Source organism: Mustelus asterias, chromosome 24, assembly GCF_964213995.1.
Source record: "Mustelus asterias chromosome 24, sMusAst1.hap1.1, whole genome shotgun sequence".
NCBI classification, from domain to species: Eukaryota; Metazoa; Chordata; class Chondrichthyes; order Carcharhiniformes; family Triakidae; genus Mustelus; species Mustelus asterias.
Window position 1 is genome coordinate 17,980,466 of NC_135824.1, and position 144,179 is coordinate 18,124,644.

Below are 144,179 nucleotides of genomic sequence, written 5' to 3' on the forward strand. Positions count from 1 at the left end.
TGCATCTGCATGCTTACCTTCAGCGACTGGTGCACAAGGACACCCGGGTCCCGCTTCACACTCCCCTCTCCCAATTTACAACCATTCAGGTAGTAATCTGCCTTCTTGTTTTTGCTTCCAAAGTGAATAATGTTCTGGATCCCCAGAACATTAGCTGAGTTTCTGGATTATTAGTCTAGCGATAATACCACTAGGCCATTGCCTCCCCATAAAGCACTGTGGAGGCGGTAAGATCATGAACAAACACAGGTTCTTAATTCTAAACTTTTTGGGCAAGGTGCATGATGTACTGACGACTGAACGAACATACAAAATGGGGAGATGAAACGCATGTTTGAGCTGATGTATTATGTTCCAAGGAACCTCATGAAATAGATTGTTAATTTGCATGAGATATACTTCCTGTAGATTTTCACTCAAATGAATGTAATTGCAAGACCACATGGAACTATTCAATTGAACAATTAAAACTCTCCTAAATGACTGGCTCCTTATTTGTCTGTCCTAATCAATGGTGCTCAGTTGTTGATTACTTTAATCTGAATAAAACATCAGCAAAGTAGTGGTGTTGGTATTTACTTTTGCTGCACAACGTCCCTCCTTTTCACTGATTTGCATGCCTGGATGCAACTGAGTTAATCGGTAGTAAAGTCATCCTGATAAGGAAATGATTCCATCACCCACAGGATCTGACATTTTTCAATGTTTTTGAAGATACAAATGGTCCAGAGGAGGTTCACACGAATGATCCCTGGAATGAAGAGCTTGTCGTCTGAGGAACGGTTGAGGACTCTGGGTCTGTACTCATTGGAGTTTACAAGGATGAGGCGGGATCTTATTGAAACTTACAGGATACTGCGAGGCCTGGATAGAGTGGACGTGGAGAGGATTTTTCCACTAGTAGGAAAAACTAGAACCAGAGGGCACAGCCTCAGACTAAAGGGACGATCCTTTGAAACAGAGATGAGGAGGAATTTCTTCAGCCAGAGAGCGGTGAATCTGTGGAACTCTTTGCCGCAGAAGGCTGTGGAGGCCAGGTCATTGAGTGTCTTTAAGACAGAGATAGATAGGTTCTTGATTAATAAGGGGATCAGGGGTTATGGGGAAAAGGCAGGAGAATGGGGATGAGCAAAATATCAGCTATGATTGAATGGCGGAGCAGACTCAATGGGCCGAGTGGCCTAATTCTGCTCCTATATCTTACGGTCTTATGGCAAAGAACTAGAACCGATCCAGTGCAACAGCTGTGACGTGCAGTCCCAAGAGCCATTAAGTGATTTCCCTCAAAGTGTGTGGTACAGACAACAGGAACATACTCTGATACTTGGCCCTTAATGCCCACCATGCCTCATGGACTGGCCATTTTAAACTGGAACCTAGTTGCGAAACCACCATTGATGGTGGGGTTGGAGGGGTGGGAGCTGCCTGTGATCCGTATTTACTTCATCCCCATTGTGGAGGTCCCAGATTTGAACACTACAGATTGGAGACGGTGGTACACTCACTATTGTGTGGCTACCACACAATGCCGGTATTTTACAGAATGTTCCTGCAGAAGATGAAGCAACCGAGATGGAGTCCAGGGAAGAGTGGATGGTATGGCCTGCAGGTGGAATTGGATTAAGATGGAGCGTCTGAGTCCCCTTTTCTGTTCACTCTGCTGGAAGGTAAAATCGCCCTAGTCCCAGATGACCATCGGCTGCTTTCCCCTTTGAGATCAGAAGTACGGATCACAGGCAGTTCCTATCCCACCCACCCCATTCATCGATGGTTCCGGTTTAAAATGGTCAGCCCATGAGGCATGGGGGGGGCATTTAGGGCCAAGTATCATAGTGTGTTCCTGTTGTCTATGGCGGCACCATGCCTCAGGGGAGGAGCAAGGGGAGATTCATGAATAATCTCAGCCGGTACGGGAATTGAACCCACGCTGTTGGCGTCGCTCTGCATCAGGAGCCAACTGGGCTAAACCGACTCCCCACTCTGCTGTAGGAACCTCGACAAGATCAGTCCTCCAGAACAACACTGTTTTATTAAAACAAAGGAAAAGCCTCATCCACAGCTTCCAACAAATGGAGGCCTGTGCTCTGGGCCCAGATAACCCACAGTCCAGGCCGTGAGTGCGGGTTTTAAACTCCCCCCACTCATCTCTTCTTGGGTGAGTTCCCGCTCACTCAATATGGAACCTTATATTCCACGGAGCCCATGTGGGGGGTTAAATTAATGAAACCCTGTGTCCTTTGGGGCCACTGCCTTAACTTCTTATATCGATATGATTTTGCTCCTGAACCAGTTGGAAACATCCTACAGATTATGAATTTGTTTACCAGCTCATTCGGCAGAGGCAGTGATGGCAAAACTGCTTTGAATCAGGGAGTAATCCAACCCCCCACCCCCCCTCCTTTCCACACTGCGTTGATGGAAGTTCTGACAATCCCATGAGAAGACGGCACGGTAGCACAGTGGTTAGCACTGCTGCTTCACAGCGCCAGGGTCCCGGGTTCGATTCCCGGCTCGGGTCACTGTCTGTGTGGAGTTTGCACATTCTCCTAGTGTCTGCGTGGGTTTACTCCGGGTGCTCCAGTTTCCTCCCACAGTACAAAGATGTGCGGGTTAGGTTGATTGGCCAGGTTAAAAATTGCCCCTTAGAGTCCTGCGATGCGTAGGTTAGAGGGATTAGCGGGTAAATATGTGGGGGTAGGGCCTGGGTGGGATTGTGGTCGGTGCAGACTCGATGGGCCGAATGGCCTCCTTCTGCACTGTAGGGATTCTATAAGACATTGGTTCACATTCCGTTAATTAATTGTTACTGGAAGAAATCCCAGAGCTTCATAGAATCCTACAGTGCAGAAGGAGGCCATTCGGCCCAATGAGTCTGCACAAACCACAATCCCACCCAGGCCCTATCCCCATATCCCCATGCATTTACCCTAGCTAGTCCCCCTGACACTAAGAGGCAATTTAGCATGGCCAATCCACCTAACCCGCACATCTTTGGAACGTGGAGGGAAACTGGAGCACCCGGAGGAAACCCACACAGACACGGGGAGAACGTGCAAACTCCACACAGACACTGACCCAAGCCGGGAATCGAACCCGGGTCCCTGGCGCTGTGAGGCAGCAGTGCTAACCACTGTGCCACCGTGCTGCCCCTGCTAACCAGTGTGCCCCCGTGCCGTTCATGTCCTCAACTACCGCAGATGTTGAACATCTTCCCTTCCATTTTCTATGTAGCCGGCACTTTAGATAGGGATGAATACATAAATAAACAAGCATAATAATCAGAAGGGCAGAAAAAGCTGGGTATAATCACAGTTTCAGTCTGAAAATACTAGCGTTTCCATAATAAAATGTAAATTTACGTATAAAATTACCATAAAATAGTTGCCATGATAATGTTATGCATAACTTAACATTAAAGTGACACAGCGTGAGCAACACAACAGGAGAGCCATTGGTGTCTACGTAGGATTCCAAGCTAGCATGTGTCCAACACCCTTTGAATTCTGAAGTGTGATATCTAAAGTGTCAAAAGTAAAACATTATTTTCACCCAATTTTCTTCTTCCTCCGTCCTTGACAGCCTAGCCTTTCCCTTGGATAACTAAGGATTTCCAATCAACAGGTTTTTCCCTCAAGAATTAAGCTCTACTTAACTTCGGATCTTACTTGGACCATGACCACATCCAAAGATGTGCTGGTTAGGTGCATTGGCCACGCTAAATTCTCCCTCAGTGTACCCGAACAGGCGCCGGAGTGTGGCCACTCGTGGATTTTCACAGTAAATTCATTGCAGTGTTGATGTAAGACGACTTGTGACACTAATAAATACATTTTTTTAAAATGATGAGTATTTGAGCTGTGGCTTTTGAGGGAAAGGTTCGGTTAAACAGAACTCTATCTTAAACATAGTCATAGAGTCATAGAGGTTTACAGCATGGAAACAGGCCCTTCGGCCCAACTTGTCCATGCTGCCCTTTTTTTTTAAACCTCTAAGCTAATCCCAATTGCCCGCAATTGTCCCATATCCCTCTATACCTATCTTATCGATGTAACTGTCTAAATGCTTTTTAAAAGACAAAATTGTACCCGCCTCTCCTACTACTTCTGGCGGCTTGTTCCAGACACTCAACATCCTCTGTGTGAAAAAATTGCCCCTCTGACCCCTTTTGTATCTCTCCCCTCTCACCTTAAACCCTCTGGTATTAGGCTCCCCTATCTTTGGGAAAAGATATTGACTATCTAACTGATCTAAAAACTAAAAATACTCCAGGCCGAGACTACTGTTGAGCATTGCCACAGATAATAAGTTAATACGCACACACACATATATATATATACACCTTGACATATGAGGCAGAATAATACATGATATCGCACATGTGCTGATGTGTTATCATGCATGATGACTTTGGGTCTTGTTCCCGATGTCATCATGCTCAAACATGATAATACAGTACGTGGATGAGCCTAGAAATCAGGGTAATAAAAGCGAAACGGATGCTGGAACAAAAACAGGAATTGCTGGAAAATCTCAGCGGGTGTGATGGCAAAGTGTTTTTTAAAGTTTATTGATGCAAAGGAGGCCTTAATAATGCAGAGGTTCCAGGAAGTCAGGAACTCTCGGCCTCAGAAATGTGGGTGCTGCCTGTGTCTCAAATTAATTCCATCCAGAATGTCAGCTCGCTGAGAGCTTGCTGTCAGCGCACTCACCAGCTCGAACCCCGAGACTTGGTGACATCTTGACAAATGTTTACTATTGAGAGGTCAGGAATATTTTCCCAAGAAAACTCCTCAGGTGCTGACAGAGAAATTAAACCTCTGATTGAGGGACGGTGAATTGAAGGTTTATTACATATTGGTTACAGAACATCGGATGATCAAATCTACAAAATGTACCCAGGTGATCCGCTTTGTGGCTCGTGTGGAATTTTTAAAATCCGTTCATCCTCTGTGTGACTGAGACCTTGTGGGCCCCACTGCATTCGAAGATAGGAGTAGCTTCTGTCACCATGGCAATCGAACGTGACTGACCCATTTGGTCCTTCCCGTGAGCTCTCAGGAGCTGGATCGGTGTCCAGCCCACCTCCCCCACCCCCCCCCCCCCCAGTCCCTGTTGCCCTGGCAATGGGCCCCTGAGCTCAGAGACAAGGCGATGGTGTGCAGCTCAGAGTGTGACTTGCAGGAGCCTCAGCAATACTGGGGATGGGGAGGGGGGGTGGGGGGTGGGGAGGTGGTGGCGTCACTCCTCCAAGACATTGACCAATCGGGCCGTGGAGGAAGCTCGGTGCTCTGAAGAGTGGGTGGTCACAGTGCATGTGGCCTGGATGGTCACCTCCACAGTCTGGGTTGCATCAAGCAATCCCTCTGGTACGTCCGCCAAATTTCCATGCACCTCGCGCTGGACATCCAGCATCTGTCGCGTCATGGACAACTCCAGAGGCTCATTACCCGACTCAGTTTTTGACCAGCTCGGACACTCCTCCAACTGCCCGAGGCCTGGTCCACTGCCCAAGGCCTGGTCCACTGCCCAAGGCCTGGTCCATCACACTCTCCGACAGCAGCTGGTGAATCACCAGATTGAGCTTGCCCTCCTCCTGATGCGCCAATCCCTACCGAGGTGCCAGTATCCGCGCTGGTGCTTTCTGCAGGCAGAGGATGTGATGCCGCTCCCTCCGAGGCTTCCTCTTCCTCCTTGGAGGCTAGTGTGGGTCCCTAAGGCAGGGTCAGCAGAAGAAGGTTCAACTGTACAGGATGCAGGGAAAATGGATGTTAATTGGCATTTCAGAGCTTTCATCGGGTGTGCAAGGTGACAATGTTCAACACCATTCGCAGCGTGGATTGAGATATGACACCTTGCACCCAATGGGTGGTACAGTGGTTAGCACTGCTGCCTCACAGCGCCAGGGACCCGGGTTCGATTCCCGGCTTGGGTCACTGTCTGTGTGGAGTTTGCACATTCTCCCCATGTCTGCGTGGGTTTCCTCTGGGTGCTCCAGTTTCCTCCCACAGTCCAAAGATGTGCACATTAGGTTGATTGGCCATGCTAAATTGCCCCTTAGTGTCAGGGAGACTAGCTTGGGTAAATACATGGGGTTATGGAGGTAGGGCCTGGGTGGGATTCTGGTCGGTGCAGACTCAATGGGCCGACTGGCCTTCTTCTGCACTGTAGGATTCTATAAACCACATGTAGCAAACTCATAAGTCTCCTGGCCTTTGGACGTATAAAGCGCATGTGTACTATTAACATAAGAGGCAGGCCTCAGTCACCCTCCCCCTCTCCCACTCTGTGTCCCAGACCCGTTTCAGCCCCTTGCAATCACACCAGCCCCCAACCTTCCTCCCATTTCACCTCTGCCAATGGAGCATCTCCGTTCCATGGGGAACATCAGCAGAACCTCCTCCCCTGTCAGTGTGAGGATCGCCACCTCAGTCACTCCACCTCCAGTCCTGTTCCTCTCCTGGGCATTGTGGATCCTCTCTTCCTGAAATGAGGTGTCACATTGCAATGGTGATTATTCTCAGGAAACCTCATTTCAGCTCAGAGGAGAATGCATATTCTGCACAACACACAGCCATTACGCTGTGCCTCTTCCTCAAGTCCAAGTCCTTCCCCCTCCCCCTCACTGTAACCATAACAACACCTCCACAGAGACATTGGGGCCACCAATAGTACCATTTGTAATAAAACTGCCTTGGCCCTCAGAGATACTCACAATAATCCAGCATTTTCCAGCCCTCCCTGTAGAATCCTTGCACAATAATAAACACAGCGAGGCCTTACTCACCCTTGCCGATCTCAAGGGGACATTTAGCCTCTTCCTGTGTTGCTTCCAGTTTCGGGACACTAGCCCCCAGGCCGTAGACTTCCGTGGCCATCTCCGCCCAGGCAGGTCGGGTTATCGAGGGAGGTTTTCTCTCCCCGTCAGCTGGCATAAGGGCCTCATGCCTGGTGGACACAACCTGGAGGAAGGCGCGGAGGGTGTCAACATCGAAACGCGGGGCAGTTCTGGCCCTTCCTCCCTGCCTCTCCCCTCGCTCCTTTCTCTCGGCCTGTCAATAGGGGAAAACATGCTAAAACTAAGCAGCTGCTCGATTTTCAGATCTTAACATCATGTGCATGAACAGATTTCACACCATCTGTGTTCACCAACAACAACACTTAACCCAAAGCCGCTGCAGAATTTAACGCACTTCCCAGAATAATAGTGCTTATCTCAAACAATGCCTGATAATCTTTCAGAAAACAAACACTTCCTTGTGGCTTTGCACATTATAAGATCGCAGGGTCACCTGACACTGCCCCATGCCAGGTGGCCATTTAAATGAGTGGCCGTGACCTCCCTCGGGGTCACGTTCAAAAGGTTACGGCTATCGGACATTCCGCCTCCCAGCTCGGATTGGTGGGCAAGCCACACTGCACCTATTGATTGGCTCACTGACGTTTTATATGGCTTCCCAAGATGGCGGGAGCAGGAGTCGGCAATCCACCCAATTCTGGGTGTGAGTTCCACTCACCGGAGCAGGCCTTATCACTCAACCCAAAGTCCAAAGTGTACCTCATGAACGATGGGCGGGGTTTTCTGGCTCTTCCAGACGGCTTTAAAAATCTTCCTGTCCCACCAAAGGTGAGCCCCCCCCCCCCACCACACCCCGCGGTGGGACAGACCAGCCGCACAAAACACTGTAGACTTTGGCGGGACCAGAAGATCCCAAGATCCCGCTGGCGGCTAATAGTGAGCCACCTCCACCACCGGAAAACACCGGAGAGACTGGAAAGTCCCTCCCAATATATGTACTTGATGGTCCACTGCATCTGAACTTAACATGGAGTTAACAAATATAAAATAAAAGAGATCTAAAACAAAAGAGGAAGTGGTGGTGCAGTGGTCATATCACTGGACGAGTGATTGTAGAATCTTTAATCATAGAATCCTTGCAGTACAGAAGGAGACCATTCGGCCATCGAGTCTGCACCGACCACAATTTCACCCAGGCCCTATCCCTGTAACCCCATGCATTTACCCTACTAATCCACCTGAAACTAAGGGGCAATTTTATCATGGCCAATCCACCTAACCTGCACATAGAATCATAGAAATCCTACAGTGCAGAAAGAGGCTATTTGGCCCACCGAGTCTGCACCGACCACAATCCCACCCAGGCCCTACCCCCATATCCTCACATATTTACCCGCTAATCCCTCTAACCTAACATCTTTGGACTGTGGGAGGAAACCGGAGCACCTGGAAGAAACCCACACAGATACGGCGAGAATGTACAAACTCCACATCGACAGTCACGCAAGTGCACCTTTTATTATTTTTCCCCGGGTCTAGTAGTTAATAAATTTGCTCTTTCTTTGACCCAAGAAAACCTGGTTTGATTGGCTCCTTGTGTAAAAGTAAATACATTTGGATTGAAGGAGGCGGGGAAAGAAATTTAAAAACCTTTATCGTGAGCAACTGAGGCGGCTGAATAAGGGGGAGCCACCTCACTCAGCTGAAACAAAATATTAGGGAAAATAAAGTGATGCAAGTAGCATGAAACATTGAGTAAAAGTGTTCTGCATTTCAGTGACAAGGTGCTTATGCTCACTGCCGACCTTGAAGAAAGCTGCCCATAAAGGTCTAGTGTCTCTGTATGGATCCCCACTTTCCTGATATTCATTTGTATCTGGTGCTAAGGCAAGGCAACTCTAGCCAATCAAGAACAGTAATGCCATGAAGCAAAATAAACAACCAATCAGATTGATGTATTCCCACAGACAACAAGGCATTATTTTTCTCTTTTAATTAAACTTATGGAAAACGAAATAAGTGGGACAAAGATGGGATTAAACTGGAAATCCAAAAATCATAAACTTTTTAAATGTTCTCAAATATGTGGACTATTCTAACAGGGCGGAAAAATGTGGCATTCCATGAATATAAAATTAATTTTTCAGGGACAGTGAAGCTGTTCAGCAGTAATTATAAACTTAGTACTCCTTTAAAAAACTCAGTTACATGTCATCCAATAAAGTGTAACTTTTTCAAGGGTTTTTACAGCGAGACGTGAAATCCAAGCTTACAGGTTGTATGAAAGTTAAAAAACCATATATGTCTATTCTCCAGGGAAAGCTCAACTTCAACAAAATGAACTATTTACATTGAATATTCATGGCTAAGGCTGCAGATCTCTGTCCTGGGCTTGAACTTGATTCCTCGATGCAGTGACTCACCAGTCTTGACCTCCTGCTGCAGCTATTCATTGCTGTCCTGCTCTTCTCTCTCTCAGGGGTGCTGCCAGTCAGTCTGACTCAGTCCCCAGTTTCCCTTCCTGGCTCTTAGTCAACCTCAGGGACTTTAAGTTGCCCTATTCATGGCCTTGGCTCCTGCCACTCACAAGTCCAGGCTTGCTCATGGAGCGGCACAGTGGTTAGCAGGGGACCTGAGTTCAATTCCAGTGTCTTTGCGGAGTTTCCATGTTCTCCCCGTGTCTGCATGAGTTTCCTCCGGGTGCTCCGGTTTCCTCCCACAGTCCAAAGATGTGCAGGTTAGGTTTTAGGTAAGTTTTATGAAAAGATCATTGAATCCCTATAGCGCAGAAGAAGACCATTCGGCCCATCAAGCCTGCAGCGACAACAATCTCACCCAAGTCTCACCCCCCCGGAACCCCACATATTTATCCTGCTAATTCCCCTAACACTAAGGGGCAATTTATCATGGCCAATCCACCTAATCTGGACATCTTTGGACTGTGGGAGGAAACCGGAGCACCCGGAGGAAACCCACGCAGACACAGGGAGAATGTGCAAACTCCACACAGACAGTCACCCAAGGCAGTAATTGAACCCGGGTCCCTGGTGCTATGAGGCAGCAGTGCTAACCACTGTGCCACGGTGCTGCCCCGCAAAAACATGCATTTCTAAAGCAGCTTTAACATTGGAAAATGCCCCACTGTGCCACTTTAATGCAGAGGATTGGGCTATCCTAAACAGCTATTTTTAAATCTCTGTGTTTTACTGCACACCTGCGGGACTCCCAAAGTTCCTGTCAAGTTTGACAGGAATACTCCGACAGTTTTGCTGTCGCTCCCACTGCAATTGCGAAGCCCCCAAAGAAGGTTTCACAAGAAATGCACGGTGCTTGTGAATCCAATATGCCCACAGTAGGTAGCACGAGGTGGAGATTTATTCATATTTTACACACTGCAGCAACATGAAGAAACAGCTAAGAATAAACTAGTGAGAGAGAGAGGGCGAGGAAATGTGATGCCAGGTAACAGATTCACACTGAGGGTGGGTGCTGTCAAGGTTTTGGCTAATGAATAGATACGGACCAAAGCACAATGGTAAACTTTGGAACAATGGAAAAAGCCCCGAGGAGACAGAGTTGCTTCAGTGTTTTCACAAGATGAGGATTAGCAAGTTATTTTTAAACATGCACTACTAAAATTGGTTTAAACCGGAATCGGGGCTGGAGAGCCGCCTTGTGCATTTTTATTTCTCCATTTTGGAGATGCATTATAGTAAAAATACCAATTGCACTTGGTGAAATGTGAGTCCACCTAAGTGAGACAATAAATTCAGATTCCGTCTGCACGCAGTTCTGTATGACCAAGGGGGCTTGGAGCTGGGTTTAATTTCACCATAAGGCAGCGCCTTTGCAAAATGAAGTCAGACTGCTAATGAACTCAGAAGGACTTGAAAAAAACCAGACTTCAGTGGAAGCTGTATCTCTAGTTCCAAGGCAGGGGCTAGAGAGGCTTCTGTTCAGTCGCTGCTCCCACATTTACATTCCACAATTCTGCTCGAGCAGGAACAGATTTGAAGAATCTTCTAGTTTTTGTCCTTTCAGGTCACATATCAACTTTACAGTACCCAGTAATTACTAAGAGCGATGACATATAATGTAAGTTCAGGTAGGTCACAGCTCGAGTAGTGTGTGCAATTTAGAAAGGGCATTGAAGTCATTCACAGCGTCCACCATAGATCCAGCAAGGTGGCGTCAGGGATTGGAGACTTCGCATAAGGAGAGACTTCTTATGGCTCAGTAATAGGACACAAAGGGCGGCGGTAGAAGGTCGTTTCAGTGGCTGGAGGCCGGTGTCTAATGGCGTACCACAAGGTTCAGTGCTGGGTCCCTTATTGTTTGCTATATACATAAATAGAGTAGCACAGTGGTTAGCACTGCTGCCTCATAGTCCAGGGACCCGGATTCAATTCCCAGCTTGGGTCACTGTCTGTGTGGAGGTTGCACGTTCTCCCCGTGTCTGCGTGGGTTTCCTCTGGGTGCTCTGGTTTCCTCCCACAGTCCGAAAGACATGCTGGTTAGGTGCATTGGCCATGCTAAATTCTCCATCAGTGTGCCCGAACAGGCGCCGGAGTGTGGCAACTAGGGGATTTTCACAATAGCTTCATTGCAGTGTTAATGCAAGCCTACTTGTGACACTAATAAATAAACTTTAAACTGAGGGAGAATTTAACATGGCTAATGCACCTAACTAGCAAGTCTTTTGGACTGCAAGAGGAAACTGGGGCACCCGGAGGAAACCCACAGAGACAACGTGCAGACTCCACATAGACAGTGCCCCGAGCCAGGAATCAAACCCAGGTCCCTGGCGCTGTGAGGCAGCAGTGCTAACCACTGTGCCACCGTGCTGCGTTGCAAACTTGCGTGGTTCCAGCATTCTAATGTTTCCTTTAATGGTACCACGGAATTATATTAAATAAACAGGATTTTGGTGCAGTGTCTCACTGGAATGATGGTAAATAAACTGAACCTTAATTCACCCTTGCAGATTGCAGTGCTGTCTGCTGCACCAACATTAAAACTGTTGGAAGATCACAAGTTGTTTATTCTAATCATGTCAAAAAGCAGAATAGAACGTTCGACAGTAAACGATCTCCGACAGACAATTTAACTGAAATGTTTTTGATAGAACTGTTGACTGCTGGAAACTCTATTTATAGTTCCCCAAGTATATAAACCTTATACAAACTGCCTTTGGCTTTCTGAGGTTCAGAGCTTCTTTGCAGCCAATTGAATTTGTCACGCTTGGGGCTGAATACATTGTGGTATCCAAATTGTCTTAAACTTCCCATTATAGATTTTTCAGCTGACTTGTAATTACTCCGTTATTACCCCATATAAAATCTTGAAATTGAAGCACATTTTCCTCTATGTACACACCAGTTCATTTTAATGTGTAGTAATTCATGTATGCTTTAACAAAATTATATCTTGGATTCTATTGATGTAGCCAAATTGAACTCACCTCTACTCTGTGATTCTTACCTGCTCACCACTCAGCCTATCCCACAATCTGCATATTGAGCTTAAACCCTTCGGCAGTTACCTATTTTGTTAGAGATTGGGTCTACCCATTTTTTTCATCATTTTCTTTTTATCACCGCTGTCACAGTCCTCCCAGACCCTGACAAACAAAACAGCAGCTGTACAGCAGACAAATGGTGCAACAATTAAAATATCGATTGGCGGCCAACAGTTACAGCTGCAAACCCACTCTTGGAAATTCGAGAAACACCAGTGATTCAGCGGAAGCGAGTTCAAACCCAATACTCAATGTGGTCTCCTTCGAACAACAACATGCATTTCTCAAGCAGCTTTAACTTCAGAAAATGCTCCAAGACACCTCACAGGAGAACTCGTAAAATCCATAGATTCACTACAATGCAGGAGGAGGCCATTCGGCCCATCAAGTCTGCATCGACTCTCCGAAAAAGCATCTTACCCAGGCCCTCCCCTCTGCCCTATCCCCATAACCCCACACATTTAGCATGTTTAATCCATCTAACCTACACACCTATGGACACTAAGGGGCAATTTAGCATGGCCAATTTAGCATAACCTACACATCTATGGACACTAAGGGGCAATTTAGCATGGCCAATTCACCTAACCTGCACATCTATGGACATTAAGAGGCAATTTAACATGGCCAATCTACCTAACCTACACATCTATGGACACTAAGGGGCAATTTAGCATGGCTAATCCAGGTAACCTACACATCTGTGGACATTAAAGTGCAATTTAGCTTGGCCAATCCACCTAACCTGCACATCTCTGGACTGTGGGAGGAAACCGTAGACATGGGGAGAATGTGCAAACTCCACACAGACAGTCACCCAAGGCTGGAATCAAACTAGTATCCCTGGCATTGTGAGGCAGTAGTGCTAACCACTGTGCCGTGTCAAAGATGGGATTTGGGACTGAGGCATGGGCAGCTCAGTGGCATTTGAGATGGCACGGTGATACAGTGGTTAGCACTGCTGCCTCGCAGCACCAGGGACTCAGTTCAATTCTCGGCTCGGGTCACTGTCTGTGCGGAGTTTGCACGTTCTCCCCGTGTTTGCGTGGGTTTCCTCCGGGTGCTCCGGTTTCCTCCCACATTCTGAAAGATGTGCTGGTTAGGTGCATTGGCCATGCTAAATTCTCCCTCGGTGTACCTGAACAGGCGCCGGAGTGTGGCGACTCGGGGATTTTCACAGTAATTTCATTGCAGTGTTAATGTAAGCCTACTTGTGACATTAATAAATAAACTTTAAACTTTTTACACTTTTAACTTGAGGCGGGGGGTTGGGGAGATGGGGGTGACACTGAGATGCTGCCAATGATAGAGCAAAAGGAGGGGATGGGTGAGGGAGACAGAATGTAACAAAAAGCCCAGTGTTGGAAGTACAGGACATTTGGGTCGGAAGGGCAGGAGGAGGTTATAGGGAATTTGGAGCACGGACAATGGACATGATACCACAATTGACAAAAGACACATTAGAATCGGGATCTGCTAGCCGAGTTTCAGTTCTGGTTTAATGTGAAATATTTTGTCATCTTTAACCGGACTCCAATTCCCTCGACTCCTTGGCCAGATTTCTCCGGCCACTCACGCCCCACCACCGCTGCCAGGGAGAATGGAAAAACGCTGGAACTCAGCCAAACCTCCATTCACTGCAGCGGGACGGGAGAATTCCACCGGTGTGAAAATCCCAATTTTCACCCATGTGTCTAAATCCCGTAATGCCCCTGGATTGCAGGAGTGTTGTGAAGAAAACACTTTACACACAAAGGATGGTAGAAATTTGAAACTCTCCCCTGAAAGCAGCAGTCGGTGCTGGGTCAACTGGTATTTTTAAATCCGAGATTGATAGACTCCTGTTAACCTAAGGTATCAAGGCTTATGGGGCAACGATGACCTCATTGAGTGAGCGAACGGCACTAAATGGCCTCCTCCTGTTCCTACGTTCCTTCTATTGGGCGTCTGTACTATGGAACATCCGATTCCATAGCAGCTGCATATCCTCAACATAAAAATTTGCAGCCAATGTTTGATGCCCTTTTTTTCATTACACTGGTTCCTGTCCGCCAGGGCTGAGTTACTGAACTAGTGCCAATTTTACTGGCTGCGCACATCTGCACCTGCGAGTTTGTAAGACAGCACTGTATCATGCACAATAGAGACTTATATACTGTGCAAGTATAAAAACAGTTAGTGATCTTGGGCTAGGGGCCAAAGAGGGTTTGAGTTGCACTCCTTGATGTACTTACTAATCCCAAAACAAACCCTTCTAGGTGGTCTCGATTGGAAGTGCTCCCATGGATGCTATTAGGGAGCCTGTACTAAGCACACTAACTAATAGTGAAAAATAACCCCTCAGAGTACAATATAATAAAGGAATATAAGCTCTACAAGACAGCTCAATGCCCAGGTAACATGACTTCCTCCCAGCCGAGCTATTAACTATTAGCTATTAACTATTAACTAGCTCATTAACTAGCTAATCGCTACCTAACTCACCCTTTCCTGATGTGCCCATACTGTACTGTATATAAACGTTTTCACTGCTACAGTTCACTCAGTGGTCTAGTGGGTAAGTGTTTGAAGCTACTGCTGTACTGGGCTATGCAGAACGACTGGTCCACAACCTTGGTCTGTCCTGATTTGCCTGATCTGGACTGGAATGACAGCATAGACACTGCCAATTAGTGTCCATGCCCCTCAGGGATGGAGTGGGGATATCTGCCAGAGTGCCAATTCCTAGCGATTACCTTCCTGGAAAGTCACAGATTTGTTAAGATGCAGAAGGAGGCCATTTGGCCCATCGCCAAAAGAGCATCATGACTTAGTACCATTCCCTTGCTTTTTCCCCGTACCCCGGCACATTGTTTCCATTCAAATAATTTTCTTGAATACCTCGATTGAACCTGCCTCCAACACACTTCCAAGCAGATTCCAGACCCGAACCATTCGGTGCAGCTTGAAGGGCTGAAGGGCTGTTCCTGTGCTGTAATTATCTTTGTTCTTTGTTCACTCGCTGTGTGATAAAGGTTTTCTCACATCACATTTATTTTTTTGCAAATGTCTTTAAATCCGTGCCCTCTCGCTCTTGATCCTTTTACAAGGAGGAACAGTTTCCCCCTATCTACTCTGTCCAACCCCCTCATGATTTTGAATATCTCTATCAGATCTCTTCTTAACCTCCTTCTCTCCACAGAGAATAGTCCCAACCTCTCCAATTTATCCTCATAACTGAAGTTTCTCATCCCTGTAACCATTCTTGTAAACCTCTTTTGCACTCTCTCCAATACATTCACATTCTCCTATAATATAGTGCCCTCGAACAGTACACAATATTCCAGCTGAGGTCTAATTAGTGTCTTGTTCAGCATAACCTCCTGGTTCTTGTACTATCTGGGTGGGACCTTCCGGCCACACTTGTCCCGAAACCGGAAAATCCTGCCCGAGGTCAATGGACGTTTCCATGGTCTGCCCCCTGCCTGCTACAGTTCCTATGGCGGGCGAATTCCCCCACCACCCCCTCCCCGCCTCCCTGTGTCTATTCATAAATCCCAGAATACTATATGTTACAATAACTGCTCTCTCCACCTGTCCTGCCACCTTCAATGGCCGAAGCACATATACACCCAGGTCCTTCTGTACGGTGACTAGGGTTGCCAACTCTTCAGGGTTGGTTAGGGGTCTGCAGAGGTTGAAGATCAAACTCCAAGGCACTGCTGTGTGCAACCCTGGGGGAAAAGTGATAGTGACATTAAAAAAGATAACCTTTTAATAAAGATTTTTGAACATTTCTCTTTTCCAGGTATAAACATATGGGGAAAATTAGGGGGGGGGGGGGGCGGGAGGAGGAGATTATTTGACTGACAGTCAAGCAAAAGTTAAAGTTAATTTATTAGTCACAAGTAAGCTTACATTCACACTGCAATGAAATTACTGTGAACATCCCCTAGTCGCCACACTCCGGCGCCTGTCTGGGTACACTGAGGGAGAATTTAGCATGGCCAATGCACCTAACCAGCACGTCTTTCAGACTGTGGGAGGAAACCAGAGCACCCGGAGGAAACCCACGCAGACGCGGGGAGAAGGTGCAGACTCCACACAGACAGTGACCCAAGGCCGGGAATTGAACCCGGATCCCTGGCGCTGTGACCACTGCTAACCACTGTGCCACCATGCCACCCCACGCATCATCTATTTAGGTTATGAGTCTTTTTACTTTGCAATTTGAGTAGGATGCAGACCAAAGTAAGACGCAGACCAGAACTTTCCAGACGTTCATGCCAGCGGGATCCCACCAATGGAGCACTGTTATATATTTAAAACAGGTGCAGACAGCTTTAAGAGCTGATCACATGATTTGATGGTGATGTCATTGGGGTGTGTGATTAGGCTGCTGTTTTACTTTTAGTTTTGTACTTTGCAGTGCAGTGGGAGCAGCTCCTCCGCCCATTGGGCACCGCAGGGGCTGGGGTGCATTATAGACCCCGATAATCACATTATGATTTAATGTTTTAAGTTTCCTTTGTACTTTGGTTCTGTTCGGGCTGTTCTCCTTCCTTTTGAGGTGCTGCCCCATTTACTTTGTCCCTGAGTTCATTTGAGTTAGTTGATTTGTTTTGCCCTAAAAGAGGGAGCAGCTCCTCAATAAAACCTGTTGTGTGTTATTTTGAATCAATGTGTGCAAACCACCTAATTTTCTTTCTGTTAAAACCCACAACCCCTAACATAGTCAGGACATTACATGCACCCAGGCCATGTGTTTCCCAGTGGTGAGGGATGCATTCAACAGGAAACCCCATTGACAATGGTGGGACCAGAAGATTCTGCCGCTGGCCAATGGTGGACTGCCTTCTGCCACCATGAAACATGCAGCGGATTTTGCGGCAAATCCTGCCCACTGTGTCACAAGGATGGATGGGTTGGCCAAATAATGGCTGGAGCATTATTGCCCCTTAGTGTCCCAAGGTGTGTAGGTTAGGGGGATTGGCCATGGTAAATGTGTGGGGTTTACGGGGATAGGGTGGGGGAGAGGGCCTGGGTCTGTCAGAGAGTCAGTGCAGACTCAATGGACCAAAGGGTCTCTTCTGCGCTGTGGGGATTCTATGATTATTTGCTGCTTAGGCTAATGCTTAATGGATGCCTGCATGGTATTCTACCGGGGGGGGGGGGGGGGGGGGGGGGGGAGAAACTGTAGTAAGCAGCATCAGAAAGGAGCAAAGTGTGACATCTCCCTTGCTTTCCAATAATACAGTAAGAGTTTTAACAACACCAGGTTAAAGTCCAACAGGTTTATTTGGTAGCAAATACCATTAGCTTTTGGAGCGCTGCTCCTTCGTCAGATGGAGTGGAAATGTGCTCTCAAACAGTGCACAGCGACACAACATCAAGTTACAGAATACTGATTAGAATGCGAATCCCTAAAGTCAGCCAGGTCTTAAAGGTACAGACAATGTGGGTGGAGGGAGCATTAAACACAGGTTAAAGAGATGTGTATTGTCTCCAGACAGGACAGCCCGCAAGTCCAGGAGGCAAGCTGTGGGGGTTACTGATAATGTGACATGAATCCAACATCCAATTTCCAATAATACCAGAGAAGAAATTATATGTTAAACTCAGAGGGGATTGCAGGAAAGGGACGCTTCAAGAACACAACTATTTCCTTCAGAGTTAACACTTAAAAATATAAATGCATCAAATCCCATGATTTTTTTTGCATTAGAATTGTCCCAGAGCCCATCAGCAGATGAAGGTAGTACTTGGTCCAACATGAATACAGCGCAGACTGTACCATCTCTACCGCCCCCACCCCCCCCCCGAACCCACCAGGAAACCATGTCCAGAAGTGAACAGACTTTCTCATGAATAATGGCACAGGCGAGGGAAGTGACTCACACGTACCAGTTTTTTCTCTCTCTCTTCAAGAGGAGTTCAGTGGAACAGAGTTGCCTGCCAATTTTTCTTTTCTTTTCGAAAGTTTAGTCAAATGGAATAGGGAAAGCAGAGATCAATAGCTGTATCTGCAGTTGACCTGACAGATGCCATTCAATCTAAACAAAGCCAGAATCTAGGGGAATTTCACAGTAACTCCATTGCAGTGTTGATGTAAGTCATACTTGTGACTAATAAACAAACTTCTTAACTTTAAAATCTCACCCTTGTCCACTGTAGGAACCTTATTGCACTCTCTGCTGCTTCAAAAAGTGAACACAGTAAGAAGTTTAACAACACCAGGTTCTTACTGTGTTTACCCCAGTCCAACGCCGGCATCTCCACATCAAAAAGTGAAGACATTGTGCAACAAAGAAGGATGGAATGTCACATAATAATTCCAATCTAATTTCAGAGGGTTGTAAAGAACCTTTAGCTGTTAGCAGTGAGCCCCGAACTAATCCAAGAAACAGCTGGGTTCCAAAGACTATCACTTTATTAATCATTTAGTCAGCTTGAAGCCTCTATATTGCTTTGAGCAGATCCTGTTCAATCGTTTGAATGTTGATGGCGTTATTTTGTGTGTGTGTATATTTATATATATATATATACATATGCAAAGGGAACGTAAGCAGTTCTGCTCATAGGATTTAGTTTCCTCCACATCAGGCAGTTCCCTTCAGAGAATGGGTTTGAGTTGGACGTCACAACCAATCATCCAGCAGCTCTGGTCTCTGGTGTGTGTTAATAAAAAAAAGCGAGAGAGAGAGAGAGATGATGAGGCAAAGAGCCCAAAGCTGACTCACTTTAGGTTCAGTCTGTTTGTAAGTTACAGCAGTGTTTGTGTGCATGCAGCAGAGACCGGGCTGAACAAGCAGTCTCCAAGAAGAAGCTTTAAAGCAGAAAAAAACCCATAATGGATTTAGAATCTGGGGAACTGAGTGAGGGAGATCTCTCAGGTAGGAATGTTATTTAAACTTGGAAAAAAAAGACTTCATCTTTTCATGAAACTGTCCAAAGCTGATTAGGCGTCTGTGACCTTTTGATGCCCCTTACAGGACCTGTTGCATTCTTATTAATGAGGCCATAAGACTTATATAAAGCTTTCCGTTCTCTAGTAAAAAAAAATCCATATCACTGCTGTTTCTAACGTAACAGAAAAATACACCAAGCTATGCAGCAGAGGAAACCTTCAGCATGCAACTCCACTTCCTGTGTAGTCTATTATTTGTGTGGGGTTTTCTTTCCCCATTTCTCGACTTGTAGTTAACATTTTTATACTGTTCCCAGCAAGTGTCAAGTCAGACACTGAGTCTGCACAAATTCATCGTAGCTGGAATCAGTCGGTGTGTGTTTGGGAGGGGAGGGTGGAACTTGTAACAAAAAAAAAGTTAGATTCACTCTTCCAATGAATGTCTCAGATTGGGAGAATTCCAATTTCTCCTGCAGCTGAAAAGAAAAATCTTATTTCTTGTTTTTTTTTTGCGCTGTTATTGAATTCCCTGCACCCAAGGATAAAAGGACTAAAGATATTTAATATCTGCATTTTTAGCTGTTTTTTTTGTATCATTGACCAACCGTGGCCTCATAATTTTCTTCAAAGGGGTTTTCAACTGGGGGCGTAGCTTTAGAATGAAACTGTCCAGCAGGTCTAACAGCTCAATGTTGAATATCCAGATAGGAAGTGATGGCCTCACTTTCTGCAGGGTTTGGTTTGGGGGGGAAATAACCAAAAACTACACACGACTAATGATCAATTAGTGTTGTTTTAGAAACCAGCAAATGTTGGGATCCGCTCCACTCCGCCTAGATGATGCCCATTCTGAAAATGTGCTGATTCTTGCTGGCAGGATTTCCTGCCTTGCTAATGAGTAATTGTGTGTTCAGCGATTTAACACCTGCCTTGCCAGGCCGCTGTGAGCTAACAAATCGCATCCGCTTGCCTTGCAACCTCCTGCCCGCTCCATGGTCAAAAATTGCTCATGTAAAATGCTGTTACTTGTGCAACCTTAGCCCGCAGTAAACGGAGCAAACGCGCTTGGTGCCAGATATATACCAGCTGGGAGTCAGTGACCGAGCACTAACTGGTGTGAACAGGCCGAGGGTGGATCAAATGCAACTTCCCCCTCATCACAAAATTGTGACGGTGGTCCAACTCCAACTAGCTGGCAAGGGCATAACAATCTCGGCACACGTACTTGCCTCCTTTCCTTTCTGATTGCTGAGTTTCTTGATCAATTTTGACACTTGCTGCTTAATGCGGAGACCTAACTTGGTAAATTGAATGTAAATGCGGGGTAGGGGGTCACTTCCCTTCATTTATTTTAACTAAAGCAGTTCGTTTAACTTAATGTAAGAATCTGACATTATCCTGGACCGATGATGCTGTCCATTCCCTGAACTTGGGAGTTTCTGTACTGAGGACACCCTCTTGCAGTCTGCGTTTCTGCAATATTAAGTTCCCTACTGATATACGGATCATTTCTAAAGTTTATTTATTAGAAGTATCACAAGTAGGCTCACACTGCATGGAGTTACTGTGAAAATTCCCTAGTCGCTCCGACGCCTGTACGGGTACACCTGAGGGAGAATTTAGCACGGTCAATGCACCTAACCAGCATGTCTTTCGGACTGTGGGAGGAAACCGGAGCACCCGGAGGAAACCCACTCAGACATAGGGGAGAACATGCAGACTCCGCACAGACAGTGACCCAAGGCCAGGAATCGAACCTGGATCCCTGGAGCTGTGAGGCAGCAGTGCTAATCACTGTGCCACCATACAGCCCCAATCTGGGATAAGTAGCCTTCAGCAGCCTGGCTCTTACATTGTCCTTTATCCTTTAAGTCACTCTTTGACCAAGCTTTTGGCCACGTGTTCTAATATCTCTTTATGTAGCTCAGTGTCAAATTTTTGTCTGGCAACATTCCTGGAGTATGTCTTGGGAGATTTGTTTTAAACCACATCAAAGGTGCTGTAGAAATGCAAGTTGTTGTTGCAAGGAGTTGGTGTACATGCCACAGGGGAAATTTCAAAGTAATTCACAGCAGCTTGGTGTGAAAGGACTGCACCATTCAGAGTATAGTACTTGGAGGAAGTGCTGCAATACAAACTGACCCACAAAATATGAAACAGCAGCTTGTAAAAGGCTCTGACAAAGGGTCATCCTGACTCGAAATGTTGGCTCTATTCTCTCTTTCTACAGATACTGTCAGATCTGCTGTGATTTTCCAGCATTTTTTGTTTTTGTTTCCAATTCCAGCATCCGCAGGATTTTGCTTTGAACTTGTAAAAGTAGTTTCTTTCCCTGTCTGATTGATGCCGTCCGTGCCCGTTGGGCACCGCAGGGTTTGGGGTGCGTTATCGACCCTAACAATCACATTTTAATTTGATGTTTTCAAGTTTCCTTTGTACTTTGATTTTTTGTTCGGGCTGTTCCCCCTCCTTTTGGGGAGCTGCCCCTTTTACTTTGTCCTGACTTAATTTGAGTTTGTTTATTCAGTTTGACGTTAAAAGAGGCGAGTAGGCATGGTTGTACTTGTAGGAAAGGTTCACCACATCATAATTCAGGCGAAAACCTCCAGCCTCGTTCGCGGCTGGGATTCTGCGGTGCTGCTGAAAGTGAATGGAGTTTTGGCCGGAATGCCAAACTTGATGGGCCAAATGGCCTCTTTCTGCACTGTAGATTCTATGATTCTACATTAACACTGCAATGAAGTTACTGTGAAAATCCCCTAGTTGCCACATTCTGGCGCCTGTTCTCACTGGCAGCGGAGCGGGCAGGAATGAGATTGGAGAATCCCGCCCGATCACATTTTATGTCAGTTGCAACAGTTCCTTCCCCTCCTCAGTAAGAGAACGTGACTACAACATAGGGACTTCATTTATATGGTGCCTTTTAAGACCTTAGACTGTTCCAATGTAAAGTTTATTTATTAGTGTCACAAGTAGACTTGCATCAATGGGCGGCATGGTGGCACAGTGGTTAGCACTGCTGCCTCTCAGCACCAGTGACCTGGGTTCAATTCCGGCCTCGGGTGACTGTCTGGGTGGAGTTTGCACATTCTCCCTGTGTCTGCGTGGGTTTCCTCCCACAGTCCAAAAATGTGTGGGTTGATTGGTCATGATAAATTGCCCCTTAATGTCAGGAGGGTAAATATGTGGGGTTAGAGGGAAAGAACAGTAGCTGGTTGGGATTATTGCTGCTGCAAACTTGATGGGCCAAATGGCCTCTTTCTGCACTGTAGATTCTATGATTCTACATTAACACTGCAATGAAGTTACTGTGAAAATCCCCTAGTTGCCACATTCTGGCGCCTGTTCAGGTACACTGAAGGAGAATTTAGCATGGCCAATGCATCTAACCAGCACATCTTTCGGACTGTGGGAGGAAACCGGAGCACCCGGAGGAAACCCACGCAGACACTGGGAGAACGTGCAAACTCCGCACAGAAAGTGACCCAAGCCGGAATCGAACCCGGGTCCCTGGCGCTGTGAGGCAGCAGTGCTAACCACTGTGCCACCGTGCCACCCTGTGTATTGCTTTTGATGTGTATTCACTGCTGTAATGTTGGCAATGTGGCAGCCAACTGGTGCACAGAAAGCTTCCACAAACGATGTGATGATAACCTGTGTTAGCGATGTTGGTCGAGGAATACTGGGGAGATCTTACTTGAGCAGAAAGGCAGGGCCTTTCACCGAAAATATGGTATCTTCACTCTCCCAGCACCACAATGGATTGCCAGCATCAGTTTTGTGTGATTTGATTTATTATTGCACATGTATTGGGATACAGTGAAAATTATTGTTTCTTGGGTGCCATTCAACCAAAACCCACTGTTCATAGAGTACATAGCAGAGAAGGAAAGGAGAGGGTGCAGAATAGAGCGTTACAGTTACAGATAGGGTGTAGAGACAGGTCCCTGGAGTATTATATGAACCCACAACTTCGAGGCAAGGGTACTATCTACTGAATCGTGGCAAATGCGCAGCACAACTTCTTCTGAACAGATACCACACCAACACCAACGGGATATCCAATAATGCCATGGGTGTTCCAAATCCACATTTCAGTGGAAATGGGATTAATAAAGAAATGCCAGTCCCCACTACCATCGCAAGTTCCATAATATGAACAGACCAGTGAGATCCCTGGGCTAGTGTGACGATATAAAACGGAGAAAAGCAATGAATGAAAGATAGCAAAATACAGATGATTTCTGCAGGCTTCAATGTGTTTTGCTGCATCGCACGCAAGTAATTTTATTATCCCGATCTCCAGCTTCATTCGACGCTATTTAAGATTTGTGGAAATATTAACCAAAAAATAAATTCCAGCTGTGAAGTATGATGCCCATAAACCACAAGCTTTTATCCCTTTCAGTTTCCTGGAGATTCGCTTGTTCATAAATAAACTGTCCTTGTTACAGCGGAAACATCTGGAACCATTGTTTGCAGCTCAATTGTGTTTAATTAACCTTAGTGCAGTGTAAATATTTTGTACATCATTAATTCATTTTTAAAGGGGCTCTGCCTGCATGAAAAATGTGTCACTGGACATCTTCTTTTGTTGGGGCAGTGGCGACCCTTGCATCTTTTTCATTATGGCAACAATGCAAGTAAGTCAAGTAGTGATCAAGATCACACCCTACCAGAAAGGTTTGATGTTGCTTTTGCGTTCAAGTGAGCTTGAACTCAAAATCAACGATCGTTTGACATCAGATGTTCTCATTTGGAATGGGTTTTGCATGCAGTGTTTTACCATCTTCAGCATCAAGTGTGTTCAAAGGCATCAAGTGTGATCAGAAACTTGCACAACGCAAGGAAATTATTTAAGTGTTATCTTTATTAATTTGTTTCATTTCATCCACAATCTCTTTCCACTGTACATGCTTGAGAACACCACCAGATCCCCATCTGTTCTTAATTCATTTTATGAATTCATTAGTTGCCGTCCTGGGAAAAAAAACATGCAGGATGTGAATTGATTGGCATAAGTCTTGGCACCCTGGTGCCTCCCTCTTCCCCTTACCCTCCCAATCCCATGACGTCCATTCAGCGTTCCATGGTGGTTCCATTCATCACTACTCTACTCGCCCAATCTCCCTCCTGTGGCCCAACACCATCTCCCCCCACCTCCCCCCCCCCGCTCCCTCCCCCCCACCCCCACCCCTGATGACTCCTCCTCCAAAGTCGTGGTCCCAAATCCCCCTCCCAGGGCCTCTCCACTCCCCTCCTCTCCAATCTCAGGACTTTGTCAATCCCCCCCATCCTGCACTCCAAATCTCAGCGCCTACCAACCCCCATTTCCAGTCTTCAGGTCTCTCCGTCCACCACCAATCTTTGACCATGGACCACCAAACCCCAAGCCAAGGGCCACCAAACCCAGGTGCTGGCCAACCCCTCCCCCAAATATGAATGAGGAAGGTCATATAACCCAATCATCTAGATCGAGATGAATCCCATGCCCTTCCCATTACAGTACCTAAATTGTTCTTAACTAACAGTAAGGTTTTCAGTGTGATTTCTGTCATTATAAGAACTAGGAGCAGGAGTAGGCCATCTGGCCCCTGGAGCCTGCTCCGCCATTTAATAAGATCATAGCTGACCTTTTCGTGGACTCAGCTCCACCTACCTGCCCGCTCACCATAACCTTTAATTCCGTTACTGTTCAAAAGTTTATCTATCCTTGCCTTAAAAACATTCAATGAGGTAGCCTCAACTGCTTCACTGGGCAGGGAATTCCACAGATTCACAACCCTTTGTGTGAAGAAGTTCCTCCTCAACTCAGTCCTAAATCTGCTCCCCCTTATTTTGAGGCCATGCCCCCTAATTCTAGTTTCACCTGCCAGTGGAAACAACTTCCCTGCTTCTATCTTATCTATTCCCTTCATAATCTTATATGTTTCTATAAGTTCTTCTCTCCTTCTTCTGAATCCCAATGAGTATAGCCCCAGTCTACTCAGTATCTCCTCATAAGCCAACCCTCTCAACTCCGGAATCAATCTAGTGAATCTCCTTTGCACCCCCTCCAGTGCCAGTTTATCCTTTCTCAAGTAAGGAGACCAAAACTGTGCACAGTCATAATGTGTGATCCTGCTTGGCTCTCTTAGCAGCTGCCTTTTCTCTAGGTTAAGGTGTTGATTCTCACAGCAGGACTTGAGTTCAGAATCCAGGACAAATGGGCGTAGCAGTGCTGTGTTTGAGTGTACGTTGAACTCAAGTCTCCTTCGAATGGTGCATAAAAGCTGCCTTTATATTTCATCCTAGCAGCGTGAGGACAAAGTTGCCAATGAAAGTGGTCTTTCTTTCTCCAAATCTGGCATGCTTACATTGCTGCTGCTGTCAATTTTGTCTGGCTCATCTGCCCCCGATGTTAGAAGGCCCCTAGGTGGAATATCAAAGCAGCTGAACGTCCCCATTTGAACAAGCTCTCCCACACATTTCAATTACCAGACGGCAGCAACCTTATTCATTTACTGAGCTTTTCCATGTCTATCCAGCCCAACAACAAGGAGGGAGTGTAATTCTGCCTCCAGGGGTGGCATAGTGGTTAGCACTGCTGCCTCACAGCACCAGGGACTCGGGTCCAATTCCAGTCTGGGGTCGCTGTCTGTGTGGAGTTTGCACGTTCTCCCCATGTCTGCGTGGGTTTTCTCCGGGTGCTCCAGTTTCCCCCCACAGTCCAAAGGTTGATTGGCCATGCTATATTGACCCTAGTATCAGGGGATTAGCAGAGTAAATATGCGGGGTTATGGGAATAGGGCCTGGGTGGGATTGTGGTCAATGCAGACTCAATGGGCCGAATGGCCTTCTTCTGCACTGTAGGAATTCTGTGATTCTATGATCTAAAAGCCAAATGTTAATATAACACACAGACACCAACGCATTTTGCAACTTTACAACAGAAAGTCAATATGGGAATATAAAAGCTGGCTCTGAATGCACATCAAAAAGTGATTAAATTAGACATGGATAACAATATGTTGGGCAGCAACATAGTGCTAATGTGTGATCAATGATCCAAGATAAAACAAAACTTCTCTGTAATGAACCATGATTATTTTCCTTTCGATTGGATGATTTACTTTGGCAAGATCAGTGTGTTTGATAAATGTGTATACTTTGCTGTTAATTTTAGCTGGAGTTCCTCCTGTGTGTGTTTAACATAGTCTAAATGTGTCCCTAAGTTTCCAACTTATAATAATCTCTGCACAAAGTGGACGAGTAATGTCCAAATATTTCATACCTGAAAGAAATGTTACTTCTTTTTGACCATCTTTGTTACCAATGTGAAACTCTTGGTAAGAATCACTCAAAATTAGAACCGAATATGCTGTCAAACATGGATTTTTTTTTCTTTTAATTTCTTCCAGACTCCCTCTGCTGGTACATGTGTGCATGGTAGCCTTAAGCAAACAAAATGCACAATGCCATTTTCAGTACACTACAATTGCCCTCTTCAGTTACAGGCAGGAAATCACATTTACCATTGCTACTAAATAGAAGTGTTTCCTCCTGAATCATAGAATCCCGGCAGTGCAAAAGGAGGCCATTCGGCCCATTGAGTCTACACCAGCTCTTCAACAGAGCATCTTACCCTGCCCCTATCCCCGTAAGCCCCTGTATTTATCCCGCTAATACCCTTGACCTACACACCTCTGGATACTCCGGGGCAATTTAGTATAGACAATCCATCTAACCTGCACATCTTTGGACTGTGGGAGGAAATCCACACAGGCACAGGGAGAACATGAAAACTCCACACACACACACACACACACACACACACACACACACAGTCACCCAAGGCTGAAATTGAACCCGGGTCCCTGGCGCTGTGAGGCAGTAGTGCCACCATGTCGCTGTTACCTGAAAGCAGAACACCAACTGGGTATCGCTGTTTACTTCAAAGGACAGTGCCATTGTGCATGCACAAGTACATACAGCAATCACTTGTACCTACACTGTGCCTTTAATGTGATAAAATGACCCAAAACACTTCAGAAAGCAAAATTTGACATTGTGTCACATAAGGAGATATTAGGGTTAGTTATCAAAAATCTGATCAAAGGTATAGGTTTTAAGATATAACTTGAAGGAAGAAAGGCCTGAACGCTCTGCAATTCTTTCCCTAAACCACTGTGCCTCTTAACCACTTCCTCCTTTAAGAAACTCCTTTAAAAGTTTGTTTATTTATTAGTCACAAGTAAGGCTTACATTAACACTGCAATGAAGTTGCTGTGAAATTCCCCTAGTTGCCACATTCCGGCACCTGTTCGGGTCAAAGCACCTAACCAGCACGTCTTTCAGATTGGGAGGAAACTGGAGCACCCGGAGGAAACCCACAGACACAGGGAGAATGTGCAGGCTCCACCCAGACAGTGACCCAAGCCGGGAATCAAACCCGGGTCCCTGGAGTTGTGAGGCAGCAGTGATAACCATTGTGCTACTGTGCCACCCTGCCACAACTTACTACTTTGATCAATTTTTGATCATCTGCCCAATAATGTCAAATTTTTCCATTGTGAAAAACAAATTCCACATTTTTAAACTAAACAAACTTCAGATAAATTAATTATGATAGAATTCATAGAATCCCTACAGTGCAGAAGGAGGCCATTCAGCCCATAGAGTCTGCACCAACCACAATCCCACGCAGGTCCTATCCCCGTAACCCCATTTACCCTGGTAGTCCCCCTGACGCTAGGGGGCAATTTAGCATGGCCAATCCACCTAACCCGCACATCTTTGGACTATGGGAGGAAACCGGAGCACCCGGAGGAAACCCACGCAGACACGGGGAGAATGTGGAAACTCCACCCAGACAGTGACCCAAGCCAGGAATCGAACCTGGGTCCCTGGCGCTGTGAGGCAGCAGTGCTAACCACCGTGCTGCCCTGATATTTAAGCCTCTGCCATAATTCAATTGCAATAATTTATTTTGTTATCTGAAAATTTCAATTAGGTGTTAGATGAAATGCTGTTAATTTCCTGGTTTTCTTTTTGTGAGAATGATTCAATTTGATTGGATGCTTACCCTACATCACTGCTGCTGGATGCCTGAAGGTCCCCTTGACTTAGCGCCAGGTTTAAGTTACCATTGGAAAGGGAACATCAATGCCATGGAGATCTCGAGATCTTTGTGGGCAGCTTTCTTCGAGGTCGGCAGTGAGTATCGCAGCTTTGTCATTGATTACAAAATCCAGGCCATTAGAGTTAGGCACCAAGTTCCCTCTAAGCTGCGTGTAAGCATTGGCCGCCCGCTAGCTCATCAAGTGCCATGCATATTGGGAGAGGGGGTGAGCTGGAAGTGGCGAGCATGAGTAAGTTATTAAAACTTGGCAAGTTATTAAGATTTAAGAGACTTTTTGGGCCAGATTTGCAGCCGATAAGAGCGTATTAGGGGGTTTAAAGGATGGATAGCTATACGTCACCGGGTGCAAAGCAGAGTAGAAGGTCCTGGGGTGATGAAAAGTGCTATATAAATTGTTTTCTTTTACATAGTCTGTGTGTCTGGAAGTGCTCCGATCTTAATACGCTGCAATTGTCCACTGGTGATCTCATTAGTAAATTTGAATTCAATTAAGTTTGAATGTGTTCCAGCTAGCTACAGTGGAAATTCTGTTAGTTTAAGAAGGCCTGTGAAGGTTACACCCTCTTAACCCTTCTGTCAGAACAAAGGCAAATAGGTTTTTTGGATATGGTTTCTACCATATCCGCACGTTACAGATAGAATACCCCAACTCCGGCAGCGAATCTGTGCCAGATTTCAGAACTTGTTGATTTTCAGGAAAAATCCGAACACCTTGAGGAAAGCTAACTGATATGATTGCAAGGCACTTTAGGTTAATGTCGCTCCTCACGTTATTTGCATTCTTTTTTTAACCTGCACACAGAGTTATCCATCTTATTAGCCATTGGGGGTTGGCTTGAGTGCTCTTGTTGATCGGACTCCAAGCTGGGTCGAGTGGGGTTAAGGTTCACCAGTGTACGAAGCCAATCAGTACTTGGCAATCCACTCCGAACTTTTCCGAGATGGATCAGGTGGGGGTCAAGGTTCACTTGAGTGCAGGAAACCAGCTTACAGTCACTACTGGTGTCCGGTTAGCCAGATGTGAGGTCGTTCACCTGATATTGGTGCGCATAAAGGATAAAGGGAATTGTAGAGCTAATGACCAAGGCTGCTGAAGGCATGGCTACACATCCAGATTGGGGTGACACGGTGGCACAGTGGTTAGCACTGCTGCTTCACAGCGCCAGGGACCCAGGTTCGATTCCCGGCTTGGCGCTGTGTCTGTGTGGAGTTTGCACATTCTCCCCATGTCTGTGTGGGTTTCCTCCGGATGCTCCGGTTTCCTCGCACAGTCCAAAGATGTGTGGATTAGGTTGATTGGCCATGCTAAATTGCCCATTAGTGTTAGAGGGATTAGTAAAGTATATATGTAGGGTCAAGGGGATAGGGCCTGGGTGGGATTGTGGTCGGTGTAGACTTGATGGGCCGAATGGCCTCCTTGGGCACTGTAGGGATTCTATGATATAATTTGTTCCACGCATGAATGGACAAAATTAGAGGGATGATTGGTTAGGCAACTTATTCTTCTCCTAGTTTGTGCCGCCAATGTAAATCACCAGAATTTCTCTCCTCGTGCACTAATGAGTTCATTCCATTTCCAATAATAATTATCTTTATGAAGTCTAAGCAAGATTGCCAAATTTAGACTGAATTTTGAAGTGCTCTTGTGGACCGTTGCCGATGAGAAACTTGGTTGATCTTTTCCAATCTGCTTTAATAAACTTTACAGCTGTCAAAGAGAAAAGATTTTCATCTTCGCAATTTGCTTAAAAATAGAGCATTAAATATGAAAGGACAGTGTGCAAGCTCACTGTGTCACCTTGTTACCCCAGAATATTATTTAAGTATCCCATAATAGGGTACGTATATTCTAGAATAGAATCCCTAAAGTGCAGAAGGAGGCCATTCGGCCCATCAAACCTGCACCGACTATCCCATCCAGGCCCTATCCCCATAACCCCACATATTTACCCTGTTAATCCCCCTAACACTAAGGGGCAATTTAGCATGGCCAATCCACCTGACCCACACATCTTTGGAGTGTGGGAGGAAACCGGAGCACCCGGAGAAAACCCACACAGACACAGAGAGAATGTGCAAACTCCACACAGACAGTCACCCGAGGCCGGATTTGAACCCGGGTCCCTGACGCTGAGAGGCAGCAGTGCTAACCGCTGTGCCACCGTGCTGCCCAATCTAGACATAGTAACATCAGCACAGTTTACAGGCGGGAGTGGATAATTGTAGCACCTGCCCTAATCATTCCTACTGCTCACAATATTATTTCAATGTATTTCTAAATCTAAATAGCTCTGAATTGTATTTTCTGACAGGAATTATTCGACTCTTTTTTTTATCATGTTTTGTTCCAACATGTTTGTTGATAGTGTCACTATCAGCCTCTAATTGGAAATGAATTACCCGAATATCACATTTTCCCTTGCTTTCCTTCATTTGAAACTACAATAATTTCTGAAAGGTCCAATGTCTCACTGTACTCCTTGCTTGCTTCTGACATATTTTGAAGTTGCTAATGTTTCACTTAATGGGTTGAAGGAATATTGTTCCTGTGTTTTTTTTTTAGTATCTCATCCACTATTTCACAGTCCATTCTTATAGGTCTTCCTGTCCTCATCCTTTACTGAAGATTTTAAAAACTGCGCTGCTTAATCTGTTCACCGGGGTATAGATGACGCCTCGGTTGAGCTAAAGGTTTTCCCATGTGTATCGACTTCCTTTGTCCCAAAAGTAACCCGAGGAAGGTGAAACGATTTATCATTCACCATTTCTCAAGCTCTGACCTGCCTTTCCTCAGTAAGAAGTTTAACAACACCAGGTTAAAGTCCAACAGGTTTATTTGGTAGCAAAAGCCACACAAGCTTTCGGAGCCCCAAGCCCCTTCTTCAGGTGAGTGGGAATTCTGTTCACAAACAGGGCATATAAAGACACAGACTCAATTTACATGAATAATGGTTGGAATGCGAATACTTACAGCTAATCAAGTCTTTAAGGTACAAACAATGTGGGTGGAGAGAGCATCAAGACAGGCTAAAGAGATGTGTGTTGTCTCCAGACAGGATAGCCAGTGAAACACTGCAGGTCCAGGCAGGCTGTGGGGATTACAAATAGTGTGACATGAACCCAATATTACAAATAGTGTGACATGAACCCAATGTGTTTACCCCAGTCCAACGCCAGCATCTCCACATCATGACTGCCTTTCCTCCCCAGAATATTCCAGAGCTCGGCATGTGGAGTAATGTTGAAATGTGTGTCTTGGGAGGACCTTTCATTCATCTTTCACCTGAAAATGTCCTTGAAGCACTTTCACCTCGCTCCTCCCTATGTTGCTGTTTCACACAGGCGTCTCCGAGCTGCCTGCAAGCCTTCCTTTTGCAAAACATTTTTCACTTGAGTCCCAAACTCTGATTTCTGGGTGTAATGATGCACTTTCATTAAAGATTTATTGACAATAATCTACAAGAGCAGCAGTGTGTCTGAAGCTAGTCCTGGAATGCCCCGTGTCTAAATGACCTCCTCCACCTGTGGTGATTTCCCAACCCAAGTGGTCACCCAGGCCAGGTGACCCTTACTCTGCTGTGTTGCCCTTCAAGGGACAATCGCACTGGGAGAAAAATACATGCACTTCAGGACTTGTGTTCAATGATATAGGGAAATAATTTAGCCATTCAACTAAAGAACTGACTATAAATCTTTTTGATATTATCCCTCTGTTCCTCCTGAACAACTGCTCACTGTCCAAAGTCATGGTTTTATCCTTGTTTTCCCCCTCATGGAATGCAATTTTGTGCCCACCTCCTGCAATGAGAATCTATTGGACATGTCCAGATGTTGTATAAATGGTGCATTTCACCAGGTTCCACACTACTTGTACAATGGATCATTGATTTAAAGCATTATAAGTGGTAGAGGAAGGGTCAATCGTGATTTTCAAAAGGGAATGGAATAATATCTTTGCAGGGTTATATGGAGAGGGTGAGCATATGGGATTAGCGGAATTGCTCTTGCAGAGACCTGATGTGGAGATGCCGGCGTTGGACTGGGGTGGGCACAGTAAGAAGTCTCACAGCACCAGGTTCAAGTCCTACAGGTTTATTTAGTATCACAAGCTTTCGGAGTGTTGCTCCTTCATCAGCTGAGTGATGAAGGAGCAGCGCTCCAAAAGCTTATGATACCAAATAAATCTGTTGGACTTTAACTTTGGTGTTGTGAGACTTCTTGCAGAGATCTGGCAGGACATCATCTGGATAACCTCCTTCCGTGATGTAACCAGATTCAATTCTATAAGGGCACTACTTGTGATGGGCTCATATATGAAGTATTAGTCTTCAGAAAGATATTCAGAGTCCCATTCATTTCTCAAATCCTGAAGTACATTGATACCACCCAGCTTGCTCACATCTCCTACAATGCTGGGACAAATTGAACGCACAATGTTGAGACAATACAGGTTAAAAATACATCAGTCATCCACAGTCCTAGTAATTCCCAATTTCTAAAACAATTTAGTTTTAGTTCGCTTAGCGGTATACCTTTGCTATCACCTCTCAATTCCATTCCAATTTCACATAAGTAAGTGATTCACACACAGGCCAAAACCCTACCACCCGGGGCGGGTGAAGTTCCCAGATCAGAGATCTCCGTTGGCCTCAGGCAAATTTTGTGATCTCGTCCAAGCGAGGCCATAAAATCCCACCCGTATTCACTTTTAAAAGGAACTAACCTCGACTCGTTTGAGGTTTTGGATTTATAGAATAGATGTGCAGGTTAGGTGGATTGGCTATGCCAAATTACCTCTAAGTGTTGGGGGACTAGCTAGAGTAAATACATGGGGTTATGGGGATAGGGCCAGGGTGGGATTGTGGTCGGTGCAGACCCGATGGGCCGAATGGCCTCCTTCTGCACTGTAGGATTCTATAAATCTGTGGGATCCCTGGCCCTATCCCCATAACCCCATGCATTTACTCTCGCTCGTCCCCCGACACTAAGAGGTAATTTAGCATGGCCAATCCACCTAACCTGCACATTTTTGGACTGTGGGAGGAAACCGGAGCACCCAGTGGAAACCCACACAGACATGGGGAGAACACGCAAACTCCACACAGATAGTGACCCAAGTCGGAAATCAAACCCGGGTCCCTGGAGCTGGTGAGGCAGCAGTGCTAGCCACTGTGTCAGCGTGCTGCCCACTAAAGCTATCCAAATGATTGAAAGGGTTAGTCAAAACACAAGCTTTAGGCTTCGAGCTAGGCAATAATTAATCAAAGCAATTTGGCTAAAATACAGATGAAAGAATTAGTCAAACCTAAGCCTCTGGCCCAATGCCATCATCATGGACTCCTGCTGTATTGACTTTTGGTTGACTTGATACAAAATTTTGACTCAAAAAGGAAACAAAAAATTGTAGCCAAGAGACGATGTAAGGGATGGCTGGATGTTTCTGATTTTGTTTTATATTGAAGGATTTTGTTTAAACTATGTTGACTTCAGTGTGGGGGATTGGCGTCGAATAATTATTTGGATCTAACAGGGTAGAAAGCCAAATAAGGAGTCGTGGCGATAAGGGAATTAAATTAATCCATTAAAACAAGGGAATGTCTACTTTTCTCCACAACCACGGGAGGTTATATTTATATAACAAAAACAGAAGATGCTGGAAAAACTTAGCCATCCGCAGTATTTTGCCTTTATATTTATATAACATCTTTAAATGTGATAAATCTTCCCAAGACACTTCATAGTTAAGAATCCGATCTAAGGCTGTAGTAGAAATGGTGCAAGTTTCTGTTAAAATGATTGATGGGATTATAGAATGAACACAGTTAATCCATTGTCACGAGTCATATGTGGCACAGGAGTGGATCGAGAGCTAATAGAAGACCAGAGTTAAGAGAGCAGACAATGTAAACAAAATATAGGGTTGGAGGAGTTTACCAAGGTGGGAAGAAATGAGGTTTTATTGGGATTTTTAGGTGAGAATGGGGATTATATAGTCGATGGATAAGGAATCAATGAAGATCGACAAGGAGATTGGTGAGCAGGACTTGGTGTAAGCTAGATATTGGAATATATGGTTGATTTTTGAGGTTGGTTGGAAGATCATTGATAGAGGTGACAATATATTAAACTTAAAACTTAAATTGTATTTATTAGTCACAAGTAGTCTTACATTAACACTGCATTGAAGTTACTGTGAAAATCCCCTAGTCGCCACACTCCGGTGCCCGATCGGGTACACTGAGGGAGAATTTAGCATGGCCAATTCACATCTGCACATCTTTGGGAGGAAACCGGAGCACACGGAGGAAATCCACGCAGACACGGGGAGAATGTGCAAACTCCACACAGACAGTGACCCCGAGCAGGGAATTGAACCCGGGTCCCTGACGCTGTGAGGCAGCAGTGCTAACCACTGTGCCACCGTGCCGCCCCTGGATATGAATTTTAGCATCAACATTCGCACACTCACAATGCACAGTGGAGCAGAGTGTACCATCTACAAGATGCACTCTGGTAACCCATCAAGGTTCATTTGACCGCACCTTCCACACCCACGATCTCCATCACCTCGATGGGCAAAGGCAGCAGAAGCATTGGAATACCACCTGTGAGTTCCACTCCAAGGGGATAACACTGCTGCCTCTCAGAGCCAGGGACCCGGGTTCGATTCTGGCCGTGGGTGACTGTGTGGCATTTGCACATTCTCCCCGTGTCTGCATGGCTTTCCTCCGGGTGCTCCGGTTTCCTCCCACAGTCCAAAGATGTGCAGGTTAGGATGATTGACCATGCTAAATTGCCCCTTAGTGTCAGGGGGACTAGCAGGGTAATACATGAGGTTGCAGGGATGGGGCCAGGGTGGGATTGTTGTCAGTGCAGGCTCGATGGGCTGAATGGCCTCTTATTGCACTGTATGGATTCTGTGATTCAAGCCACACATCATCCTAACTTGGAACTATACCACTATTCCTTCACTGTCGATGAGTCAAAATCCTGGAACTCCCTCCCTTACAGCACTGTGGGTGTCCCTACACCATATGGGCTGCATCGGTTCAAGAAAGCACCTCACCACCACCTTCTCCAAGGCAATTAGGGAATGGCAAAATCTCGGAGGAGATGATGGTGTCGTGGTGATGGACTAATCTGGGCTGGTAATCCAGAGGCCCAGGCTAATGATCTATGTGCATGGGTTCAAATCCCGCCAGTTGCCAATTAATAAATTTGGAATATAAAGCTAGGCTCAGTAACGGTGACAACGATAACTATCATCGATTGTTGTAAAAGCCCCCTGGTTCATTAATGCCTTTTTAGGGAAGGAAATCTGCTGTCCTTACCTGGTCTGCCCTATGTGTGACTCCTGGAAAACAAATGTTGGACTTGCCAGTGACGTCCACATTCCATGAACGAATAAAGAAAAAAACAAGATGAGGTAGGAATTTTGGGGACATTTCAGAGGTAGAAATAGGCAGACAAAGAATCAAAGGACTCAAAGTGTTAACTCTGTTTCACTCCTAATAAATGCTGGCACACCTGCCTGAGCTTTTCCGGTGTCTTCTGTTCTTGTTGTAGAAATTGGGATGTCTTGTTGAAGTTGTACAAGACATTGGTAAGGCCACACTTAGAATACTGTGTACAGTTCTGGTCATCCTATTATAGAAAGCATATTATTAAACTAGAAAGAGTGCAGAAGAGATTTACTAGGATGCTATCGGGACTTGATGGTTTGAGTTATAAGGAGAGGCTGGATAGACTGGGACTTTTTTCTCTGGAGCTGCCAGAGGTAGTAGTAGAGGCGGGTATAATTTTGTCTTTTAAGAAGCATTTAGACAGTTACATGGGTAAGATGGGTATAGAGGGATATGGGCCAAATGCGGTCAATTGAGATTAGCTTAGGGGTTTAAAGAAAAAGGGTGGCATGGACAAGTTGGGCCGAAGGACCTGTTTCCATGCTGTAAACCTCTATGACTCTAAATAGGCAGACGAGGCAAAGTTTGGATGTGGGGCTTTAAGCTTAGTTTGGAGCTAGGCGGGATGGTTAACATCACTTGCCAACTTGTTGACCGAAGTACAATACAGCACAAGAACAGGCCCTTTGGCCCACCAGGCCTGCACTGATACGCAGTTTCTATCCCTCTGTCTCCCACACATGTGTCTATCAAGGTAGACTTTAAATGTTGTTAATATGCCTGCTTCCACCACCTCCACGGGCAGTGCGTTCCAGGCACCCACCACCCTCTGTGTGAAAAATTTTCCCCGCACATCTCTCCTAAACTTCCAACCTAAAACCTGTGCCCTCTTGTAGTCAATCTTCCACCCTGGGAAAAAGCCTCTGACTATCCACCCTATCTATGCCTCTCATCATTTTGTAGAAATCACATGTTTGAAAGCAGATTGTTCATTTCATTAACAGATCATAATTACAGGGAAAACAGACATTCCCTTATTTCTTATTAAAGGAGGGATTTAAGCTCAAAGTTACTAATTAAGATCATTTTATTATGCTTATTAATTCAACCTCCAGACAGTAACTGCTTGAGGGCATTACCTCCTCGCTCCATGAATCATGACTTACAGAAAATTATTTTTAAAAAGATTAGAAATAAGAAAATTGACATTAAAGTTGAGGCTAATTATTCCAAAGCACTGATAACACTAGTTGGTCCTTAAAAACATTATGGAATTTTAGATTCGGGGCAATGCAAAATAGCCCAAGCCAATACCAGTTGAGGACTTGGTGCTGGTTATGTGACCAATGGTGGGCAAATCTCATATGAGATGATCCCCCCCCCCGCCCCACCCGCACCAAGGGATAGATATGATATCAGTTGGGCTTCATATCAACTGTTTTTACATTTTGTTGCTAAATCAACTTTGTAAACTTTGAAATAGAAACTACTGATTTGATTTGATTTATTATTGTCACAGTGAAGGGTATTGTTTCTTGCGCGCTATACAGACAAAGCATACCATTCATAGAGAAGGAAAGGAGAGAATGTAGTGTTACACTCATAGCTAGGGTGTAGAGAAAGATCAACTTAGTGCCAGGTAGGTCCATTCAAAAGTCTGATGGCAGCAGGGAAGAAGCTGTTCTTGAGCTGGTTGGCACGTGTCCTCCGACTTTTGTATCCTTTTCCCGACGGAAGAAGGTGGAAGAGAGTATGTCCGGGGTGCGTGGGGTCCTTAATTATGCTGGCTGCTTTGCCGAGGCAGCGGGAAGTGTAGACAGAGTCACTGGATGGAACCAGCAGCAAAGCTTCTAATCGATAACCACCAACATTAAGAAAATATATAGCAAATTCGTACTTTCTGTATCATGAGACTAGACTTTGGGCTTTCAAATGCCTTTCTTCATTGGAGTATATTTAATTTTACCGTGGGAAACATGTCCTCACCCTGAGCTATTAATCTATTAGCTTTCAACTTAATTACAATTCCAAAATATCTGATTAGTGTCAAAATTACTTTGATATTTAAGATGAAAGATTGTTTTAATGATCTAACTCGGAAGATTGAGATTTCCAAGGTAGCTTCCCAGATTAATGTCGTTAGTGTGCAGGATGGCAATCATCAACTTGGCTTTACTGTCTCGTCACAGATTCTGGCAACAGCGTCCCTTAATTAATCATTTATTATTGTGCCAGATGCTAGCACTTTCGAGAGAAATATGTTTTATTGGTGCGTACAGTCCAACATGCTACTAAAGCACGCTGAGCAACTAATGAAGGGCTCTTCATTTTTTTTCATGAAGTTCTTCTGCAGCCGCACCAAATCCTAGCCTAATATCATCAGAGCATCTGACTGTGTTAATATGGTACTTTATGTTAGGGGCAGAAAATGAGTACCCTGATGAAGACGTTGCTAAGATTCAAGCAGTCTTCACCAGGTCCAAAACACCCCTTACAGGTGAAGCAGCACCTCACGTGCACCTCCTTCAATCCGGTCTATTGCATTCTCTGCTCCCAATGCGGTCTACTCTACATCGGAGAGACCAAACGCAGACTGGGTGACCGCTTTGCTGAACTCCTTCGGTCCGTCCGCAGGCAGGACCCAGACCTTCCTGTCGCTTGCCACTTCTCGCACACCACCCTGCTCTCCTGCCCACATGTCCGTCCTTGGCCTTTTGCAGTGTTCTAGCAAACCTGAATGCAAACTGGAGGAACAGTACCTCATCTTCCAATTGGGCACTTTACAGCCTTCTGATCACTTAATGGACACTTTTAGCACCTGCTCAGTTTTCTGTATCCTCATTTACATTCCCTTCGTTCCATTCCACCCCCGCCACCCCCCCCCCCCGCCAATAGTATAAATATCTGCTCTCAGCTCTGACAAAGGGTATCTAGACTCGAAACAATGGCTCTACTCCCTCTCGATGTGGAGATGCCGGCGTTGGACTGGGGTGAACACAGTAAGAGTTTTAACAACAGCAGGTTAAAGTCCAACAGGTTTATTTGGTAGCAAATACCATTAGCTTTCGGAGCTCTGCTCCTTCGTCAGATGGAGTGGAAATTTCCACTCCATCTGACGAAGGAGCAGCGCTCCGAAAGCTAATGGTATTTGCTACCAAATAAACCTGTTGGACTTTAACCTGCTGTTGTTAAAACTCTTACTGTGTCTACTCCCTCTCCACAGATGCTGTCAGACCTGCTGAGATTTTCCAGCATTTTCTGTTTTTGTTTCAGATTCCAGCATTCGCAGTATTTTGCTTTTAGTCTTCGCCAGGCCTTGACTGTTTCCACCAGCCCTGTGGGCAAACAGGGCATTCAGGTTGGCAAGGAAATCTAACAGGATTTGACTGCACAGTTCGTTAAGTAAATGGCATCTTTTTGCTTCCTACCTTCCAGGATCTCAAAGATCCTCATCCTCACCATTTGTCAAGATTGCCAATTTTCCTGTTAATTTGGAAGCTTACTGTAACTTTCCAATTCTGTAACTCGGCTGTTATGTTAAGCAGTAATGTTCACCATGACCGACCTCTCTTCTGTTTGATTTAGCGCTCTTGGAATTTAAGTTGAGATGTGATAGGCACAACAAAACTGAATTGTCCCCTTTTGCCAAATATTGACATCCTTACTGTATTTGTTACATTACTAAATACCTATTCACGGTGGCACAGTGGTTAGCACTGCTGCCTCACAGCGCCAAGGACCCGGGTTCAATTCCGGCCTCGGGTCACTGTCTGTGTGGAGTCTGCACATTCTCCCTGTGTCTGCGTGGGTTTCCTCTGGGTGCTCCGGTTTCCACCCACACTCCAAAAATGTGCGGGTTAGGTTGATTGGCCATGCTAAATTGACACTAGTGTCTGGGGGATTAGCAGGGTAGATATGTGGGGTTATGGGGATAGGGCCTGGGTGGGATTGTGGTCGGTGCATATTTGATGAGCTGAATGGCCTCTTTCTGCACTTTAGGGATTCTATGATTCTATTCTATGAGTGACTGGGGCCGACAGTCTTGAAAGGAGGGATCCTAATATATAGGAACTGGTGCACTAGCCAATGAAACTCATCATCGTCTGCAATGTGCCAACTGAGGAAGGGAGAATTTGAGGACCAGGATCTCGAACCCAAAGTTAAGGTCATGGTTTACTGGGCAGCAGTGATCCCCGTGTTCTGATCTGCTTCAAGGACTTGGACGACCTACAGCAGGCACCTCAAAGCGCTGGGGGATTATTACTAGAGGCGCCTTCAAGATCCTCCAAACCCAGTGGCAAAAAAGGCAGTCCAACAGCAGTGTCCTCTCCCAAGGCAACTTGCCCAGCATTGGGACACTAATCACTCTAGCCCAGCTCCCCTGGGTGGGACATGTCATTCATATTCCTAACACTAGACTCTCAAAGCAATTGATCTACTTGGAACTCCATCACTGCACCCCAGGAGGACAGAGCAAACACTGTTGGGGATCATAGAAAGAATCATAGAAACCCTACAGTGCAGAAAGAGGCCATTCGGCCCATCGAGTCTGTACCGACCATAATCCCACCTAGGCCCTACCCCCATATCCCAACATATTTAGCTGCTAATCCCTCTGACCTGCGCATCTCCGGACACTAAGGGGCAATTTTAGCACGGCCAATCAACCTAACCCGCACATCTTTGGACTGTGGAAGGAAACAGGAGGAAACTCACGCAGACACGAGGAGAATGTGCAAACTCCACACAGACAGTGACCCAAGCCGGGAATCGAACCCAGGTCCCTGGAGCTGAGAAGCAGCAGTGCTAACCACTGTGCTACCGTGCCGCCCATTAGTAATTACATTACTAAATATCTATTCAGGGTGGCACAGTGGTTAGCACTGCTGCCTCACAGCGCCAAGGACCCAGGTTCAATTCCGGCCTCGGGTCACTGTCTGTGTGGAGCTATTGTGTCAGGATTTCCTCAAAGCATCCCTGGAAAGATCAAACACATTCGCCAATTCACGGGAGATCGTGCTTTGTGAAAGATCGAAATGAGGAAGGCCCATTTGGGAAGACGGTGAAAACATCTGGAGACTTTGTCCGGGACAGGAGAGGCAAAGCTGAGGCAGCAGAGGGAGCGTCTGATGCTCCCGTCAAACCTCGAAACAACCCATCTGCCCAACCTTTCAAGCGCCACCTGTTCCACCTGTGGCAGAGTCTGCAGATCACACAATGGACTATTCAACCAGCTCAGAACCCATTAGACAGAGTGGGAGCAAGTCCTCCCCAATCCCAAACGCAAATGTGATTTGAGAAAAAAAACTTTTTAACAGAGTGAGTGGAATGCACTGTCTGGGTGTGTGGTGGAGACAGCTTCCATTGAGGTATTTGCGAGGGTATTAGATGCTTACTCGAATAGCAACAATGTGCAGGGTTACCAGGAGAAAGGTCTAAGTAATGATCTCATTCAGAGAGAGACAGTGGGCTGAATGGCCTCCTTCGGCCCTGTAGCAACTCTGTGATTCTTTTTAAAGTTTATTTATTCGTCACAAGTCGGCTTACATTAACACTGCAATGAAGTTACTGTGAAAATCCCCTAGTCGCCACACTCTGGTGCCTGTTCGAGTACACTGAGGGAGAATTTAGCATGGCCAAAACATCTAACCAGCGTGTCTTTCGGGACTGTGGGAGGAAACCCACACAGACACGGGGAGAATGTGCAAACTCCACACAGACAGTGACCCAAGCCGGGAATCAAACCTGGGTCTCTGGCGCTGTGAGGCAGCAGTGCCAGCCACTCTGTCGCTGTATTACGGCCCAAGAGAAGAAAAGAACAGTCTTGAGTTTAAATTGGAGGGGCGTCGTGGGGGGTAGTGTTGGGGGGTGGGAGGGAGATGTATAGGGGGAATGGGGGGTGGGGGGGAGATGTAGCGGGGGGGTGGAGAGTTCTGTAGAAGCAGCGTTGCTGTTGCTGTAGTCTTTGGTTTCTCACTCAACCCACAATGTTTATTGGGTTGCATGCCACGCTATTGTGTCAGGAAACGTTGACATTTTTAACAAAACTCTCGCCAATGTAGGTTCGATAGAGATCTTACAGCAGATGTACATTTTCACAGTGGGACCATTTTTAAAAAAACTTTTACGATTAGTTCATTCTGAAACTCCTTATCCAATAGAAACAATTGCGCACCATGGTTGTGTCCCTATTAAGAAACCTACCTTTTTTTTCTGTACAGCAAGTTTTTACACACATTACAGAAACCAGTAACGGTCCTTTGATCTATCAATCTCCTGATGCTGTTTGAGTACTCTGTCATGAGTGATGGTGCAGAGCCGTGGAGATAACGCAGATCTTAAGCTTGATCACTGGTCTGTGTTAACTGATCTCAGCAGTTCATGCAACTATAAATGTGTTCAGTAACCCTGCGCTCAGGAGGGTTGGAACTCTGCCGTGGCTTTGGCTCAGGAGGGATGCGTCTCCAGATCAAACAATCTTACCAATGCTCGATGGAGCTCTGTGCTTCTGGAATCGGCTGACTGCAGTTTACACCTATTCATCTTTAATGAGTGAAGTATCATAGACTGGCGAGGGCAGAATGAAAAAACCCAACCCCAATAGTTTAGGCTTCCTCGTGAAGAGTAGTCACTAAGACAGTGTACCAGTCAGCTTTTGCATTGTAGAATAATGCCACAGCAAAAGCTGGTGCCTTGGCGTAGAATAGAATCCTTGCAATGCAGAAGAGGCCATTCGACCCAACAAGTCTGCACCAACTCTCTGACAGAGTACCTTACCCAGGCTCTCTTCCCCCACCCTATTCCTGTAACCGCACATATTTACCATGGCTAAACCACCTAACCTGCGCATCTTTGGGCTGTGGGAGGAAACCTGAGCACCCAAAGGTAGCCCACGCAGACACAGGGAGAACGTGCAAACTCCACACGGTCAACCAAGGCCAGAACTGAACTCTGGTCCCTGGCACTGTGAGGCAGCAGCGCTAATCACTTTACCACCGTATTGCCTTCTAATTTTTAAATTTGCCAGTGCAGTAACAGAAGGGTGGCATGATGACACCGTGGTTAGCTCTGCTGCCTCACAGCGCCAGGGACCCACGTTCGATTGCAGTCTTGGGTGTCTGTGTGGGGTTCGCACGTCTCTCCAAGTCTGCATGGGTTTCCTCCGGGTGCTCCAGTTTCCTCCTACATGCCAAAGATGTGCGGGTTAGGTGGATTGGCCATGCTAAATTGACCCTTCGTATCAGGGGGATTACGTGGGGTTGCAGGAATAGGGCATGGATGGTATTGTTGTCGGTGCAGGCTTGATGGGTCAAATGGCCTCCTCCTGCACTGTAAGGATTCTAATTATGGATGTTAGACCCCCCGGTATAAGATGTGGACACATCCACAAAGGAATAAGATGATGAGACAAATTACCAGCAGCTAAACACATCCACAGCACAACCAGGCTTTTCAAAAGCGAAATCTAGTCTCTTAAGAACAAAAGTAACTTTTGGTTGCATTTTCCAGTGCTTGGACAGAAGATTTACACTGAGCTGCCAAACAGCTGGAGGCCACATAAGTTTCCCTTTATCAAAAGTTCCATTAACAACCTCGATTTGCGCACCAAGCTCCAAATATCATCATCATCATCCGCCCACATTGCAAAACACTGGATTTGATTTGATTTATTATTGTCACATGTATTGGTTTACAGTGAGAAGTATTGTTTCTAGTGCATTGACGAAGCATACCATTCATAGAGTACATAGGAAGGAGAAGGTGCAGAATGTAGTGTTACATTCATAGGGTGTAGAGAAAGATCAGCTTAATATATGGTGGGTCCATCCATAGAATTTCTACAGTTCAGAAGGAGGCCATTCGGCCCATCGAGTCTGCACCGACCACAATCCCACCCAGGCCCTATTCCGTAACCCTCATTTTACCCTGCGTGCAGGAATACTGAGAGCCGTGTACTTGGCTGATAACATTGTGCTTGTTAGCAAAGAGCCACAAAGAAGTAATGTGGGCAACGTTCATCACACTGTGAATCTTGTTCATCTCCGCTTCAGAAACAATTCTTCTTTTTGCACCTTGCTTTTCCTCGTCGAACTCCTTGTCGTCTTCAAGCTGCGACTCCAAAACAAAGGGCGTTAGTTTTTAAATTTTATTAGCCAGGAGGACTGCTTTTTGTGCAGAAGACTGCTAATTTTCCACACCTTCTATGCAAAATCAGAGGTACGCGTCAGTGCACAGTACGGACCTAACTCCTTGTGTCCGAGACGCTGTGCCTGTGAGTTCTAAAACTATTTAAAGTTTTTTTTTTATTCTTTATTTCTTCATGGGATGTGGGCATCACTTGCAAGGTCAGTATTTGTCGCCCATCCGTAATTGCCTTGAACTAGAGTGTCTTGCCAGACCATTTCAGAGGGCATTTAAGAGTCAACCACATTGCTGTGGCTCTGGAGTCACATGTAGGCCAGACCAGGTAAGGACAGCAGATTTCCTTCCCTAAAGGACATCAGTGAACCAGATGGGATGTTACAACAATCAACAATGGTTCAATTGTCATCCTTTGACTTTTTAAAATTCCATTATCTATCCTGGTGGGTCTCGAACCAGGACTCATCGAACATTACCCCGGGTCTCAAGATTACTAGTCCGGTGACAATGCCACTGCGTCACTGCCTCCCCCACTATGAGCCCGTCCTGGCAGAATTCCATCCCTCCCTAGCCCAGGTCTGTAGTTGTATAAACTGTCCAACCTGAGATCAGTTAACGCTGCACAGGCCAATAACGTAACACGTCTCTCACAAGGGAAGAAAAGAGCTGTATTATTTAATGGGAGTAATTCCACTTAGCTTGCAATGGGAAGTAAGCATCCAAATGTAACGCATCAGAAGATTGATAAAATATGGGAAAGTACAAAATCAATGAGTTACCGGACTATGTGGTTTTCTGAAACGGGACAACAAGTTGAGATTGGAGACAAGTCACAAGGAAATGGCTGCCCTGATGGAAATTTGACTAGATCACTGATGAGATTGATAAAAGAACAGGATACGTGCTGACACATTTTGGAATTCAATCTGACGTAGTGATTTACATCATGCCTTGGAGGTTTAGGAAGATTTTACATATTGACGGAGATTAAATTTAGCACACAACAATATTCGAACGGTGGTAATCCATATATCCTGAGCATAATGACCAAGGGCAATTAGATCCAGCTTTTGTGTGCTGTGGAGGCTGCAACCTGTTGTCTTAAACTCTTCCCCAACCTAGTACAAAGTGTTTTAAGTAGAATACCTGTGGGTGCTGGGCGGAATTCTTTAGTCTTTTCAGCATCCTACACAAAAGAAACAATCCAGAGTAGATGTAACAAACTTCCTGTCCACCGAAACTTAAGTTCTGTTGTCACACTTTTGTGCCAAGTTTTTCGATAGTGAATACTCCTGCCCTTAGCCGGGATTTTTCAGTCCCATCGTGCTGGGACTGTTGCTGTGGGAGATTCGGCTGACTGTATGGGCAGAACCATGTGTCCCCCATGGTGAGTTTGATAATGGCGACATCTAATCAGGTGGAAGGATGGCGGATGGGGATCCCACCACTTCCCTCACTAAGTCTGTGGAGGGAAGGTTCATAGACTGTCTTCCCACACTATTGCCAATTGAGGCCCTTGTGAGCAATGAATGCCAAGGGCCTGATCCCATCACTGCTGGTATCAACACAGCAGCATTAGCAAATCCACCAGGCAGGCAGCATCCCTGTGCAGGGTTGCTTGTGGGCTCCAGGGATTGGGGGTTGACCCTTGTTTAAAGAGACACGATGCCTAGTTGAGGGACATGGCATCAGGAAGAGGGAACCTCTTTAAAAGTTCCACCCTCTGCCCTTGCTGCCGAACTCCCTCTGAAGCAACCCCAACCCCTCCCCGTCCATGACCTCTAAGCCGCGAACACTCTTCTAGGATCACACACTCATCCCTGCCCCCGGATCCAGTGACGATCATGGGCCTCGGCTGTATGTTGTTGTGTGTGGAGGTGTCTCTGTGTGTGTGTTGTGTGGGGGGTGTGTAGAGGAGGGGGGTAAGAGTCTGATCTCTGGCACACTAACTTCAACTCTGATGTCCTTTTTGGATAAGGGGATGAATGGCATCCATTTTCTCCAGAGGCTGACGGATAATAAAGAGTTGGTCCCTTAACATTCGAATGGTAAAACATCTGCCAATTCATTTAGGGATGTCTGCGTTTGATCACAGATAGCAGGCAAGGGCCTGTTTCCTCCGGCTCCGTGAAGGTTCAGATGCACCAAAAACAGATTCAGAATTTTGCTTTCATGATTTTCCAGACTGAACAACCTCAAAGTTTAAGCCAACTAAAACCCTCGCTTAAAAAAACTATTTTAACCTGTTTATATTAAAGAACTAGACTCAACAAATGCCATGAGATAATTTTTGTTCAGTAGAATATAAATTAAACCACAAAGCCATATTTGGTGAGAATCGTTCACACATTCCCTCAGTTAAGTGATTGCTAAAGAAGCATCTAAAATTAGTCAGTATGTTTCGCTAAAGGTTGTAGACCTCAAAATGAAATAAACGTTCCAGGAGAATTAAACCAAATGTCAACAGATTCAGATAAATTTAAATTAATCCCTATGCGCAGCCATTCTGAAGTTACTCACTATAATTAACACTATTGGAAAAGCATCTGCCACTTTATCTTGCAATGTTTACGTTTGATCACAGTCTTGTGGCGCAGTGGGTAACGTCTGTGCCTCTGAACCAGGAACTCCGGGTTCGAGTCCCACCCCAGGACTTGATGGCCAGGGAAGGTGCGTTCGTAATGCAGTCAAGCAGGTTGAGCATCAATGTCTCAGTGCTTCCACCACACATCAATGGCAGATGGTAAGAGCAGGAAAGATTCTTCGTCCATCCTGTGATGGAAAGAAATTGGAGCCATCACTACCCAGAGATAGTTACAGGCATGTAATGGTGTAGGACACCTTGGGGAGTTGGTTGCCTCAGTTCATAGAATCCCTACAGAATGAGCCTGCACCGACTGCAATCCCACCCGGGCCCTATCCCTGTAGAATCCATACAATCCCTACAGTGCAGAAGGAGGCCATTCGGCCCATTGAACCTGCACCGACAACAATCTCACCCAGTCCCCATCCCTGTAACCCCACGTATTTACCCTGCTAATCCCCCCTGACACTATGGCCATGCTAAATGGCCCCTATCAGCCTAACCCCCACACCTTTCAGACAGAGAGGAAACCGGAGCACCCGGAGGAAACCGTTTGCAGACATGGGGAGAATGTGCAAACTCCAAAACACAGTCACCCAAGGCTGGAATTGAACCCGGGTCCCTGGCGCTGTGAGGCAGCAGTGCTAACCACTCCTGAGTTGGATCAGATTGGTGCGCTAATAGAGGTTTGATCCCATTCTGGCCGGGGTGGATTTTGGGGCATGCGTCTACCTGAGCTGGTGGTCACAGCACTGAGAGTTAGACCTGCCCTCAGACAGAACTTCGAGAAGAAATGTATCTCTGATTTCCATGGACTGGGAATCATAGAAATCATAGAAACCCTACAGTACAGAAAGAGGCCATTCGGCCCATCGAGTCTGCACCGACCACAATCCCACCCAGGCCCTACCCCCATATCCCTACATATCTTACCCACTAATCCCTCTAACCTGCGCATCTCAGGACACTAAGGGGCAATTTTTAGCATGGCCAATCAACCTAACCCGCACATCTTTGGACTGTGGGAGGAAACCGGAGCACCCGGAGGAAACCCACGCAGACATGAGGAGAATGTGCAAACTCCACACAGACAGTGACCCAAGCCGGGAATCGAACCCAGGTCCCTGGAGCTGTGAAGCAGCAGTGCTAACCACTGTGCTACCGTGCCGCCCTGTAGCATAGTGGAATAACAATCCAGAGATCTGGATTAAGGATCCAGAGACATAAGTTCCCATGGCACCTGGGAAATTTAAATTCAATTAAATAAATCTGGAATTTGAAAGAGCTAGTATAGTAATGGTGACCACAAAACTATTGGATTATCATAAAAACCCATGCCCAGTTTGACTCAGGAACTAAATTGTAAGAGCTACCAAAATGTGAATAAAGCAATCCCCTTTCCTTTCAGCCAATGTCCCAGACTCCTACATTACCGTCCCACCGGCAGGTCAGATCCACCAGTTAGTGGCAGCACCGCGCTATACAATCAGGAGGAACTAGTCCTGGGAGTTCTCAACATTTGACTCTGTGAATTCTCATTGCATCAGGTAAAGCATGGGCAAAGAAGCCTCCTGCTGATTGCCACCACAATATTCAGGCTTGGGCTAAGTAGCAAGTAACATTCATCCCACACACGTGCCAGGCATTGACCATCTCCAACAAGACAGGCGCCTCCACATGACATTCAATGGCATTATGTTGGTAGAGTCACCCACCATCAACTTCCCATGGATCACCAACTTAACTGGACTGGGAATTCTGCAGTGAGTGACTCACTCCTAATTCCCCAAAGCCTTTCCACAATCTACAAGGTACGAGTCAGGAATGTGATGGAATACATTTGAGCCACCAGCTCAAAGGTTCTATCTGAGTCGCACGCCATCCTGACTTGGAAGTATATCGCCATTCCTTCCTACATCTCAATCCTGGCATTCTCTATTTAACAGCTCAGTGGGAGTACCTTCAGTGCAGTGATTCATCACCACCTTCTCGAGGGCAATTAGGGATGGGCAATAAATGCTGGTTTTTGCCTTTGATGCCACATCCTGTGAATAAATAAAAATTCCTATGGTGAAATAGTTCCAAAGTGACTATAGAGAGGAAACAATAAGAGTAAATTCACCAATCCCACTTTCCCAGGAGCCAACCATGCTCAAAAAGTGTGCCAGTCAAAGTTTTGGTACGACAATATCGTGCCAATCCTTCAGCTCACATGTCTTTCAAAGGTGACTCCCAGTTCCCAGTAAATTAACTCTTTTAAATTGTGCCAAAATCCCAAATGGATCACAGGCTGCACATAATCTATGCTGAGATCGCATTACATTTTTGCGATGGCCTAGTGGTATTATCGCTAGACTATTAATCCAGAAACTCAGCTAATGTTCTGGGGACTCGGGTTCGAATCCCGCCACGGCAGGTGGTGGAATTTTGAATTCAATAAAAAAAATATCTAGAATTTAACTGGTGACCGTGAAACCATCGCCGATTGTCGGAAAAACCCATCTGGTTCACTAATGTCCTTTAGGGAAGGAAATCTGCCGTCCTTACCTGGTCTGGCCTACATGTGACTCCAGGGTCACAGCAATGTGGTTGACTCTTAACTGCCCTCAGGCAACTAGGGATGGGCAATAAATGCTGGCCGGCCAGCTTCACCCATGTCCAAAGTCAATGCTACCCCAGAGAGTCACAGTCACACTGCCTACTTATATTAGTAAGGAGCCTCAAATACCTCCTGACTCCAGTCACTGACTAAAGAGAGCTGTTGAAAGTGCCAGTCCCCTTTTAGCAATAGAAATTGTAAAGCTGCCTCCGGTAGAATATTTAAAAAACATACTACTACTTTCCACACAAAATAAAAATGAGAACTATTTCTTGGATGCCTCACTTTACCCAGTATCTTTTATATTAAGATTTTTATCAATAATCCCAGAAAGATGAGTGACTGAGAAAAGGTTTCTCATGATGTTTCCCCTCCCTATCGCAATTAGATCAGGAAAGGTCTGCCCGAAGATCTTTATTTACATCTGAAATGGTGATAAATCTGTATTCACGAATGAACTCTCAGAAACGTTAGTGCGCCAAGGGTTTATTTTCTTTTATGTAACTCTTTTCATTGGACCGGGTTGGCACACACTGCTGGACAAGGATTCACTTGAGTAAAGCATCAAAAAGGGTTTTAATTAAAAAGGGCACTGCCTTTATAATGACGAACACAAAATTAATGGACGCCGTGTTTACAACAAGCTTTAATTATGTGTATTTGTTTGGTTGATGTGGAATTTCTATAAATATCCCAGTGGATCAGCAAAATTTGGGGTTAGACAATGTTCAAAAGCTGAGTCACGATGGTCACTACTCCACTTCTGGAGCATTGGTTCACACTGACTTGAATCTCTCTCTGTAAGGTCTTCTCTTTCTGTTGGTCCTTCATTACAGATGAACAATGCTACTCTAGGAGCCCTGTGGCACAGTGGGTAGCACCCTGCCTTTGAGCCAGAAGCTCTGTGTTGAAGCCTCACTCCAGGACTTGACGGCCAAGGAAGTGTACTCCTCTTCCAAAATTAGCCTCAATTACAATGGGCATGGGCCCACCATTTAGAGTTATTTTCCTTCCCACCCTATGAGAAAGTAGTGGTGAGTGAGCTACCTTCTTGAACCGCTGATCCACATGCTGAAGGCATTCCCACAGTCCTGAGAGACGGGACGCTCCACAATTTTGACCCAGCAAAAGAATGAGGGAATGGCAATCTTTGATCTGATTTATTATTGTCATATGTATTGTTTCTTGCGTGCTGTACAGACAAAGCATTCCGTACGCAGAGAAGGAAAGGAGAGGGTGCAGAATGTAGTGCTACAGTTACAGATAGGGTGAAGAGAAAGATCAACTTAGTGCAAGGTAGGTCCATTCAAAAGTCTGATGGCAGCAGGGAAGAAGCTGTTCTTGAGTCAGTTGGTACCTGATCTCAGAGTTTTATATCTTTTACCTGACGGAAGAAGGTGGAAGAGAGTATGTCCTTGATTATGCTGGTTGCTTTGCTGAGGCAGCAGAAAGTGTAGACGGAGCCAATGGATGGGAGGCTGGTTTGTGTGATGGATTGGGCTTATTTCATAATTCTTTGTAGTTTCTTGCAGTCTTAGGCAGAGCAGGAGCTATACCAAGCTGTGATACACCAGAAAGGATGCTTACTATGATGCATCTGTAAAAGTTGGTAAGAGTTGTCGCGGACATGCCGAATTTCCTTAGCCTTCTGAGAAAGTAGAGGCATTGATGGGCTTTCTTAACTATCGCGTCGACGTAGAGGGATTGGGACAGATTGTTGGTGAATATATGTTCAAGTCAAGACAGAGGGGAACTTGAAAGTGACAGTTTTCCTGTGCACCTGCTGCCATCTACCTTTGCAGGTAACAGTGATTGTGGATTTGGGAGGTATTGTCCAATAGGCCTGGGTGAATCGTTGTGGTGCATCTTATCGATGGTCGACACCACTGTAGCTGATGGTGGAGAGTGAGTGATTAAGCCAATGGGTGAGCTCTTGTTTTCACAGAGAGATCCAAAATTGCTAGACCTGTATTGATATCCTAGCAGTGCTTGATATTCTGGATTGATTCTGCCAGTTGGGAACAGACAACTGGCTCATAACCGCAGAGCAAATAGGAACGGTAGCACAGTGGTTAGCACTGCTGCTTCACAGCTCCAGGGTCCCGGGTTCAATTCCCGGCTCGGGTCACTGTCTGTGTGGAGTTTGCACATTCTCCTCGTATCTGCGTGGGTTTCCTCCAGGTGCTCCGGTTTCCTCCCACAGTCCAAAGATGTGCGGGTTAGGTTGATTGGCCAGGTTAAAAAAAAAAATTGCCCCTGAGAGTCCTGGGTAGGTTAGAGGGATTAGCGGGTAAAATATGTGGGGGTAGGGCCTGGGTGGGATTGTGGTCGGTGCAGACTCGATGGGCCGAATGGCCTCCTTCTACACTGTAGGGTTTCTATGATTTCTATGAATGGCAAAGATTTTATTTTATCAGTAATGATAATGGACAAACGAACAATGTAAAGCAGGTGACAGAGAATTAAAGAAATTGGGACGGTACGGTAGCACAGTGGTTAGCAATGCTGCCTCGCAGCGCAGGGATCCTGAGTTCGATTCCTGGCTTGGGTCACTGTCTGTGCGGAGTCTGCACGTTCTCCCCGTGTCTGTGTGAGTTTTCTCCCGGGTGCTCCAGTTTCCACCCAATCCAAAGATGTGCGGTTTAGGTGGATTGGCCATGCTAAATTGACCCTAGGGGGATTTGCTGGGTAAATGCGTGGGGTTACGAGAATAGGGCCTGGGTGGGATTATGGTCGGTACAGACTCGATGGGCCAAATGGCCTCCTTCTGCACTGTGGGGATTCTATGACATTCATATCACTGAAAGCCTTTTAGACCATTCTATTGCCACCCGCTCTTTGCTGGAGCAACTCCGAATTAACCCTATGACCCTGGCGTCTATTCACAGCCCTTCTGCTTCAAGTAGATACCCTTAAAAGATTCAATAACCTCCAGAAGAAACAGAGGCCAAATAAGGAAAAACGTTTTTGCACAAAGGTTAGGGAACGCACTGCCTTGCTAGGGTGGTGCATACATTTTCAATTGTATAGCTTTGAAAAGGAATTGGATAAATACTTCAAGGAGAAAAAGACTAATAGGAGGTTTGATAGAGATGCTCAAAATCATTAGGGGGCTGGACAGAGTAGATAAGGAGAAATAGTTCCTGCTCATAAAATGATCACGAACGAGAGGGCACAGATTTAAGGTGAATTGCACAAGAAGCAAATGTGATGTGAGATAAAATATTTTCAAACAATGAGTGGTTCAGGTTTGGAATGCACTACCTCGAACTATGGTGGAGGCAGGTGCAATCGAGGTGTTCAAGAGGGCATTAAAAGAATATTTGAATAGAAACAATATGCAGGGGCACGGGGGAAAAGACAGGGGAATGGCACTAAGCCATGATGCTCATTTGGAGAGCCGATGCAGACGTGATGGGCCAAATGGCCTCCTTCTGCCCCATAATTCTGTCATTTGAAGCGAGTACGAATTGGGTCTTGATGAATGAGAGCAAAGTTTTGAGGATATGAAGAGAAACAGACAGGGTAGATCGGTTAAAGACAATTTCTACTGGTTGTGGACCCTAGGACTGGGGGAAACCGTCAAAAAATTAGAGCGAAACCATTCCAGACAGAAATCAGGAAACATTTCATTACAAAAATATTGAGGTTTGGAGCGATCATCCACAAAGGGTAACTGGTGCCTGACCAATTGTTAATTTTTAAACTCAAATTGATAGATTTTTGTTAACGAAAGGTATTGAGGCGGGGGGAATTTTCCCGTCCAGCCCACCACGGGAATCGTAGCGGGCGAGGAGCAGACCGTACAAAGTTCCGTTGACCTTGGATAGGATTTTCTGGTTTTGGGGCGAGTGCGGCTGGAAAATCCCGCCCGAGGCCATGGATGAGCCACGATTTCATTGAGTGGCAAAACTGACCTCCTTTATTCCAATGATACCAGCAGCTCTGTCATTTCCCCTTCAAGGTTAACGCAAAAGGAATAAAATAAAATGGACAATTAATGATGCTGTGTTAATGTGGCAAATTATGGTGTATTGCTGTTAGTACTGAAACAGCTTCATCAGAACCATCGATTGTAGTTATGTAGACTCCATTGGCAAGTCCTCACAGCAAAAGGAAGGCGGCATGCTTTTCTAAGAGTTTATAATTGAAGCCAGGAACATATTCTTTATTAAAAACAGGTGGCTAATAACTGGTGTGAAAGCCATCCTTACACAGCACAAATGGTGCCGTTTAACAAAGGGGGAGAGGCATGTTATACATTGAAATTGGAAAGATCAGTGTGCTTTTCTGGAACAATACTCCAATTATTTTGCAGTAATTGTTAACTATTTGGAAAATCAACCATAACATTGGAAAATAAATGCAGCTTAGGTGTGTGAAAAGATCTTTCGCCCACTGAAAATCTCTGAGTTGAATGTTGCAGTTGGTTATTTCCGGCAGGGCTTCATGCATCTTGTGGACTGCGGGTGGTATTTTCCGACCCCGCCCCGTGGTGGGATCTGTCACGGGAGATTCTGTAGCCCAGCCTAAAGTCCATTGACGTTCAGCAGGGCTGGAAAATTCCAGCGCTAGTGGGCGGGACTTTCCAGACATGCACACCCCAAGACTGGAAATTCCTGCCCGAGGTCAATGGGGAGGCAGTGGCGCAGTGGTATTGTCGCTGGACTAGTAATCCAGAGACCCAGGTTCGAATCCCACCACGGCAGATGGTGAAATTTGAATTCAAGAAAAATCTGTAACTTGAAGTCTACTGGTGACCATGAAACCATTGTCGATTGCCGGAAAAACCCATCTGCTTCACTAATGTCCTTTAGGGAAGGAAATCTGCCGCCCTTGCCTGGCCTACATGTGACTCCAGAGCCACAGCAATGTGGTTGACTCTTAACTGCCCTCTGAAAAGGCCCAGCAAGCCACTCAGTTCAAAGGAAATTAGGGATAGGCAATAAATGCTGGCCTAACCAGTGACACCCACATCCCAAGAAGGAATAAACGCCCACCACAATTCCCTCAGCGGGCAGGATGGGAAAATTCCTCCCAGTGTTTCTACTTTACAGACATGACATGTGGTGTCCACCTGTAATGTTGGACTAAACTATTCTCTTCAGGCTTCTTACTGAGAATTTTAAAAAAGATTTTCTTTAGTTGTTGATGAGGGCAGCACAGTGGTTGGCACTGCTGCCTCATAATGCCAGGGACCCGGGTTCAATTCCCAGCTTGGGTCACTGTCTGTGTGGAGTCTGCACGTTCTCCCCATGTCTGCATGGGTTTCCTCCGGGTGCTCCGGTTTCCTCCCACACTCCAAAAGGCATGCCGGTTAGGGTGCATTGGCCATGCTAAATTCTCCTGAACAGGCGTCGGAGTGTAGCGACTAGGGGATTTTTACAGTAACTTCATTGCAGGGTTGATGTAAGCCTATTTGTCTCACTAATAAGTAAACTAAACTAATTTTCCAAAAAGCATTGTCCATCACTCAGTGAAGTTTTAGAAGCATAGAACAAGAGTAAAAGACAGAATTAGAAGGTATGGTAGGCACAGCTTGCAAGATGTCACCTCGCTCCAGCGCCAACTTGAGAAAAAAGCGGTAGTGGTCTCTCCCGAATCAGAGGCTACTGGGTTCAAGTGCCACAACTGGGACTTGAGAACATAATAGAGGCATAATATAGTGCAGTACTGAAGAAGTGCTGCACTGTCAATAGTGCTGTCTTTCGAGTGAGACATTAAACCAAGGCTACTCTCCCCTCTCAAGTAAGCATAAAAAATCTCATCACCCCAGTAAAGGATAACCAAGGAAGTTCTTGCAAAGGCCTGTCCAATATTTAGCCAGTATCAAGAGCCCAATGACCTACTCCTTGTTCTAGTTTCTAAAAACCGATTGTCCAGTCATTTACCTCACTGCTGATTTGAGAGAAATTAGACATAGTAAAGGGATCAAGGGATATGGAGGGAAGGCGGGATCTGGGCATTGAATTTGATGATCAGCCATCATCGTAATGAATGGCGGAGCAGGCTCGAAGGGCCAAATGGCCTATTCTTGCTTCTGGTTTCTATGTAATAGCACAAGATGATGATTTCATTCAGAAATGTCATAATAATAGGTAGGAAATGGGAATAAAAACTTTGTATCTAGGCAGTTAGAGTAAGTTCGAGGGAGAGGCAGACTTGCACAGCTCCTGACCTGTGCTTTGCATGACAAATAAGCTATTTTCACGCTAGGTATGGAAAACGGTAGCAATTTACCAAAAGATAAACCGAAATCCTGTTGAGAATTGCGTGTGTCCATGCTGCAAAAAAACTGACTAGGGATTGTCCCCACGGCTGCTAAACATTAAGTCCGTGCCACAGACCCCACACTACCTATTAGCAATGCAACAGGATGGCCAAAGATGGACTTGCCAGCATAATGTGAGGGGGACAGGGTACACCTCTCAATTCACAACATTGTCCAAAATGGTGCAACTTTTAATTTACTTACTGATTTTTAAAAAGAAATGTGAATTGTCTAAAAGATTTTCAGCCCGAAATGCAAGGGCGAGTGTATCAAGCATCTATTTTCGTAACAAATTACTTTCAGATCAGTGTATTACTTCCTCCGCATGTGTGTAGGCATAAGTGGACCGAAACAAGCTGCCTCTACAGTTTGGTAAATTAAACCTCGTTCCACAAAATCACATCTGTCTGATTAAATTAGTTCTTCCCTGTTTAATGCCAAATAGAAGTTGGAGACAAAAAGAAACCAGGTCGTTGCCGAGACGCAAGGATGCGGAAGATGCACAAAGGATGATTTCTTTCTGAAGTTCAGCAATGGCTCTCTGGATTAGCCATAAGACCAAAAGACACAGGAGCAGAATTAGGCCATTCGGCCCATCGAGTCTGCTTCGCCATTCAATCATGGCTGATTTTCTTCTCAGCCCCATTCTCCTGCCTTTTCCCCATAACCCTTGATCCCCTTATTAATCAAGAACCTATCTATCTCTGTCTTAAAGACACTCAGTGACCTGGCCTCCACAGCCTTCTGCAGCAAAGAGTTCCACAGATTCACCACTCTCGCTGAAGAAATTCCTCCTCATCTCTGTTTTAACGGATTGTCCCTTTAGTCTGAGTTTGTGCCCTTTGGTTCTAGTTTTTCCTACTAGTGGAAACATCTTCTCCATGTCCACTCTATCCAGGCCTCACAGTATCCTGTAAGTTTCAATAAGATCCCCCCCTCATTCTTCTAAACTCTGAATACAGACCCAAAATCCTCAACCGTTCCTCATACGACAATCTCTTCATTCCAGGGATCATTCTTGTGAACCTCCTCTGGACCCTTTCCAAGGCCCGCACATCCTTCCTTGGATATGGGGCCCAAAACTGCTCACAATACTCCAAATGGGGTCTGACCAGAGCCTTATACAGCCTCAGAAGTACATCCCTGCTCTTGTATTCTAGCCCTCTCGACATGAATGCTAACATTGCATTTGCCTTCTATTGTGGAGAGGGACACTGAACTATGCAGCCAGGGCAGTGACCCAGGTTTGATTGCAATCTCTGCTGAGTTAGCTGATTTGAGGTGGATGATATTTGAATGAGTTGGTTTTATCTAATTAGGGAGTAGGGGGAGTGGCCTCATTCAAACTCAAGGAGGCAGAATATCTGACCCATACCAGTAAAGATCTTTAAAATTCTGAAAAGCTTTGATAGGGTGGATGCAGAGATATTATTGACCCTTGTGGGGTTGTTCCTAACTAGAAGCCATCACGGTGGCTAGCTCTGCTGCCTCACAGCGCCAGGGACCCGGGTTCAATTCCAGCCTTGATCTGTGTGGAGTCTGCATGTTCTCACCATGTCTGCGTGGGTTTCCTCCCACACTCCGAAGATGTGCAGGTTAGATGGATTGGCCATGCTAAATAAGCGAGGTTACAGGGATAGGGTGGAGGGGGTGGGCCTGGGTGGCATGCACATTCGGAGAGTTGGTGCAGATTCAATGGGCCGAATGGACTGCAGGGAATCTATGAAATGATTTTCACCTCCATTATCCTACCAAAAATCCATTCCCTGCTTTGTTTGAAAAAGAATTTGATAATATGTTGACTTTCTGTTATATTTTAAAGGGAAGCAGTGTTCAGAAGTTATCCTTTTTATAAATACCATTTATTATCGTATTAATATCTCTATAAAGTCGCCCACCCCAAGGCCAGGATTTTACCGCTTCTCCTGAATGGCAGAAAATTACTGTCATTCGAAATAAACGGCAATTTTATTGGCCCGACACGTCTGCAGCGCGGAGACGCATCGGGCAGGATTTTATGGCCTCTCTCATCCCCAAACCGTAAAATCCTGCCCGAGGTCAACGGAGCTTTCCGTGGTCCGCCCCTCGCCCGCTCCAATTCCCATGGCGGGCAGGACAGTAAAAGTCTGGCCACCGTGTCAGGGCTGTAACATCCTCGCCCCAAGTTTTTCCAGTCTTTCCTTATATTGCAGTTAGAGTAAGCTCGAGGCAGAGGCAGACTTACACAAATTAAACCATTTATAGGAAACAATCAGTGTTTTCACGTTACATTTTCATGTCCAATTTCTGTTCACCATTAAACAATTGCTGCAGATGTAGGAATAGAAATATTTACATTTTCATCTTTGGCGTCAAGAAGTTTTATCGGTTCCTGTACAGGAGAGAGTAAAAGTAAAGTTTATTTATTAGTCACAAGTAGGCTTATATTAACACTGCAATGAAGTCACTGTGAAAATTCCCTAGTCGCCACACTCCGGCGCCTGTTCGGGTACACTGAGGGAGAATTTAGCATGGTCGATGCACCCTAACCAGCACGTCTTTCGGACTGTGGGAGCATTACTCATTCTGAAAAGCCAGCTGCATTCGATTATCTAAAATCTCCGAAAACCAAGGAGATTTGTTCAACAACAACACTAAGAACAAGTGGAATGGCATGAACACATTACTGGCAGAAAAAACAGATCCGTAAAGATTGGAGCCTGTTAAGGATTTAGCTTCAGTTTTACCCAGTCAGGGCTTTTCTGTGACCCCCCCCCCCCCCCCCCACATCACCAGACACCGCTGAGGAAGTCAACACCCCACTCTCTGTTCAGGTGTAGAGGCAACCTCCAATTCTCACATCAACGCCAGTTAAGTCAGCCGCCCCTGACGTCGCCGTGACGATGAAAATGCCAGAGGTTCGCTGTCAACCATTCCAAGAGTGACAACCTCCAAACTGCCTGAATTAATAGCGGTTACTAACTTACTGACTATTGTTCCCGTTGAACTTGTTTGGGAGAAGTTCCAATTAAGGGAGGAGGAGATGTAATATATTTGTTCCTTTTGGCTCACCATAAGGCCCTGCTGTACTATTGTATGCTCGGAAGTGATACAATGCGATGTAGAATGGGAAATGGAGAAGCAGCAGATATGGGGGCTCAACGGCGATGGCAGTGGTTAGCACTGCTGCCTCGCAGCACCAGGGACCCAGGTTCGATTCTGGCCTTGGGTGACTGCCTGTGTGGAGTTTGCACCTTCTCCCTGTGCCTGCGTGGGTTTCCTCCAGATGCTCTGGTTTCATCCCACAGTCCAAAGATGTGCAGGTCAGGTGGATTGACCATGCTAAATTGCCCCTTAGTGTCCCAAGATGTCAACTCAATAGGCCGTTTGGCCTCTTGCTGCACTGTAGGGATTCTGTCATAGGCAATTACAGGATTAGGGGAGCGAAGCGAAATGTCCATAGAATATAACTAGGCCAGTGGAGGAATGTTGCCATTGGTTGTGTTGGCGTCCAGGTCAAGGACAGGGAGGTAAATTTCCTTTTACAGAATCAACTCAGCACATTGAACTTGGAAAGTTCTGGAAGGCTCAGCACCTTATGTCGTAATAATTTATGTTTAGATAGCGTCTCAACAAAATAAAACATTGCACAGCACCACTTCACATAGTGTTACAATTAACTAGCAAGCAAGTCTAAAAGCTGTGTGCCTTTCCATTTTTATATATAGATGAATTTTTAACAATAACTTGCATTTATATAGCAACTTTTAATGTCTCAAGGCATTCCTCAGAGAAGTGATGGAATAGAATAGAATCCCTGCAGTGCAGAAGGAAGCCATTCAGCCCATCGAGTCTACACCTATCACCCGAAAGTGCACCTTACCCAGATCCACCCCCTTCCTGTCCTGTCCCCGTAACCCTGTGCATTTACCATGGCTAATCCCATCTAACCTACACATCTTTGGATACCTAAGGAGCAATTTAGCATGGCCAATCGACCTAGCCTGCACATCTTTGGACTGAGAGGGGAAACCGGAGCACCCAGAAGAAACCCTTGCAGCTGCAAGGAGAACGTGCGAACTCCATACTAACAGTCACCCAAGGCCGGAATCGAATCCAGGTCCCTGGCGCTTGAGGCGGCAGCAGCACTGTGCCACCATTTTAAAAAAGAAAATAGTCACCATTATCCCAGAAGACCGTAGGCTCTGACTGCTGGTGATTTAACCTGAGGATCATCACATCTCAGGCGAGGGGCAAGGTGGGGCCTTCATGAATAACCTCAGCCGATACGGGAATTGAACCCAAGCTGTTGGCGTCACTGCATCAGGAACCAGCCAACTGAGCCAAACTGACTCCCTTCTGACAGTGAGCCTCATAAGGAGATAGTGGGGCAGCGGCCAATAGTTTGGTCAAAAAGGTAGTCTTTGGTGGATCATCTAATAGGAGAGAGATGAAGAGGATTCCAGAGCTTAGGGCCTTAATTAACAACTGGAGACTCAGCTGTCAATGGCGGAGCAATTTAAATCCGTTTCTTAAATTTGGAAAATGTTTCTGTGATTTTAAGAAAGCAAATTTAAAAATAGTTTTGACACCCGCTGATCTGTCCACAGGCAGTGAGGAAGAAACCAGTCTCATTCGGTGGATCAGCAAATTGAGTGTGTTTATGACAGCAACTGGAAAATAAATAGTGACTTTTGGGCAGATGTACAGTGCTGCGGTGCAAAATATTGGGAGGTGTGAGGTGATGCCCCGAGGATCAAAGTGCCAGTCTTTGAGGCATAGAATCCCTACAATGCAGAAGGAGGCCATTCGGCCCATCGAGCCCACACCAACAACAATACCACCCAGGCCCTATCCCCGTAATCCCACGCATTCACCCTTCTAATCCCCCTGACACTAAGGAACAATTTAACTTGGCCAATCCACCTAACCCGCATATCTTTGGAGCGTGGGAAGAAACCGGAGCACCCGGAGGAAACCCGTGCAGACACGGGGAGAATGTACAAACTCCACACAGACTGTCACCCGCTGTTGGAATTCAACCCGCCTCCCAGGCCCTGAGAGGCAGCAGTGCTAACCACTGTACCATTCCTCTGCTTCCACGGTTCTCTAAGGGGGCGCGGTGGCAAAGGACGGGGGGTGGGGGGGCGCGGAATGCTCAGGCACCCCAAGGACTGGCATTGTGAAAAACAAAGCAGGTGGAAAGGAAGGGTTAATATTCTGTAATCGGATTTTTCTTTTTGTAGTATATGGAGCAAAATGCTGACCTTGAGGTGTCTTACTCTGTGCCCGCGGGGAATAAAGCTGTTTCTACTGCTCCAGAAACCACATTCATGTCAAACCTTGCCTGCAATAAGATTTATTACATATTTCAGGAGTGGGCTAATTTTATGAGGTATTCGGTGTATGATTCCTAAAGCTGTTTCCTGCTGTAGCCAGTCTTCACCCACGTTCCATAACTGAAGCTTTTTCCGCCATCACAGCCCCCCTCCCCCTACCTTTTTGGTTTTGCCCTATGAGCGGCATGGGTTTATTTTTTGACCGTGCTTTCCCTTCTGTGGATGACCTTTTTTAACTTAAATGTAAAATTCAACATTGTTTTGGTGACAAAGGCCTCCCCTCCTGGTGAAAGGTAGTTCATAAAATGCACTGCTGCGTACATTGCTGTCTCCTTTTGATATGTTAGGAAAAAAAGAGGAAACCAAGTACAAGCAAGGACCTTGATGCAGGGGTTACACCTTCTGCACATAGACAATAGGGTTCCACTTCTCTTCATCTGCACTATCTCCCCACACGGCCTCTGACACCCATTCAGCTTGGAGCCCCGGGCAAGTTTTTGAAGTTTATTTATTAGTGTCACAAGCAGGCTTACATTAACACTGAATTGATTTGATTTATTATTGTCACATGTATTAACATACAGTGAAAAGTATTGTTTCTCGCGCACTGTACAGACAAAGCATACCGTTCGTAGAGAAGGAAAGCAGAGAGTGCAGAATGTGGTATTACAGCCATAGCTAGGGTGTAAAGAAAGATCAACTTAGTGCAAGGTAGGTCTATTTAAAAGTCTGATGGCAGCAGGGAAGATGTTCTTGAGATGGTTGTTACGTGAGCTGAGATTTTCGTATCTTTTTCCCGACGGAAGAAGGCGGAAGAGAGAATGTCCGGGGTGCATGGGGTCCTTAATTATGCTGGCTGCTTTTCCGAGGCAGTTGGAAGTATAGGCAGAGTCAATGGATGCGAGGCTGGTTTGCATGATGGATTGGGCTACATTCACGACCTTTTGTAGTTTCTTGTGGTCTTGGGCAGAGCAGTAGCCATATCAAGCTGTGCAATGAAGTTAATGTGAAAATCCCCTAGTCGCCACACTCCGACGCCTGTTCGGGTAACACTGAGGGAGAATTCAGCATGGCCAATGCACCCTAACCAGCACGTCTTTCGGACTGTGGGAGGAAACCGGAGCACCCGGAGGAAACCCATGCACACACGGGGAGTATGTGCAGACTCTGCACAGACAGTGACCCAAGCCGGGAATTGAATCTGGGTCGCTGGCGCTGTGAGGCAATAGTGCGAACCACCCGCAGAGACCTTGCGTAGCGTGCAGAGTGCCAATTATCTTGAGTTGAGCTATTCAACACACACTGTTCTATTCGCTGCTTTAGTCTCAGACTTTCAGTCTTTGTGGTTCATTCCTTTATCCCTCCATGTTTGCGTTTCAGTTTAACCAGCAGGTGAACGCTGTTTCCAAATTGCTCTCAAAGTGAAGGGATGAGGAAGAATAACTTACCACAGAAAAGCACGGGAGGAAGATGTACCCTCAACACTCAAGTGTTAACGTCATTTAGGGAGGCAGTGGTATTGTCGCTGAACTAGAGACCCAGGGCAATGATCTGGGAACCTGGGTTTGAATCCCACCACGGCAGGTGGTGAAATTTGAATTCAATAAAAAAAATTTGGAATTAAGAGTCTAATAATGACCCACGAAACCATTGTTATAAAAGCCCATCTGGTTCATTGATGTCCTTTAGAGGAAATCTGCTATTTTTTACCCGGTCTACATATGACTCCAGATCCACAGCAATATGGTTGACTCTTAAATATCCTCTGAAATGGCCCTGGCAAAGTTCAAGGGCAATTAGGAATGGGCAATAAATGCTGACAACTCCCACGTCCCACAAATGAGTACATTTTTTAAAAATTCATGTACGCACCATGAAGGTTTTCTCCAATTGCTATTTCTCGCACATTTTTATGTGCCCTGTACAAGGCTTTGTTTAAAATCCACGGCAACCAGAGGAAAGATTCCTGGGAGAACTCTATTTTGCATGTTACTCACATTAACCACCTGCCCTAATTGTTAATGTTTGATAGTCAAGAAAATCCATGCAGTTCTGCTTGTCCTCAAAACAGGCCCATAACCTTGAACAGGGTCAACATATAGAACAATACATGCTCATGAGATTGTAGGCTAGCCTTCTAATTAGTCATGGACACTTAACACACAAGTACCAGATTGCTGCATGAATTGTTTTAGATTCTGAGATGTTTCCCCTTGTGGGGAAATCTAGGTCTGGAGGGCACGGCTTTTAATAAGGGACTTCCCCATTCGCAATGGAGATGAGGAGGAATCTCTTCTCCGAGGCTCTTTTGGTGTTTAGAATTCCTTCCCCCAGTGAACGAGAAGGCTGGGTTATTGAATATATGATGTGGAGATGCCAGCGTTGGACTGGGGTGAACACGGTAAGAAGTCTCACAACACCAGGTTAAAGTCCAACAGGTTTATTTGGTAGCAAATACCATAAGCTTTCGGAGCACTGCTCCTTCGTCAGATGGGGTGGAAATGTGCTCACAAACAGTGCAAACAGACAAAATCAAGTTATGAGGAGACAATACACATTTCTTTAACCTGTGTTTAATGTTCCCTCCACCCACATTGTCTGTACCTTTAAGACCTGGCTGGTTGTAGGATTCGCATTCTAATCAGTATTCTGTAACTTGATTTTGTCTGTTTGCACTGTTTGAGAGCACATTTCCACCCCATCTGACGAAGGAGCAGTGCTCCGAAAGCTTATGGTATTTGCTACCAAATAAACCTGTTGGACTTTAACCTGGTGTTGTGAGACTTCTTATTGAATATATCCAAGATTGAGTTAGATAGAGTCTTGACTGTTGGGAGTCGAGGGGTATGGGCAAAATGGAACATTAGATCAGCCATGATCTTACAGATTGGTGGAGCAGGCCTACTCCTGCTCGTGTTTCTTATGATCTCATTGTTTTTACGCAATCTACTTCAAATAAACATGAGTGCCTAGATAAAAATAACATACTGGGCAGCTCAAGGGACAATTCAGCAGTGATCTAAGAGTAGAGTCTTGCTGGAACGGTGTGTGTTTTTCACAATTATGGCTCTTGAGTTACAGGCCACTTGTAGACACGTGTTCCTGCCTGATGCGGCTCTGCTCCACACCCTGACTGAACTGCTTCTGTAGGGTGATTCAGTGTAGAGCTCTTGTCCACTCTCTCCCACTCTGGTCACCTGGATTAACAAAAGAATGTCCTGGCATTAAGAAACTGCCATGACAATTGACCGCCATTGCACAGCAGGGTCACTTACATCACATGGGCAGAATACACCTTGGCTGCTGTAAAAGACCTGACAGGATTTGAGACGATGCTGTTACTCCACTAGTCCAACCTTTTCGATGAAAGGATGATAGCGGAATAGGAGAGCAATTGTGGGCTGCATAGTGGCACAGTTAGCATTGCTGCCTCACAGCGCCAGGGACCCGGGTTCGATTCCCGGCTTGCATCACTGCCTGTGTGAGTCTGCACGTTCTCCCCGTGTCTGCATGGGTTTCCTCCGGTTTCCTCCCAAAGTCCAAAAGACGTGCTAGTTAGGTGCATTGGCCATCCTAAATTCTCCCTCAGTGTACCCTAATAGGCGCCGGAGTGTGGCGACTAGGGAATTTTCACAGTAATTTCATTGCAGTGTTAATGTAAGCCTACTTGTGACACTAATAAATAAACTTAAACAAGGCCGTGACCCACACTGGAATTTATGACTTCAGGTATAAAGGGGTTGGGACCTAGCGAATCGGATCCCGTCACTGAATCCAACTTTCCCACAATCTCATGAGCCCTGGTAACATCCCCAATCATCTCGGATATACTGTGTTATTCATGTAAACAGTCATTTGATCCTACACACACAACGATGAAATAAAAACCTCAGCCATTCTGTGCTGTGGGGAGTAGAGAATATTAACTCCTCTTCAGCACCATAGGATTTTCAATATCCACAAGAAACAACCAGGAGGAGCGTTTGAGGACTCTGGGTCTGTACTCAACGGAGTTAACATAGAACATAGAACAGTACAGCACAGAACAGGCCCTTCGGCCCACAATGTTGTGCCGAGCTTTATCTGAAACCAAGATCAAGCGATCCCACTCCCTATCATCCTGGTGTGCTCCATGTGCCTATCCAATAACCGCTTAAATGTTCCTAAAGTGTCTGACTCCACTATCACTGCAGGCAGTCCATTCCACACCCCAACCACTCTCTGCGTAAAGAACCTACCTCCGATATCCTTCCTATATCTCCCACCATGAACCCTATAGTTATGCCCCCTTGTAATAGCTCCATCCACCCGAGGAAATAGTCTTTGAACATTCACTCTATCTATCCCCTTCATCATTTTATAAACCTCTATTAAGTCTCCCTTCAGCCTCCTCCGCTCCAGAGAGAACAGCCCCAGCTCCCTCAACCTTTCCTCATAAGACCTACCCTCCAAACCAGGCAGCATCCTGGTAAATCTCCTCTGCACTCTTTCCAGCGCTTCCACATCCTTCTTATAGTGAGGTGACCAGAACTGCACACAATATTCCAAATGTGGTCTCACCAAGGTCCTGTACAGTTGCAGCATAACCCCACAGCTCTTAAACTCCAACCCCCTGTTAATAAAAGCTAACACACTATAGGCCTTCTTCACAGCTCTATCCACTTGAGTGGCAACCTTTAGAGATCCGTGGATATGGACCCCAAGATCTCTCTGTTCCTCCACAGTCTTCAGAACCCTACCTTTGACCCTGTAATCCACATTTAAATTAGTCCTACCAAAATGAATTGCCTCACATTTATCAGTTCAGAAGGATGAGGGGGGATCTCATTGAAACTTACAGAATACTGAAAGGCCTGGATAGAGTGGGTGTGGGGAAGATGTTTCCATTAATAAGAGAGATTGGGATCCGAGGGCAGAGCCTCAGAATAAAGGGACGACCCTTTAGAACCGAGATGAGGAGGAATTACTTCAGCCAAAGGGTGGTGAATCTATGGAATTCATTGTCACAGAAGGCTCTGGAGGCCGGGTCACTGAGTGTATTTAAGACAGAGATAGATAGGTTCTTGATTGGTATGGGGATCAAAGGTTATGAGGAAAAGGTGGGAGAATGGGGTTGAGAAACTTATGAACCATGAGTGAATGGTGGACAGACTCGATGGGCCGAATGGCTTAATTCTGGTCCCATATTTCAAATGGTCTCCAATTTAACATTTCACACAAAGTACAACTAAAAAATACAGCACTCACCAGTATTGTGCTGAAGTATTGTCTTAAATTCATGCTCAAGTCTTCACGTGGGGTTTGAGCTCATAGCCTTGTCAACCAGGGCGGCATGGTTGCACAGTGGTTAGCACTGCTGCCTCACAGTGCCAGGGACCCGGGTTCGATTCTGGCCTTGGGTGACTGTGTGGAGTTTATACGTTCTCCCTGTGTCTGCGTGGGTTTCCTCCGGGTGCTCCGGTTTCCTCCTACAGACCAAAGATGTGGAAGTTAGGTGTATTGGCCATGCTAATTTGCCCCTTGGTGTCCCAAGACATGTAGATTAGATGGACCAGCCATGGTTAATGTGTGAGGTTCGGGGAAAGGACCTGGGTAAAATACTCTGTCAGAGAGAGTCAGTGCAGACTCAATGGGCTGAATGGCCTCCTCCTGTGGGGATTCTACGAACTAACAGCACAAGAGTTATGCTAACCGAACTAAATTTCATTTCCAATGAGCGTGACAAAAATATTTTTTCTGGTGTTACGATAATAAACAGAAACTATTCTGGCCGACTCCTCGTCATGGAATTAATGTGACCTACTTTAATAATCTTAGTGGGTTTTTCTATTTGCGTAAGAAGTATAATTCTGCTTTTTATTTTAAGTCTATACATTGAGCAATGAAATCACGGCCATTTATAGATTAAATCATAGGCTATAGTGACTCAAAACAATGCGACAGAGCCAATGAAGTGTCCGGGTCGCGAAAGCTCCAGAAGTGCCCCGATACATTAAAAAACAAATCCGATTTCGCTGGCACCGCTTTAGCCAAAGGTAAGTTGTTTCTAATCTTTGACCAACAACAGCTGTGGCCTTTCCTCTCCCAGCTGTCATGAATCTAGCTTTTAGTCTGAACCACGTCACAGAATGCAGCAGCCAGCTCCAGATGTACTGCTGGAACCTTGCTCCTTTGTCCATTAGAAACATAGAAGTAGGCCATTCAGCCCTTCGAGTCTGCTTCGCCATTCATTTTGATCAATATCCTGATCCCCCATATCCCTTGATCCCTTTAGCTCAAAGAGCTATATCTAATTCCTTCATGATATCACGCAGTTAGTGCTGGCGAGTGCTGTATTTTTTAATTGTCCTTTGTGTGAAATGTTAAATTTGAGAGAAAGGAGCAGAATTAGGCCATTCGGCCCATCGAGTCTGCTCATGGCTCATAAGTTAGTATGAACAGTATGCTTTGTCTGTATAGTGCGCAAGAAACAATACTTCTCACTATATCCCAATGCATGTGACAATAATAAATTGGTGACAGTAAAAGTTGCAGGGCTATGGGGAAAGAGTAGCGATATAACAGGACGAATTGGATAGCCCTTTTAAAGAATGGGCTGAATGGCCTCCTTCCGTGCCTGTACGATTCTATCTTGATCCTGAGGTTTCGTGAACTCAAAGACAGAAGTTCAGACATTGCTGTCCTATAGAACTCCTGGGCGTGATCTTACCAGCCATTCACGCCACACTCCCACAGCAGCGAGGTCGGAGAATTTGGCGCCCTGCCAAATCTCCGTTCACTGCAGCGGGATGGGAAAATCCTGCCGGCACGGGCGATGGTAACATTCTGGCTCTTAAATTCTGGGACAAGAAGTGTGTTTGCAGCAAGAGAGAGGCCCATGTATCGACTTCCCCACTTGCCCCTGCCAGTGTGCTGTGCTCCATCTAGTGTTGTAACCAGTAACTCTCCGGCCCTCAATGAATAAAAACTAACGTACTCTGGATTTTTGTGTACCAAATTGGGTCGGCACAGAGGTGGGAGACCAAAGAAAATAGTGTCAAGGGCCTGTGTGCAACCTTCGTTTCTGGCCCTGCGCTCATGAGCATAAATCACCTGCATCGTGACTCGGGTAATTGAGGAACTTGTTAAGTGCTGACTTTACAAGTTATTTCCACGTGGCACAGGAGGCCGTTGGGATCTGTGTGAAACTGAAGATCTCCAAGCTAATCGGGAACAGGATTGGCAACTTTGAAAAAGCTTTATAAACTGGGAGTCTGAGGAAAATCTATCATACAGCACTTAAATTTTAGTGAGACTAACATTTCCCTGCCCTTAGTTTTCCATTTACCCAGAGCATTGTGATACGGCAGACTCTTTTTTCATTTGTAAAACATCATTCTGGTGTGCGCACAGCAATGGCTGTCAAATCGGGCAAAACTTGCTTCTGTTCCATGGTGTCGTGCTTCTAATTCCTGTGGCCCCACCCCAAAACTATTGGCTGGCAGACCCGTCCGTCCCCCTCACTATTTCTGCTTGGATAAAAATGGTTCTAGGTTTGTGTCAGAGTGATGTGGGGGGGCGGGAGACTCCACTACCGGGAAACAAACCTCTTAGAATCCCTACAGTACAGAAGGAGGCCTTTCGGCCCATTGAGTCTGCACCGACCACAATCCCACCCAGGCCCTATCTCCGCAACCCATATATTTACCCCGCTAATCCCTCTAACCTACGCATCCCAGGACACTTAAGGGGCAATTTAGCCTGGCCAATCAACCTAACCCGCGCATCTTTTGGACTGTGGGGGGAAACCGGAGCATCTGGAGGAAACCCGTGCAGACATGGGGAGAATGTACAAACTCCACACAGATAGTGTCCCAAGCCGGGAATCGAACCCAGGGCCATGGAGCTGCGAGGCAGCAGTGCTAACCACTGTGTGCCACTGCGCCGTCCACCTGTTTCCTAATTGCCGCCTCCTCCATGACGAGCTGACCCCTTCCATCTGAACATGCACATTCCTGTCAAAGTACTGCTGGAGCTCAGTCTTTCTCTCTATTGCCTGCATGCACTTTTACTTCCATACACGAATGCAACATTCTTCAGAGGTGTAGTAGCTTATGTTAATTGTCCAGTTAACTAAAGTTAAAAGATAGGGTCGCCACAGTCTCAGATGACTATACGCTGCTCTCCCCTTTTTTGAGGGGGAGAGCTGACTGGTGGTGATTTAACCTGAGGGTCACCACACCTCAGGCGAGGGGCAAGGTTGAGAAGCCTTCATGAATAACCTCAGCCGGTATGGGAATTGAACCCGGGTTGTTGGCACCGCTCTGCATCACTAACCAGCCGTCCGGCCAACATAACATTATAAAGATCACTCCAAACACGTGAGGTCCATGTTATTTTAATCTAAACGATCTTCATGCCGTGTAAACGATTGCAACACCAGAATAAAATGTCACTGAATATCTTGTAAATGTTATCAGATTTTGTACGCTAATCTATTTGTGCTGACGGGTAAGTACACTATTGACTGTGTCACTAGATAACAAGAAGCAGGGATGTGGCCAGTTGAATTTCCACTCAGTGCTAACTGAGTTCAGGCAGTTTGAGGTCAGTACCCTGGGCAGAGGAGAAGAATTAGCCAGGATTCTGTTGCCCGGTGATTGATTTGTTCAGTCAACAGAGTAAATGTCAACAGTAGCCCCTGGATGGGGCTCAAAAGTGCCATCAGTCACAGTCAACTGGTCAAGGTTCATCCATGAAAGATGATCTTTTCTTCCAAGGAACGTGGGTGTTGCTGGCTAGGCCAGTATTTGTTGCCCATTCTTGATTGCCCTTGAAGGTGGTGGTGAGCCACTTTCTTGAAATTGCTGCAGTCCTGGTGGTGTAGATACACCCACAGTGCCGTTAAGGAGGGAGTTCCAGGATTTTGACCCTATGACAGTGAAGGAACTGTCCTAGTCTCTCCCACCAGGGGAAACATCCTTTCAGCATCCACCCTGTCAAGTTCCCTCAGGATCTTAAGATCACTCTTCATGGTACAAAAGTCTGAGGTCACGTACCAAACGATTCAAGAACAACTTCTTCCCTACTGCCATCAGACTTTTGAATGGACCTACCTCTCACTAAGCTGATCTTTCTCTACACCCTAGCTATGACTGTAACACTACATTCTGCACTCTCTCGTTTCCTTCTCTATGAACGGTATGCTTTGTCTGTATAGCAAAGTTTATTTATTAGTCACAAGTAATCTTTCATTAACACTGCAATGAAGTTACTGTGAAAATCCCTTAGTCACCACACCCCGGCACCTGTTCGGGTACACTGAGGGAGAATTTGGCATGGTCAATTCACCTAACCTGCACATCTTTGGACTGTGGGTGGAAACCGGAGCACCCGGAGGAAACCCACGCAGACACGGGGAGAATGTACAAACTCTACACAGACAGTGACCCAAGCTGGGAATTGAACCCAGGTCCCTGGCGCTGTGAGGCAGCAGTGCTAACCACTGTGCCACCGTGCAGAAACAATACTTTTCACCGTATTACTAATACATGTGACAATAATAAATCAAAATCAAATTGGATACAGGCCCAGCCTGTGCAATCTTTCCTCAAGATAACCCTTCCTGCCAGAATCCGTCAAGTGAACCTTCTCGGAAATGCTTCTAATGCCTTCACAGGCTACCCACCATCATCTCAGCACAACCCTAACCCGGCATGAGGCTGTGTCATCACACTGATGTTCTTCTCGGGCGGCACGGTAGCACAGTGGTTAGCACTGCTGCTTCACAGCTCCAGGGTCCCGGGTTCGATTCCCGGCTCGGGTCACTGTCTGTGTGGAGTTTGCACATTCTCCTCGTGCCTGCGTGGGTTTCCTCCGGGTGCTCCGGTTTCCTCCCACAGTCCAAAGATGTGCGGGTTAGGTTGATTGGCCAGGTTAAAATTGCCACTTAGAGTACTGTGATGCATGGATTAGCGGGTAAATATGTGGGGGAGGGGGCCTGGGTGGGATTGTGGTCGGTGCAGACTCGATGGGCCGAATGGCCTCCTTCTGCACTGTAGGGTTTCTATGATTTCTCAATCCTCCTTGCTGCAATGCTCCATCTCACCCTCAGCAAGCTCCCCGCAGGAGTGGAACTAAACTACAGAACAAACAGGAATCTGTTCAACTTTCCTTGCCTGCAGGCCAGATCCAAGCTCATCCCATCCTCAGGTACTTGCATCTGCACACACTCTGAGACCACGCTCCAAACATTGTCAACACATAAAGCATGGGCTTTATGTGAAAGAAAGACAAACATCCTTTACCAACCTGCCCCTGGTTATCAAAATTCATGTTGAGGCCTTGGACAACATGGGCCACTTTTCATACCTTGGCTGCCTACTGTCAACATGGGCAGACATTGACAAAGAGGTTTAACACCACCTTCAGTGTGCCAGTGCAGCCTTCGGTCACCTGAGGAAGAGAGTGTCTGGAGACCAGTACCTCAGGCCCGGCACCAAGCCTGTGATCTCCAGAGCAGTGGTGATACCTACCTTCTTAAATGGCTCAGAGACATGGACCATGTCCCTGAAAAAGTACCATTAGCGTTGCCTCCGTATGATCCTGCAAATCCATTGGCAGGATAGGCGCTCTCTTATTCCAGTCATTCGCACTTCAAGATCTTGGTGTCTCTTCCACACTCTAGACTTGCTGCCAGGTCTTTCTGATACAGAAAGTGCTGGAAAATCTCAGCAGGTCCGACAGCATCTGTGGAGAGAGAATAGAGCCAAAGTTTCGGGTCTCAATGACCCTTCGTCAGAGCTGACGAAGGCTCATCTAAACTTGAAATGTTGGCTCTATTCTCTCCTCACAGATGCTGTCAGATCTGCTGAGAGTTTCCAGCACTTTCTGCTTTTGTTTCAGGTTCCAGCATCCGCAGTATTTTGCTTTTAGCTCTTTCCGATAGCTCAGTTCATGTTGCCCTCATTTCTCCATTTGCCCGGAAGCTTATTCATTTCTTATTTAGATCAACCCTTGATCCTCCGTCTGACCTTTTCCCTCAGCTGCCAGTATCTCACATTCTCAAAGTGAATATAGCTCACAATGCTGAATAGAGGACCCGGCCATGTACAAATGGAGCAGCCGTTATTTGCGGACATGATGCTGGTGTGAAAGTCAGTTGTTTAACATTGTGAGAATTCGCGGAACAAATAAACCTGTCAGAAATTATGCAAAGTGACAGCATTTAATAAATATTATGGCTAAAAATGAACAGAATGGGCACAGTGGGAATTCTTGTCCAGCCAATACCATCAGCAGTAGATTTGTGAAATGCTGTACATGTAAAGTTAAGGGCTAGACTCTGACAAACCTTTGGTGCGGAGAAGGATTGGTCTTCAGTTAACCTTTGACAAAGTTCTTCAATTAATAATTTCAAAGTAGCGGAAATTCAAGGTAAAACCTGGAGATGCAAAATAATCACTAGCGAATAATGTTTCAGTAAAGAGACAGAGGGAAGTACAGAGCGGAGTATCCCAGGGAATGGACATCCAGGGGTGAGACACGAGAGGTTGAAACCTGGTTTATGATCTGGTTGGATAGCATCGTGTGGAACATCAGGCCTTTCCTTTTTGGGTGGACCAGAGGGCCAATGGCCTCCCTCAATGAGGAGACAATGGCCTAATGGTATTATCGCTAGACCATTAATCCAGAAACTCAGCTAATATTCTGGGGACCCAGGTTCGAATGCCACCACAGCAGTTGGTGGAATTTGAATTCAATGAAAAGTAAGTATCTGGCAATAATCTACTGATGACCATGAAACCATTGTTAATTGTCGGGAAAAACCCATCTGGTTCACTAATGTCTTTTAGGGAAGGAAATCTGCCGTCCTTACCTGGTCTGACCTACATGTGACTCCAGAACCACAGCAATGTGGTTGACTCTCAACTGCCCTCGGGCAACTAGGGATGGGCAATAAATGCTGGCCAGCCAGCGATGCCCATGTCCCATTAATGAATAAAAAAAAATTAATCTTGTGTATTTGAAAACATCTGCCATTATTTTACCAAAATTAGCCCTGTTGGTAAATATTGACCATTGATGATATAATCTGACATAAAAACAGAAGGTGCTGGAAAAACTCAAAGGGTCTGTCGGATTCTGCGGAGAGAGAGAAAGAGTTAATGTCTTGACTCCAATATGGCTGACTGAAGAAGTGGGGCAGCATGGCGGCACAGTGGTTAGCACTGCTGCCTCACAGCGCCAATGACCCAGGTTCAATTCCGGCCTTGAGCGACTGTTTGTGTAGAGTCTGCCCATTCTCCCCATGTCTGCGTGGGTTTCCTTCGGGTGCTCCGGTTTCCTCCCACAGTCCAAAGATGTGCAGGTTAAGTGCATTGGCCATGCTAAATTATCCCTTCATGTCCAAAGATGTGCAGGTTAGGGTGATTGGCTATGGTAAATGTGTGGGGTTGCGGGGTTAGGCTGAAGGGTTGGGCCTGGTTAAGGTGCTCTTTCGGTGAGTTGATGCAAACTCGATGGGCCGAATGGCCTCCTTCAGCAATGTAGGGATTTTATGGCTCTAAGTGTCACATTGGACTCAAAACAGTAACTCTGCACCTCTCTCCACAGATGCTGCCAGACTTGCTGAGTTTTTCCAACACGTTGTGTTTTTATTTCAGATATCCAGAACCTGCAGTATTTTGCTTTATTCTGGTGCTACAAGCAATTTCTGATACTTTGATTATATTTTAACCCAACATATGCCTTTATCTTTTTATGTAGATTTTATCGATCAATGTTACTTACTATCAAAACATATTCTTCAATGTTGAGTTCACCCCAGGTGCATCTCTGGACAGAACTGATCTGTCTGCAGCAATGAGATCTACTGCAGGTGTAATGCTGTAGTGCATGTACTTAGATGAGTCAACAATGCTGCACTGGATGCAGGCCGGCTCTGCATCCAGATGAATTGGCCTGTCGCTGTAATGTGGGGTTGGCTTATTTCAGGATTACTTCTAGAGTCATAGAGGTTTACAGCATGGAAACAGGCCCTTCGGCCCAACTTGTCCATGCCGTCCTTTTTTTTTTCAAACCCCTAAGCTAATCCCAATTGCCCGCATTTGGCTCATATCCCTCTATACCCATCGTATCTATGTAACTATCTAAATGCTTTTTAAAAGATAAAATTGTACCCGCCTCTACTACTACCTCTGGCAGCTTGTTCCAGACACTCACCACCCTCTGTGTGAAAAAATTGCCCCTCTGGACACTTTTGTATCTCTCCCCTCTCACCTTAAACCTATGCCCTCTAGTTTTAGAATCCCCTACCTTTGGGAAAAGATATTGACTATCTACCTTGTCTCTGCCCCTCATTATTTTATAGACCTCTATAAGGTCACCCCTCAGCCTCCTACGCTCCAGAGAAAAAAAGTCCCAGTCTATCCAGCCTCTCCTTACAACTCAATCCATCAAGTCCCGGTAGCATCCTAGTAAATCTTTTCTGCACTCTTTCTAGTTTAATAATATCCCTTCAATAATAGGGCGACCAGAATTGCACACAGTATTCCAAGTGTGGCCTTACCAATGTCTTGTACAACTTCAACAAGATGTCCCAACTCCTGTATTCAATGTTCTGACCAATGAAACCAAGCATGCCGAATGCCTTCTTCACCACTCTGTCCACCTGTGACTCCACTTTCAAGGAGCTATGAACATGTACCCCTAGATCTCTTTGTTCTGTAACTCTCCCCAACGCCCTACCAGTGACTGAGTAAGTCCTGCCCTGGTTCAATCTACCAAAATGCATCACCTCGCATTTGTCTAAATTAAACTCCATCTGCCATTCGTCAGCCCACTGGCTCAATTGATCAAGATCCCGTTGCAATTGGAGATAACTTTCTTCACTGTCCACTATGCCACCAATCTTGGTGTCATCTGCAAACTTATTAACCATGCCTCCTATATTCTCATCCAAATCATTAATATAAATGACAAATAACAGTGGACGCAGCACTGATCCCTGAGGCACACCGCTGGTCACAGGCTTCCAGTTTGAAAAACAACCCTCTACAACCACCCTTTGGCTTCTGTCAAGAAGACAATTTTGTATCCATTTAGATACCTCACACTGGATCCCGTGAGATTTAACCTTATGCAACAACCTACCATGCGGTACCTTGTCAAAGGCCTTGCTAAAGTCCATGTAGACAACATCAACTGCACTGCCCTCATCTACCTTCTTGGTTACCCCTTCAAAAAACTCAGTTAAATTTGTGAGACGTGATTTTCACTCACTAAGCCATGCTGACTGTCCCTAATCAGTCCTTGCATCTCTAAATGCCTGTAGATCCTGTCTCTCAAAATACCTTCCAACAATTTACCCACTACAGATGTGAGGCTCACTGGCCTGTAGTTCCGATGCTTTTCCCTGCAGCCCTTTTTTAAACAAAGGCACAACATTTACCACTCTCCAATCTTCAGGCACCTCGCCCGTGACTATCGATGACTCAAGTATCTCGGCTAGGGGACCCGCAATTTCCTCCCTAGCCTCCCACAGCGTCCTGGGATATACCTCATCAGGTCCTGCAGATTTATCTACCTTGATGCGCTTTAAGACATCCAGCACCTCCTTCTCTGTAATATGTACACTCCTCAAGAGATCACTATTTATTTCCCCAAGTTCCCTAACATCCATGCTTTTCTCAACAGTAAATACTGATGAGAAATATTCATTTAGGATCTCAGCCATCTCCGTATTGAGGATGGAAAATGCATGTTTTGGGGGGTTTACCTTCATTGATGCTTGAATTCGCTTGGAATGGAGATGAGAAAGAGACACATTCATCAGCTGAGTGTGAAGATTCCTTAAATTTGGGGGGGGAAATGGATGCACTTCATTTCACCTTTGTTCAAATGTTTTTTTTATATGAGGACACAGAATATGGTAGCAAGACAACTCAGGATGGACATCCTTGTTGGCTGAAATGTGGGTCATGCTGCTTTCGATTGACAATCGAGAATCACACTGCTAAGTGATTTTAACCACTTGATTTCCCAGACAAGGGCAGGCTGTTTATTTGAAGAGGTTACTTTTGTAACTGGCTGAAGGTGACTAGAATGAGCTGGGTGTGTTATTAGTCTTCGTGACTGCATCAGTGTTTCTACTTCATCATCTTCACTGATGATGGGGAGGTGATGGCCTAGTGGTATTATCGCTAGACTATTAATCTAGGAACTCGGCTAATGTTCTGGGGACTCGGGTTCAAATCCCGCCACGGCAGATGGTGGAATTTGAATTCAATAAAAATAAATCTGGAATTAAGAATCTACTGATGACCATGAAACCATTGTTGATTGTCGGAAAAACCCATCTAGTTCACTAATGTCCTTTTAGAGAAGGAAATCTGCCGTCCTTACCCGGTCTGGCCTACATGTGACTCCAGAGCCACAGCAATGTGGTTGACTCTGAGCTGCCCTCAAGCAACTAGGGATGGATGATAAAAGCTGGCCCAGCCGGCAACACCCATGTCCCATGAATGAATTAAAAAAAGAAAAATCCTGCTCTCATCGCAATTTTGGGGTGTCTACCTCCAGCTTCTCATTGGTTGGGCGCCTCTTGCGCTGAAAACAAGGATGTTGTGCTGTCAAGACTGAAATGCCACTGATAGTTTGAAGCGTTGTTGCTGGATAGCAGTGTTATGCTCTTATTGGTTGTGTGAAACTTTATTTTTATATCTTGTGCTCTGCTTCTGTCTGTGGCTGCCCACACAGGAATAACTCAGCAGGGCCAAAAAGTGTAGCCTTGGATTCCATGAAACCGTCCTTCCAATCTACCTTCCCTTTGAAAGGAGTCTGGCATAGGTAACTGGCACTAACTGAAAGCATTGTGACTGCCATCTGGGGAGCAGCTATTGCCTTACATGCTGCCGTGTTTCCCATGACAGAATTGCTGCACATTGCTCCTAGGTTGGCACAGGTTGCCTGGTTCTATGTTCGGTCACTAGATAAATGCCATCCATGACTCCCTAGATTTTGGAGAACCAAACAGTTCAGTAAAATATGTGCTATATACTTTTGATAGTCAATAGGAAAAGAGTAATGGAACAAAGGAAATTATAGCACAGGAACAGGCTGTGGTGATATAAACAGGGCCTAGTTTTAAGGCTGATAAAATTGGATATCCTAAATTAAAGAATTGGGCACATTGAAATCAAACACAGTCAAACCTCAGGCAGGCCAACTGTACAATACACAAATGTGTCTGGGCCTGACCCATCAACCACCCATCAAAGGTCGTTACACTCTACTTGAGACTTAGCAGGAGATCATGTCACCTCATTGAAATGCATCGGTCTATTGTTAGAAGCCCAGATCGGGCCAGACTTTCTGTCACCAAGAGATCCTGTAGAAACCTTACCTGATAACAAGTTTAACAACATGGAGATGGACACCTGGGGGGCGGACCCTGGTGTCCTGTCAGGCAGACATCAAGAAACCCACTGGGTATTGGAACCCCCTCCTGGGACCTCATTGGCCGGAAGCCAGAGAAGTTTCTGGAAAGGCAAGCAGGCTGGGGATAAAGGGACACACTCAGGGGCACACAGCAGCGAAGACTCGACAGGGGAGACAGCCGTGATCATTCGGAAGACTGACCAGACAAGGAAGGAAGGAAGAAGTGGCCATCGAGACTCACCTTTGTGACAACAGACCAGAGGGACTCAGAGAATCGGGCCTGCAGTTTAACCAAGCCATCTTTACGGGTAGTATACTTGAATCTGCTGGGGTATCCTCTTGTTTTATGTGGGTAATTTAAGGGTTAATAGTGTTATTTAATAAACTTGTTGAACTTTTACTTGTGTTTGTCCTTTGTCCACCTTGCAAATAAGGGCACCGGGGTAAAACCTTGGAGTAAGTAAACTGGTTGAAAGTATCTGAGATTAACAGGTACAACAAGGCCCTTCGCCCTCCAAGCCTGCACTGACCATGCTGCGCCACTGAACTAAAAACCCCCTACCCTTCCGGGCACCATATCCCTCTATTCCCATCCTATTCATGTATTTGTCAAGATGCCCCTTTAAAAGTCACTATCGTATCTGCTTCCACTACCTCCCCCGGCAGCGAGTTCCAGGCACCCACCACCCTCTGTGTAAAAAACAAAATTGCTATGACCTGAGTTTGTTAAACCAACTATCAACCCCTTTGTCATCAGCAAATTGGTGTGGAGATGCTGGCGTTGGACTGGGGTAAGCACAGTAAGAAGTCTCACAACAGGTTGAAGTCCAACAGGTTACTTCTGTTAAAGTCCAGCAAATTGGCCCAGATTGTAGATTATCCCTGTGTCAGACTGGTAGCAGGTGGACACAGCCATAGAGGGGCCAATGAATCTGACTGAATGACTGACACCTGCCGGTACGGCTGTGCACTATGTGTCACTGCCCCCACCCTGAGCTACAGACTGTGAAAAAGGCTGATCTCAGCTATTGCTAAACTGTACAGCAGGCCTTGATGATAAGGCTTAATGGTGTAATATTGTGTATGGACAGGCTGACTTTGGCATCAGCTAATCTACAATATACCACGTTTCTTCTTGCACCACCAAACATCGCAACTGTGAAGTGTGAAATCCCAATATTTGAAATATCACTAGTTTCCCTAGCTTACAATATGGCGCAATGTTACGCTCCAAAATGGGGCTCCGAAAGAAATTTTACAGTCAGCCTCATCTTTAAGCATTTTCCTGAACTGTCTGCTGAACTCTCCCAACCCCTTTTTCTACGGGTAGCCTGTGGGTGTTTTGGGAGATAATGATGCTGTTAAATCTATTAATAACATCTCCCACAGCCTCTGTAAACCCTCAAGAGATTATTTCCATCTTCAGCTTGCGAATATTCAGAGTTAATTAAGGTAGAGACATTTGCTATTTTTAAAATTAAAAGGATGTCCTATTTACATGAAGGACCCCAGGGTGCAGGCAAATCGAGACGCCTGCAGGATGGACAGGAGTGTGCGTGGAGGATGGTTCAGTTGACATTGAAAATCAGACATTTCTTAGGCCGCACACCCTGTTGGTGGAGTAGAAAGCCTACTCCTCTAAACATTGGCAACATCGTTCTGCTCTCTGTATTACAAAAGGGACAGAGGCACTAGAGAGGGCACAGAAAAAACAAATATAAAGTAGTTAGCAAAACTAAAAGGTTCTAAATATAAGGGAAGATGGAACAGGGGGTGCCTTTTTCTCTCTTCCTCCATCCCGAGTGGCACAGTGGTTAGCACCGCATCCTCACAGTGCCAGGGTTCAATACACAGACAGTGACCAGAGGCTGGAAGAGTTTGCACGTTTCCTCCCCCCCCCCGTGTCTGCGTGGGTTTCCTCCGAGTGCTCTAGTTTCCTCCCACAGTCCGAAGATGTGTAGGTTGGGTGGATTGGCCATGCTAAATTGCCCCTTAGTGTCCAAAGGTAGTGTAATGTAGGGGGATTGGCCATGGTAAATGTTTGAGGCTATGGGGATAGGGCGGGGTGGTGGGCGTGGGCATGATACCGTGTCAAAGAGTTGGTGCAGACTCGATGGGCCAAATGGCCTCCGTCTGCACTGTAGGGATTCTGTGATTCTATGAGAGACAGAGGTAACTGATAGATATCTTTAAAACTGTGAAGGAGCTGAGTTCAGGTAGAGAAAAGAGTCCAAAACTAGGAAAGTTTTAAAGTTTATTTTTTTAGCGTCACAAGTAGGCTTACATTCATTCTGCAATGAGGTTACTGTGAAAATCCCCTAGTCGGGTACACCTGAGGGAGAATTTAGCACAGCCGATACACCTAATCAACACGTCTTTTGGATTGTGGGAGGAAACCGGAGCACCCGGAGGAAACCCACGCAGACACGGGGAGAACGTGCAAACTCCGCACAGACAGTGACCTAAGCCGGGAATTGAACCCAGGGTCCCTGGTACTGTGAAGCAGCAGTGCGAACCACTGTGCCACCATGACTCCCGGCTCAATTGAAGATAATAAATAGGAAGGAGTTTGTATGAAGAATGAATGCCAGTGTGGATCAGTATCACTGGTTTCTGTGCTGGAACCTATTGTAAATATATGGCTTGAAAATCTTTTGTGATCACTGTTGTTTCCCCTTTGTTTTCACAGGGGGAACAGAAACGTTCAACTCCAAAAGCTTGGCCCTGCAAGCTCAGAAAAAGATCCTCAGCAAAATGGCCACCAAGGCGGTGGCCAACATGCTGATTGACGACACAAGTAGCGACATCCTGGATGAGCTGTACAACGTCACCAGAGATTACACACACGACAAAAAAGAGGCCCACAAAATCTTGAAGGATTTGATCAAGATCGCGTTGAAAATCGGGATCCTCTACCGCAACAACCAGTTTAACCAGGACGAAGCGGAGATTGTGGATAAGTTTAAGAAGAAGTTGAACCAGGCAGCCATGACGGCGGTCAGCTTCTACGAGGTCGAGTTCACGTTTGACAGGAACGTCCTGGCGGAACTGCTGAACGAGTGCAAGGACTTGCTGCACGAACTGATCGAACGTCACCTCACTCCCAAATCCCACGGACGCATTGACCACGTCTTCAGACTCTTTGCAGACGTGGAGTTTCTGTCTGAGTTGTACAATCCCGAGGGAGTTTACAAAGAGTACCTGCAGAAAATCTGTGAGGGCGTTAACAAACTGCTGGATGAAGGAATCATCTGAACTTTAATAGCCCAAATCTTTATATATTAAAAAAAACAGGAAAACATTTAAAAACTCCCTGCTGGTCTTCAAGGAACAGCCACACCATCATTGAAGGGTTTGATGGTCCATTCCTAGTGTTTGTGTTTGATGCTACAGATAATCCTTTTGTTTGAACATTATGCTGTAGGTGTATACATTTAAAAACAGAACCAGTTTGTGAAGCAGTTTTGTTGCTTTGGGGGGAGTACTTTATCTGCTGTGACTGTGCATGTTGAAGAGCTTTTTTTTTGGTAAAGAGTTAAATCACATTTTCACTCGCACATTATGGGATGTTTGTTCTCAAACGTTGAAGTATTTTTCAGCACCTCAGTCCAAGTAACAATCTTATTGAATTTGGAAAATTTATAGAAATGCAGAAGGTCGAGCTACGCAACTCATAAACCTTTGCTCTAACATTGCTGTAAATGTTAGAACAATTTAGGCCAAATGTATTAGCTGCTTTTTGTAACTTATAGTTTGAAGGCCATTCAGCCCATTGTGCCTGTGCCAGTTCTGTGAAACAGCCACCCTCATGGTGCCATAGCTCCTTCGCAGTTTTCCTTCTCCAATTTGTTATCCAGTTGTCTTTTAAAAGCTATTATAGTTTGTGCTTCCATCACGTTCTGGTTCTCATCCTAACAATCCCCCCCCACCCCTCCAACCACCATTTAAGTGACATGAAATAATCTGCCAAGTCGGTGAAGTAGAACCACTTTCCTGGGCCGGCAGGTCTGTCATATGAGGAGAGATTAAATCGGTTAGGATTATATTCGCAGGAGTTCAAAACAGTGAGAGGGGATCCCAAAAAACTTACAAGATTCGAACAGGATTAGACAGGGTAGATTCCGAATGAATGTTCCCAATGGTGGGGGAGTCCAGAATTAGGGGGTCATAGTTCGAGGATAAGAGGTAAACCTTTTAGGACTGAGGTGAGGAGAAATTTCTTCACCCAGAGGGTGGTGAATGTGTGGAATTCATTACCACAGGAAGTAGTTGAGGCCAAAAGGTTGTGTGATTTCAAGAAGGAATTAGATATAGCTCTTGGGGCTCAAAGGATCAAGGGATATGGGGGATAAGGCGGGATTTGGACATTGATTTTGATGATTAGCCATGATCAAAATGAATAGTGGAGCAGGCTTGATGGGCCAAATGGCTTCTGTTTCTCCAAACAAGAGTGGGTTTGGCAGAGGGTGCCCAAATCTGTCAGTCGGTGCACTCCATAATGGGAACAAGCCAGGCTTCCATACCACCCACCAACCACCCCACAGCATGTTCGGGACAGAGGCCCAGGGCTCTGCTGTCAGATTTCAATGACTCAAAACACAAGGGTGACTCACTGTGCATGTTTGGTTCTCTGTGGGAAAACAGAAAGCCAGGGAGACCACATCCTAAATCCAAGAGTAAAAATCATAAAGAGATATGCCTCGATGATCACTCTCCTGGAACCGGGTGCAAGTTTTGTGCAGAATGCAAAAGCACCTTTTAAGATATAAAAAAAAAGTGTGATGGCAAGTTAAAAATAAATGAACAGGTGCACTCACCTAAACCAAACAGCTGGCAATGCTGTCATCAAAATGTAAAGCACAGTAACAAATTTCATCAGGTAAGCAGGAGCCAGATTGTTTTCCTGCTTTTAGTATTCAAGGATTTTCTTTTTGTTAGAAGACCTTAGGATTCCAGTGAAATGTCAGCACATTGCCAAGCAGTTTATAAATGAAACCAATATTAAAGAACCTGGGATACTTTCACTTCACTTCAACTAAGGGCTTTTAGTCAAAGTAATACCAGCCGCAACTTAGTTTCCAAGTCATGAAAATGTAAATGAAATTTTAAAGATATCTACGCTCCGTTTGTTAAGTCTTTTGTTCTCTATCTGCTCTGTATTTGAATTATTCTTAAATGCTTTGGCACATATCCAATGAGCCTGTTTCCTAGGTTACTAAAATCTCTGCTCCAACAAGTACAATGAAGGACAAGGGCACTGTCCATAGGTTTAGTTACTGGGCAGCACAGTGGTTAGCACTGCTGTCTCACAGCGCCAGGGACCTGGGTTCAATTCCCAGCTTGGGCACTGTCTATGTGGAGTTTGCACATTCTCCCCGTGTCTGCGTGGGTTTCCTCCAGGTACTCCGGTTTCCATCCACAGTCCAAAGACACGCTGGTTAGGTTGATTGGCTATGCTGAATTCTCCCTCAGTGTACTCGAGCAGGCATAGGAGTGTGGCAACGAAGGGATTTTCACAGTAACTTCATTGCAGTGTTAATGTAAGCCTACTTGTGACACTAATAAATAAACTTTAAACTTGGTTCTTCTGCAGGTGCCCTCATGCTGGTCTAGTTTAACCACATTTACTGAATCTGCATAATCATAATTTCCGAGTCTTACTTTGCAGCTAACATAACTAATAATTCATTGAAACAATGAAGTCAATAGTGCTTTGTAAAGATTTTTGAGTATTGTGTGCAGTTTGGTTGTCCTTATCTGAGGAAGGATGTCCTTGCTATAGAGGGAGTACAGCGAAGGTTTACCAGGCTGAATCCTGGGATGGCAGGTCTGTCATATGAGGAGCAACTAAGTCAGTTAGGATTATATTCACTGGAGTTTAGAAGAGCGAGAGAGGATCTCATTGAAACTTATAAAATTCTAACAGGGTTAGGCAGAATGGAATTCATACCATAGAATGTAGTTGAGGCCAAAATGTTGTCTGATTTCAAGATGAAATTAGATATAAAGGGATCAAGGGATTTTTGGGGGAAGAGGGGGATCAGGATATTAAATTCGATGATCAAAATGAATGGTGGAGCAGGCTTGAAGGGCTGAATGGCCTACTCCTGCTTCTAGTTTCTATATCCTGAGGCATTACTGAAGTCAAGATTAGAAGGACAGGAGAAAGGAAAATTTGGAATGGTGGTGGCTACAAGTGTTTGAGAAAGGCTCAGTAAGGTCCAGAGAAAAATTTCAGAGGTAGGCTTGGTAACTTGTGCCCATATCCATAACTCAGTAGCAACTGGCCAATGTTGCTAGCTCAGTGATTTTTCAGTTGCAAGATGCATAAGTAAAGCATACACACGCACCAAAAAAAACACAACCCTGGATCTAAACAGCGAGCTGCAACAAGCACAAATGATGTGACCATATTCTCCACTAGTAGAATCTTAGTGCAGAAAGAGGCCATTCAGCCCATCATGACTACACTAGCCAAAAAAAGAAACTAGCCACTCACTTTAATCCCACTTTCCAGCACCTGGTCTGTAGCTTTGCAGGTTCCAGCGCTTCAGCTGCGGATCCAGGAACCTTTTAAATGAGTTGAGCATTTCAGCCTCAAACACCACCTTGGGTGAAAAAATCTTTCCTCGGGTCCTCTCTCATCCTTCCATCAATCATCTTAAGACTATGCTCCCTGGTAATTGACCCCTCAGTTAGGGGGGAAACAAGTCTTTCCTGTCTACACTGTCTAGGCCCTCGTCATTTTGTCCATCTTAATTAGGTCACCCCTTAGCCTCCTCTGTTCTAAGGAAAACCACCACAGCCTATCCAGCCTCTCCTCAGAGCTGCAGTTTTCAAGCCCTGGCAATAGGAGCTAAATGATACACAAGCCCCAGTTAAAGCACATGATATTGCTATCAAGCCTTACTCCTTTTAGGTTTTTTTTCAACAAATGTAATCATCATTTTCCATTGTAGGAAATATTTGCATGAATTGATTAATCAATCACTGCCCTCGCACAAAATGTGTTCACTGGCAATCCAATATAAACTTGAAACATCGCTGGGGGGGAGGGGGGAGCAATTGCGCAAAAGGAACAAGGTGGTGCAGTGTCTTAAAACACTGGCTTTTTGCCTTTTGGTTCCAAGTTGAATTCCAGCGCAGCCTGATGCAATGAAAGCCTCCTTTGTCTGTTGACTGTGAGGGTCCTATGTGAAATGAATATATGCATTTTGGACCCGGCACCCAGTGGGCACAGGCCCACAGTATCGAATGGCGTTGATTGACAATCACTCAGAGAGCACAGGGCCGGAATATGGGAGAAACAGCATATTGATCTCGCGGGACAGTGCGATCCATGGCCTTGGCAGAGGCAAATTTACATTTACGTGTTGCGTACTTCACTCAGGAATTCCTGAATGTGTTGGCTGCACCGATGAACAAACCTCCCAGCACCAACGTCCCGCTATTAGTCTATGATTAAAGCATCGCATCACAGCTGCAGAAATGTTTGGTTAGTTAATAAACTTCAAATTTCTTAATCCGTGCGTCCCCTTCACGAAAGGCATTCCAACGCATCATGTCAAAATGAAATCAAGTCAAAGTTGTTTTTTTTAAATGATTTTTATCACTTTATATAAATACAATACGTTCCTCGCAGAGTCAACTCCTAATAACTGAAATGTAATATACTGTAAGATTTATTACATCTAATGGTACCAGCACTCCCACTGCATGCTGGAAGGCTCAACTTAGCAGTAATTCAATTAATTCCAGTGACTTATTCAAATACAAGAACCCATCACTTCTGATACATGCATTTGCTAAGGATTCTTTCTTTCAGGCAACAAGGCAAATGGATTAGATTTTTTTTTGACAGATTATTTTGCTATTTATTTGTTCTCATCAAGATATGATGCTGTTGGGTGAAGCAGCCCAGTGATAGAATCCTTCATGCACAAGTCGGGTTAAAAAAAACACTGCCTAACAAACGTAACCTCAGAGATATTGTGCAGTAGCAATGTGCCTTTTACACCTCTTCACCTGCCGATTACTATCACATGAGTGTCTACTGTGCTAAATTTCAGGGTGTGAGCATACTCCAATCTAATGAACCAGGAATTGGATTCACTAAACTGATCATAAGCTGTTATGAAAACCTTTACAAAATTAAAAAAAACACAAAGTGCTGGAAATAGTTAGCAGGTTAGAGAACGCCTGTGTGAGAGCAACAGAGTGAAAAGTCTCACAACACCAGGTTAAAGTCCAACAGGTTTATTTGGAATCATGAGCTTTCGGAGCGCTGCTCCTTCATCAGGTAAGTCTGGCATCTGATGAAGGAGCAGCGCTCCGAAAGCTGGTGATTCCAAATAAACCTGTTGGACTTTAACCTGGCGTTGTGAGATTTCTTACTGTGCCCACCCCAGTCCAACACCGGCATCTCCACATCACCAAGAGATTCAGCTCAATGACCTTTCACCAGAAGGATAAACTTTGACCAAAAGTAAAATACTATAGATGCTGGAAATCTGAAGCAAGAACAGAAAAATGCTGGAAATACTCAACAGGTCGGGAAGCATCTGCAGAGAGAGAAAAACGGGTCAATGATCTTTCATCAGACCAACATTGATGCTGCCTGACTGAACTCTGTTCAAAGCCAGGTTCCAGAGGTGAAGTGATAATAACCTTTCCCGTTCTATATTTATTTCCCAGTGATCAGCAATGGATTATTTTTATACATTTGCAATAATTGATATCATGTATTTTAATTTTTCCATCTGTGTAATGTCACACACAAGCCAAATGGAGTGTGATGTTTGCTGCGTAAAGCGAAAGACTAGCCATAAATTTGATAGTAACTGTCTTCATTAATGAACTTCTTTTGAGCAACACCAATGGCCTCCTCCTATTCCCTATGTGCCAAGGGTCGAGGTCTATAGTGCAGGATGCCACCACAGCTAAGAAGCACAAGAGAAAAGATAAGGTTGATCATAGAATCCCTACAATGCAGAAGGAGGCCATTCGGCCCAGCGAGTCTGCACCAACCACAATCCCACCCAGGTCCTATTCCCATAGCCCCACATATTACCCTGCTTATCCCCTGACATTAGGGGCAATTTTCAGTTTATTTATTAGCCACAAGTAGGCTTACATTCACACTGTAATGAAGTTACTGTGAAGATCCCCCAGTCACCACACTCTGGCACCTGTTCGGGTACACTGAGGGAGAATTTAGCATAGCCAATGCACCTAACCAACATGTCTTTCAGACTGTGGGAAGAAACTGGAGCACCCAGAGAAAACCCACGCAGACACGGGGGGAATGTGCAAACTCCACACAGACAGTCACCCAAGGCCAGAATTGAACTTGGGTCCCTGATGCAGTGAGGCAGCAGTGCTAACCACTGAGCCACTGTGCTGCCCCCTTTGATCAAAGTGGGTAATATAAAGTTTAGGTTTTAAAAACTTAAGAGTGTAGGAGAAGATAAACTAGAGGTGGGGAAAATGAAGATAATTACATAGGAAGCATAGAATAGAATCATAGAATCCCTACAGTGCAGAAGGAGGCCATTCGGCCCATCAAGCCTGTTACCGACAACAATCTCACCCAGATCCTATCCCCTCATATTTACCCTGTTGGGCCTTCTGACAATAAGGGGCAATTTAGCATGGCCAGTCAACCTAACCCTCACACCCTTGGAGCGTGGGAGAAAACCAAAGCACCCGGAGGAAACCCACACAGACACGGGGAGAATGTGCAAACTCCACACAGACGGTCACCTGAGGCTGGAACTGAATCCGGGTCCCTGGCACTGTGAGGCAGCAATGCTAACCACTGTGCCCCCAACAGCAAACTAATAGCATTTGGGTAATGGTCATGATAAATTCTTCAGCTCGTGGCAAGACTTGTAATCACCACGATATTCAATAATCTCGGCACGGTAGCACAGTGGTTAGCACTGCTGCTTCACAGCTTCAGGGACCTGGGTTCGATTCCCAGCTTGGGTCACTGTCTGTGTGGAGTTTGCACATTCTCCTCGTGTCTGTGTGGGTTTCCTTCGGGTGCTCCGGTTTCCTCCCACAGTCCAAAGGTGTGCGGGTTAAGTTGATTGGCTATGCTAAAAAAAAATTGCCCTTAGTGTCCTGAGATGCCTAGGTTAGAGGGATTAGTGGGTAAATATGTAGGGATATGGGGGTAGGGCCTGGGTGGGTTTGTGGTCGGTGCAGACTCGATGGGCCGAATGGCCTCTTTCTGTACTGTAGGGTTTCTATGATGATTTCTTTATGCTGGGCACATCAGACTGAATCTACCATGGATCATGGAGAGGCAATCACAGTCAGATTGCCACTTAGCTCCCTCTCACTTACCTTAATCTGGAACTTTACATTTCCCACCCGGATTTCCAACCTGGGCCTGGTAAGAAATGTGCAGCTGCTCCTGGAGATCCTCCATGTAGTGTAGGATCATCAGAGTGGGGGTTGGGGAGCCATAGAATCCTACAGTGCAGAAAGAGGCCATTCAGCTCATCGAGTCTACACTGACCACAATCCCACCAGGGCCTATCCCCATAACCCCATGCATTTACCCTAGCTAGTTCCCCTGACACCAAGGGGCAATTTAGCATGGCCAATTCACCTAACCCGCACATCTTTGGTCGTCATAGCCAGATGAGGGTCAATAGCATTGTTATCCAGGATTTGGAAGTAGTTTTAATCCTTCTTGCCTTTGCTGAGCCATTATTCAGCTAAGCTTGGAACCGTCCAAAGTGTCTGACTTTAAATCACATTGTTCCAGGCACAGGGTAATTGCTCAACAGAAGTCAAAACTTCCTGGGCAATTCCTGTTCAATCCTCGCCTCCGAGGGATCCCCAGAACATTTTCGTAACACCTCCAGGGTACGGCATTCTGAGGAAAGAAAGGACTGGGCAGTTAGTTTTTTAATCATCAGTTGCAAATTACTTCCATGGAACTTGGGAGTGACAAGAGTTATTAATGTTTTCACACCACACACTAGTGACATTGAAGAACACAGGATCCCAATGTTCACATTGACAGTGTTTGTAAAAATAGAACCCAGAATTAAAATAACAAAGGTAACCAGGAGAGATTTAAAAGCTGTAATCCTAATTTGAAGCTTGCCTGATGTTTTGCTCTATAGTTTATAAGACACCCATCCAACCATACCCAAGTATTCACTATTATCTGCAGGAAATAACTTCAGTCGTAAGTAATTGTATGAAAATTGTTTATGGAATTTAACAAAAATTCCAATGAAAACATTACCTTCAATGTCTTCCCTCCTTCTCTTGGAGCTTGTGGTGGGTTATGGTTTTACAGATGTTGGCATCTCTCCAATGCCTGGGCCAAACAGCCACTCTTCACAGAAGCTTGGACAGTGAATACCAATGGCCTATTTGACCCTCTCTGCATCCAACATCCATTCCCATGCATTCTGCTTCAATGGTCACTTGATAACCATCAGGAGGAGGAACTCAAGAATAGTTTCACCTCTAGAGCATCCCCAAACCACCTAAGTATCCAATTTAATGCAGATCCAGGTTCTAGTTTGGGAACATCCAATTTTGTGTACCTTTGCAGCACAAGGCATAGTTCAGACATTGGGAGGTCTAAAGGCTAAATTATCTCAAAACTTCAGTTTTCCATTCAGACACCTAATTAGCAGGAATTTACGACCTCGCTCGTCCCAAAGGCGTAAAATCCCGCCCGAGGTCGATGGGCCTTCGTGTCCTACCCGCTACGATTCCAGGGGCAGGTGGGATGGGAAAATGTGTCAAATACATTAGATTCGCATCAACTTGAATTGGTTATGAAGCATCCATCCTCCTAGGTATTTGAATACTTTAAAGTCAATATTGCAACATTTTAACATTAAAGCACTTGTTTAACTTCCAGCAAACTGAAAATGAGAAGTTTCAAAAAATGTTTGACCCGAAATGCAAATTTTGAACATTACAAAATGATCATGGCTGCCATTTTAGTGCAGTATTAAGCATACCAGGTCATAAAATATTCAATTATGCACTTACATTAATTTGGCGTGTATTCCTTAGACAGTTGAGGGTGATCTAATTGAGGTGTGCAAAATCGTAAAGGAATAGATTATTATTTCCTCTGATAGGGGAATTAAAAACAAGGTGACACAATCTTAAAACTGGAGTTCATAATATAGGAATGAAATCAGGAAGCACTTTTCCACTCAGATGGTAGTGGAAATGAGGAACTCTCGCAATTAAAACATTGTAGATTTTGGATCAAATGAAATTTAAGACTGAGATTGGATGAGGACATAAGGATGTGGAGCAAAGGCATAATGAAATAGAATTAAAATGTACATCAGTTGTGATCTATTAGAATGGCAGAGCAGGTTTCAGGAGTGGAGTGGCCTACTCCCATTCCTATCATAGAAGACCTACAGTGCAGAAGGAGGCCATTCAGCCCATCGAGTCTGCATCGACAATAATCCCACCCAGGCCCTATCCCCATAACTCCACATATTTACCCCACTAATCCCTCTAACCTGCACATCCTGGGACACTAAGGGGCAATTTAGCATGGCCAACACATCTTTGGACTGTGGGAGGAAACCAGAGCACCCAGCAGACACGGGGAAAATGTGCAAACTCAACGCAGACAGTGATCCAAGCCGGGAATCGAACCCAGGTCCCTGGAGCTGTGAGGCAGCAGTGCTAATCAATGTTGCAATGTTGCATTGTTGGAAGTGCTGTTTTACACATGTTAAGCTGAAGGCCCATATGCCTGTTCTATTTAGAGAATAAGCATCCCTGCCATCATTCCTCTCCAAATCATCATCCCCAAAAACAGATCAACTGGTCATTGGCTCATTATTGTTTGTGGGACCTCGTTTCGCACCAATCAGCTGCAGCATTTGCCAACAAAACAACAGGTTACTGCTCTTCAGCACTTCCTGGGCTGCAAAGCACTTAGAACGTCCTGAGGATGTGAAAGGCACTATATAAATGCAAGTTCTTTCTTTTACATTCAACTGTCATTCACTGTGAATCAATCACTTCAGGAAATACAATTTGCCATCGACCAAAACACTGGCAGCAAGTTTAAGCTGATTTTTACTCCTGACTTTCAATGCCTTTGATATTCCATAGTATTCAAGATTTTTCTATGTACTTGTTACAGTCTTATATTAGCTGCTATTTCCCATTAGTTGCTGTTCAATTTCTGTGTTGTACAGGCTGTATTGTATTGCTAGCCTACGATGTGAGTGTAAAATACTGTTGAAAGGTCAAACAATTCGCAGCTGACTTTTGAAACCATATTTCATTCACGTAATTCACAGTTCTAGTAATTCACAGACTTTGTATGAAGTGCCAGTCATGTCAGTTCACCATACATTTTAAATAAAGTATGCATATTAAATGTAACATCGTCTCTGTTAGGTGATTACACATCTAAAGAGTTGGGTTTGTGACTGACAGTTAAGGTCCAGATCTTGCCGGTTTCTTTTGATTTTGTCTTGAGGTTGAGATTTGATGTCCTTAACCTGGGAGACACGGGAAGCTAACAAAGGATTCCCTTTTCTACACTTTCGACAGATAAGCTAAGAGTGCATTCATGCTTCATTTTAAAGTAATGAATGACGGTATTAAATTGCATTAATGTAAAAATATTAACTGAAACTGAACAAATTAATTTCAACCTCAATAACAGAACAAATGCTGTGAAAGGAATGGGCATAATGGATCATGAAACCATTGTCGGAAAAACCCATCTGGTTCACTAATGTCCTTTAGAGAAGCACATCTATCCAAAGATATGCGGGTTAGGTGGATTGGCCATGCTAAATTGCCCCTTTATGTCAGGGAGATAGCTAGGGTAAAAACATGAGGCTATAGGGATAGGTGGGTGGGATTGTAGTTGGTGCAGGCTCGAAGGGCTGAATGGCCTCCTTCTGCACTGTAGGATTCTATGATTGGCACGATGCTCTCCTGCAGATTACATGCCGAGTATCAACTGCAATGTGAGTTTATGGATACTGTTTAGAATTACAACCCTCCAAAAGAATATCACAATTAGGCACGTTTGGGTGCAAGATGCTACATCACATTTTACGTTCATCCAAATAGCTACTCGAGCAGACAATTTAAAAGCAACACTTTCTCATAACTCAATGTCAAGTACAAATTATCTTGTATAATTACACCTTTTAGTTCAAAAGGCTCTTGAATGATTCTGGGAATGAAAAGCTTGATGTTTGAGGAGCGCCTGAGGATTCTGGGTCTGTACTCGATGGAGTTTAGGAGGAGGAGGGGGGGGATCTTATTGAAATTTACAGAATTCTGAAAGGCCTGGATAGAGTGGAAGTGAGGAAGGAGCTTCCATTAGTGGGAGAGATTAAGATCCGAGGGCACAGCCTCAGAGTGAAGGGACGACCCTTTAGAGCTAAGAGGAGGAGGAATTTCTTCAGCCAGTGGGAGGTGAATCTATGGAGTTCATTGCCACAGAAGGCTGTGGAGGCCAGGTCATTGAGTATATTTATATTTAAGACAGAGATTGATAGGTTCTTGATTGGTAAAGAGATCGAGGGTTCCGTGTAAAAGGCGGGAGAATGGGTTTGAGAAACATATCAACCATGATTGAATGGCGGAGCAGATTCATTGGGCCGAATGGCCTAATTCTGCTCCTATATCTTATGGTCTTATGAATATGTTCCTTTCTTTTAGAAGTTTGTCTGAAGTAACATGGTCAAGACCCACTCCTCAGCACAAACCCGCTGGATTTTGAGCAGTTATCCACCAAATGACAAAGGCCTTCCAGAAATTCCCGACTGCAACATTTGCCAGTAACTGGATAACCCAGGAAACATCCACCCACACACCCCCCCAGACCCCCACCCCAGAATTCTTAAAGTTAATCTGCACCATTTCAATTAATCGCCCAGTTGCTGGAGTATTGCAAGTTATAAATAACTGGTTCCCTCAAGCAACCCTTTCGGCCTTGTTGAATCCGGTTCAAACACAAAAATGTGAACTTATACAGAGCCTTTCGTGGTCTCAGGATGTCTCAAAGTTTTTAAAGCATCAATGAAGAATTTTTGATGTATAATCAACAGCAGCCAGTTGGCACATACAAGATGCCACAAACTGCAACGAGATAAACGGTTAGATTGTCATTATTGACTGCTGGCTAAAAAATAAAAGTTTTGAGTTTACTGCAAGTAGGTATATATTAAGACTGCAATTTAGGTGATTTTCACAATAACTTATCACCACACTCCGGTGCCTGTTCAGGTACACTGAGGGAGAATTTAGCACGGCCAATGCACCTAACCAGCACACCTTTCAGACTATGGGAGGAAATCACACAGACACGGGGCGAACGTACAGATTCCACACTGGGAATCGAACCCAGATCCCTGGGACTGTGAGGCAGCAGTGCTAACCACTGTGCCACCCAGGACAGGGCACCAAGAGAACTCCCTGCAATTTTTCATAAAATGCCGTGAGATCTTTAGTGTCCACCTGACAGAGCAAGACAGGGCCTCACTCAAAAAAGGCATTAAAATTGAAACACAACTGGATATCATAGAAATCATAGAAACCCTACAGTGCAGAAGGAGGCCATTCGGCCCATCGAGTCTGCACCGACCACAATCCCACCCAGGCCCTACCCCCACATATTTACCCGCTAATCCCTCTAACCTACACATCCCAGGACTCTAAGGGGCAATTTTTAACCTGGCCAATCAACCTAACCCGCACATCTTTGGACTGTGGGAGGAAACCGGAGCAAACCCACGCAGACACGAGGAGAATGTGCAAACTCCACACAGACAGTGACCCGAGCCGGGAATCGAACCCGGGACCCCGGAGCTGTGAAGCAGCAGTGCTAACCACTGTGCTACCGTGCCGCCCACGGTATGAAGTCAGTTGTCCGCACTGCTATACTCATTAATTCCCAAACTTGCTCAAGGACATTGTTATCGTCTGACTATAAATGAGCACATCATATTGCTTCGTGATGTTGCCAGGGGGACCTGTACCCAAGCAGCTGTCCCGCATGAACAACTGCATTCACAAGCAAGTAGTGTTCAGTAATGAAACTAGTAATAAAGGCTCACCTTAAACACAACCTTGAGATCATATTCACTCAAGTCATTTAACCAGAGTTTAATTCCCTGAGACACTACATATTCTGCTCTATCAGCATACTACAATACATAGAAATATATACACGTCACTTCCACTAGTGCAGAGAAGAATATAGTCTCTAAATAGCAGGCTGTCATCCAGTGGGATACTTGTGCGAACATTGATTCCAAGTCAGTTCAATCTTATTTCTCACAGCCCTGGGAAATAGAAACTGGAAGCTGATTATGGGTTTATATTTATATTACTGATTTGGATGAGAATTTAGGAGGCATGGTTAGTAAATTTGCAGATGACACCAAGATTGGTGGCATAGTAGACAGTGAAGAAGGTTATCTCGGATTGCAATGGGATCTTGACCAATTGGGCTGACGAATGGCAGATGGAGTTTAATTTAGATAAATGCGAGGTGATGCATTTTGGTCGATCAAACCAGGGCAGGACTAGTATGAAGGGATATGGGCCAAATGCGGGCAATTGGGGCTAGCTGAATGGTAAAAACTGGGCAGCATGGACAAGTTGGGCCTCTGACTCTATAACAGCCTGTGAAACAGCCGCTCTTCCCTATTAAATGAAGATTCCCTTGTGTGAGACTTCAATTAGGTTCTGAAGGACTGAACACAATAGATGGAGATAGAAGTTGCAACATGAGAACAGTTTACTTGGCTCAACCCTGTCCATGTCACTCCATGTTTGTAATGGATAATTGTAATCAGTTATCCACTCTATTACAACTGGAAATTCTTCCTTAGAAGTTCTGTAGCTGTGAAAAGTATTAAGTAAAAGAAAATCGTTCTTCCTTTCTATTAACCTCTGCAAAGTACTCCCTCCAAAGCCAATACATCTTTTCCTAGATTGGTAGTCAAATTGATGGCAGTATTTAAGATGGGGTCTGACCAAGGCTCTGTACAGGTGAAGCATATATTCCTCACCCTTAAATTCCGACCAGAGCTAAAGGCCAGACTTTTGATTACTTTTATCACCTGTGTTCGAGTTTTCAAAGAGAGATTCATAAATATCTTTGCTCCTAGACGACCTTTAAGAAAATATTGAGACTCAGCTTTCTCAGATTCAAAGTAGATGATTTCACACTCACCCTTTTACTGATTTCAATATTTATCATAAGTCTTAGCCGATGACACTTCCTGCTTTCAATCGCACAACTCTCCAAATTTAATCTCATCTGCAAACTTCAATATGCAGTTCTTTATTCCTGCATCCAAGTTATTAATATGGTGAAAAGCTGAGAGACCCCACTACAAGATGGTTGGAGAACACTCCTTATCACATGCGTCAATGAAATAAATGAAGCTTTTACTCCCTGGTCAGGTCACAAGGTTACCTCCAATCAATCTAGAATACAAGAGCAGGGATGTACTGCCGAGGCTTTATAAGGCTTTGGTGAGACCACATTTGGAGTATTGTGAGCAATTTTGGGCCCTGTATCTAAGGAAGGATGTGCTGGCCTTGGAAAGGATCCAGAGGAAGTTCATGAAAATAAACCCAGGAATGGAAAGCTTGATGTATGAGGAGCATTTGAGGAATCTGGGGCTGTACTCGGAGTTTAGCAGGAGAAGGGGGGATCTCATTGAAACTTACAGAATACTGAAACGTCTGGATAGAGTGGATATGAGGAAGATGCTTCCATTAGTAGGCAAGACTAAGATCTGAGGACACAGCTACAGGGTATAAAGAAGACCCTTTAGTACTGAGATGAGGAGGAATTTCTTCAGCCAGAGGGTGGCGGATCTATGGAATTCATTGCCACAGAAGGCTGTGGAGGCCAGGTCATTGAATGCATTTAAGATAGAGATAGATAGGTTCTTGGTTGGTAAGGGGATCAAAGGTTATGGGGAAAAGGCGGGAGAATGGGGTTGAGAAACTTATCAGCCATGATTGAGTGGCGGAGCAGACTCAATGGGCCGAATGGCCTAATTCTGTTCCTATACCTTGTAGTCTCAACCCTGTGTACTCTCATTTGCCAAATGTCTTTAACGGCCACAGATACTCCCCTATTCAACATGCTGGTAACCTCCGCGGGGCTAGTTGGATTTTTTGAGATGATCTATACAAAACCAATACTGACTTCCTTTGATCAGTTGTCCAAGTGCTCAATTGCTCTGTTTCTGATTTGAGTTGTTAGGCCTCTGCCACCATTGCCCTTGCTAAAGCGGGAGGGAGACATTTCAAGTGCACACAATAACATTGAATTTTATTTCGCCAGTTAATGAAATGCTAGCCACAAAGTTGGGGTGTGCAAAACTGTTTTCCTTCAACAATATTTTGCCTTTGCAAATTTTGTCTCACTAAATAACGACAGGTAGCAATCAACAGCAATCAGATTTGTTGCTCGTTGTCATTAAGGTTTCATGGTAAGACGAGAATTATAGAATAGATCACTCATAGAACCCTACAGTGCAGAAGGAGGCCATTTGGCCCATCAAGTCTGCACCGACCACAATCCCATCCAAGCCCTATCCCCATAACCCCACGCATTTACTCTAGCTAGTCTCCCTGACACTAAGAGGCAATTTAGCACGACCAATCCACCTAACCTGCACATCTTTGGACTGTGGGAGGAAACCGGAGCACCCGGAGGAAACCCATGCAGACATGGGGAGAATGTGCAAATTCCACACAGACCCAAGCCGGGATTCGAACCCGGGTCCCTGGTGCTGTGAGGCAGCCGTGCTAACCACTGTGCCACCATGCCGCCCCTTGTCTATAAAGACAAAAAAATCTTTAGTCCAAAACCAAAATAAATGTACATCAACACCAAAGACAAATGTGTTCATTTGTCACAATCCTCAGGTGCGTTGCTCTCTGGATTACTCACAATCGACCTCGCAACTGGATGGCATCCTTATGGCACTTGAAACATTTTTAATTGTCCATGTCTGCAAACTTGTATCATCATTATACAATATTCTTCAGGTATCCATCATTCTCCTTGGATTTTGTTTGCAATCTTTGAACGGTACGCTTTTAACTACCACACCATTATCCTCAAGCGTAGACTTCTTAAGCTATGGAAACTAGTGTTCACCATTGACTCTCAAACGTACCTGTTACCTTGAAAGTACTGCAGTAATGCACAGTTAGTCTGGTTCTTAGCACGGGTTCCTGTCCTGATCCTCTTACCGATACAATACACTATATCCTCCTGCCTATACTATATAATTTTGCAGTAGAACGCTCTAGTGGTTCAATTACTGCTGTATTGTTTTGGACACTTTCAGCACATTAAGACATCTTGGGACTTCTGACCAAATTGCCTCAAACGGTCTCCCATTGAAACCATGTTCACAGCTTTCGTGCTGTGGCTTAGCATTAGATTCTTCCTTGTCTAGCTAAGAGATTTCTCAAGACTTAGTCCCCTCTAATAGAGCTGTGTCAGGACGGTGGAACATCCAAGCCGGGCCAATAAACCCAATTCACTTGGTTTTGCCCCAATTGTGAACATCTGGGATCAAAGAGTACACAACAACTTATTTTTCCAGAGAAGTGGCAAAGTTTCAACGCACATCTTCGTGCTGTTGTGGTCACAAACAAGAGAGAAATATTTGTTGATTTTCTTTTCTCTTGAGACAGCAAATCTAGTTTTGGATATCTTTACAATCAAAATAAACAGATTAGATTACACTTCCTTCACCATTTGCTCAAAGGCAGAATTAAAAAATATACTTTTGGCTTTCACGCAATGTGGGTATCACTAGTTCGGCTAGCATTTGTTCTCCATCCTAATGGCCCATGAGAAGGTGGTGGTGAGGCCTGCTTCTTGAACCACTGCAGTCCATTGGACGTAGGTACCCCACAGTGCTGTTAGGAAGGGAGCTCAGGATTTTGCAGGACAGTGAAGGAATGTGATAATAGTTTCAAGTCAGGATGGTGTGAGGCTTGGTGGAGAATTTGCAGGTGGTGGTGTTCCCACGTATCTGCTGCCCTTGTCCTTCTAGGTGGTAGATGTTGAGAGTTTGGAAGATGCTGCTGAAGGAGGCTTGGTGAGTTGCTACAGTACACCTTGTAGATGGCGCACACTTCTGCCACTGTGCATCAGTGGTGGCAGAAGTGAATTTTTAAAATGGTGGATAGGTGCCAACTAAGCGGGCTGCTTTGTCTTGAATGGTGTTGAGCTCCATGAATGCGGTTGGAACTGCACTCACTCAGGCAAATGGAGAATATTCCACCACTGACCTTTTAAAGTAAAAAGTTTATTTATTAGATACAAGTAAGGCTTACATTAACACTGCAATGAAGTTACTGTGAAATTCCCCTAGTCGCCACAGTCCGACGCCTGTTCGGGTCAATGAACCTAACCCCCATATCTTTCATGATGTGGGAGGAAACCGGAGCACCCGGAGGAAACCCACGCAGACACGGGGAGAACGTCCAAACTCCACACAGTGACCCAAGCCAAGAATCAAATCCGGGTCCCTGGCGCTGTGAAGCAGCAGTGCTAACCACTGTGCCGCCCGTGCAGTGCTACCATGACCTGTGCTTTCTTGATAGTGGGCAGGTTTTGGTGGGTCAGGTGGTGACTATGGAGGGCACAGTGGCAGTGGTTAGCACTGCTGCCTCACAACTCCATGGACCCGGGTTCAATTCCAGCCACGGGTGACTGTGTGGAATTTGCACATTCTTCTTGCGTCTGCGTTAGGTTTCCTCCGGATGCCTCTGTTTCCTCCCACAATCCAAAGATGTGCGAGTTAGGTGGATTGGCCATGGTAGATTGCCCCTTAGTATCCAAAGATGTGCAGGTTAAGTGGGTCAGCAGAGCAAATATGTGGAGTTATGGGGATATGGCCTGGGTGGGATATCTGTCGGAAAATCAGTGCAGACTTGATAGGCTGAATGGCCTCCTTCTGCACTGTAGGGATTCTGTGATTCTATGATATCTGCCACAGAATTCCCAATCTCTGGCCTGCTCTTGTATAATGATGGAGCTGGTCCAGTTAAGTTTCTATTGAACATCATGGGGAGATGGCGAGATTTGTTTTTGTTGGAAATGGCCATTACCTGGCATGTGTGGCACAAATGTTACTTGCCACTCATCAGCCCAGGTTTTGTTACCTACGGACATGCAAGGTCGCCCGATTGGACAGGAATTGGCCAGTTTGGATTTGTCCTGCCATTTGTGGACATGACATAACTGGGAAACTTTCCTCATTGTTGGGTAGATGCCAGTGTTGTACTGGAACAACTTGGCTAGGGGCGCAACTAGTTCTGGAGCAAAAGCTTTGGTACTACTACCGGAATGTTGACAAGATCCATAGCCTTTGCAGTATCCAGTGACTTCAGCCATTTCTTGATACCACATGGAATGAATTGAATTGGCTGAAGAGTAGCATCTGTGATATTGGGGACCTTAGCAGGAGGCCATGATGGATCATCCACTTGGCCCTTCTGATTGAAGATGGTTGCAAATGCGTCAGCCTTATCTGACGCACTGGGTTCCCCCATCATTGAGGAAGAGAATATTTGTGGAGCCTCCACCTCAGGTTAGCTGTTTAATTATCCACCGCTATTCACAATGTGGCAACACTGCATGTCTGTTGTGCGTCAAGTGCTTAGCTCTGTCTATCATACGCTGCATCTACTGCTTGGCATGATAGCAGTCCCACAATCACTTTCAGCCAGGAGTGCCAAAAGGATGATGCATCTCCACCTTTTGATACCCCACCAGCAGATGCCGGTCTTCTGCCAGTGTGCTATACTCCATGTGAGATCAAGAAACAGCTGAGCTCACTGGGTACAGTGTACACGTCAGCCATGATGGAATGGTGGAGACTCAATGGGCCAAATGGCCTAATTTTGCTCCTATATCTTATGGACATTGAAGTTCCCCCATCCAGTGCTCATAAATGTATTATGTGACTCCTAGCTTTAGTGCATCCAAAAAAAGATGATTTGATTGTGGAAAAATCACTGTCATGCAGATCGATCATCGTTCGACCATGTTGATACACTGTGTTGCCAAAGTCAATGGTAAGCAATCAGGTATTGAAAATCTGATTTCACTTGCATCAACCATTCTGTTCATCTGTATTTGATGAAACTGACACTCCGACAAAGCAGAAAATGGGACCATCATTCCCATAGGCGAGGTTAATATTACATAGTGTCTTAACACATCTAATTGACTCAAATCTCTTCACGAAATTATTTGAAGAGCAGTAACTGCTAGACTGTTAAATTTAGCACTGGTCTACACCAAACTAACCTGTACTGGCAAAATACCAAATAACAATGAGATAAGCAGGCAATTAACCTGCTTATTATTTGCTGGTGTTAATCTTTAAGGTCAGAATTTAAACAAAAGCCTTTAAAAAGGTAATGCAGATCAAATGAAAAGGCTATTTTTTTGTAGAGTACATAATTCATGCCTATGTATGTGTGCCTTTGGAGAGGGAAGGACGAGAATGGTCGAAGAATCAGTAGAAATTTCACCAAAAATTGAATAATGGCAAAGAAACCATCCACATTTTCAGTTTTAAGAGCACCGCATCATCGTAACACCATCAATCTTTGGTTGGCCAGTGCTGTGGATGAATCTAAAGCTTTAAAGTTTATTCATTAGTGTCACAAGTAGGCTTACAGTAACACTGCAATGAAGTTACTGTGAAAAGTCCTCTCGTCGCCACACTCCGGCGCCTGTTCGGGTACATTGAGGGAGAATTTAGCATGGCCAATGCACCCTAACCAGCACGTCTTTTGGACTGTGGGAGGAAACCGGAGCACCCGGAGGAAATCCACAGACACGGGGAGAACGTGCAAACTCCGCATAGACAGTGACCCAAGCCGGGAATCGAACCCAGGACCCTGGTGCTGTGAGGCAGCAGTGCTGACCACTGTGCCACCCGCACTGACGCAACCGGAGATGAAATTATTCAAAGTGTGATTCATAACACAATCAAAAGCAGCAAATTACAATTTGCTGCTGTGAACTGAGCAACATGATGAAACTAAGCAGTAATATGCCAAAAGGATACGTCAAACATGGCATATTTATTAAATTACAGGTGCTCATGAGAACCATAATAAAACACCTATCATATTTTTAATGTATATTTATCCATTATTAAATAGGGAGGTTGTACCACAGGTACAAATAAACTTGGGCTATTGTATTGTACAAACATAAGGCCTTGGGTTAGTCTTCAATAAACACTATTAAATTACATGCAGGGCTGACCTGGTACAACATGAAAAGACGTCCCTGATTATTACTCTCATCTTATCCACAGTGCAAGAAATAAGAAGCAAAAACTCACTTATAGTGCAACAAATCAGTCGAGCTCTCGTAATGAAATAGAGTTGAGTTTGAACACTGTAGCAGTAAAACCTTTGCTTGGTGCAGAGTTATACTTTTACAACTCCAGTATTTTATTTCTAACCATAGCAAATAAAAAGTAAAGTTCATTTCTTAGTGACAAGTCAGGTTACATTAACACTGCAATGAAAGTTACTGTGAAAATCCCCTAGTCGCCACACTCCGGCGCCTGTTCGGATACACTGAGGGAGAATTTAGCATGACCAATGCACCTAACCAGCACGTCTTTTGGACTGTGGGAGGAAACCGGAGCACCCGGAGGAAACCCACGCGGACACGGGGAGAACGTGCAGACTCCGCACAGATAGTGACCCAAGCTGGGAATCAAACCCGGGTCCTTGATGCTGTGAGGCAGCAGTGCTAACCGCTGTGCCACCGTGCCGCCCACTAAGATCCAATATGTTCAGTTAGAAAGGATGCAGGTTTGACCACTTCTGTGCTCTAAATATTAAAAAAAAAATCAAGACAACGGCAAAAATTGTGTACAAAATACTTCAGGTATTTGAGCAGATAACCAGTACATAACTCACTTCAAGTTGCATCACAGGCAGAAAAAATTGCCGTGCACTTTGGTGTAACTCTAAAATGAGAACTTTAAGTTTGCCTGTAAACACATTACAGTATTCCAAGAATCCCAGCGTTTTTGCAAAAAAAGTAGGAAACTGCATTGTTTCATCAAATCCCAACGTGTTCAAAATTGGTTGCGAAATGCTTTATCTAATTTCCTCTAGCAGAATTTCACTGCTCCATTTCGACACAAGTCAGTCTCGACTGGAATTTCCATCCTAAAAAAAATACTTTGGAAACTGTACCAGAGTGAAACATCTCTCAAAGGAACCACCAGGGAGACAAATCAAAGACCTCACAAAAATGGGTAAATAGCTGCTGCTTCAGGTAGCTTTCAGCATTGCAAAGCTTTTTCGCTCAGGGCAATGTGGTTAACCACTGCGCTTGTTGTGTTAGTGTTCTAGAACAACCAATCTCCACTGATCTCTAACAAGACGTCGTGCATCAAACAGCTCAGCCGTCTCGAGTCCAATCTACTCAACAACCTCTGCAAGCCACAAGTGAACTCACGCAAGTTGACTGACTTTATTTTTGGCTTGGGGTTTTTGCTAAAGTGGAACTTTCCGTATCACCCTTTGGCATTCGTACAACAAACAGTCTGGAAGGACACCGCAACCTGATCGCAGCCACACTGATAAAACCCCGGCATGGAATCGACAGTGGAGTAAACAGGAGGTTGATGAAAGCAGTTGACATGCCGCAATCCCTTCTGCTCCTGCAGATAAAAGAAAAAATGTCAACTCGGACAAATACTTTGAACCCAGCACAGTGAAAACAATTCGCGGTGTGCGTCACCATTTGCTTTCTTCAATGCCTATTTTACAGCTATCCTTACAGCATCAAACGCAAACTGCTGTTTGTTGTCTGCGGTAGAATCGTGTTCGCCAGCATCTGAACCGAGACTACTCCAACACATTCCTGTCTAAGTCAGAGTTCTGTGCTACAACATACTCAGTGTCGAGGAAGATGCCACAGCATTCCAGGAGAGAGTACAAACTCACTCACACCTGACTGGCCACAACATGCCACGAGGCGAGGATAAATTGTGCCCTTTCCGCGATGTGGTTAATCAGAAATCATTTTGCCCCGCGTCCACTCTATTCCCAAAACTCAAATGTAGATAAACAAAAATCATAAAATGTAAACTTTGGTTAAAACTATATTAAATTAGAAACTCAGAACTGGGCTACTCAGAGTCATAGAGGTTTACAGCATGGAAACAGGCCCTTCGGCCCAACTTGTCCATGCCACCCTTTTTTTTTAAAAAACCACTAAGCTAGTCCCGATTGCCCGGGTTTGGCCCATATCCCTCTAAGAATGAAAAGTGAAAAAAGGAAGCCGTGAAGGTGGTTTGAAGTGGCAAACTTTCCAACAGTCCACCTCCTCCACCTGGACTGATGGGATGGTGATAGTTTTAACTCTTTCATTATGGTTAACATCTTAATTGCCAATGGTGCATTTGTTCTAATTGTCTTTTAAAAACGCAGTCAACAAGCTACACTTCACAAATGTACTAGATCAGGGTGGCTTCTCCAGTCCTCACTGTCAAACCCATTGTCCCGGACTGAGCCATGCAGAACAGCAAGACTCCTGATTGGAGATGAGTTGGCAATCAGCTGAGACAATGGTTGGATGCCATAATTGGCCTCAGCGTCCCTGGACTTAAAAGTTTATTTCTTAGTGTCACAAGTAGGCTTACATTAGCACTGCAATGAAGTTACTGTGAAAATCCCCTAGTCGCCACACTCTGGCGCCTGTTCGGGTACACCGAGGGAGAATTTAGCATGGCCAAGCACATAATCAGCACGTCTTTTGGGCTGTGGGAGGAAACCGGAGCACCCGGATGAAACCCACGCAGCCACGGGGAGAACGTGCAAACTCCGCACAGACAGTGACTCAAGCCAGGAATTGAACCTGGGCCCCTGTGAGGCAGCAGTGCCAACCACTGTGCCACCGTGCCTTGGAAGGGATGAAAAAAAATAATCAGCCGAGAGTTCAGCTCATGATTGCTGTATACACACAAGATCAGGTGAGGCCAGGGCTGGGTTTTCATCTGTACTGCCTGGAAGGTAAGTCTAGTTATCATAAATGAACAAAGCCTCAGACAAAAGCATGTTATCTATTTCTATTACATTCTTTTAAAGCACTGTGCTTCGCCACACCACCACCCCCCATTCAAAACCAATTCAACTGTAGCAGATAAATGGGCACAGAGGAGCCATTCTCAGCAAAGCAGATCATTAGGACCAGCAATAAGTCATTTTTATTTCATCTTATCACATGCATCCCCATTTATTTCCACATTGTTTCCTTCAGGGATTGTGCAGACTGGAAAGAAAATAGGAGATGAAACAAAGAAAAGGGGAGAGGTGAGTGGTAGTGCAGGGGGAAGAACAGAGATAAATGGAAAAAGGAGAATTTTAAAAAGCAAAATGTTGATACAAAAGAAACAAAACTGAAACATAGAAGATAGAAGGAGGAGGCCATTCGGCCCTTCGAGCCTGCTCCACCATTCATCACGATCATGGCTGACCATCCAACTCTATAGCCTAATCCTGCTTTCTCCCCATAACCTGGGATCCTATTCACTCCAAGTGAAAGAAAGATAAATGCCAGAGATGGGGCAGGGATTGAGTAAAGAGAAATAAAGTAAAAGTTAAAGTTAATTTATTAGTCACAAGTAAGGCGTACATTAACAATGCAATGAAGTTACTGTGAAATTCCCTTAGTCACCACATTCCGGCACCTGTTCGGGTCAATGCACCTAACTAGCATGCCTTTCAGACTGTGGGAGGAAACCGGAGCACCCGGAGGAAACCCACACAAACACGGGGAGAACGTGCAAACTCCACACAGACAGTGACCCAAACGGGAATTGAACCCGGGTCCCTGGCGCTGTGAGGCAGCAATGCTAACTACCGTGCCACCAATAAATGAAGGTTAAAAAAGACACCTTTAAATCCAGGAGGTGAAATAATTTTTCAATGAAACAGACCATGCCATTGACCCTCGTGGAAGGTAGTCTTGTATTGCAAACTAAAAACGAGGCATCACACTATCGTTTAAAAATGGGAGAGCCCTCCAAATGAAGCCTTTAATTTCTAGAGATCAGAAGGCAGCATTTATAGCCATAGGCATATGTTGCTGTGGTTTGTAGTCAAATGTCAAGATCAAACTCACTTCCACCTTATTCTATTGAGGATGAACAAGGATATTTGAAATGGATAAATGCCTCCAGTGAAACAGAAGGCAAAGAAAGCAAATTGAGAGCACGCTAAGTATTTGTTTCCTAATATCAAATAAATACTAGTCCAAAGATGTGCGGGTTAGGTTGATTAGCCATGCTAAATTGCCTCTTGTCAGGGGGACTAGCCGGGTAAATACATGGGGTTCTGTGGATAAGGTCGGATTGTTGTCAGTGCAGCCTTGATGGGCCGAACGGCCTTCTTCTGCACAGTAAGGATTCTATGATCAGCTTAAGGAATCAAAGTTCCTGATTAAGTCAGGTAAAACTTCGATAAGCACAATAAGCATGTTAAATACACAATCCTCCAATGCACTGACGGCCCAATAGCATCATGTTCCTTTACAAAAGGAAGCTGCAGGATAATAAGCGGAGAATGTCAAGTTTCACAAACCCCAATGCTAAGATCTTCAAGATAAGGTGGTGCTAACTATAATCAAAAGAGACCTTGTGAAGTTCAGTAAAGCACTTTAAGAAGCTAATTGAGCTTGCACAGGTCAACACTCTCAGAAAGGCAACCAGCTAGCATGTAAAGTTCCTTTCCCCTCTTCGAATGAGGGAGCGTGTACAAAGTTACGCGCTACATATGTAGCACGCACCCACAATGAAACAGATGCGAAAGTTATTCAAAAATTGAGCATCTGAAGACTTCCAAATGAGTTTTAAAAAATGCTACATCGCCCTCCTTAGAATTGATCTGGTTCGATCTCGAGACATGGTCATCTCTTTCGCAAGCAGTAATTTTGAACCAACAGTGGTGCCTTGATAGTCTGCTGACATCTACTGGCCAAGTATCTAAGTTGCAGCTGCAGAATTTAGGTTAATGGCAACAACAGAATATGCCCATTGCTGATGGCAAACACAAGGTCAGCGCAGTCCACTGCCCACCACAGAACAACTAGCCAGTGCCAAAAGTACCCATATCAACAGGACGATCTAGTCAAATATTTGGGAAAAAGCTGGTAGAAATACTTTTAAATTGTCATGCCGTTTCTTTCTTTCTATTTAGTTTTTGTTTAAAGAATGTGGGTGGGAAGACAGGGAAAAGGGGAGGAAAGATAGAGGAGGGGGGAGAAAGGAGTGAACATATTAACTTTACTCTTCGTGCACGTGATTTAAAACGTTCGTAGCTGGTTTTTCTAATAAAAACAAATGCAGGTTTAAATGCCAATTTGATTAATAATAAGTCTGGTGTATCTCTGCCCATTGTCAGTCAATTGATAGAAATGTCACAATATTGGGAGTGGCCAGTCTCCCAAACATAAATTCTTTTACCGATTTAAAAAAAAAGGCTGCGAGGTATTCTAAAATGAATCGGAATTAACTATTCAGGGTTTCCAAGGGAAATTCCTCCTAGATTTCTTAGAATCTTAGAAACCCTACAGCACAGAAAGAGGCCATTCGGCCCATCGAGTCTGCACCGACCACAATCCCACCCAGGCCCTACCCCCATATCCCTACATATTTACCCACTAATCCCTCTAACCTACACATCCCAGGACACTAAGGGCAATTTTTTTTTAGCATGGCCAATCAACCTAACCCGCACATCTTTGGACTGTGGGAGGAAACCGGAGCACCCGGAGGGAACCCACGCAGACACGAGGAGAATGTGCAAACTCCACACAGACAGTGACCCGAGCCGGGAATCGAACCCAGGTCCCTGGAGCTGTGAAGCAGCAGTGCTAACCACTGTGCCACCGTGCCGCCCCACGGTAGCACATGCCTGGGGGCACTTTAAAGTGTGAAGTACAATTTTAAACTTTCAGTCTACATGTGGATGGCTCTTGTGATGCCCTCCTGAAGTCACCAAGGCAGCAAACAGTCAGATGAACCAAGGTCACTGAACACATGGCATTAGAGGACAACCATTTCCTTCAGAATTGTTCGCCAGCAAAGAATCAACATTTGCAGAAGAATCAAGGAAAGAAAATTGACCAGAAGTGAAATAATAATAATCTGGCGATGTTTCAACAGGAAATGCTTTCAGGCCAGGTTAATGCACAATGTTGGTTCTAATTTGTACATCATTTTCAGTTCAAGCTGCTGCACGGGTGGCACAGTGGTTAGCACGGCTGCCTCAGAGCGACAGGGACCCGGGTTCGATCCCGGCTTGGGTCACTGACTATGTCAATTTGATTTATTATTGTCACGTGTATTCGTATACACAGTGAAAAGTATAGCCAAGGTGAAAAAAAAATCAACTTAGTGTGAGGTAGGTCCGTTCAAAAGTCTGATGGCAACAAGGAAGAAGCTCTGCATGGTCTCCCCATGTTTGCATCTATTTGCTCCCACAGCCTGAAAGACGTGCTGATTAGGTGGATTGGCCATGCTAAATTCTCCCTCAGCGTACCCGAACAGGCGAGTGGGGGGATTTTAACAGTAACTTCATTGCAGCGTTAATGTAATAGTTACTTGTGACACTAATTAAAAAACGCAACAAATAACTTTACCTATGATATCCACAATATGCAACTTCAGTTCTTGCTGCAGTGTGCGAAGTGCCAAATTTAAAGCTTCAGGTGAATTAGATGTAAAGCTTAGATTTTGTTTCACGTCATTGGAAAGTGAAAGCCAAAGGTGCCCAAACTCTTCAGTGGATAATTTCAGTGGCCTGGAACAAACAGACAAGTGAGTGAAGCCAGAACGCTCATCAAGCGAGTACATTCATTCTTGCTATACATTTTGTCAAATTACATTTAACTTAATCAGAAAAATACCGGTGCATTGCTAAATAATTGGGCAACATCTTAAGTTTATCCAGTTATTAACAGTTGTAAGATTTAAACAATCAGAAATCCAATTTGGACAGCTGCCCAGCATCTACTTATGAAGAGAGAACGTTCCCTATGACTGCAGTGAAAGGAAGTTCGGGGAAACAAATTTTTCTAAGAAAATATTATCCCATCTTTGTAAACAAACTTTTCCAAAGAAAATATCTGATCATAATTATCACTTTTTTCTGGGCTCTCCAAAAGGCAAATATATATTTATTAGTCACGTGTAGGCTTACATTAAAACCGCAATGAAGTTACTGTGAAAGTCCCCTAGTCGCCACACTCCGGCGCCTGTTCGGATACACTGAGGGAGGATTTAGCATGGCGAATCCACCTAACTCGCACATTTTTGGACTGAGGGGGGAAACCGGAGCACCCGGAGGAAACCCACGCGGACACAGGGAGAACGTGCAAACTCCACACAGGCCGGAATTGAACCCGGGTCTCTGGTGCTGTGAAGCAGCAGTGCTAATCCCTGTGCCACCGTTGTCCCCGAATGGGATAACATTCATCTCCAGCATGGGCGCAAAGGGGGATCTGTTCACAAACTTTTAAAAGAAATTTCTCCTTAGACAGAAAGAGCAGGGAAACAGGACTAATCAAAGAGTTGGCATGACACAACGGCCTCCTTCTTTGTTACATGATTCTAAGAGGCACAAAGGAATTCACTGCCTTGCAAATACTGCCCTGCATTTTTCTTTATCGAGCAGTTTTCATCAAAAAAGATACATTGCCATTCAAGTAACCTGAGCAAGCTTTTACAAGACAGGCCATTTGGCCCATCGAGTCTGCTCCACCATTCAATGAGATTGTGACCTATCTGATATGATAATCCTCAACTCCACTTTCCCGCCTCATCTCCATAACCCTTGATTTCCTTACTGATTAAAAATATGTCCATCTCAGCCTTGAACATACTTAATGACCCAGCCTCTACAGCCCTCTGTTAAAAAATTCCACAGGTTCACTATCCACAGAGAAGAAATTCCTCCTCATTGGTGTTAAATGGGTGACACCTTGCTCTGAGATTATGCCCTCTGATGCTCGTCTCAGCCACAAGGAGAAACAACCTCTCGGCATTCACCCCGTCCAGACCCGAGGGGTGAAAAGACACTGAATAAGTGTAGATACTTCTCTGAGCATTAATGTTCTCATTTAAAGATAACCAGACTGATATGGTCCAAACATGTCAACCATCTTCATCCGAAACTGGCTGTTATGAGGTGTCAATGCGGTTCGAGATAATTCTTCCTTCAGTTGTTTGCCCTCTTACTGTGTGGGAGCACCAAGGCTCCAGGTGCCATCTCCTCATAACAAAACGGCTAAAATTTGTTCATCATTTGGAGAAACATGGAAGTTTAAGCTAACGTCCATCGCTCTAATAGAAAATGATGAGGCTTTAATGAACATCATTCCGCAAAACGGTAGCGCAGTGGTTAGCACTGCTGCCTCACAGCGCCAGGGACCCGGGTTCGATTCCAGCCTCGGGTCACTGTCTGTGTAGAGTTTGCACATTCTCCCCGTGTCTGCATGAGTTTCCTCACACACTCCAAAGATGTGTGGGTTAGGTTGAATGCAGTAAGAAGTTTAACAACACCAGGTTAAAATCCAACAGGTTTATTTGGTAGCAAAAGCCACGCAAGCTTTCGGAGCTCCAAGCCCCTTCTTCAGGTGAGTGGGAATTCTGTTCACAAACAGGGCAGGGCCCAAAGATTTTAGTTCATAAACCGTGTTCTCCAAAGGATGGTGACAGGAGCTCTAGAGCAACATGAAACAGATATTAGGGGCCAAATGCTACCTACCACCCCCACCTACATGATAGCAAGCTAATTCTCATATGTACCTGGAATTTGATACTAAGGCTCAATTTATTCAGGACTTTTAACAGACAGTTGGTTTCGAACCTTCAGTTACAGATACTCTGTCATGATGAGCATAGGCCCAACTGCCAAGAACATCCACAGTGACGAACTGAAACATGAATAACTTCCAGCAAATATTTTCAATTCCACTTCAACAATGAGAAATGCACTGCCTGGAAGTGTGCTGAAGGCAGGTTCAATTGAGGCATTCAAGAGAGCATTAGCTCATTATTTGAATAGAAACAATGTGCAGGGGTATGGACACGATGGGCTGAATGGCCTCCTTCTGCACCACAACAATTCCATGACTCTGCACTGAAACACTTTCAGTAAATATCCCAATAGAATACATCCATTTTTTTTTAAAACTGCAAAGGGCATTCAAAAGTGTATCGAACAAACTCTTACAGCTGCAGCAATTCTGACACAGTGGTTAGCACTGCTGCCTCACACCGCCAGAGAGCGGAGTTCGATTCCCGGCTTGGGTCACTGTCTGTGCGGAGTCTGGCACATTCTCCCCGTGTCTGCGTGGGTTTCTTCCGGGTGCTCTGGTTTCCTCCCACAGTGCGAAAGACGTGCTGGTTAGGGTGCATTGGCCGTGCTAAATTCTCCCTCAGTGTACCCGAACAGACGCCGGAGTGTGGCGACTAGGGGATTTTCACAGTAACTTCATTGCAGTGTTAATGTGAGCCTACTTGTGACACGAATAAATCAACTTTAAACTTTAAGTCATTTTGCTGCAAGAAACAATTTTTAAGAAACAATCTTTTTGCTGCAGATTGGTCTCGTACCTGATGAAATCGGTTAAGAATAGAGCGAGTGCAAATTCCTCCTGGGTACACTGACTAGACTCTAGATGATACATAACACACCCTGTAAGTAGCACCCGGGCACAAGGTTTTGTCATCTGCAAACAGAGCTGACATCTGACTGTGGTTAGGGATTCCACCAGTGGAAAAGGGAAGTCTGTGCTTTCACAAGCCTGTGCAGTAATAAAGACATTAGAAAGTGGAGCTGTTAACGTGGAAATTATAAATACACATTATCACATTTAAAAAATAAAAATAGCATCAGGCAAGATGGGGTCTAACAGAGTTGTTACGGGAGGGTAGATTTGCAAATGAACCTTGTTGTGGTCAATCCATCCAACCACAAGTGAGCCTGAGGAGTACAAACAACACCAACCCTCCCCCCCCACCCCGCAACATCAGTCAAAAGACTTCCAGCATGAAGCCATTAGGCAGCACATCTGTCAGCTGAGGAATGGTGAGAGCTTGGGACAGCCAAGAGAAACCAACAAAAAAAAAATGAAAAAACAACTCAAATGGGATGGGCAAATCCCAGGGAAAAGTCATAAAATGTGAACAAGTGCAAAGGTTCACTTCACAAATGCATGGTTGACCAAGTTCTAAAGCTGCAGCTTACTCTGATAGAATTTGTGGCTCTTATTTCAGAATTTCACATGACCCAGTATTAAGGATTGCCTTTTAAAGTAATGTTTAGCATAAATCCAATTAATTACAGGCGGTACAGTGGTTAGCACTGCTGCGTCACAGCGCCAGAGACCCGGGTTCGATTCCCGTTTGGGTCACTGCCTCTGTGGAGTTTGCACGTTCTCCCCGTGTCTGTGTGGGTTTCCTCCGGGTACTCCGGTTTCCTCCCACAGTCCAAAGACGTGCTGGTTAGGTGCATTGATCCGAATAGGCGCCGGAGTGTGGCAACTAGGGGAATTTCACAGTAGAGTTAATGTAAGCCTAATAAATAAACTTCAATGTTCAAATTTTGATACTTAAAATTTAATTCCAATTACCTTTCAATGATAGCATTGTAACTAACAAGATTTAATTTCAGCAAATTACCTTATTTTAATTGTTTAGTTACAGGTAACAAAGCCAGATTATATTTACCTCCAATCCATCAGTTAATGCAATGTTGATTGTTGCATTAGTAACTTCTATACTGCTGCGGTTAGTGAAAAACAGGATTATTAGCAGACAGTCCGCTTTCCAAACTTTACAGGAAAACAAAGCTATATTTTCATTGGCACAAACAAGCTCAAACTTTGAATGAGAATGCTCAGCTAATTCCACGGGCAAACTTGGAGTCAAACCGGAGATAGGTTCACGAGCCACAAGGGCAGAGCTGCAGTTTGCAGGCTGTACGATGTCAAAATTTCCATCTGCGAATAGACCTGAAACAGATTCCTTTGATGAAGGCACAGCTCTGCTTGTCTGCAAGTTGTTACTTGGAGTCCACGATTCACCAGATTCTTTGGCAGGCTCCTCACTGGAGACATCTGGAGGATCGGATGTGGTTTTCCTTAAAAGGTTTTCTTTACTTTCTTGGAAGGGATTACACCTTTCTAGGACATTATCCATGAGGCTTGGAATTTCAGCAAGAGGTGGAACAATTGCCTTCTGTGCACTCATCGTCCTTTCATGGCTATTTTGCCCCTCAACAATTTTGGATTTTCTCCGAAACTTCTGAGTAGTGCTCTGAGTTTTTCCCATCTAGAAAGATTGCAGAAATATAGAAGTTGTATTTCTTAAATTCGCTAAACAGAATTAGTCAACTATTCTTATTCAGGTGAGTTAATGCACACTAACACACAGTTCCTGTGCCCTAAGACAATGATGCTCATTTGTTTCAAGGCAAGTCAAAAGTAGCAAAAAGCCAGTTTCATAATTTATCAGCAACTTTAATGGGATAATTAGCAATACTCTCCTGTTGCATAATTTCGTAGAAACTACAGGGATAATGTTCAAATTATCATAGAAATCATAGAAACCCTACAGTACAGAAAGAGGCCATTCGGCCCATCGAGTCTGCACCGACCACAATCCCACCCAGGCCCTATCCCCATATATTTTACCCGCTAATCCCTCTAACCTACGCACCCCAGGACACTAAGGGGCAATTTTAACATGGCCAATCAACCTAACCCGTACATCTTTGGACTGTGGGAGGAAACCGGAGCACCCGGAGGAAACCCACGCAGACACGAGGAGAATGTGCAAACTCCACACAGACAGTGACCCAACCGGGAATCGAACCCAGGTCCCTGGAGCTGTGAAGCAGCAGTGCTAACCACTGTGCTACCGTGCCGCCCTCACTGTGCTACCGTGCCGCCCTACTGTGCTACCGTGCCGCCCTTATGCTAAAGAGCATAACTGCTCTTTAGTTTTTATTATTTGCTAGAGTTTTGGAACAGATGGCAAATGATGCGCAACTATGTGATATGTATCCATTCGCCAAGTAAAACGAGTAGTGAACAAAATGAAATCTTGTATAGTAATTGGTTACTATGACAACAGGGTTAGAGAAATAAATTAGTTTGGAGATTTATTCAAATAACAGAAACAATCGATACGGTGGTTAGTACTGCTGCCTCACAGCGCCGGCTTGGGTCAGTGTGGAATTTGCACATTCTCCCGTGTCTGCGTAGGTTTCCTCCGGGTGCTCCGGTTTTCTCCCACAGTCCGAAAGACGTGGTTAGGTGCATTGGCCATGCTAAATTCTCCCTCAGTGTACCCGAACAGGCGCCGGAGTGTGGCGACTAGGGGATTTTCACAGTAACTTCATGGCACTGTTAATGTAAGCCTACTTGTGAAACCAATAAATAAATCAACTTTAAAACAATCACAATCACCTCACTGGATCATTTGCACCATCTCCAATATTTGGACTCTGCAAATGCTTCTCATTCAAGTCTTGCTTGGATTTCCATAGAATACCTACAGTACAGAAGGAGGCCATTCAGCCCAGCAAGTCTGCACCAACTCTCCGACAGAGCATCTTACCCAGGCCCACCCCCTGCCCTATCCCCATAACTCCACACCTTTACCCCTCTAACCTTCAGATCTTGGGACACTAAAGGACAATTGAGCACAGCCAATGCACTTAACCTGCACATTTTTGGACTGCGGGAGGAAACCGGAGCACCCAGTGGAAACCTACGCAAAACTCGTAAAAACATTCGAGTCCATCACCACAATAGACAGTCACCCAAGGCCGGAGGTCCCTGACGCTGTGAGGCAGCAGTGCTAACCACTGTGCCACCGTGACTCCCTCCTAAGGGGCTAATCTCATAACAAAAGGTAAATCTGCTCAGGATTCCCATTTAGTCCCATAATAGTGCAGGAATAGCTATTCCCTCTCCAGTGACAAAACTGGATGCTGCATTAAAATTTCAGCAGCTTACACAGACTTCGCACACGTTTCGTTAGGTCGTGACCCTCAAAATACTGACCCCACTCCACTTGAATTTCCTCGTTTTTCTTATAGTTAACTATGTGTGTCAGGGGGTGGCCAAGCTACAGCTCGCAAGGCACATGCAGCTCTTTGACACACACGCAGAGCGCAGCTCATTCCTCGGGCTCTGAAACCCAATAAGTCACGCACTGAACGGAGGTAAAGAGCTGGCTGCAGCCTTGGCCCCAAACGGCTTCACGGAGGGTGACAACTGGAGAGCAGGCAGCAACACCGGGAGGAAGGAGGGTAGAGATTAATGAATCCTTCCAGATTCCTTTTATAGTTTGTTGCCGGTCTTACAGAGGGCCATGTGACGCCTCAGTGCCATTTTCTCTGGCTCCCTAACTGACTCTCTCACCGCTAGACCACCAACTTCGTGGCCTCGGCCTGGAAGCAGAGGAAACAGTTTCATGCAAACAGAAATGTAAGAATCTGCTGTACTGGGACACAGGCACACGGACTCAATTTTGTTTATCAACACATGAATTGCTGTGCTATAAAACTCAGATTTTTATATTTGCACGTACATTCTTGTTGAACTTATTTCCTGACAGAAGTGCATGCAATTGTAATAAAAATGTCTCTAAAGGTTGCCCGCGTTGGGAAAAAAATACAAAAGTCTGAGGACACGTACCAAACGACTCAAGAACAGCTTCTTCCCTGTTGCCATCAGACTTTTGAATGGTATTAAACTGATCTTTCTCTACACCCTCGCTATGACTGTAACACTACATTCTGCATCCGCTCCTTTCAAAGTTAAAAGTTTATTTATTAGTCACAAGTAGGCTTACATTCACACTGCAATGAAGTTACTGTGAAAATCCCCTAGTCGCCACACTCCAGCGCCTGTTCGGGTACACTGAGGGAGAATTTAACATGGCCAATGCACCTAACCAGCACGTCTTTCGGACTGTGGGAGGAAACCGGAGCACCCGAAGGAAACCAACGCAGACAGGGGGAGAATGTGCAAACTCTGCACAGACAGTGACCCAAGCTGGGAATTGAACCCGGGTCCCTGGCGCTGTGAGGCAGCAGTGCTAACCACTGCGCCACCAGGCCACCCAATCTATGCGCCATGCCACCCCTTCTCCCCTATGTACTCTATGAATGATATGTTTTGTCTGTATAGTGCGCAAGAAACAATACTTATCACTATATCCCAATACACGTGACAACAAATAATCAAATCAAAATCAGATCATATGCAGCCCTAAGGTTCAGAAGGTTTGACCACCCTGATATACGTGTACACACAAATATACACACATATTGCTCAGCCCACTAACATCATCTTGTGGGGTTACCATTGACCAGAAACTGAACAAGCCACTTACTGTGGCTACCAGAGCAGGTCAAAGGCTAAGAATCCTACAGCAAGTAACTCACCTGACCCCCAAAACCTGTCCACCATCTACAAGGCACAAGTCAGCAGTGTGATGGAATACTCTCCACTTGCCTGGATAAGTGCAGCTCCAACAACACAAAGAGCTCAATGCTATCCAGGACAAAGCAGCCCATTTGATTGCCACCCCTTCCATATTCAATCCCTCCACCACCGACGAATAGGGGCAGCCATGTGTACCATCCACAAAATGCACTGCAGGAACTCACCAAGGTTTCTAACACAGCACCTTCCAAACCCATGACCCCTACCATCTAGAAGGACAAGAGCAGCAGATATCTGGACCACCTGGCAATTCCCCTCCAATTCACCCACCATCCTGACTTGGAAATATACCACCATTCCTTCACTGTTGCTGGGACAAAATCCTGGAACTCTCTCCCTAACAGCACTGTGGGTGTACCTACACCACAGGGACTGCAGCAGTTCAAGGAGGTAGCTCACCACCACCTTCTGGAGGGCAATAAATGCTGGTCTAGCCAATGACACATCCTGTAATTGAATTTTTAAAAAGTTTGGCTAGTTGGATAGTGTATAGTTCAGAATAGCATCAACAGTGAGGGTTTGATTCCTGTTCTGGTTGAGGTAGACTTTGACGTTGCAGGAAGATACACCCAAGAGTGGAAAGCAATGAAAAATCACCACTGACAAAGGCTGCCAAGAAAAAGGGCTCAGAATGAAGCATCAGCAATGAGTCTAGGAGCTGCCTTGAGACAAAGCACTCATGGAATGGAATGAAAGACATACATATACACACTCTTGAAGCATGATTTAAAACCATTTTCCATTTTAAAACATTACAAAAAGTTAAAAGCGGTTATGATTCCAGAGAAAAGGGTGTTTTTGTTCGCTGGCTGCATAGTTACTCACTATAGTCCTGAAAGGTCATGAAGTCAGTCAGGAATGTGACAAAATTTCAAACAGGTTTGGTGACCCGAGGTTAACATAGATTTTGTAGCCATCCTAAAATGGATTATAAAGTGGTTAAATCTATCTATATTTCCCTATTAGTGCACTCCAACATTTGAAGTTTAATATGAAAGAAGCCTTGGCAGTTAGCATCTTTGAGTGTTTACGATAAACTTTAAGCCATTAGTCCTAACAATTATTGGAGCTGTGAAAGAAAGATTCTTGGCCAGCCATTGGAGTTATTACACAGGTTAAATTCTGCCAATATTCTCAAAAATAGCCTTTAAAGGTTTTATTTGGGAACATGGTTTGGGTTGTTGCGTAGCACAAAGCTCATTTAGAACAGGGAGATTTTAAACAGAGGAGTCACCATTTACACCTTACATATTTTTCCAAAATTATTTTGGGGTCTAACCAGAAAGTTGAGTCATCTCAAAAGAAAATATAATTACTTAAGTGGTCAGATTCATTCAGCTCTTCCATTATATTACTTTCACTACTATGGTGAAAGCTTGGCTTAATTAGTAGCACTGTTGCCAGGAGTGTGACTGGAGTCACTGGCTGCAAAGTCCTATGGAACTCCTGAGGACATGAAGGCGTTTCAGAAATGCATGGCCCTTCCCTCTTCCTGCGTAAGTAAACCAGGATAATGCACAACTGGTTCTAAGAATTGAACAGGCTAGTGATCTGAACATGTTGTTGCATTTGAATTTCAAGAGATGAGGAGGAAGATACAACCTTGGCACCATTACCTTTTATAGGAAATGGGGCGTAACTATGACACATTAGCAAAGAAAACTGGGCTGAGATTCAACGAGATATGGTGGATCCATCAACATGCTTCAAAGATGTGCTGGTATATTAGTTATTTCTAATTGGCATTTTAGCTCAGGCACAGCTGAGGGGAGCTTCTTCTTCTAGTTGACTGAGTTAAATTAAGAGCTGATGCAGGCACATTTGGGGTGGACAAAGGCAATGCCTCAAACGGCCTCACTGAATCCACACCAGGGACCCTGGTTTGATCCCGGCTTGGATCACTGTCTGCATGGGTTTCCTCCAGGTGCTCCAGTTTCCTCCCAGTCCGAAAGACGTGCTGGTTAGGTGCATTGGCCATACTAAATTCTCCCTCAGTGTACCCAAACAGGCACCAGAGTGTGGCAACTAGGAGATTTTCACAATAACTTCATTGCAGTGTTAATGTAAGCCTACTTGTGACACTAATAAATAAATATCAACACCCAACGTTACAGAATGGCCACGGGATCTTTAGACTTTATATATGGTATCCAATCCGATAAAGCTCAATAATAACACTAGGTGCCAAATGCAGACGAGATTAACCTAATATCCCTTAAATTGCAGATTTTTAATTCACCTCCAAGTCTTAAGTGCTGATTATTTATCCCACATATAATAAAAAAGCAACACAAACAAACAAGTGACTGATGATAATTCTTTTTAAGAGATCCTAATGGGTCGCTGGTAATTTATACTTGGGGCTAAATCCTACTTCATGTGAATGAGGACAGAGTGATGTTAAAATTCACTTACCAGATTAACTAAATTGTTGGATCCTAACCCGACAAATAGTGATGATGCCAAAAGTTGCTTTTCTCGCTCTTCTGCAGAAAGTCCAGCAGTTTTTTCAGCTGTGAAGGTGCAGTCTGCGGTTACGTCACCTTCTGAATTGGGACTTGCTACAGTCTCTTCTTTGGATTCCTTCTTCTTTCGAAGGTAGCCCTCCTTACCCCACACCTTCTTTACTCCATCAAGCTTCAGACTATCTGAGCTAAAGAAAGATTTAAATTCAATTTGCTTTGTCCAAACACTGACTAAAAAACAGCCTTCTCCAATCATGTTAGAAATCACTATTGTAGACATTCTACAGTCAGGATGTGACCAAAATGTTAAAAGTTTTCAGACAATTTTCCCTCGAAGCCGCTTGCCGCAGAGTAATCCACAAGTTCCCACGCAGACTGGGCACAAGTTGGCTGCTTTAAGTTACACATGTGCAGCTCCAGAAGAAAACTTAAAGGGCACCTGTGTAACCCAAAAAAATTAAACGGTATGCTGTTCAGGTTTCCAATATATAAATAAAAGATTATAAATGCAAAATGGAATACAGTGAATGTTTGGAGCACTGGTTGGAAATTATTTGTCAGCCTTGGCACAGTGGAAGCACTTGTACATCAGTCAGGGGGTTATAGGTTCAAGAACCACTCCAGAAACTTAGCATTTCATTCTAAGCTAACACTTGAGTGCAGTACAGAGAGCGTTCTTTGACTTGGACATTTCGGCCAAGACATATTTGCTTGTAAAAGTGAATGTGAAAATCCCACAGCACTATTTAAGGAAGAGCGTGAGAGTTCTTCCCGGTGTCTTGGCCAGCATTTATCCCTCAACCAGGATCACAAATAACCAATTATTCTGTTTTAAACTCGAATGTGTGGAACTTTATCACGAATTGGTCATTATATGCTACTGCAGGGACTACACTTCAAAAAGTAATTCACTTGTTGCAATCGAGATATTCCAAAGATGTGAGAGGTGCTATATAAATGCAAATCCTCTCTTCTTCCTTCCTTGTGTTGGTCTTCTTTTGGAGAGTCACCACTTTGGGGTCAAGAGGGCAGATGAGCAATTGCACCCCAGGGTTTTGCCTATTGCGCTTCCGAGGTAATCAGCAGAAGTGTGTCAGTAGCCAGGTGACAATTCTTCCCACAGCTCTACCCCTCCCAATTGCAAGTGTTTGGCCTTCACTCAGTAATTACCCGCAATAGCATGATTGGAATTAGGAATGGAGCAGAGTCGTGGGAATAAACTCTTAGCTAAATTAACTATGAAACTATTTAATTAGTATTTCCAATGGCAATTAATCATAATTACCATGATTAATATACATCCATAATTACAAATGCTGCAGTGGTTTTATTACATTCAAATATAACAAAAATGTTGAATCTAGTTATAATGATCTATCGGCATGAAAATATGGTAAATTCTGGTAGTCATGCAATTGAGATCAAAGGGCATGTTTTCTTTGGACTGATACTTTTAATACAATTAAATATACATCTGTGGCATTATGTTCTACTTATCAAACTGCAATATAATAAAAGTTGTTTCAAAATCTCGAAGTAACACTTATTACATCGCCTCAAAAAACCTCAGCTTTTAAATGTGTAATTCAGACAAAAAGAAATATCACATTAAGCCTGCTCTTGATCATAGAATCATAGAACCCTACAGCGCAGGAGGCGGCCATTCAGCCCATCGTGTCTGCACCGACAACAATCCCACCCAGGCCCCATCCCCATGACCCCATGCATTTACCCTAGCTAGTCCCCCTGACACTGAGGGACAATTTAGCATGGCTAATCCACCTAACCCACACATCTTTAGTCTGTGGGAGGAAACCGGAGCAGACGCAGGGTGAATGTGCGAACTCCACACAGACAGTGACCCAAGCCAGGAATCAAACCCAGGTCCCTGGCGCTGTGAGGCAGCAGTGTTATCCGCTGTGTCACCGTGCCGCAATGTAGATAAGGTGGTTAATGACGAGCTGCAAATGGGAAAATGGCAACGTAGTTTTCTGCTCCGACGAAGGGTCATCCAGACTCCAAACATTGGCTCTATTCTCTCCCCACAGATGCTGTCAGACCTGCTGAGATTTTCCAGCATTTTCTGCTTTTGTTTCAGATTCCAGCATCCGCAGTATTTTGTTTTTAAAGTAGTTTTCTTAGAAAGTTGTCAGCCTTGGTTCAGTAATAACACTCAGTTCTAGAGTGGGAGAAGTGTGGATTCAAGTCCACTTCCAGGAATCGAGCACACAACCCAGGTTGGCACTTCAGTGCAGTAGTGCTGTTACCTCTCAGGTGGATATAAAAAAAATCCAGTGGTGCTATTCGAAGAGGAGAGGGATTCTCCTGGTGTTCATACCATTTAGGTATGTCTTGAACAATATTAGAATAGATTATTTGGTCATTCTTTATTGCTGTTTATGGGACATTGGTGTGTGTGTGGATTGAGGGTTGCCTAGTTTGCCTATATTCTAACAATGAATAGACTTTCAAAAGTATTTACTAGACTGTATTTACTAGGGGGCAGCACAGTGGCACAATGGTTAGCACTGCTGCCTCACAGCATCAGGGACCTGGGTTCAATTCCGGCCTCGGGTGACTGTCTGAGTGGAGTCTGCATGTTCTCCCAGTGTCTGCGTGGGTTTCCGCTGGGTGCTCTGGTTTCCTCCCACAGTTCAAAGATGTGCGGGTTAGGTGGATTGTCCATACTAAATTGCCCCAAGATGTGTAGGTTAGAGGGATTAGCAGGGTAAATACATGGGATTACGGGGATAGGGCCTGGCTGGGATTGTCATCGGTGCAGGCTTGATGGGCCAAATGGCCTTCCTCTGCACTGTAGGGATTCTAAGATTCTATATTGCTTTGAAACATCCTGAAGCAGAGAAAGATGCTAAGTAAATACTTGTCCTTTCACTTCCAAGAAGGAAAACGTTGATTTTAATTTTCAACTAGCAGTGGGTGATTGAAATTACATTCACCAAGTGACAATCTTCAAGCTGAGTAAAGGTAGGATTGGGAAACAAGAATGACTATTCCAAAGGAATGATTCTAGTGCACACATTAAACAAACAGCATTCATGCTTCCGTCTACTGATATTAACCAAAATAGTCCAAACTTACTCTTTTAATCCAGCTTCTGTGCTGTTGCAAGAAATCTCAGAACTGAAGGACAATCCTGTTGGAGACTGTCTTCCTGTAACACTGGAGGTCTGTGGGCTGGTAGCAAAAGACAGCCCATACGGTTCAAAGTTCAACACTGCAGAAAAATGGAATTACATTTTTTCAATTCGTTTTAACAGAAAACTGTTGTCATTTTGCAGATCTGGAGGAATCAGAATTCCTACAGTGTAGAAGGTGGCCATTCGGCCCACCGGGTCTGTACAGACCACAATCCCACCCAGGCCCTATTCCTGTAATCCCACACATTTACCCTGCTAATGTTAAATTGTTCAGAACAAAAAAAAAGACATTTATCTCCACATTTACTTTTGCAGGAAAATGTGGGGATAAACTTTAAACAGGAAATGTTTAAATATTCACTAACCCTGTCACAAAGATCTATTACTAGCTTCCCACTACATTGCACAGCACCTCCTATGACATCTGTTTCAATTCCAGTTTGCCACTTGGGGGTGCTCTCTCTCAACTAATTTGTATAATTGCCTACATAAAATGCACTGCAGCATACAATATCAATGGGGCATCTGGGCCTCACGAACACCAGGCCTAACAGTCTCTCACTCCAGCCGCAGAATTTATAGATAGAGGAAAAAAAACCGGTCCAACAACAGAGAGAGAAACAGGGCGATTAACAGTCAAACTAGTTGAAATAGTCAAACTGGATACAGAGACAGAAATAAAGAAGGGAAGGAAGAGCGGAATGAGAGACAAAAGAAACAAAGGAAAAATTCTAAATATATATGTGTTAAAAGCCTCTAGGACCAATTTACTACCCACTGGAGTGATTCTCCAGTTTGGCACCTGCAAGGTTGATTGGCATGTTAGGGCCCTAAATCACGTCATTGACAGGATCCCCAAGACTTGAATATCTATCCTGAAGATCAATTCATATTAACAGCACAAATCCAGCAATTTCTGAGCCATTAGTTTGGTGCAATGTAGCCCTTTTGTCCATATAATTAAAGGCGAACAGTTCCTGACTACAGCCAGCTTCTGCTACACCTGGAGTATTTTGATACTGACAATAGGTGTAAATGAAGGATTGTTCTATTCTCCAGCAAGATCATTTCACCACTTGAATGAACACAAATGCAAAAATATACTGGCATATTAGCAATGCTAATGCAATTTCTCTTCTTCCCAGAAAGGGAAAATAAAACCAATGTGGTAACGTGAGAACATACCCACACTAGTCCTGGGCAATGATATAACTCCTTACAAGGGAGTTAAACCAATGCTCAAAAGAAAGTGGGGAACTCTCCCAACATCTTTTCATTTGCCGATGGCACCATTAAACAAGTAAAATAGCCATTCAACTCTGCTGTTTTTATGATTCTACAATTCGTAAAATGGTTGCCGAGCAGTGGCACAGTGGTTAGCACTGCTGCCTCACAGAGACCCAGGTTCAATTCCGGCCTTGGGTGACTGTGTGGAGTTTGCACGTTCTCTCTGGACTGTGGGGAAAAACCGGAGGAAACCTACGCAGACACAAAGATGTGCAGGTTCGGGTTGATTGGTCATGCTAAATTGTCTCTTAGTGTCCCAAAATATGCAAGTTGGGGGGGTGGATTAGTGGAGTAAATACATGAGGTTACGGGGATAGGACCTGGGCAAGATGCTCTGTCGGAGAGTCGGTGCAGACTTGGTGGGCTGAATGGCCTCCTTCTGCACTGGAGGGATTCTGTGTTTACTTGCAAAATAACAGCGACTGTAAATTCACATGAACCACTTTGAACATTTCTGAGAAACATTGCATAGGCCATAAAAATGTAGGTCAGTCAGAATTCTCTCTCAACAGCCAAGATGAGTAAGATTTCAGAAACTAAAATTTAAAAGAGAGTCTTATCCCCACCTCTGCAAATGAAACCTGTAAATTGCATCTGAAGGCGGTGAATTTAATCTGTATCCAGGAACATTGTGCACAGGAGGAGACCGTTTGGCCCACTGGTTCTGTGCCATGAAAGAGCTATCCAACCTAATCCCGATTTTGAACTCTTGTTATCAGCACCTCAGAATCCCTACAGTGCAGGAGGCTGCCATTCGGCCCATCGGGCCTGCACCAACAATCCTATCCATATATACCCATAGCCCCATGTATTTACTCTGCTCTCCTCCCTGACACTAACGGGCAATTTAACATGGCCAATGCACCTAACCTGCACATCTTTGGAGTTGGGAGGAAACCCAGAGCACCCGGAGGAAACCCAAGCAGACACAGGGATAATGTGTAAACTCTGCACAGACAGTCACCCGAGGCTAGAATTGAAAACGAGTCCCTGCCGCTGCGAGGCAGCAGTGCTAACCATTATACCACCATGCTGCCCCATATCTTACCCTATAATATGCACTCGAATCGTACACATCACAGTACTATAACTAGAAACTTATCCTATTTCAACTTGGCACAAACAAGTTTAAAGTTTATTTATTAGTGTCACAAGTAGGCTTACATTAACACTGCAATGAAGTTACTGTGAAAATCCCCTAGTCGCCACACTCCGGCGCCTGTTCGGGTACATGGAGGGAGAATTTAGCATGGTCAATGCACCTAACCAGCACGTCTTTCGGATAGTGGGAGGAAACCGGAGCACCCGGAGGAAACCCACTCAGACAGAGGAGAACGTGCAGACTCCGCACAGACAGTGACCCAAGGCTGGGATTGAAAGCTGTGAGGCAGCAGTGCTAACCACTGTGCCACCTGTTCCCTATTCCAAAGGTTTTTTTCCCCCGTGAGGGCAACACCCCCGGCATCTTACATAATTATTTTCTGAAGTGATTATAAATCGAATCCTGTTTCCCCCGGCATTGTCTCATTGCCACCTTGCAGCTGACTAAATGGACATCAAAGCAGAGCTCTACTGGAGTGATAAGAGCATGGCTTTGCGTCCTCGATTCTGCAACCAGTTGAGGGCTGATTTTAGCTGAACCGCTGAGTGAGTTGCTGAAGCAAAGGGCAGGGAAGAAGGCAAAGACCAAAGTAACAACGGCAAGAACCAGACAATTTTGAAGTAACACTACCAGAGGCAGCCTGCTCTCATTTGCAAGATGAGGCCAATAAAGGAGGGGGAAGGGTGAATGACGCCTTAATTTAAAAACAATTAAAGTTAGCTGAACATTTAACTTTGGTAACACAAGCCTCTGACCTCAAATAAAATCCACATAACACGGTCCACAATTCATTGGCTAATAGTTATTAACAACACAGTCAATGAAGTCAAGAACCCTACACCGTCGGCCAAAAGTTTACAACAACAGACACAGCTTGTTAATTTTTCAACACTCTCCCAACCTAGAGATTGTTCAACGTTAAGTTGGCCTGATTAGAGGGCAACGTTAAGCGCTGGTAACAAATGGTAAAATCTGTGGCAAATGAGCACTGCCCAAAGAGAAAGGTGACCAACCACGACTGTAACAAAAAGGTTAATTATATTTATGGTCTTGGTTAGACCTGGTGAATGCTGCTCTCCTTATGAATAAAACTAAGTAATTGCCAATGTTCATTGTTGTTAGTAGGATAGGTGTCGGTTCCAAACAACGGTTGCCAGGTTGGCCTCTGTAATCAGTCACAACAAAGTATTTGTTGTATTTCAGCTACATATACGGGCGGCACGGTGGCACAGTGATTAGCATTGCTGTCTCACAGCGCCAGAGACCTGGGTTCACCTGGACGGGCGAGTGTGCTCGCGCACGGAGTTTGCACATTCTTCCCATGTCTACGTGGGTTTCCTCTGGGTGCTCCCAGAGTCCAAAGATGTGCAAATTAGGTTGATTGACCATGCTAAGTTGTGCCTTAGTGTCCCAAGATGTATGGGTTAGGGGAATCAGCAGGGTAAATATGTGGGGTTAGAGAGATAGGGCCTGGGTAAGATGCTCTTTCAGAGTCAGTGTAGAGTATTGTGCACAGTTTTGGTCCTCTTATTTGGGGACAGACGTAGTGGCATTGGAGGCAGTTCAAAAGAGGTTCACTAGATTGATTCCAGAGATGAGGGGTTTGTCGTATGAAGAGAGATTGAACAGTTTAGGCCTGTACTCTCTGGAATTGAGAAGAATGAGGGGAGATCAAATTGAGGTATGTAAGATGATAAAAGGTATGAATAAAGTAGACATGGAGCGGATGCTTCCTCTTGTGGGGCATTCTAGGATGAGAGGTCATAATCTTAGGATGAGTAACAAATTCAAAGCAGAGTTGAGGAGAAACTACTTCTCCCAAAGGGTTGTGAATCTGTGGAATTCGCTACCCCAATGTGAGGTGGATGCTGGGACAGTGAGTAAATATGAGGAGGAGTTAGACAGATTATTAATTGGTAATGGGTTGAAGGGTTATGGGGAGTAGGCAGGAAAATGGAGATGAGGAGCATATCAACCATGACCGAATGGCGGAGTGGACTCGATGGGCCGAATGGCCTTCTTCTGCACTGTAGGGATTCTATGATGTAGTTCTTTCTTTTAGCTCAAAGTAGACCGTGGAACGAATCATGTCCTAAGGCTTATCTATAGTCCCCAATGTCCTTGGTTGTGCAAACAAATAGTGAGCAGGCATCAGCACCAGCTTATTGAAGAGAACGGCGACCTAAACAGTTTGAGGAGAAAGCAAATTGTTCAAATGCCAAGAATACGTCTGTCATCAGTGTCCAGCCTAAGCATTGATTAGCCGGTGATGGGTTTAGTTGTTAAAACTAATAAGCAACTTCTTAAACGCAAGTCATAGAGGGTTGAAAGAGATTGCTTTTCTGCTGAGTCACAAGTGATTTCAAGGGCATTTATGTAATAGACCAAAGATTTTAAATCTGAAACTTATTAAAGTGGATAAAACATAAATGCCATCTGTAAGCCTGTCTGTGCGTCACCTTTTCAGATATGAGTCAGGCCTAACCCTGAACAGTTCCCCCCTCTTAAAGCAATCTGATTTCATTTATCAAAATAATGCCATTAAATAAAAGCTTTGACTCGGTACGACAAAATACCCACGTATGTTGTGGCTCAACAATTCAGTGTACAATATTGTTACAGTTTACAGGATTAGTAAAATCCAAGAACCATCTTCAATAATTTTTCAGCACAGTATAAAAGCTGCTGATAGCAATATATTTGGAAATTGTGTTTTAACAGGGGCATGAATCTATTGTGATAGGAATGCAGGGGGCTTAGATCTTTTAGGGATTTTGTAAAGGCAGTGGGAGGGCTTAGAAACACACAAAATAGGAGGGGGCCATTCAGCCCTTCAAACCTGCTCTGCCATTCATTATCATGGACGATCGTCCAACTCAATAGCCTTCCCCCAATATCCTTTTGGTCCCCTTCACCTCAAGTGCAATATTTAACTTCTTAGTTACAAAGCCAATGCACAGAGTGGGCCAGACAGACCTGAATCCATCTCCTTGCTTGCTCTAAAAGCTAAATTCAAATTGAATCCAACTCATGGTCCCCACAAGAGAGACATGCAAGATCCACGCTGACCCAAAAAGACATTGCACCTGGTTTTGGGCTTGATCTTTGTCAAAAGACAGTGAACCACCCTCATGATCATGGTTTCACCCCAGAGACCATAAGACATAGGAGCAGAATTAGGCCATTCGGCCCATCAAGTCAGCTCTACCATTCAATCATGGCTGATATTTTTTTCATCCCCATTCTCCTGCCTTTTCCCCATAACCCCCGATCCCCTTATTAATCAAGAACCTATCTATCTCTGTCTTAAAGACACTCAATGACCTGGCCTCCACAGCCTTCTGCAGCAAAGAGTTCCACAGGTTCACCATTCTCTGGCTGAAGAAATTTCTCCTCATCTCTGTTTTAAAGGATCGTTCCTTTAGCCTGAGGTTGTGCCCTCTGGTTTTAGTTTTTCCTACTAGTGGAAACATCCTCTCCACGTCCACTCTATCCAGACCTCGCAGTATCCTGTAAGTTTCAATAAGATTCCCCCTCATCCTCCTAAATTCCAATGAATACAGACCCAAAGTCAACCGTTCCTCATATGACAAACTCTTCATTCCAGGGATCATTCTTGTGAACCGCCTCTGGACCCTTTCCAAGGCCCGCGCATCCATGGGGCTCAAAACTGCTCATCACTCAAGAGTACAGTGAAGCAATGGTGTACATACTCCCTTTTTGCATCTGAACTATGTCCAAAAATGGGAAAGTCAGAACTAGATGATGGGTTTCATTTATTGGGACCTCCAAACTGATGATCTAAAACTGAGACTATTTTCCCACAGCCGGCTGCTCCTTTCAGCATGCTGGTCCACATTCTCACAAATGATTCTTCATCAAAATAAAACAAAAGAGAAACAATAATAGCAACAACAATAAAACAATATGAACGCACAGTGCAACAAGACCAGGTATCAGCCCTGATTTAAAATGGACAGATTCCAAAATGAGTAGCACACACAAAGGGATGGGAAGGCCCAATTGATCTGAATGGTAATTTAGCAGGTCAGAATTAAGGCTCGAGGGAATGGATCCCAGCAACATGTTGAGGGCAGGGGGTATAGGGAAAGAAGGGTAATATCTGGCTGCAACTGACAGGGTAACCTGGGGCAAGGCAGGCCTAGGATTTCCTCCTGCGATAAAGCAGAGTCTGACTTGTATGAAAAGGGTTTATTTTGATTTGATTTATTATTGTCACATGTATTAGTATACAGTGAAAAGCATTGCTTCTTGTGCGCTATACAAAGCATACCGTTCATAGAGAAGGAAAGGAGAGTGTGCAGAATGCAGTGTTAGTTATAGCTAGGGTGTAGAGAAAGATTGATTTAAAGCAAGGTAGGTACATTCAAAAGTCTGACGGCAGCAGAGAAGAAGCTGTTCTTGAGTCGGTCGGTACGTGATCTCACACTTTTGTATCTTTCTCCCGACGGAAGAAGGTGGAAGAGAGAATGTCGGTGGGGTCGTTAATTATGCTGGCTGCTTTTCTGAGGCAGCGCAAAGTATAGACAGTGTCAATGGATGGGAGGCTGGTTTGTGTGCTGGACTGGGCTTCGGTCACGACCCTTCGTAGTTTCTTGCGGTCTTGGACAGAGCGGGAGCCATGCCAAGCTGTGATACAACCAGAAAGAATGCTTTCTATGGTGCATCTGTTAAGATTGGTGAGAGTCACAGCAGACATGCCAGATTTCCTTAGGCTTCTGAGAAAGTAGAGGTGTTGGTGGGCTTTCTTAACTATAGTGTCAGCATGGAGGGACCAGGACAGGTTGATGGTGATCTAGACACCTAAAAACCTGAAGCTGTCGACCATTTCTACTTCGCCCCCATTGATGTAAACAGCAGCATGTCCCCCACTACGCTTCCTGAAGTCAATGATTATCTCCTGTTTTGTTTTGTTCGAACTCAGCACTAACCTCAACACAGGTTTGGCCTGACGGTGTAAACTTCACAGCTGCCGCCCCTTCCACTACCCCAACCCAGAACTCAAATTAAAAGTGCAGATTAAATTCAGAGTTAATTGTCTTAGTTTTGATAATAACTATCTCATCCTCTTTATAACACCCCCCCCCCCACCCCCGCATCGCCAGCTGAACTTTTCAATTAAGTAATTTCAACTATAGCTCCATCCTCTCATTTCCCTGGATTACCAAGCGCACATGCAAGACAGGTCAACTTTTGGAGGACAGTTCACTGACTAGACGGCAACACAAACTTGAATTTTTAAAAATGCAGTCTTGTTTACCAGCTGTCTTTTGCTGAGCATTTTAAAATAAATCTCACAGGCTGAAAGCCTGTATATTCAATTAATCAGAGACTGTGGCATTGTGGGGGTGTTGCTGAATTAAAGCTCTGGGGAGATGGGTTCAAATCCCACCACGGCAGCCAGCGAAATTTAAATTCAATTCAAATCTGGAATATAAAGCTGGTCTCAGTAATGGTGACCGTGAAACTTTCTTTGTTGCAAAAAACCATCTGGTTCACAAATTTCCTTTAGGGGAGGAAATCTGCTGTCCTTATCTGGTCTGGCCTACACGTGGCTCCTGTCAGCATTGACTCACTGCAATGTGGTTGACTTTTAACTGTCCTCTGAACTGGCCTAGTAAGCAACTCAGTTCAAGGGCAATTAGGGATGGACAACAAATGCCGGCCTTTCCAGTGATGCCCACATTCCATGACAGAACTTCTTTTTTTGAAATTGCTAATTGGTCCAAAACAGAAATCCACTGAACAGGGATTGGTGAAGGTCCAGTATTATGAGGAATTATATACAATGCTACCCGCCATCAAAAAGACCGTACAATCATTTCATTAAATATGATTTGATTTGGGTTAATATCATTAATTTTGTTCAGGTTAAGAAATGTATTTGTGTCATGTTTCTTGTGCAGGATTTGTTTTAGCAGTTTTATTATCGGTGTTGCTTTGTCTGTACCCGACAGCCCATGTTGTTACTGCAACAGCATAATTGATCTTAATTGCTAAAATGTTTATTTTAATCTGGACTAGTGTAGAATTGTTTCACTGTTTTTCCTTGGAGCTTTTCAGTGTGGGGTTTGATTAGGTTGATTGACAAGCAAGCTCATGTGACTGGGTGGGGCTAGGTTCACAGAGAGAAACCCAGTTCAGTTGCTGTTTGGAATCGGAGGAGAAAAGAAATAGCTTTGCCTGTCTCTTTCTCTCTCTGGATTTGGAGACTAGGATCTGCCATAAAAAGGTCTCTCTCTCTGAAGTTGTGCTGCTTGAAGGTAGATCTTTCTCTGGAGGCTGCTGTATGGAAGTCAGAAATCAGGTATCTTTCTGTATCTGTCCAGAGGCATTAATAGACATGAAATCTAGTATCCACGTGAGCATTTCTGTTTTTGGTGCTAACTGGTTCTGAAGAAAGATGTATGTCTATGGGGATATTGCTTAAAGTGGAACTAGAGATAGCTAACTGTTAAGAATTATATTGGTAGAATTTATAAATTTAATTGCTAAAAAGACATAAGAACTAGGAGCAGGAGTAGGCCATCTGGCCCCTCGAGCCTGCTCAGTCTTTCAATAAGATCATGGCTGATCTTTTTGTGGACTCAGCTCCACTTACCCGCCCGCTCACCATACCCCTTAATTCCTTTACTGTCCAAAAATTTATCTATCCTTGCCTTAAAAACATTCAATGAGGTAGGCTCAACTGCTTCACTGGGCAGGGAATTCCACAGATTCACAACCCTTTGTGTGAAGAAGTTCCTCCTCAACTCAGTCCTAAATCTGCTTCCCCTTATTTTGAGGTCATGCCCCCTAGTTCTAGTTTCACCCGCCAGTGGAAACAACTTCCCTGCTTCTATCTTATCTATTCCCTTCATAATCTTATATGTTTCTATAAGATCTCCCCTCATTCTTCTGAATTCCAATGAGTATACCCCCAGTCTACTCAGTCTCTCCTCATAAGCCAATCCTCTCAACTCCAGAATCAACCTAGTGAATCTCCTCTGCATCCCCTCCAGTGCCAGTATATCCTTTCTCAAATAAAGAGACCAAAACTGTATACAGTACTCCAGGTGTAGCCTCACCAGCACCTTATACAGCTGCGACATAATCTCGCTGTTTTTAAACTTCATCCCTCTAGCAATGAAGGACAAAATTCCATTTGCCTTCTTAATTATCTGCTGCACCTGCAAATCAACTCCTTGAGATTCCTGCACAAGGACACCCAGGGTCCTCTGCACAGCAGCATGCTGCAACCACCATTTAAATAATCGCCCATTTTGTTGTTATTCCTACCAAATTGGATGACCTCACATTTACCAACATTGTACTCCATATGCTAGACCCTTGCCCACTCACTTAGACTATCTATACCTCTTTGCAGACTTTGTGTCCTCTGCACACTTTGCTCTGCCACTCATCTTAGTGTCATCTGCGAATTTTGACTCACTACACTTGGTCCCCAACTCCAAATCATCTATGTAAATCGTAAATAATTGCAGTCCCAACACTGACCCCTGAGGCACACCACTAATCACTGATCGCCAACCAGAAAAACACCCATTTACCCCCACTCTTTACTTTCTGTTAGTTAACTAATCCTCTATCCATGTTAATACATTACCCGTAACACCGTGCACCTTCATCTTATGTAGCAGTCTTTGGTGCGGCACCTTGTCAAATACCTTCTGGAAATCCAGATACACCACATCCACAGGTTCCCCATTGTCCACTGCACATGTAATGTTCTCAAAGAATTCTCAAAGAATTCCAGCAAATTAGTCAAACATGACCTGCCCTTCATGAACCCATGCTGTGTCTTACCAATGGGACAATTTACATCCAGACGTCTCGCTATTTCTTCCTTGGTAATAGATTCAAGCATTTTCCCTACTACAGAAGTTAAGCTAACCGGCCTATAGTTACCCACCTTTTGTCTACCTCCTTTTTTAAACAGTGGCGTCGCGTTTGCTGTTTTCCAATCTGCGGGAACCACCCCAGAGTCCAGCGAATTTTGGTAAATTACCACTAGTGCATTTTCTATTTCTCCCGCCATCTCTTTTAGTACCCTGGGATGCATTCCATCAGGACCAGGAGACTTGTCTACTTTTAGCCCCATTAACTTGCCCAACACTACCTCTTTCGTGATAATGATAGTTTCTATGTCCTCACCTGCCATAACCTTCCTGTCATCAATTTTTGGCATGCTATTTGTGTCTTCCACTGTGAAGACCGACACAAAATACTTGTTCAATGCCTCAGCTATTTTCTCATTTCCAGTTATTACATCCCCTTCTCATCCTCTAAAGGACCAATGTTTACTTTAGCCACTCTTTTTCGTTTTATATGTTTGTAGAAACTTTTGCAATCTGTTTTTATATTCTGAGCTAGTTTACTCTCATAATCCATCTTACTTTTCTTTATAGCTAAAAGTTATGCAAATTGTTTTTGTTGTATTCTGTGTTGTTTTGTTTGTTTTAATAAAAGCTACCTAGTGAGTGAATAGAATCACACTTGGAGCAAAACACCTTATGCTCGCACTAATACCAAAATCAAATAAAGTTGGGGTCTAAGCTAACTTCATAATATACCATGGATTTTCTAATCTAGTCCCTAACAAGGTACAATGGGGTATTTCTCAGTGTTTCCTCACCTCTCCAGTTCCACAGCTATTTAAGCATCTCTATCAGCAAATCCGATCACGATGAGTTATAACAGATGATAAAAGTAAAGCAATCAAAAACTTTGCCCTCCACTTCCTTTAACAAACAAACCAGCTAATGGGGAAGTGGCAAAGATCCGAGTCCAAAGGACTATTCGTTCTGTGATTACTGCAGCATGACCTGCATATCAAAAGAATCTATCAATAAACTGTTACAACTATAGCGCTGTAAATCCATTGGACACAAAAGGTTTTGTCACAGAACTATTCCTAAAAATGTAACAAGGCCAAAAGTAGAGAAGTACAAACCCCCAGAAAGCCGAAAGCACAAAAAAAAAGCTCTGATATGAGAAATCAAGTGGTTGCCCAACTTTATATTTCAAGTGGTAAGTACACAAAATAATTTGGGAGACTAGCAAGTCTGAAGGGAAAATCCAAACAGCGATGGTACATTAGGGGCTCATTTCCAGATGGAACCAGACTCATTCTTCCCTGGATAATTTTGAATTTTTATATCAACAATTATGAAATCTAGTTCAGTTCAAGAATATTCAGATTTTAAAAATGAGAACCCAAAAGCAAGGAAAAATCAAGTGACATTTGGATTTTCAACAATCACGGATCTAAAATTACCGCTTTAGTGGTTTCTCTATATCACACTCTGAGGGTTCGGGATAGACCATTTAGGATGGAGATGAGGAGACATTTCTTCACCCAAAGAGTGGTGAGCCTATGGAACTCTACCACAGGAAGTAGTTGATGCCAAAACATTGAATGTATTCAAGAGGCGGCTGGATATAGCACTTGGGGCGAATGGGATCAAAGGTTATGGGGAGAAAGCAGGATTAGGCTATTCAGCTGGACAATCAGCCATGATCGTGATGAATGGCGGAGCAGGCTCGAAGGGCCAAATGTTCTCCTCCTGCTCCTATCTTCTATGTTTCTATCTAGACCAAGCATCCAGTTCACAATGACCATGCATCCAAAGCAACTTCCTCTTTCAGAGCACCATTATGCTCGCTACGCTTCTCAATTCACACAAGGCTCTATATAAGCAGACATTAACTTTGTCACTTGGGGTGCTGATGATGACTCCCATGACATATAATTAAGTCATCTTTCACTGATCCTTTAAAAGCCAGTGTTTTTTTGGGGGGGGGGGGGGAGGCGGTGACCTAGTAGTATTATCGCTAGACCATTAATCCAGCAACTCAGCTAATATTCTAGGGACCTGGGTTTGAATCCCGCCACGGCAGATGGTGGAATTTGAATTCAATAAAAAAAAAATCTGGAATTAGGAATCTACTGATGACTATGAAATCATTGTTGATTGTCGGAAAACCCCATCTGGTTTCACTAGTGTCCTCTAGGGAAGGAAATCTGACGTCCTTACCCGGTCTGGCCAACATGTGACTCGAGATACATCAGTGTGTTTGACTCTCAACTGCCCTCCAAGGGCAACTAGGGATGGGCAATAAATGCTGGCCAACTAGCGACATCCATGTCCCACGACTCCAGTACTTACAAGCAGCTCCAAGATTGGAAATTGACTTTTCACACAATTGGAACACAAGTCTCATGTCTCTGAATTAGTGCAGCATTTCCACTGCTCTACCATAAAAACGGGATTTTTTTTTTACCTTTCTCTTGTGACAACTTCTCTTCCTGCCTTTGATGATGTGGCTTATAAGGTGCAGCTCCACCACCCAAAGCATCAGCAACAAAGCCATCGAGAAAAGATAACGAAGCATCAACCTAAGTGAGCAAAACAAGCTGGCGTATGAAATTACACAGTCACACTTTTCTAGCTGAGATCTTTTTCTGCATGTAGAATTGAACGTTAGTCACATTTTACAACCTGAAGCTCAACAGAACGTCTTTTCAATTTCCCCTTCTCACAAAGCAGGTTCTTCAATCATGTAAGACCTGACAATCCACCACATCCAATTTCTGACAGGAATGGCCAGATAATCACTAGAAACAGGAACCCTCACTGATTCCACCAACCCCCCCACCTTTTCCAAACCCACAGGTGGAATTCAAATCTGGAATATAAAGCTGGTCTCAGTAATAGTGACCGTGAAATTATCATTGATTGTTACAAAAGTGTAATGACTACAATCAGGCCATTGAGGTTGGCCTATTGGAGCATGAGCTCCCTGATTAAGGATCCAATTGGTGGGCCAATCAGAAAGTCTTTGCCTTGTACTTAACCGGGTGTGTCAGTTCCTCTGACACCCCCAGAGATAGGCTGCTGACCGCTAGCACTGTGTACAGCTGTTAGAGTTTGTAACTAAAGGGACTTTGGTGGAGGGACTTCGGCCTCCGTAGACCACTTATTACAAAAAGCCATCTAGTTTGCTTATGCCGTTCAGGGAAGGACATCTGCTGTCCTCATCTGGTCTGGCCTACATGTGACCCCTGTCAGCATTAAGAGTCCAGACCCACCGTAATGTGGTTAACTTGCAACTGCCCTCTAAATTGGCCTAGCAAGCAACTCAGTCTGTCAATAATCCCTACAGTGCAGAAGGAGGCCATTCGGCCCATTGAGTCTACATCGACCACAATCACACCCAGGCCCTATTCCCGTGACCCCACATATTTACCCTGCTAATCCCCCTGACACTAAGGGACAATTTACCCTGGCCAATCCACCTAACCTGCACATCTTTGGACTGTGGGAGGAAACTGGAGCACCCGGAGGAAACCCACGCAGATACGAGGAGAACATGCAAACTCCACACAGACAGTGACCCAAACCGGGAATCGGGTCCCTGGCGCTGAGAGACCGCAGTGCTAACCACCGTGCCATCCCTAACCATATTATTTTAATCAAAAAAAAATCACCATTAAGGGCTTACCACTATATCATCGCAACTTTTATCCAGAGGTAAAACTGTGTTCATTATCTCTCTGTTCTCAACGAGCTGCTTCAACTCAAAAGAGCATTGTCTCAAACAAGAATCCATTGAATTGCCACAGGTTTGCATGACTTCAGGCAATACTTCGACATTCAGTGTCAGACGAAAGAGTTTGGTAATTGCATTCAAGATCCAGGCTTTTGTTTCTAAGCTCACTGAGCTCTTCACGAGTAAACAATGTAGGCTCCGTATGACGTCTTCTACTTTGGCTTCTGTTTTGAGGTAGGAATATTCTCCCAGCACCTGAGACACATGTCACACAAAAATATTACAATGACTTTAGGCCACATGTTTAAGTTTATTTATTAGTGTCACAAGTAGTCTTACATTAACACTGCAACCAACTCAAGAACAGTTAATTCCCTGCTGCCAGACTTTTGAATGAACCTACCTCATATTAAGTTGATCTTTCTCTACACCCAAGCTATCTAGGACTGTAACACTACATTCTGCACCCTGTCCTTTCCTTCTCTAGGTATGGTTATGCTTTGTCTGTACAGCACACAAGAAACAATACTTTTCACTGTATTCTAATGTGACAATAACAAATCAAATAATTACTGTGAGAATCCCCTAGTCGCCACTTTCTGGCGCCTGTTTGGGTACACTGAGGGAGAATTTAGCACGGCCAATGCACCTAACCAGCACGTCTTTCAGACTGAAGGGGGAAACCGGAGTACCTGGAGGAAACCCACACAGACACAGGGAGAATGTGCAGACTCTGCACAGACAGTGACCCAAGGCCGGGATCGAACCCGGGTCCCTGGTACTGTGAGGCAGCAGTGCTAACCACTGTGCCACCCAAAGTGAAATGAATTTTCATGATTTCTCAAAAACAACAGTGCTTTTATTTTTTAAGACTTACAAAAAATTGTCACAGGTTTCTTGTCAGGTTTATAGTCATAAAACCTCAGCTACTGTGTCTTCGCATAATTTTATATGTCTCCATACAATGCTGTATTACCAATGTCCCTTACAGATGACATGAAATGACATAGGCAGGATATCCAGAATCTGTGGAATTCACTATTCCAAAGTGCGGTGGATGCTGGGACAGAGAGTAAATTTGAGGAGTTAAGACAGATTTTTAATTGGTAATGGGTTGAAGGGTTATGGGGAGAAGGTAGGAAAATGGGGATGAGGAGCATATCAGCCACGATCGAATGGTGAAATGGACTCAATGGGCCGAATGGCCTAATTCTGTTCCTATATCTTATGAATTTATGTGACTGTTGTTCAAAAAAGGCAGAGACATTACAACAGGATCAGTGTAAATAAAATGCAAGCTCTCATAATAATCCAGGAAGCTCATGCTAGTAGATTAACTGTAAAATCTAGACAGAGTCCACTAGTCCATGTTGAGTTATTTAATCTCAGGCAGAGTTGCGGCATGTGGGTTACAACGGTGTCATTTCCTGAGTTAGGTAGGGGCAAAATAATAGAACTGTCCTGCTCCAGTGTGGTATCCAACCAACTCACCTGGAAAAGTTATGGTCAAAAAGCCAGTATAAATATTACAGCCCACATGGCTAGGTATCCAATGAGTTTGGAAGTCTTGTTCCAATTATACAGGGCCTTGGTGAGGCCATACCTGGAATAGTGTGTGTAGTTTTGGTCTCCTAATCTGAGGAAGCACGTTCTTGCAATAGAGGAGTGCAGAGAAGGTTTACCGGACTGATTCCTGGGATAGCAGGACTGATGCACAAGGAAAGATTGAGTCAGTTAGGATTGCACTCACTGGAGTTTAGAGGAATGAGAGGTAAATCTCAGAAACGTTTAAAATTCTAACAGGGCTAGACAGAGTAGATGCAGTGAGGATGTCCCCAATGGAGGTGTCCAGAACCAGGAGTCACAGTCTGAGGATACAGGGTAGACTGTTTAGAACAGAGATGAAAAGAAATGTCTTCATCGAGAGAATGGTCAGCCTATGGAAATCACTGCCACAGAAAGTAGTTGAGGCCAAAACATTGTATACTTTTAAGAAGCAGTTAAATGGAGCACTTGAGTCGAAGGGGATCAAAGGACATGGGGGAGGAAGGCAGGATCAGGCTATTGAGTTGGATGGTCAGCCATGGTCATAATGAATGATGGAGCAGACTCAAAGAGCCACATGGCCTCCTTCTGCTCCTATTTTTTACGTCACCCTAACAAGTAGTCAACCCCTTCAAGTAGGGGAAAACTGGTGAAAAAGTATAAATAAGTGGGCATAAAAGCTTTAGATTGATCAGTGCTGCGCTCGAGTTTACAAAAGTTTTAAGCAAACATAGGGTTATCTCTGTGCACAAATTGCCAATGAAGAAATAATATAATTTAAATGGCATAAATCCAGGGCAGATGGTGGGTTTATTGGCAATGTCATTGGACTCATAATCCAGAGAACCAGGCTAATGCTCTGAGGACATGGGTTCAAATCCCACTGTGATAGCTGGTGGAATCTTAATCCAATTAGCAAACCTGGAATAGAAAGCTAGATTCAGTAATGGTGACAAACTATCACTGATTATCATAAAAACCCAGCTGATTCATTACTGTCCTTCAGGGAAGGAAATACCTTTAAGAAAGGAAATAGACCATCCTTACTTGGTCTGGCCTACATGCGACTCTAAACCCACAGCAATGTGATCGAATCTTAACTGCAATCTAAAATGGACAATTAGGGATGAGCAACAAATGCCGGTCTTGCCAGCGATGCCTGCATCACATGAAAGTCCAAAGATGTGCAGGTTAGGTGGATTGGCCATGCTAAATTGCCCCTTAGTGTCAGGGGGACTAGCTAGGGTAATTGCATGGGGGTTATGGGGATAGGGCCTGGATGGGATTGTGGTCGGTACAGGCTCGATGGGCCGAATGGCCTCCTTCTGCTCTGTAGGATTCTATGATTCTATGAAAGAATAAAGGGGGAAAAAGAACACATCCAGTTCATAAACACCTTTCCTGGCAGCCAGCAGAATGCCTGCCTTGCGAACAATGGGCGTCGGTCTCTGGGCAACTTGTCGCTTAGATTCAAGTGGGATTCAAGATGGAACTGTCAATTTTCAGTCAGTCTGCCATCAGTCCATGCAGGATCGCAATTGTTTCACTGTCATCGGTAGCTATTTCTAATCAATTCAGTTTCCCTGATACATATTTCAGCATGTGATTGATAGCACAATACGTGGCCCGCAGGATCCCCACGCTACCGATCTGCTCGCTTACTCAATTCATTCTAGCTGCAACCTTACCCAGCTCATAACCTGCAGGAATCTCTGCGGATATTGAATATTACTCTTTTCCAAAAGGGCAAGATACGAATTCACTGCATAAAGCCTCAGCTGTTCGTCTTCCACTTCATCATCAAATCCTAGAGAGGTTAAAAAATATGTATTTTAAATATTAGAACATGAGTTGTAAACACTTGCAATGAAACCTTTGGAAAAATCAACATCATTATAATCAACCGTAAATGGCATGTATTACAGACTACACCCACATGTGCACCCACAGTTACAAATCAAAGTAGATAAACACATTTATTTTTTTTAAAATGGGTTTGTTAGTGTAATGAAATGACTAGTCTGGGGTTTGTGTTAGAAATGAAAAGAAAACTGCAGTTGGTAAGAATTTAAAAGCTTTTCCCACTGCCATGTAAAATGCATGACATAAAAAGAGTAATTAGTGAACGGAAATTACTTTGCTATGGGTTAGAACTGTCTCAGACTTATCGATAATTATTACATTTATACAGCATCCTGCTGTTTAATTACCTTCAGCCAGCAGCCTCAGGAAGTTGTTTGGAATATCTGATGGTATCATATCTCCACCAACTGAGAACACGGCATTCATCGTTTGTATAAACCACTCATTGTTGGGAGCATATGTTTGTGGGTTGTCAAGGACAGAAACCAAACCCAAAACACAAACTATTTCAGCAACATATTTTTTTAAAAAATAGATGTGCAGGTTAGGTGGAGGGCAGCACGGTGGCACAGTGGTTAGCACTGCTGCCTCACAGCACCAGGGACCCGTGTTCGATTCCCGGCTTGGGTCACTGTCCGCACGTTCTCCCCGTTTCTGTGCGGGTTTCCTCCCACGGTCCGAAAGATGTGCTGATTAGGTGCATTGGCCAGGCTAAACTTCTCCCTCAAGTGTACCTGAACAAGCGCCTCTGAGTGTGGGGACTATGAGATTTTCACAGTAACTTCATTGTAGCGTTAGTGCAAGCCTGCTTGTGACACTAATAAATAAACTTAAAAGCTTGACTGGCCATGGCGGCACAATGATTGGCCTCACAGCGCCAGGGACCCGGGTTCGATTACCAGCTTGGGTCACTGTCTATGTGGAGTCTGTACGTTCTCCCCACGTTGCTTGGCTTCCACCCACAGTCTGAAAGACGTACTGGTTGGGTGAATTGGTCATGCTAAATTCTCCCTCAGTGTACCCGAACAGGCGCCGGAGTGTGGCAACTAGGGTGACTTCATTGCAGTGTTAATGTAAGCCTACATGTGACTAATAAATAAACTTTACATTGCCCATTAGCGCCCAAAGATGTGTAGGTTAGGTGGATTAGCCATGGTAAGTGTGCTATGGGGGGGGGGGGGGGGAGGGAAATGCTCTTTTGGAGAGTCAATGGCCTCCCTCTGCACTCTAGGGATTCTAAGGATAAAAAGGGACAGTGTATTTCAGTATAAAGGTGTACTGAATAATGTATCAAAAAAGGGCACTGTTTGAGTTTGCAAGCTTTTTAAAATGTTCATCTGAAATTAGCATTTTTATATTATACAGGTATTTATATCATCTCCCCTTTTGCTACTTTTAACACCAAAGAATGTAGATTAAGCTGGTGTCCCCACTTCGTTCTCACAGCTGCCTTTTTGCTAAGATTAGCTAATGAAATAAGTGTTGCTCTGCATTCTTATGCCTGGCACACGCATGGATATAATTAACAATCCCAAACTAGATGCTTTAATTAATGTAACTGTTACAATGCACTTTAACTTCAGGGAAACCTGGACAAGAACGCAACTGCAGCACAATTTATTGAAATCTAACACTTCCATTTACTCTATGGAACACATTTTTAGAAAGCTGAGATCTATAACGCTCCGAACTTCTGCCCGTAATGCAAACCGAGAAAGGAGGTGCGAATTTTGACTTTCTCAGCTGCATGATACAACCATCAGGGAGTGTAAAATAATTCTTAAAGATGTAACGATCAAGTCAAGTCATTCTGGACAAACAAAAATAGGACTGATTACTTTTTTTATTTAAAGGAAAATAGATTTAAATTTTATAAATATTATCTCTAGTGTCCTAATTTCCCCTCCATTCAGTGCCTTCTATCATAAAGCACCCGAGGAAGCCACCTTGTTTATAATGAGTGATACAGAAATGTAAACCAATAATGCAAATGCAACTATAATCACAAGGTGAAATCTCACTTTGCCAAAACTTATGCGGGTGAGTAGATAACACCCGCCACACACCCCACCTTAAAAAAACAACAAACAAGGCATTCAATGTGCCACCTTCAACTCCCTTAAATATAGCCAAGTGACTCCCTCATGCTCAGAACCTGGTGAATCATAGGAGTGAATCATAGGACGTATTTTACACAGAGGGTGGTGGGGGCCTGGAATGTGCTGCCGGCGGACACACTGGGAACGTTTAAGGCTTATCTAGATAGCCACATGAATGAAGTGGGAATGGAGGGATACAAAAGAATGGTCGAGTTTGGACCAGGGAGCGGCACGGGCTTGGAGGGCCGAAGGGCCTGTTCCTGTGCTGCATTGTTCTTTGAGTTTACCATCTGCAAAATAAATGCCACAGGTACACAGTTTTCTATTTTAATTTACCATGGTATAAAAATTTAGTTTTTTTTATTCATTCGTGGGACATGGGAGTTGCTGGCTGGCCAGCATTTATTGCCCATCACTAGATGCCCGAGGGCACTTGAGAGTCAACCATATTGCTGTGGCTCTGGAGTCACATGTAAGCAGACCGGGCAAGGACGGCAGATTTCCTTCTCTAAAGGACATTAGTGAACTGGGATGGGTTTTTCTTTTCAACAATCGACAATGGTTTCGTGGTCATCAGTAGAGTCCAGATATTTTTTATTGAATTCAAATTCCACCATCTGCCGTGGCGAGATTTGAACTCGGGTCCCCAGAACATTAGCTGAGTTTCTGGTTTGATAGTCTAGAGATAATACCCATAGGTCATTGACACCCCCCCCCCCCCCCCCCACATTTCAAACACGCCCAACAGAAATCAGAATTACAAACACCGTCTTCAAATCAATGCCAAAAGGTTTTATAACTCCGTATTTTCAAATCTCAGCAAACCCTCTCTAATTATGAAACAGAAGAAAAATAGCACTGCCCATTAGTTCACGTAACACCTACAAATCGTAACTGATTTGCTGTGTTGAAAGGATATTTTTCAGCAAGTTCTGCTACTTTGCCAACTAAACTGATGGTAATGTATTCATCCTTGCTTTGTCTCAGATAGTCCAGCATTTTTTGGACGATAACAGCAACATTCTGGGCATTAGTGATTCGGTAGAGCAGTTCTAGTGTCTGTGGAAAGAGTACAACTCAGATGACGTTAAAAACAGCAAGATACTATGAATGAAATCAGGAGCCTTTCAATCAAGTTGAACAATCAGATTAGCAAGGATTAATTGCCCAAGGCATTTTCCACTCCTCAATCCATTTTCTACCTTGATTTATGGCCTATGGTGACTCTTTACTTAAGTGAACTTGGATAAAGCTCAAAAAGAACATTTAAGATTACACCCTGGTGAATAATGTGCTCAATAAGCCTTCACATCAGTGCTTTGAAACATTTGCCTTAATATTCAAACAACCTAGGTCAAAACAACTCTTACCTCTCGCTTTATAATCGGGTCAGAGTGATCCAGGCACTCAATTATTGTCATTTGGTGCTGAAGGACTAGATTCAAATCTTGCTGGATTACATACGAGAGGGCTTTTAACCCTGGAACATGAAAATGCAATGGCTCACTTTTCAAAATGCAAGCAAAATGTAAAATAAAAATACAAGCAATCGCTTCACAGAATATCCTTACCCAAGTATTTCAGGTTGATTTTGGGTGATAAGATAAATTTTCCATTACACTTTGCTGCCATTTCCAACAGATCTGCTTTTGGGTGAATGGTATACACTGTCTGAATACACTCAAACAAAATTGCTGAAAAACAATAAAGCAGAAGTTGGTGAAAATAAGGAGGTTACAGTCTCAAATTCCAACAAAATGAGTGATAAAGGAATCCAAATGAACAACTGAAATAAAGTTGACGTGTTTGCAAATTGTGCAATTAACTTGCCACACAAAGTGTTGACAAAAATACTATAGGAGAAAGAAAATTTGTAGCAATCATCGGGACTAATGCTGGAAAGTAATATTTATGAATTCATATAACATCTTACTCTACACGGAATAATTTGCAGCGCATCATGTGAACATATGATGTGCCCCATCAAGAAATACTGATGTGGAGATACCGGCGTTGGACTGGGGTGGGCACAGCAAGTCTCACAACACCTGGTTAAAAGTCCAACAGGTTTATTTTGATTTATTGTCACACATATTAACATAGTGAAAAGTATTGTTTCTTGCGAGCTATACAGACAAAACATACCGTTTATAGAGAAGGAAACGAGATAGTGCGGAATGTAGTGTAACAGTCATAGCTAGGGTGTAGAGAAAGATCAACTTAATGCAAGGTAAGTCCATTCAAAAGTCTGACAGTAGCAGGGAAGAAGCTGTTCTTGAGTCGGTTGGTACGTGTCCTCAGACTTTTGTATCTTTTTCCCGAAGGAAGAAAGTGGAAGAGAGAATGTTCGGGGTACGTGGGGTCCTTAATTATGCTGGCTGCTTTGCTGAGGCAGTGAAAAGTGTAGACAGAGTCAATGGATGGGTGGCTGGTTTGCGTGATAGATTGAGCTACATTCACGACCTTTTGTAGTTTCTTGTGGTCTTGGGTAGAGCAGGAACCATACCAAGCTGTGAGACAACCAGAAAGAATGCTTTCTATGGTGCATCTGTAAACGTTGCTGAGAGTCATAGCTGACATGTCAAATTTCCTTAATCTTCTGAGAAAGTAGAGGCGTTGGTGGGCTTTCTTAACTATAGAGTCGGCATGGAGGGGGACCAGGACAGATTGTTGGTGATTTGGACACCTAAAAACTTGAAGCTCCCGACCCTTTCTACTTGGCCCCTATTGATGAAGACAGGGGCATGTTCTTCTTAACGCTTCCTGAAGTCGATGACAATCTCCTTCGTTTTGTTGACATTGAGGGAGAGATTATTGTTGCCGCACCAGTTCCTTCATCGGGTGAGTCACCTGATGAAGGAGCAGCGCTCCGAAAGCTCGTGATTCCAAATAACCCTGTTGGGACTTTAACCTGGTGTTGTGAGAAATACCGAAACATACATTTTGAACAATGCATTTAAAGTGTGGTATATCTGACGGACTATGAATTGCCCATTGGCTTACTATAGAATAAATGGCTGATAACACTTCATTTTCTGCCACATTCCAAGTCATAAAATTGGTGATGCAACACTTGGCGGGGTGGGCGGTAATGAAGTCTTTCTCGCGGTCAGTCAAATGCTACATCTGTTACGGAGGAGGTGTAAAGCGCTTGCAGGTCAGGTACAACACCATGTCTTGTAATCACAAATAGCAGTCTATCCCAAATCCACTAATCTTAATCTCTTGAACTGCTCCAATGATTGCAATAATTACCCCCAACCATTACTGTAGGCTCTTCAAATATAGCATCCAGTGCCAGTATATAGATCGTAATTGACCTGCACCTGTAAGCAATTTAACTCAGTAATCCAATCTAGCTTTGAAAACCGAAACAGCTTGCATTCATTACTGATCAAAATTCAAGTTAAGATTACTGACTGAGCTACTTCACACGTTTTTCAAAAACTGTAAAACAGCGGAGGACTTATTTACCAAGATTTCAACAGAGAATGCAGCCAAGTTTCCAGTCATGACACTTCACGTACAATATACAGAAAATTCAGATGACTACATGTTTGATGATCAACACTAACTACCAGGAAGAAAATATGAACTGCCAACTAATGGGCTTTTAATTTAAAAATCATCATGGTCCACATTCAAATCGATTGGGCCACAGCAAAATAGCACCTCCACCTTCATGGGCAGAAAAGGCACAATTATCCCAAGAGTACCATAGAAACCCTACAGTGCAGAAAGATACCATTCGGCCCATCAAGTCTGCACCGACAACAATCCCACCCAGGCCCAATCCCCGTATCCCTACATATTTACCTGCTAATCCCTCTAACCCTCATATTTACCCACTAATCTACGCATCCCGGGACACTAAGGGGCAATTTTAGCATGGCCAATCAACCTAACCCGCACATCTTTGGACTGTGGGAGGAAACCGGAGCACCCAGAGGAAACCCACGCAGACACGGGGAGAATGTGCAAACTCCGCACAGACAGTGACCCGAGCTGGGAATCGAACCCAGGTCCCTGGAGCTGTGAAGCAGCAGTGCTAACCACTATGTTACCGTGTCACCTGTGGCAGTAAACGGACTGGGTGAGGCATTGCCCATGAAGAATGCGCCAGGAAGCAACGTGATTCCCCCAGGTTTATGGTTAAATTGTAAAAAAGCAGTTGGACTCCAATTGGTTGAGGCGTTGCCATGGGGAATGCATCAGGGAACAGTTGCTTCCCTCCCCCTCCACCCCCATGCTTTTGTTCAGTGTCAGGTTGCCAACCAATCAAAACTCTTTTTCTCATGAAGTATAAATTGTTGCTCCCTTTGAAATTTGGTATTCTTGAGTTTGTCCTGATGAGTGAAAGATGAAAAGTTTCGACATCATGTCCCGTTTTTCAGAAATACTCAAGTTCAGTGCTACCAAACGACTA

At 44.6% G+C, this 144,179-nt stretch overlaps 2 protein-coding genes across 3 annotated transcripts in view; one reads left to right on the forward strand and one right to left on the reverse strand.

Annotated features, from left to right (window-relative positions):
• The first annotated feature begins 18,988 nt into the window (after positions 1-18,988).
• Positions 18,989-90,456, forward strand: tnfaip8l3 (tumor necrosis factor, alpha-induced protein 8-like 3). 2 transcript variants are annotated; one of them, XR_013500779.1, is made up of 3 exons: positions 18,989-19,186; positions 79,747-82,345; positions 89,743-90,456. XR_013500779.1 is itself a non-coding variant. In XM_078241355.1 (2 exons), the coding sequence occupies exons 1-2, from the start codon at positions 19,144-19,146 to the stop codon at positions 80,310-80,312; spliced, it is 609 nt and encodes a 202-aa protein (XP_078097481.1). In that variant the 5' UTR covers positions 18,989-19,143; the 3' UTR covers positions 80,313-82,644. The 2 variants fall into 2 exon arrangements, 1 of the variants encoding a protein (XP_078097481.1); XM_078241355.1 differs by lacking the exon at positions 89,743-90,456 and having other exon boundaries at positions 79,747-82,644.
• Positions 90,457-100,480: 10,024 nt separating this feature from the next.
• The window catches only part of ap4e1 (adaptor related protein complex 4 subunit epsilon 1), a 72,302-nt gene continuing 28,603 nt past the window's right edge, over positions 100,481-144,179 (reverse strand). Inside the window, exons 9-21 of the mRNA XM_078241352.1 lie at positions 141,325-141,447; positions 141,124-141,233; positions 140,673-140,812; positions 138,002-138,114; positions 137,480-137,598; positions 134,199-134,501; positions 132,978-133,092; positions 120,225-120,360; positions 117,076-117,313; positions 110,870-111,472; positions 109,754-109,944; positions 106,777-106,937; positions 100,481-101,794 (exon numbers count right to left, since the gene is read on the reverse strand). Coding sequence (XP_078097478.1) covers positions 101,628-101,794; positions 106,777-106,937; positions 109,754-109,944; positions 110,870-111,472; positions 117,076-117,313; positions 120,225-120,360; positions 132,978-133,092; positions 134,199-134,501; positions 137,480-137,598; positions 138,002-138,114; positions 140,673-140,812; positions 141,124-141,233; positions 141,325-141,447 — 2,519 coding nt within the window. The 3' untranslated portion in view covers positions 100,481-101,627. The remainder of the gene's footprint in view (positions 101,795-106,776; positions 106,938-109,753; positions 109,945-110,869; positions 111,473-117,075; positions 117,314-120,224; positions 120,361-132,977; positions 133,093-134,198; positions 134,502-137,479; positions 137,599-138,001; positions 138,115-140,672; positions 140,813-141,123; positions 141,234-141,324; positions 141,448-144,179) is intronic.

Bases quoted from the DNA above. Each gene is read 5' to 3' on its own strand.
- tnfaip8l3 (XM_078241355.1), top strand. From the start codon at position 19,144: ATGGATTTAGAATCTGGGGAACTGAGTGAGGGAGATCTCTCAG. The intron at 19,187-79,746 runs GTAGGAATGTTA...TTGTTTTCACAG, and splicing joins GAGTGAGGGAGATCTCTCAG to GGGGAACAGAAACGTTCAAC.